This window comes from Drosophila nasuta, chromosome 2R (genome assembly GCF_023558535.2).
Source record: "Drosophila nasuta strain 15112-1781.00 chromosome 2R, ASM2355853v1, whole genome shotgun sequence".
Taxonomy (NCBI): domain Eukaryota; kingdom Metazoa; phylum Arthropoda; class Insecta; order Diptera; family Drosophilidae; genus Drosophila; species Drosophila nasuta.
In genome coordinates, this window is record NC_083456.1 from 14,202,659 (window position 1) to 14,320,211 (window position 117,553).

The following is a 117,553-nucleotide window of genomic DNA, read 5'->3' on the forward strand; positions in this document are numbered from 1 at the left end:
TCGCCATCAGCTGCCAATTAACTGTAAATGTCACGGGCTCACTTCAAGACATTAATCATAATTAGTTATGCCACACGACAGCAGCAGCCACGAACAACAGCAACAACAACAACAACAAGAGCAACAACAGCAGGAACAACATCAACAACCACAGCAACACCAAAGTGGTCATTGATATGTAAACAATTAGAGTTGATTTGAAAAGGCGATTCGAGTTCAAATATGAGCTCAAGTCGAGTCGAGTCGAGTCGAGTTTAAGTGGCAACATGGCAATGCGCTATTGTTGAAAGTTTGTACAACAATTAGCAAAATGTAGCGCAAAGGTTTTTAGGGCTTGTTGTGTGCGGTTGTTTGTTGCTGTTATGCATCTACGTAACGTAAATGAGTTAACAACAACAACAGCGACAACATCACGAAATGGAAAGCAATAATGGTGCACATAACTAGCTTTAGATTTGAAACGATTCACTTTACTACAGACAATTCGGGCACCGCTGCGTATGCGTAATATGTGCCTTTGGGTGGTTTTGTTTGTATGGGAGAATGTGCGTGTGTGCGTTGTATTGTGTTGCGTTGTGTTTAACCCTTTCGAGAAGTTATCTAATCCAATTAGGAGCTGTCGCAGCATTAAAGTTTCCGAGCGCAACATTGCGTAAATTGTTCAATGGGCGTGGCATAAGGCAACAGCAAATATTTTGGCACACAAATTGTTGTTGCTGCCGCTGACGCTGTTGCTGCTGCTGCTGCTCTCGATTAAGTTTGGAGCGCCAACTGACAAAATTCGTTATAAAATTGCAATGCAATGGACGTTGGCAGCAAACATTTTAAACAATTATAAAACTTGTTTTACGCTTCACAAAACTATACAAAAAATTAAACAAAAAGAAAAACTGCAGCAACTGCAACGCAATGGCAACAGCAAAGTGCAACAAACAATTTGCCATCAAATGCGCCGCAGCTGTCAAGTGCAGCTACATCCCCTCGACGCTCTTTTTTTGAATCTGATTTTCGATATGTGAGTTTTTCGGAGAATGAACTGATTCGTGTTTAACGGAAAACATTTCACAAATCATTGCTGACTAGTTGCTTGCAATTTTACAGAATTTCTGTTAAATCAAATTCACATGAATCAATTGACAATGCAGTTGACAATGTTATCAATTGAAATCTGATTAAGCACTGAAGGTGTATCTAATTCCTAAAATCATCAACTTGCCTTTGTGTTTATTTTAATAAGCATATCTTTCAATTGTTATTCATTTTACTGTCGAATAGAAGTGTTTCAACAAATAAAATGTCACATCAATCTATAGAAGATGGAAAACTGATGGCAGTTATAGGCGATGAGGTTAAACTGCATTTTGGGTTATAAGCTTTAATTTACCTTTTTTGTTTTGTAGGATACTTGTGTCGGATTTTTGCTTGGCGGCATTGGGGAAATTAATGAGCAGCGCCAATCCAACTTTATGGTTGTAGAGAAAGGTAAGTGTCGAAAGTTGATAACTATAATTTGTATTTATTTAGTTCATTATTTTGGCAGATACAACTAAAGCCGAAATTGACCAGTGCTTTAAGCGTTTTGTAGCACGCGAAGATATTGCAATCATAATGATCAATCAGATATACGCAGACATGATACGCACAACTCTCGATAAGCATTTGCTGCCTGTGCCCACAGTGCTGGAAATACCTTCAAAGCAGCATGCATACGACTCCAGCAAGGATTCCATTCTAAAGCGTGCTCAAGTAAGTAAAACAAACGAAATGGATTCCATTATATTTCTGTTAATTTAAGCACCAAAAAAACACTACCTAGGGCATTTTGAAGCCAGCTGGGCGACGTCGTTAGCTCAATGGGTTCTCAGCAATCTTTAACATTACTTATATGCGTTTTAAAATAAAATTTGCATAGCTTATGTCGACAGCTTTGAAATGCTTTTGACATTGTTACCAACTTGATGGCACAATTGATTTGAAAAGTTTCGCAAAATAGAAAAGAACAGAACAGAGCAACAATACAAAAAAATAGCAGGCACCACAAATATTCATACAACTTTTCAAGTTTGCGTTTTAAGGAAATTGCTGCAAAAAAGTAAAAGAAGGGTACAAAACATAAGCCACGAAAACAAAAATCTGTGGAAAAGTAGCGTTGCACGTTGAGCGTTGAACGTTGCACAGGCAACACAGCCGCAACAACAGCACCACCAATAACAAAAGTAACAACAAAGTGAGCGAAAACGATACAAATAAGCGCTGAAAATGCCAATACATGGCAAAATGCAAGTCGAAAACAAAAGCACGAGCAGAAGAACGCAACAAGATACAACAACAAAAAAGTTACAGAAAACTCTTGAAAAGAGAGCGCACATTGATACAATTTACGCTGCAGGGCTTGAGACACTACCTTACAGAGTTTGAGGCATGCGGCATGAGGCATTAGGCGCTTAGCGCAACAAAAGCATGCGAAAACAATATTTGCGCAAAGTATTTTACAGCAAACTTTTCGCGCCAAGAAGTTAACAAAAAGGCATTCAAAAAGTTGGGACAAGTTCGCCTTTTAGAATGCCTAGCTTCAGCAGTAGCAGTAGCTGTAGCTGCAGCTGTAACTGGATCTGTGGGCGTGGCTCGTTGATGGTGCCGCCCGAAAGTAGACAACGCCATTACGCGTTCGATGCGAGTCGATGCCTGCAAGTATGCAACGATAAATCGCACTGTAAATAATTGCACATTCGCCCGCTGCTGAAGCTTCCCTATTGAAATTTAATGAGCCATGCAATTTGAGAGCATCGAATTGGCTGGCTGTCAAAAACCAGCACAGCAGGTACAAATTCTGACAACAAAATGGCGTGCAACGTTTTTGGGGAGAGCCTAATTAACCGCGGGCATGACACAGTCGTTGCGCCGAATTTTAAAGCGGTGCACGATGCGTATACGTAATCGCATTTCGTTTGATCTGCCAAATGCATTCGACAACTCAACTGTAAACGCCACACCAATGCCACAGCGAACCTAACCAACATGTGAACAGATACAAAGTGTGTTCCATAAGGGATCGGCAGCTACAAGGTAAGGCTTCAACCTACGAGTACTCGTAAGTACGATGCAGTTACGAATTACCCTCGATTTTTAATTGGGTATAGTTCATTAGTGTAGTATGATTTCGTTATATTGAAGTTTGTTTCAATTGTATCTTGTAAACCAATAACGTGAATAAAAAGTAAAACGCAACTTATTAAACTTTTAAAAAGAAATGATATTATTGCCTGATATTTATTAGTCGAAGCTGTCGGGTTTTCTTTGCTGTAAACATTTGATTTGGTGCTGAGACATTTTTAATTAAAAAACAAGAACAACTCGCTACGCAATGTAATGTTGTAGCCATATACAATTCTTGAAATAGCATCAATTGGCTGCCTCAGACGGAGAGAGAAGGGCGCTTTAAAGTCTTTCTGTTTTTGTGTTTTTATTTTTTTTTTTAGTTGAAGGATAAAAGGAGGATGTTGCAGAACTTTTGACATACGACGACAAGGCTGAAGAGAATGGTAAATGGTGGATGGAAAGAAGGAAAACTAAATAAATAAGTGAATGACAAAAGTCGAGCCAGTAGCTTTGGGTGCAGCAGCACAACTTTTGCACGAACGGGAGTCTAGAAAATAAATAAATAAAATTATTCAAAAAGTAGTTTTGGATTCTCATGACAGCGCTTAAAAAAACAAACAGCTGAATGCAATTTCAAAATGAGAGAATGAAATGTGATAATAAAAGAAACGCTGGCGATAACAAGACACTGTGAAACAGAGACTACAAAGACGTTCAAAATGCTCATTGCCTCTTAGACCAATGTAAATGAGATGCACAGCCTTTAAAGGATCTGAAAACAGCTTGTCAGAGTAGTATCAAGTGCTAATTGAAACTGACAACTGGAAGCGGAGCACAAAAGACAATGCCAACCGCATTTTTGGTATTCCGATTTCAATTACAATTTTAATGAACATGGAACTTGGTTTATAATACGGGTATTTTCATCAAATCATTCTTCTTAAATTGACCAAAAAACTGTTTGCAATACAGTACAACATGGAATGCAAATTAACAAATGAAATTGCTGCAAGGAAAATTAATAGGCAGATGGGAGCGCATTCGTACAATGAGAAGACAAGAGAAAGCAACGCTGGGAAAATTATTGGATTTGGGCGTTGGTAGCATCAGCATCAATCGGTTGCACAGACAGCACAAAAGACGCCCACAAATACATACACATAAAGACACACACACACACACACAGACAGACAATTGAAGGCACTTGACACTGTGGCAGAACGACCTGCAGGACTGAATGTGCTCGAAAACAAAGTTAATTAAATGATCTGATCTCCATTATTCCCAAGTGCTAATCTCAATTACAAAATTGAAATGAGCAAAGACACACGAGCAGTTCGCTGGACACACACACCCACCCTCTCACATACACAGACAAACCGACACTTACACACACATATATGTACGTGCTATGGGGATTTTCAACCTTGCCTCCTCCGCACATTGACAAACAGACAAATGTGCGAAACTTGGCCAAAATGTAACTCGAATGTCAAAGAAAACAAGGCAAGGAAAGGAAAGTGAAATGAACTCAGTAGATTGAAGTGCAGCAGAGGAGAGGAAAAGAGAGGAAGAGTCTCGTAAGTCGGAGTATGGCGAGTTTAGTGTTCAGCTTTACATATTCTCAACTGCTCTCGTTTGGCTTGTGGACGGTGGGGGTGGGGCTGCAATGCAATCGGCACAGCACAAAGCGTTTCATTAACAATTGCAAATTGGTATCAATTCATGACAGACATTCAAATGTTTCTCTCTACGTTCGTGTGTAGCATTGCAGAACACACATCCTCACGCACATATTCACACAAATCTGTGTGTGTGAGCATATGCGTATGAACACAGTTGAACTTAATTCTCCGAATCACTGAGCTAAACAAAATCATTGAAACTGCCATTGCCTGAGCACTGAGCATTAAGCACATCGAGTGATAGAAACGCCATCCAGAATGATGATAATATTGGTGTGAGGTATCAATATGAGAATATTGAGCACTTTGTGCTGGCGAGACTTCTATAGTGGCTGTTATATACATACGAACGTCTATATGTATATATTAGACTGACCCAGACATACAAATTGTGCGTTTAATTAGCTTAAACAGCGGCAGAAGTAATGGACTACATACTATTTGCACAGGAAGAGAGAAAGCTCAGCATGTAGACAGGTAGAAATGACTTCATTGCATTTGGCCAGGCCAAGAGGTGTAGAGCATCTCGAGCATCTGCATCTAATTAATTAGTTTGAATTTAAATTAAGTCGATTTCATCAATGAGTGCGTCGACAAGAATGTGTATGTCCCTTACCGTCGAAGCACTTGATTGGAGGCGTGTCTGTTGCTGTTTGCTTAGCTGTTGCATGTCGAAGGCGGCCATCACTTTACCTAATTTGTATTCAAAACACACACACACACACAGACAGAAATTGACTCTGCTGTGCCATTACAGATACAGATACAGTTACAGTTACATTTGATTGAATGCGCCCCGCTATGGCAGCCCAACCCAACTTAGTGTCCTTTACATCGCAGTCACAGATTAGACATTCGAGCTGATTTTAACTGTGTGACGCTTGCTTGGGGTTTCCTAATTAATTGGCATTAAGCGAGGCGATGTTTCGATTAGATTAGAAATCGAATACGCTCAGCACAAGCGAACGAGAACGAGTACAAGTTTATTGCATCGACCACATTGTTTTATTCGATGTCATTATTTTTTATCGCAATTCGTTTCTAAGCTACTTTAGCTGCACTGTGTGAATTTAGCATAAGTACTGGAGTGAAATTTGCTGCTACCTTTGATGTACTGATTCTCAGCATTCCATATACATACGTATATTTTGTGGCGCAACCGGAAACCACACTCAAGCGCTCTACTAATTTGGCGAGCACAACAGTTAGACAACTGGCAACAATTCCTTTGTTGTGCCTGCAACCACAGTGGTAATGCAATGGTCTACTTCATATGCATAACAATTGGCAGAGGCTTTGTGTATTGTGATACTCCGAAGCATAAAAAAATAGAGTAAATAAAATGTAATAAAATAAATGGCTGATGTACAATTGAAATGCTAAAAATGCTATAAAAAAATGTATATAAAAATTTCATTGTTAATGTACATACTCGTATATATAGAAATAGATACAAATATATACAAATAACAATTGCAAATATTTAGTCAAATGAAAAAGGAAACTCTTTAGCTTCAGGCACCGCAAAAATGTTTCAAGTCGCTGGCAAAAAATGAATGCATGAAAATGCCTGTGGAAAAAGTACCACAACCATACACACACATAGTGAAAGAGAAATAAAGTTACACTTTCATACACACACACACCTACATATGTACAATAATAAAATGGCGGCTGACTTGGGAGGCCGCCGACGCCATCATTTTTGGGGTAATGCAAAATTACGTTATAACGGCATAAATTTAAATAAATGCCGGTCTCGGGATTTTTATGCATTTTTACCGCGTAACAAATACTTGTGCTGGCCCGCGCTATCGCTCTAATGCGCCTTTGTGCTGGCTGCCACGCCCGCGCACCCACACACATACACTCACACAGCCCTTTAAGCTGCTCCATGGCTGCTGCTTCTGCTGCTGCTGCATTTGGCTAGTGAAATTTCCTTCCGTTTTCATTGGCGCTCCCGACTAGAGGTAACCTAGTCACATTGTAAGGGGTGTGGAAGTGGAATCCGGGAGGGTGCAAAGAATCGCTGCCTGTTATTTGTATGCCCCTAAAATTATGCAAAGTAATCCTGTCTGCTATTCTGGACGCTCATTCCGCGCCGATATTTGCAATTGTTAAGGTAATAAGCGGTTTTAAGTGCGAACTGCACCTGTCTGATCCCTTCTCCTTCTATTCTCTTCTTCGTCGGCCGCTTCTGTTGTATAAGCAAATATTTGGGTACGTTACGCGACAGGTTTCGACTGTAGCAGTGCAGCAGAGCAGCAGCAGCAGCTTGGCCAATTAAATGGCTAGCCTTAAGCGAAGCTCTGGCTGCTCGTCGTCGCTTACTCGTTTTAGTCTCAGTCCCAATTCGAGTCCCAGCTGCAGTATTTCCTTACTCTGTATCTGTAAGCACTGACCGCCTCGCCCCCATCTTCTGCGCCTCTGATCCAGCTCATGCCTCCGTTGTACCGGATGTGGCTGCGCCATGGTTTTCGGTTTACGTAGTAAATTAACTTCCGTTTTATTTGTAAGATTTTCTTTCGCTCTGCTCGTCGTTCGTTTGCCTTTTTTTGCTGTCGATCCTTTGCCCTGCGCCCTGCCTTTCGCCCTAGTCGGTGTGCTTTTGTTACTTTATTTTATTTTGTGTGTGTGTGTGTTTTTTTTTCTTTTTGGTTGTGGAAGCTACGGGTTTGGCTGCTTGGCTGCTGCTTTTGTATATTTTTAAGCGCTTTTTCATTCAATTTGCGAAATTGAAGTGGGAATTGAGAAATAAATTCCGTTTCGTGTGTTTCGTCTAGCACTCCGAATCTGATACCCCCAGATCCAAGTCTCGGCTGCAGCACACTGGCACTTTGCGTGTTTGCACACGAGTGCAACGGATGTGGCCTGGGTTGGACTGGCTTGGCCAAGGCCTGGTGGCTTGATTCACATTCAGATTCAGATTCAGACTCGACTCAACTCGACTGGGCGGAATTAGGTGAAATGCAAACGTTTTACTTAATGAAATAATTGAGGCATCTGAAGGTCGGCAATGGCCGACAGCATTGTCCGGAAATGGGAGCATTTAAATGCTGCATAAAGCGCATTTCCGTTTGCTGTCCGTCCTGCTTTCCTCTTTTGCGCTTTGCTCGTATCTTCCAATCTATGCTCCACTTTTCTAAATCGCTCTTGAAATGTCCGCGCAGAAAGATAAATAGTTGCGGCTGCAGCGAATGCAATCCGTATGCAAATATCTATCTGACATTTATGCAAACCCAAAATAGAGTGAAAAGAAAAGGCACAGCGATATTTTGATATCGCTTAGTACTTTCAGCTCGCATGCACATAAGTCTAAGTGCACCAATTGTCCAGTTGTCAATTGCCAGTTACCAGCTACTGAGCCATGAGCTCATCTGGTCACTTATTTAATCGGTCATTCGTGTATTCATATAAGTAGCAACAGCTGCTGCCTGGGTAACCTGGCTGCTTATCACAAGTACACTGACTTGGTTCTATTTCATCATTGGCCTTTTTTTCTGCACCTGAGAGACGAGCAGAGAGACAGAGAGAATAGCCCCCGGACTCCTCAAGCGTTTTCAATTTGTATTAAAAGCTTTTTGAAGGATGAGGTATGAGGAATGGTGAGGGTTCAACTTAACATATGCATTAAGACGTACTCTGTCCATGCCAAAGGAATAAAAAGAAATCTGTTCCCACACCTCCTCACTTTATCTCTCTATTTCTCTCTGTCTCTCTCTCTCTCTATCGCTCTTTCTCTTTCGCACTCGGCGTGCTGCTCTCAATGTTGTCGTCCAATTTGGGTTGATAATTTCACGGTTTGTTGACAACTCAGGTGGACAAAACATTGTGTGTCTGCTGCTTCCACCGGCTGACCCCGACATTGGTACGACTTGTTCATAGCAATGCGAGTAATGCTTTTGAGTGCCCTTCGTCCCCCCTCATCCACGCTATACAGAAGCCATTGTCATGACATTTACATGCACTACTGACTGCCATTAAGCACTAAGTCCCAGCCATGCAACCATACCAAAGCCATCTGTGCAAGTGAGTCACAAAGCAACTACTACTTCTACTATTAGGGAAGACTTTACTTTGATTCAAGGATTCGAATTTTTGCCTCAAATGATTGCCTCGTCAATTGGTTTATGGCTCAGTGTGCTGGTAAATGTATTTTGGGCTCACTATCGAGTATTCAGTGGCTTGCTATGAATAGCTCTTAACTTAACAGACCCTGCAGAAAATCGAGCAATACAAAAAGAAAGAAAATGTAGAGCAAATCGTATGGGGAAAACATCATTTGATCTATAACAATGGATGTCAGGAAGTGCCTAAGTAGGATTACCAGTTCACTACGTCTCCGAGACATCTTGCAGTGCTCGATTACGCCATAAAAAATGCCAGTAAATCAAGTGGCCAGAAATGTTTATACACTTTCCCTTACCAATCGACAGGCCGGAGTCGAGAGTCGACAATCGGCAATCGGTAGTAGCCAATCGCCAGAATGTCGGTTACGTTTTTTGCTGCCCGTTCGCGATATCTCATTACAAGAGCAACATTTTTATTTAAACCGATTGAGTGATTTATTGTAATTTATTTCATTTAAATCGTTTGTCTGACACAAACGCTGTGCGGCCCAATAAAAAACGGCAACCCACACAGAGTCAACCGAGCCACCAACAGCCAAAACAGACGAGAGCCGAGCCGAGAGATGAAAAAAGCGTGAAATTTACAATACATTTTACAGCTGGCGGTGGAGCACGCACCGCTGCCCAGGATCAGCGAGGTACGAGGGACCAACACACGGCCCAGTCAGGACCAACGCTCGTTGTATGTATTTAAATGTTGGAAAGCACAAAAAAAACCATCCAGAATATCTACGTCGCTGCTGACGGGCCGATGATCTGTCGTTGGGCGACACTTCAGCTGCTGCCACTGTGATTCTCTACCCTGTATTGAGTTTCCCCAAATGGGTTTAGTGCTCGTTGGCCACTGTAAAAGCTACAGATAAGTTGATGGTCCACAGATAGGGTGAGTTTTCGTCGAGTTACTGTGATGCCCTCAGTTGATTTCGACTCTGTTTTGTTGAACATTTTTGCGTGCGCAGTTCAGTTGCTTTCGCTTGTATTGACTTCATTTTAAATTGGCGGTTAAATCTGTTTGAAATTGTCACGCAATCACACACCAACAGACACACACACATACATACATCATTCGAAGCCAGACATCAACACACACAAACAGACGCAAGTGACGGCCATCAGGCAGAGTGCTTGTGCCTGGAAGCTCGGTCGGCTGCTGTTTTTAGTGTTTTACTTTTGCGTTCTTTTTGTATTGCATACTTTCGTGCGCTCTCTCGACAGCGACGTCAACCACGACTGCGACTGCGACTGAGCCAGCGACAGTGACTGTGACGGCAACAACGACAACAGAAACGGCAGAGACGACGACGCCAGCAGCCGCACTCGGCGCAATCAACGCAACGAGGCATTAATTTGTTGTACACTGTGTGACATAATTGGGTGACAGTGCGGCAAAAAACAAGTTGTGGGCCAGTGTATTTGCTGAGTGCCAGTGCCAGTGCCTTTTTCTTCTCCTCCATCCTCCTTTTCTCCCCCTCTCTGCCAACACCTGGCCTCAGTCACATTGCTCGTTTTTTGGTGCGGCATTCAAGTTTATTAGCCTATGAAAAATTTGTTAGGTGTGCGCTTTTCTCTTAGCATTGCATTCAAATTTTTAATTAATGCAGTCACACCTCGTCATTCCCACTCCCCATCCCATCTCGCCAGGCGCGAGCTTTCTCGTTACTGCTTTATGGATAGTTGCTTGGGGCCGAGTAAAAATTGATTTTGACAACGCAGAGCTGCAGTTTAGAGCGACTGCAACTGTCTGTCATTCAAAGTACTATTTGCATACGTCAGTTAGTCAGGTAGACTTAGTGTACAACCAAATGCAAAAAAGCACAACCATTCTGACCGTGACTTCAGCTGAGGTTCTCGCTCGTGTCGAGCGGCTTTGCCTCCAGCAAAATGTTGGCAAACCGCAACAACATTCTTATGTTATGCCGCTCTGGCTGCAGCGACTGCAATTCTTGGTTCTGAGTTCTTCGTTCTTTGACCAATGGTCAGACTCAACGTTGCGGTTGTTGGGGTTTCGTTACGTTTGAGAGCAAACCAACCAAACGGGGCAAAAGACACATATTCTCCTGTGTTTCTCACCTCATTTTTTTTCTTTTTTTTTGTATTTTAATTTGCGTCTGGCTCTCTTTGCATTCAGGTGGCCGCCGGGGAAGCCTCTCTAACGGAAATGAGCACATTTCAGTTCCTGCACTTGCCAAGGTAATTAAGGTAGGAGCGAGGCAACTCTCTGTAGTCATGATTCAGATTTATTTGATTTAAAAGTGTCGTATTAAATTCTAGTGCATTTTAAATTACATCAATTGGATTTAATTTAGTAGGTTTTATTTTTTGTAAAAATATCAATAACATCAATAGAATACATAATCTCCGCCATACACTTTCCACTATACTATATAACTCGCATGCAACTTGAAACTAGCAAGTGGAGTGTTGTATTTATTTATAGTATATTCTCGTACTTATTTATTATTGGTTATTGAAATTGAAATCAGTGGGAAAAAAACCACAATAGAACTGTGAATATTATGCAATTTACACACATTAATCGGAAGTGTGTGCGCGAGTGTGTGAGTGAGTGTATGTGGGCACTTAGTGAGGAAACAATAGCCAATAAAGTGCATGAAAAACTAATTGAAAATTTTGTACAACAAAATTGAAGTACAAACAATACGAACCAAAAGTGCATATTAAAAATATGCAGTAAATCGGCCACCCAGCCACCAACGTTATAGAACCATAACAGGGACAACAACAAGAGTACCAGCGACAACGACAACAATAATAAAATATTTGCCAGTTAAGTAAACACAAAGGGAGCAGCAACACTTACAATAGTGGCAACAACATCATCAGCATGTGCAGCATCGAGAGCAACACCAGGCAACCTCACGACACGAATAAAAAATTAATAAAATGCATAACTTGGTTGCACATTTATTTACTACACGTAATAAATAAATAATTGAAATTCCATAATTATGTATGTAGGTGTAAAAAAGCAACTCAACGAAATCGGCCACGTTGAGCAACGGAAGTGGCATGCATTATATTTTAATTGTTGCCATTTTCATTGGTTCAACAACAATCGACAGATAGTTGTGTGTGTGTGTGTGTTTTTCAATCACTTATTTGTACATCATCATGACGTCAGCTAAGCAGTGCGATACAGGAAACCGGAAGTGGCGAACGCCATTTTTGCTTATCACGATGGGTTGTGCAAGTCGCACCGTGTCGCCCTTTACCCGCTTTTGTCTGGCTGTCAGTGCAAAAACCCGACACGCTGATTGTGGACACAGTCCTTATCGCTGGCAGCTGGGTTCATTCTCGTTGGAGTAATTGTTTAACCACGGACTTGTGCTTTTACAGCGTGTTATTGAAAAGTAACAACAGCAAACAGTAACAACAGATGTCCCGACAGCAGCAATAGCAACAGCAACGACATGCATTACTGAAAAACACTACATACAATCATAATGATGATAACAACAATTACAACAGCAACAACGAAAGCAACTGAAACAGTATCGAGCAGCCAGCAACATTCACTGCAACCGGGTAGTGGCCCCCGTGTCGCGTGCGCAACAATTGAAAATTCAATTAAAAGTCTTTATTAAAATAAAATGCGCTATAAACTCCCCGTGGCCACGCCCAGACGACCAGTTGCCCAGCTGTCCAGTTGCCCTTCTTTCTCTCTGTGTGTTCTGATCTCCATTCGCATGGAAGCACTTGGTGGTCGCGCCTTTTATGCCCACCTGCTGTGAATCCCCTCTATCACTTCTCCGCCCCGCTCTGTACTGCCAGCAACACGCCTCCTTGTTTGACCCTAACGCTGTGCTGTGGTTTTTTTTTCGAATCTGAACCGATGCAAAGTTAATTTGGGTTTGTTGTTGTCGCTATTGTTGTTGCCAATTTTAAATTGTTGTTATTATTGTTATTGTTGTTGCCGTTGCTGTTGATTCGGTTTGGTTTGGTTTGGTTTGTTCGTAAGTGATTTTAATTAATTTAAATTCGAATTAAAGCGGTTTGTCCGATTAAAACTCAAAAACTACAACTACAATGATCGGCACCATAATTAAAATTTAACAAAATTGCCCGTTCGCTTGCATGCAATGCAACGCAATGGCAATGCATTTATACAAATTGTGTATAATTTAAATCGTCAATAAAATGAAAAATAAATAAAGTCTGCAGGTCATTTCATTAATTGGCCTTTCCACACAAAAACAATATTCAAATAGCCAAAGTCGCCGCTAGGTAAACTCTGAATACACTTTTCAGCTTTTTACTGTGGCTTAAACGGGCTAAAAAGTTAGCCAGACAGCAACCCGAAGGCGACTCAACAATAATTGCTGGGGAAGAGTATTATTTTAAATATTTACACCATATTTAAACATATTTCCAACTCTCGCAGATTTAACTAAACTAAAATAGAAAACATGTCTATTGACTTTATGTATTGTGTGATCATGGATAATATCTCGAGTAACGCAACGAATCGCAATATCGTAGCACAGCGGGGTCTAATTTATCTTCCTCGATGCATTGCAAACTTCACGACTAACTTATTATACTCTCTGCAGGTTCAATGGATTTACACAGTGCAGCTCAAAGCTCCGGCTAAGTCGTTGTTATTGCATTCACAAGATAAATGAGGCTCCGTCGTTCCCGTTGCTGCTCCTGCTACGGCTGCTGCTATTATTGCAGTCTGGGTGGACACCAGCTTGGATCCTTCGCAGTGCAGTGCCAAGGTAAACAAACATCTCGGATTAACAGTGGACGCTGGTCAGTGGGGCAGCAGTCGAGTTAGTAGTAGGAGCCGGACACGGCCATGGACGAGGACGTGCTGTGCGCTGCTGCTACTGCTGCTGCTGTGTGTGTACACCTTGCACTTGGCCGAGCGCCCAAAGTTGTTTACACTTTTGGAGGCAGGACATAAGAGGCATGACAAAACACGAAGCAAACAAAACTAAAGCTGTAAATAGTGGACCAGTAGCCGGACTAGCAGCAGCAGCAGCAACAGCAGACCAGCCAGAAGTTAAAAAACGCACCAGCAACGAAAACTTCCCCAAAAGCTGCAGTCCTCCATTAGTAGTAGACGAGGAGAAAGGGCGCTTGACCAAACTAACTAAAGTTGACTAAAAGCAGTTTATCCAGCTTCACGAGGCAAAAGGAGCGACGCGAGGCAGCGAGCGAGCGAGCAAAGGCGTGGCACGTGGGACGTGTGGCAAGGCGAGTTGCACGTGTATTTGGCACTTGGCCATTGTTGTTACCTTTTGGCTTTGTCTCTCCATCTTTGCTCTGTGACTGAGTGACTGTGGGTACGATTGTTTGTACGTTTCTGTGTGTGGACTTAAAGACTGGCTAAGCAAAGCTTTTGTGGCAGAGAGTTAAACAAGAAAGTGGCAGCTTGGCCAGCAAAGAGGTGTCAGCCAGTCGACGTCCTATGAATGGCAGGCAAGCCAAAACAAAAGACTAGCTGGCATAATCAGCACTTCGCAGTCGCGTTTTGGCCACCGCCATTGCCATGGCAATATTGCATTTATAATTCGCCGAAACCCTTCACATAGCGCACAGCACACAGCGAACATAGCGCAAGTAAAAAGAAAATAAAACGGAACCGAGTCAAAGGATTGCAGGATTGCTGTTTTCTTGCGTAGCCATTAGACAGCTCCTGGCAGCGTTTCCGCCACCGCAACAAGACTTTAGACAAGTTTTCATGGCTGGCTGCCTGGCTGGTGAAGGCGGCCCTGATCCAACTTGTCTGAAGCAGACCAGAACTGATGCCGGGCGTTAGTCCCTTTTTTGCAAAAGCCCTGCCTGTTTTGCCAAGAGGTAATAGAAATGTTCTTTTCGTTGTTTTATGCCTATTTACGCTTCTAACAGGACATCCGGCAAACGGCAACGGCAACGACGAACGCCAAAACGGGGCAACAACTTAAGCGGCTCGACTCGAATCTTGCTACCCGGTTTGATATTTCTCACACGTTCCAATTACATACGAGTAAAACGCTTCTCCCTCGCACTCGCACACCTCTCTTAACCACCTTTACACAACACTATTTTTTTGCTTTTGCCTTGCAAAATAATAGCGTGCCAAAGAGCTACTTCATCGTTCAGCGGAAGTGATTGAAGGTGTTCCACTGTGTGAGTGCACCTCACACACACACACACACACACACACACACACACACACTCATGTGTTGGCTGAGAGTGTTGGTATTTTCGCATACAAAAGTGCCAGGCCATTGGTGAACTTTGAGTGGAGGTCGCTCGAGTCACTCGGGTCGCTTAGGCCGCATACATTATGCGAGGAACAGAGCAACGAAGAGTGGGAAGTTATAGTCATAGTCCTAGCATCAAAACTCGACCCCGGTTCGGGGCGACGTTTTGATTTCTTAGGTAGCACACACAGAATGAACGTTGTGCTGTACTAGACGACGGGCAGCCAAAGTGCTAAACTATGTTGCCCGGCTTTTGAGTGCGGTCCTGGCACCTTTTTTGCTACCTTATTCTACGCACTGCCAAGCACAGCTCATGTGTGTGTATCGGTTACGACAAACGTTTTCAATTAGCAGTTCATGAATTTTTAAACCATTAATGAAATATGCAAAAGGCATTTTAAATACTGCTAGCGTATCGTGTGCATGTGTGTGTGTGTGTGTGTGTGTGTGTGTGTGTGTGTGTGTGTGTGTGTGTGTTTGTGAGAAGAATATACAGTGTGGGACATGCGAAAAGTGAAAGTAGCAGTGCAAACGCAGCCACGTCAACCGGAAGCTCCTTCGATTGGCAACGACTTCCGCTTGACACGTTAGCTAAACAAGCTGTCGTTCTGCATTTTGCCGTTGTCGTTGTTGTCGTCGTCGTCGTCGTTCTCACTCATGTTACTGTAATTGTTGTTCTCGTTGTTGCATCGTTTGACATGCCGAAATTGCGTTGGCACATAATTAACGCTCTGGCTGCTCAGCTCAAAATGCAACTGCGACTGACAACAATTACAAATGTAATAAATGTAACGGCAAAGAGCAATTGCTGTTGCCGTTCCTGTTGACAACTTCAAAAGTCAACGAACTACATGCGAAGCAACCTAACCACACATGCACACATACACTAGCACACTCACCCACAACTGCAGAGAGACACCTACAACATACACCTGCATACATTTGCACCTCTGTGCACAGCAGTTGCCTAGTTAGAAGTTGCTCGAGTGTTGCTGTTGCTGTTGCTGCCACCGCGGCATTGCAGCAATTGGTGCATATGTGTGGCTCTCGACAAACACATATACACCTCTTTCCCTCTGAATGTGTGTGTGTCGAGTCATACAATTTCATTTACATATTTGTGCTTGTTCTTTGCACAGACGACTACAACGTCGATGTCGGCGACGACGACGACTACGACGAAGTCGACTTTTTCTTTATGTAACATTTGTGTTTGGTTTTGGTTCCTGCGGTTTGTTTTTGTAGCCTACCTCGCTTCCCCTTTACCTCCTTCTGTCTCTCTTCTACTCAGTGTGTTGTGGCTTTTCTACACACAAAACTTGCCACTACACATATACAGACACACTTACAAACAGTGCTCATTTCATTTAAATTTTAATTTTAATTGTCGAAAAATGCCATACAGAAGCATTGAGAGAACGTGGCTCAGCCAGCTCCCTATTCTCTCAGTTTTCCCGGGTTTTACTGTGCTCGCTCAGTTGCCTTTAAAAACTCGAACTCGAAGAGCAGGCCAAGCGGCAGATTTCTTTGGGTGCAAATTTAATTCAAATTAAAGCGACGCTCGGAAAGCTAACAGGCAAAACTATGCCACACTGACATGAGTCTGAAAATACCGCATTCCTTTGCCTCCAGACAACAAGATTGAACAAAGCGAAAGCAAGTTCGAGTATGTTTGCATATATATAACAGCACATATATATACGTACGAACATATGGCTTTTAAATTGGAGAATTTAATTAAATTTACTTGAAGCACTGTTGATTGCATGCTTTGATAATTCCGAAGCCAAATATTTAATATTCGCACAACAAAGTTATAATACTCAATTTCAACAAGTATATATTCATTTTATTTAAGCGGTTTATCATCGAGAATTATTACACCAGGGTAAGTTGAGAATAATTGCTTATGGACTTGCAACAATGTAAATTATATTCGGATTGATGTGTGTCTCTGACCATGTTTAACACACTAGGAGGCAGTTAGTAATTATATTTATGTTACTTGTAGCACATTAACAGCAAGAAAAGGTTGCAAGCAATAACTATAAATGAGAATAAAAAAGAAGAGACTGTTTAATAGTTTAACATCGGAGTCTTTAAACTCGCATTACAAAAGCCAAAAAAAGACCTTTTGGCCGACAGACATTGTGTGCAAAGAATAATGAATATTACATTCAAATTGTAGGAGTGCCACTTAGGCACGCGCTCACACACAGAGGAACACAGAGTGCCTGCCACATGCCTCCTGCCTCGTCTTCCGCTGTTGCGTCATATGTTAGAGGGTGTTACTTCTACATCTTCATACTTATGTTGCAAAAGTCAGGCAACTTGCATAATGCCTCTTCTAGCCATGTTTATGCCACTTTATGCAAAAATAATTGCACAATTAGTTTGAAGCTGCCAGTTGCCGGGTGTTGGCTGCCTGCTTCTTGGATTCCATATGCACTTGCGTTGCCTCATCGTTGTTGTTGTTGTTGTTGTTGTTGATGCCGTACATTGTAAAATTGGTTCAAGCGTAGCTAGCTTCGCCGCTGGCAAGGTGACGGCAAGCGGCGGCCACACATCACCTGCTCGACCTGAGCAGACGTCCCATGTGTCTCCCTCTCTCTCTTTCTCTCTCTCTGGCTCTCTTGCTAGACTCCCTTACTCTGCTCATTAGTAAGAGTTCTGAATGCTATTACAGCGTCATCTACTCGACTAATGCCACACACACACACAACCCCTCAACTCTTCAGCTCCTTGGCTCCCACTGTTTCTTTCTCATCCTCTCCCTGTTTGTACACATGTGCATAAGTGCAATGCAAACACATACACACAAATACTTACACGTACACAGTGCACCACTTACAAATACACACAGCCCACTGAGATGTGCCCCAGGCACTTTAGTTTTTGTGCCCTCATCGGGTTTTTGCCTCGCCTTCCACCTACATTGACACCCACAACAAGTACAAAAACAATGGGCGTTGCCAGTCAAGAGTGTGCGGGGTGAAGCAAAGACAATGCGCTTCAAATTGGTCAGATTAGCTAGAAAATTCGGCATAGCTTGGTGTACTTAACTCATTGCTCAGTTGCAGCCTTTTGACATTTGCAGCATTACCTGCGCATTACCAGCGAAATGCGCATCTGCGACAACTCGGAAGTTGACCAAGTTTTTGCAATTTGCAAGTCTCATGTTTTGAAGTTGGTATTTAATTAGTCAGCTTGATGAGCCAAGTGCAGCTGCCATCTCTTAAAATATATAACAAAGTAGCACGTCCAAAAAACATACACGTAAATCTAGAGATTTTTGATAAGAAAATCCAAGCATGGTTTTACTCTTAGAAAAGTTAGATATTTCATAAATACAAATTCACTTCAGCTAGGAGAATTTGAAATAATGCGAATGAAATTTAATCTTTCATTTTATTTAAAATGCAGCGTTTAAGTATTAATTTAGGAATGTTTTTAGCTCAAATATGCAAGTCTTCTGCTCTAAGCAAAAGCATACTTCTATTGATAGAATTAAATGTTTCAATGCATATATCGATTATTAACTGAGCAGACAAACCAAACTGGCATGCCGCACCGACGCACACATACAATTAATGTGCTTGGTGCAACGAAACTAATCAGTTGATGGATATTAATCAACACCCTCATGCAAACACGGCTCATTACAAGCTCTTGTCGTCGTCCACAATCAATAATCATATTAATTACAAAACCAGATAGATAGGTAAGAGATTCGCCTTTGCTTAAACAGAAATCGGCTTTGAATGCAAAGCTTTTGTCAACACACTTGAAATTTGAGATGTCAGTGGCATTCAATTGAATAGTATGCGTATTTTCTCCAAGGGATTTTCATTTGGCCTTCTGAGCTGAACTGAACTGAGCTGAGCTGAGTTGTCAACAGGCAAAGCGCAGTGGCTGGCAGGTATGACATGGCACTTATAGAATCAATTTGCGTAATATTTTCCATTACGGCAGATCGAGCACACACACACACACACGAGAACACAGAGATACCCGCACTTACTTAAGTACCTTAAATATATATGTGTGTGTGTGTGTGTTTGTGGAGATAGACGTATGGTTTGTTTTGTGTCAACCTCGTTCGCATGTGCTTGTGGCTGTTTGTAATTACTTTAAATTGATATAAACACTTTTGAAATGAAATCGATCTAAGCTTCTTGTTAACAGATTAACATCTGCCACATCCGCACATTCCATTCCCCTTCTCGTATGGCTTGCAGTTTACAATTATTATTTATACCCACAATGTGTATATGGAGATATGGAAGAAATATATGTATATGTATGCTATACAGATCTGCCGCCCACAGTGTATGAGCTTTGTGCACGCAAGCTGAACGCTCCTGTTTGCTTGTGAGTGACTGCGGTTTGATAAGATTTTACTTCTATCCGTGTGTATGCGTGTGTGTGTGTGTGTGGCACACAAATAATCCTTGAAACATGTTTTTGATTTGCAATTTAATCAAGATAATCAAGTTTTATGTGTTTTAAGAAAATTGAAAGTGTGCCTTGTGCCATGTTAAACATTGTTTGCTTTTGTTGTTGTGGTTGTTGCTGTCGCTGCTGCTACTGCTGCTGCCTGTGACATTTAACTGTAATCTTGAAATCGTCCATTATATAGTATATCATTAAATGCGATTTAATCGTCTCCCCTTCGCACCCACCTTTTGACGATTTAGCTTTAAAGTAATTTGCTGTCCAACTTAAGCTGCAGCAATTAGTTTGCATCGCAAAACTTCGGAACATCTGCTACTGCGTTCTTGTGTTATTGCATGGCATGTGCAATGGGTCACAATTCTCACACGCAATGCCCAAGTGGCAAGCAATTTAGATGGCATTACTTTTCATCGAAATGTAAAAGTTTTTCATATTTTTCCACTTGACAAAGTCTTTATGCATCTTGCAAAATAGTTTTATGACTGCTCTGTGAGTGTGTGTGTGTGTGTGTGTGTGTGTGTGTGTGTGTGTGTGTGAGGGAAGAGCAAAACTTTGGTTTTCCTTGAAAATCGTACGCCACTTCTTAACACTTCTACGAGTATGCCCCTTAACCCTTCCTCCCCTGCATCGTGCACCCTTGTACTTGCAGCCCTTTCAATAACCATTCAATTTACCATCCGCCTGCTGCCACTATTCCATTCTGGCATTCTGTCGGTCGATGCGTCGCAACGTCTGTTGCTGCAATTGCAGTTGATGGCTTTGATTTTATTCGTGGATGCACTTTTCTTGTTGGCTGCCCCAATGTTCTGGATGGGCATTGGCGCATCCATTGTGTGTATATGTTGTGGCTGGCTGTCCCTTTATGCGATCCTGCTGCTGCTTCTGCTGCTGGTGCTGCGTGCTTTTATTATTAATATTTCTTTTCTGCGTTATTATTTATTGCTGCTGAAAAATGTTTACCCACAACTCAGGGCAAAACTTGACTGCAACTTCAACAGAAGACAAATTTTTATTTTGCTCGTTGCTCGAGCACTGACTTCCTCCCTCTCTTTTTTTTTGTTGCTCCGCTTTTATTGTGTTGCCCAGGTCATTATGTGGGCTGTGATGCTGATGGAATTCGCAGTGAGCAGTGAATGTTATGCTGGCAATGCACTTAGCGGCTAAGCTTTTAGCCAACTGGCTAACGCTGCGAATGCGTAACTCTTTTTTCAGTTGACGTAACGCATTTACGTGCTTCTTATGCCAAGCAGCTACAACACAAAACAACACAAACAACAACACGAAATCAACAACAAATCAGAGAGAAATTTGTGGCATATGTAAATAGAAAATTTATCAAGCTAGATTCACATCATATTTGTCGTCAAATACTTACAAAACGAGAAGAATCCAAGGCAAAAGGTTTTGCGTAAACAGACTGAAGCCTATTAAGGGACATGCCCCAAACCCGACATCAAATACACGCACCAAAGCAATCGGGAAACGCCAATCTAGTCACGCCCCTGCTGCTGTTGCTCCTCTTTCCTTTTTGCTGCTGGTTATTCCCTTTACCATCTGCCTTTGCACATTGGCAGCTAATATCGTTTAATACACAAGCTTGGGTTCTCTCTCGCTTTTTGGGTCGGACTCCTTTTTCGAGCACTGGCTAATTCTGGCGGTGGATTGTTTGGCCGAAATCTCAAGGCGCACATCATCTCGTGTGTGTGTGTGTGTGTGTGCCACGCCTAGTGCCATAGCCCTGGCCAGCATACACGTTTTGCATAAATCAAACAAGCAAATCGGCATGTAAACAACAATTTTTGCCAATTCAATTGAATTTCCAGTTGGAGCAGTGAAACTGAAACCGAGACTATTTGGGGTGCCAAAGGTGGCAAGCAGGAGAGTGGGCACAATCCGTACAATTTTGGCAACAGCACGACACACGTGCCAGTCAACAGCCAAGGCAACAAACAATAAAAGCAACAACAACTGGAACTGAAACTGGAAGAACAACAACAAAGACACGCACACTCAATTATTTGCTAAAAGCTTATGTAAACGCCTTCGTGTCAAGGGATTTTATTAACTGTTTCTTTTTTGGCTTGCTTTCAGATGGTCTCGACCAAATTTGAAACTAGCACACCTACACATGCTACATACGAGTACACACCCACACATATCACACACCCACACACACACATGTGTACATATAATGACAGTTGAAAATTTGCACACAAATCGGTTGGCTGCTGAGAAGCGTCCTAGATAAAAATCGCAAACGAAAAAGAAAGAGAAACACATGGGGGAAAAAAAGTATTCAATACAAAGAAATTGAAAAATGCTACAAAATGAATCAAAGTGAAAAACGAATGTGCGAAACGAAACGGCAGCCAAAGAAAATCCGTCTATTCGTCTATGCATGCGAGGAACTCCCCAGACCTCTATCTATGCCTGAGTATGCGAGTGTGTGTATTGCGTCCGCCTAACGAGCAAATCGTGTTCAATAAATATTTGCTAGTCAGCCAAAGAGTTAAACAGAGACAGACTGAGTACAAAGTGAAGCCTGAGCGAGGCAGGACATGCGGGCAGGTGATGCGCAAAGGGCGCATCAGAAGCGTTTGCTGCCAAATCGAAATCCAAACTCAAACTCAAACTCGCTCCCCGAAACTGTCCGACAGAGCTGCTGAACTGAGCTTGGACTGACTTGGCCTGTTGGCTAATACAGAGCAGAGCAGTTTGTGAGGCAAGCAACAGCTTTGGCATCTCTTCAGGAGTGTCTGCATCTGCATCTGGTTCTGAGTCTGGCTACGTATTCGCATCTATGAAATATTCATTCATTTACAACTCCCAGCAGAGAATTGACTCGGCTGCCGTTGTGGTTGCGCGCTCGCAAGTCGCGCTTCAAACTCAATTTATGAGCGCCCGGTGTGTGCTTTAATAGTTCGCAGCTGAATTAATTGACTGCAGCTGCGAGAGGTGGGCGGCGGGCGGTGGGCGGTGGGATGGAATGGGATAGCGATGGGACTAGCTCGAAGTGTGGATATGCATGTGTGTATATATTAACCATATATCTCTTACTTACCATTAAAATAATTTAATCAAAATGCTGTTTACCCAACCACAAGCAGCCGACTCACACCACGCCACAAAATCAAGTTGAAAGGCGAACTTTCGATAAAAGCGAACGGCTGCTGGTCTATTATAAGTATCTATACAGCATCGCACAGTGGGGTACATTTCTGAAGTATCTTTTGTAATTTAATTAACTACAATTCAAGAGGTTTTTCATGTTAGAAACTATGGAACAAATCTTGAACAATTGTTACATATTACCTTGCTACATCAGAATTTCTAATTTCTATTCTATTCCATTTCTAATTCTACAAAAATGACTTTTTACCCCACTGTGCTGAAGTTCGATTATGCCAGTGTATGTATGTGTGTGCGTGCGTCTGAAGAGCAGATAAAGCGCATAAATTTTAATCAATTGTTTACTTACTTTTAGCAGCACTCTTTCGCATTTTATTTTATTTACTGCGTGCAACTTGTGAATTGTTTTTGCACTCTTGCCCAAATACCGAGGGTATTAAACCTTGCTGATGCCACGGACAACACTCTTGATAAGAAAGTGAAGAAAGTAAAGCTGATTTTAGTAGTCGACGAATTTACATGCAATGTTTTAGTAAATATCAAAGCAGACAGTAAAATACCGACTCGGACTTTGAAGATTATTCCCATTTAAGCTGCAACTTGGCTTATAAGTCAAGCTGATGCTTTCGATGAGCATTCACGCTTCTGTGTGACCCGAGCGGCATCTAAAGAAGAGACGTGCCCACACATCCCGAACCCAAAGCTCAACTGATTGTAACAAAGGCAGATTAAAACTTATGCACACTGCGAATGCGGTGAAGTCTCTGGCTGTCTGGGCTATTCCATAATGTGAGCTATGTTAGTTTTATGGCAGACACCAAATGGGTTAGGGCAACAACAAAAGCGACAACAACGACAACAACAACATTAGCTACAACAACAACAAATACTATATATGACAATAAAAAATGTAACTAACCGCCACTGCTAACGGTCCAAGCATTGTGAATGCTTTATGAGCCTTAGGAGTGCCATAATTTTCACTTAATAATCCGTTGAGTAGCTGTCCGTGATTTGTAGCCTAGCCCCAACCCCAGCACCAGCACCAACTCCACAGTAACAGTTACAGTAACAGTAGCCGTAATGAGCTGCATGGTGATGGCAGAAAGGGGCGTGGCGGAAGGTTGTGGCAAAACAATTTCAAAGTTTTTGTCGAAAACATAATGTGTTCCTAATTTTATTTGTCGCCAATTGGGAACAGTTCTACACTCACACACAGACACTCACACACATACGTATTCTTAGTCACAAACACAGCGACAAATTTTTAGTGCGCGGAAAAACACCTGCGCCGAAAAGTATGCAGTATTAGGAATAAGCCCCATCGCTTTGGCTACATATTGGAGCTACTGCCGGAAAGTATGCCAAAATAATAATGCACACAGCAGCTGAAAGGCAATGCCAACAGCAACAGCAAAAGCAACAGCAACACCAACGAGAACAGCAACAACAAGAGCAGCAACAAGATATTTAATGACCGAAATGCACATGAAATTGCGCGCATAAACTAATTACGGTGGATAAAGTTAACAATGGCAGCCACGGCCAGAGTGTGCCTTTAAAAGGTTTAACTGCCAGCAGTTGGGCCAGCCAACCAGCCAGGCAAGCCAACAATTTTTTGGTAACGCAACGGAACTGAAGCCCGGCGACAGGTCCTGGCAGTGCTGTCAGCTTTGCCAGTCCTGCTGTGGCCACAAGCCGCTCAGCGTCGATGCCGCCGTTTGCCAGCATTACCGGCATTTACAATATTTATTTTAATATTGCACGTTTTTTGGCAGTCACCCAACCAACCTCCCTCCCACCGCCTCTCGGCAATAGCTCAAAACCCCTTTGGCTTCCCTTTCACCCTCACTCATTTCACTCTCTCACTCACTCCACTCACAACATTGTGTGTGTTATTGTGCCAAATTGTTTATGAAAAATTGCGTATGACGACGGCGATGACGACGCCGACGACGACAACGATGGAAATGCCGATGCCGTCGGCGGCGCTGTTGCCGCATAAATCAAGTTGCCTTGACTGAGGATTTGGGCCAGTTGGTGGCTCGATGGGTCGCTTGGTAGCTCAACGCTTGGTAATTACAATGTAGCCGCCTGTGAATTTAACGATCCGGGGCCACTGCTAACAGTCGCCAACAAGCAAATGCGGAAACACAACAATTTTAACAGCGCCCCGCTGATGCTGAAGAAGCAAGGGTTGCTGCCCGCCCAGGGTCAGTTGGCCTGGTCAGTTGGCTGGTCAGATTGCCCAGCAGAGACCAACCCAGGCAGTTGACCAGTTGGTTGGTCAGTGCGTAAGTGTGGGCGGGCGGAAACTTAACAAAAGTGTGAGCCAAGTGGAAAATAACATTTAAAAACGCCATAACAATAACTAACAAAGACACCAAAAGCAAATGGCAATGGCAAATGGGACAGCCGGAGTGGCAAAACAGGCAACTGGCAAGCTGGCTAACTGGAGCTGAAGCCAAAGCCGTAGCTGAAGCTGAAACTGAAACTGGAGGCTGAAGACCCAAACCCAAAGGCTAGAAGGGCAGGCCGACAGAAATTAAATGGCGCGAGAAAATTGCACGGTCGGTGTGGAGTCAGAGTGAAGCAGGTTTACATAATTGCCAACAGAAAAGGAATAGATGAAGATAGAGAGCAAAAGAGAGTGGGAGCAGGAGAAGAAAGTGAGATAGGGAAACACAGTCAAACTGCTGTTATCCTTTTCAGAGTAATACTCATAAAATTAAAAAAAGCTCGAAAGAAAGCTGAAAGCATTTAAGGAATATTCAACAAAACTAGTTGTTACCTTGTATAATTCTGCGAGTAGATAAATATTATTTGCATTCCATTAAGAATTCTATGCATTGATTAGCATCAACTTATTGTTGTGATAACAGCACGGAAGTAAGACAAAAGACAACTCAAAGGTGTGTGTGTGCCATTGAAACTATTTACTACTTAAACCTAGACATGGTTAGTTAGTGTATTCATCATTCATTTTTGACTACGTTAAACTGGTCTTACAATCTATTGGTTATACAAAATGCAAACAATGCACTTAAATGCTATAATCAATGCTGATGAAGCTGTCCAGCGATCTCTTTCTCTCTCTATCAGCAGTTGTGACACTTGACCAACCCCACCTCGTCGCAGTTCATGCATTTGAGCGCCACAAATTCGGCCGTAAAGTGATTGCGATGCACTGACTTCTTGGAGCCATTGCACGATGGACACGGCAGCAGTCGATAGCCTCCACAGGTCTGGCAGGTATAAGTGCTGGCAATCGTTTTGTAGGGTTTAAGCAGCTGTCGCAGTTCGCCCGACTCGTTCATGCGCTCCACGGTGTCCGCATCACCAATATGCTGACCCTCCACATAGAGCTGGGGCACTCGGATCTGTGAGGCATGCATGCGTTGGCGCATCTCGGCCTGATACTCAACGCTCATGAAGACGTCGCGTTCCTCGAATTTAACCAGCAGAGTGCGCAGAATCTGCTTAACGTTGGCACATTTGGTGTAGGTATCTCGTATGACGCCCATACTGGTCGTGTAGAGGACCACCTTGCCTAGATCTTTCTCCTTGTAGCACTGCAAAAATGCCAAATAGTAAAAGAAAAAGATTAGTTGGAGTTGTAGTTGGTTAAGAAGTGGAAGTTCCAGTTCTTCAGCTGCGTTGTGTTGTCTTGTGCTGTGTCTGTGAGTGCTGGAAAAGCAGGTCACCAAAAAAGCTTGAAATTGGCACAGAATTCGCCACATCGAGCAGATTGTTTTTTGGCTTCTGTAACGGTCATGGCAAGACGTGAACTAAAGACTGCATGAAAGAATGGGGCGCGACCAAATGGAGCGAGAGAGAAGTCTGACAAAGTAAATTAAGAACAAATGAGTCTTTAAGCGGGCAACTTTAAAACAATACCATGACCAAATCTAATGCTTACAATGCAGCGACATTTTCAGCATTCGTTGCCCCATGAAATGGGTCTTCATGCTTAAATGGGAGAAATCTCTGGATTCGAGAATCACAAAAACAAAAAAATAAACAACATTTACAAATCTGTGGAATGTATGTAATCGCTGATGATCGTCAACAACTTCTGAAACTGTACAACCTGTTGGGTTCATTAGCTTTTGTGTCTTTGTCTGCGGCTGTGTCTGTGTCTCACGTAACCGAACAACTCTGCATGTCACTCAAAATCCTATTAATCAATTCAATTAAGCAATAATGGGAAAACTGCTAGGCAATTGACAGCAGCTGTCTCCTCACTCTTTTACCCACACACACACACACGCACACACACAACTACGATTGACGTTTTTCCGACTATTTATGATGGCTTATTTTGTAAGGCCGAAGAGTGAACCGGTTTGGGTTCACTCATTTCATTTGACAATTAACATTTCCGTTAGTTGGCCAACTTTGGTGCCGTCTGCTTTGGCTAATGAACTGCTTTCAGCCAGCCACTGATATCAATGAACTGTGCAAGTGCAATCTGGCTGTTAAAGAGTATTCCCCAGTACTTACTAACTACGACTCTTTTAGAAAGAGACGCCACAAACCGGTGTAGCGAGAATTAGCCAGCCAGCCAGCCAGCGAAATGCACACCACGTCACTCAAGATTAAAGCTTAGAGTAAAACACACAGCTTACTATTAAAGACGATTGCAGCGAAAGAGATAATAGAGCATTGAAATGCAGTGTCAAAAAAAACAAAATGACTTACGATGAAAACATACTTTTAATTTGCCATTGCTATTGTGCAAAATAATAATATGAAAAGTTCAAAGACTCGACTCGAGCAACTAGCCAAATCTACTCCTATACTAGTCGCAGTAGTTGTCAAAGCCAGATGCGGTCAAAAGGAAAGTCAACTTTTCAATGTGCTCCAAGTGAACGTTGTGTCGCCTGGCGGTTTTTCCCAATCCATTGTCCCTGCTGCTGTGTGAAAGAGGGGGGAAAACTCAGGCCTGAGCCTGATTAACGCTCTACTCTGGCTGCTCGACTCGATGTCAGCACGGGGCCGTCTCAACCTGTGTTTTTCAATTGCCAAACGACAAAAGCAGCACTCACAATTAACACACGTGATTTGCACGGCTAACCTCGCAGCACTTTGATTTGTTGTTGTTTCTATTTTCATTTTTTATTTAGTTTTTTATATAGTTTTTTCGGGGTTTTGTCAAGCTGCAACCACAAGAGACGAGACGCAGCAACAACAACATTGCAATAGCAATAGCAGCAGCTGCGGCTGCTGTGGCTGTTGCTGCTGTTGCGGCTGCTGTGGCTGCTGCATGAATTGGTAAAAAGAGAAAGCAGGTCACTTGTATGGCCAGGCAGCAGTCAGTTGGAGTGATTGCCAATCGAACAGTTGAGCAACAAACTTCGAGATAGAGGCTAATGCCAATGCCAACAACAGACGCTTTATATTTGTCGCTTTATATTTTTATTGTTGATGTCGCAGTTGATGTTGCTGTTGCTGTTGTTATTGCTGTTGCTTCTCGAAGGTGACAAAATGAAGTCAATGTGTTTAGTGCGTTTGCTGTGGAAACACAACCAATTTGGCAGACATCAGCCATCAAAGCAACAGCAACAGATTGCTCTAATTACCGCTGTCGAAGGCAGTCGAAGGGCCGCTAAAGATTCCGATTACAGTCAAAACAATGGCCAAGCATTTTCACTTTCGATTCATACTGATTGCTCTACTCATACGAATTGAGTTGACTGCATTATAATTAGTGGCAGCATCTCACTTTTGTTATTGTTATGCAGATGCTCACAGTGCGTCCGCATTGTTAGCCTCGAATTTAAGTTGAAGTTTGAGCTTCGTGTTGGCTTCTTTAGACGGGGCTAATTTGCATGTGGGCCGCTATAAAGCCATAAAACATTTCTTTTCTTTGGCATTTGGCTAAATTATGCTGATCTGTTGCTGCTCTAAACATTCCATCAAATTCATCAAGTCAAGCTCTATGGCTACGAAAGTGAAAAGTAAAAACTACTACAACATTTTGCGGTGCACAAACCACAACAGCAACAACAGCAAACAGCAACAGAGAAGCAGACAAACAAAACAATTAAACTGATCTTAAATCTGAGCATTAAAATAGATAAAGGGAAATTTCCTGGTATTTCTTTTTTTTTGTGGAAGAAGAGAAATGCACGCAGCTGACTAACCTAATAATAAAAGTTAAAGAGCATAAAAAACAACTCTCAAAAATAATATTCATCTGTGCATTGGATATTTACATAAATTGTACGTTATAGATGAGCTGATTTTGATGCATGATAAAACAAATGTAACTGTTGTAAGCCATTACTTTAAGATACTTTTTTTAATGCTCACTCAAGGTGGACAGACAATTTTATACGGAAATAGTTAAAAGTTCTTCCTCTGTTTAATTCACTCCCAATAAGATCTCTGAACACGCCCCACAGAAATGATTATTTCATTTAACATCGCTCACTTTCCATGATTAACTGTTGCTTCAGTTTTCTAACTGCACAATCTCGAAGCCACCATTAGTCACTTAAGCTGCGAGTATCTCAGGGGAGCAAAAGAAAACCACAAAAAAAACGCTACTATCCAATATCTACATAAGTAAGCTAAATAAGCCAAAGCTGCGGCTGAAGCTGGCGAGTGTCGACAAAATAAGCCACTTAACGGTTTTCATTATACATACGAGTGTGTAATTGCTCAAAGAAATACACAGAAAGTAATGGGAACCAATAGAGAAAAGACACTGAACACGGAGGTGGCTGGGAGAGACTTGGAATCGCAGCTCATTAGATTACGAGCAAGGCGAGCACCGAGAGCATACAAGACATAAATACCAAATGTGAAATAAAATGAAAGATATTGAAAAGCAACAACAACTGACTACTGACAGCAGCAACAATTGGCGCTGAAAACGGCAATTGTTTTGCTAGCACTTTCTCCTTCGAAGCGTGCAGGCAATTGTAAACAGTAGAAACAACAACAGCAACAACAACTTGGTAAGCAATTCGCCAAGATGCGCACTCAGATTGCATAAGCAAGTGACTCAATTGGGGGGAGTTTGTGTTGGGGGCTCTATGGGTCTACCACATGTTGGAGTACGTAAGTTAAGTATACGTTTGTCTAGTGCTGCGGGAGAAGCGTGGGAAAGGGCATGCTGCGATTGCTACGTAATCGCAAGCGAAGTTGTAATTGGCTGCTACTTACCTTGGCATTTGGCTGCTGCTGCAGCTGCAAGAATGTGGCTATTCCATTGCGCACACGATTCTTAACGCCGCGCACAGTTCCCTTTGCTGAGCGTATGGTTGACTGTGTCGAACTCGCTGTGCTCCTCACATCCCGATACCCGGCGAACACGTCGTGCTGCTCATGTTCCGTTAGTCGTGCCAACTCCCCGGCTCCGTCATCGCCGTTACCGTCGCCGTGTCTCGCAAAGCTGCTGAAGTTCTCGTGTTCGTTTATGTGAAAGCTGTAGTATTGATCGTCGGCATATTTGTAGTTGTTGTTGGAGCGGTTGTTGCCGTTGCCGTTGCTGCTGCTGTTGCTGTTGCTGTTGCCGTTGGTGACTGGCAGCGATGAGGCTGTTGCCTCCTCACCGGTTTGCACAAAGTTGGCGCGTTGCACGGCGGCACGCAACTCCTCAATACTCTCCTCGTTGAGTGATTCGCGCGATAAGCGCAGCGATGTCTGCGACGACTCTGACAACTGTGACAGCTCTGACAACTCCGTCTCTGCCTCCGCCTCCGTTTCTGCGATTCCGCGGCCAGTCGGGTGCCGGTTTAACGGCTTGTCCTTGACCTCCGCGGGGCTGGTGAACTGCACCACATACTCCGAACTGCTGCGTCTGTCGCGTATGTCCCGCAGCAGAGAGTCCGGCAGCAAGGTGCCGAGCATGCGTAACGATTTGTGACGCTGCCTGAGCTGGCCACTTGGCTTGGCTGCCGCCTGACGCACATACTCCGTGGCGCTGCAGTTGAGTTGGTCGCTGTTCAGGGAGGAAGGTTCGCTCTCCTCGCTGTCGTCGGTCATAAGGATCAGGGCTGGCTGCACGGGGCCGCTGTTGCTCTCGAGATCGCTACCGTTGCCGCTGTCGGCGGTCTCGCAGTGTGTTGCATATTTCTGGTACTGCTGCATGTAACAGTTGGCCGGGCTGTCAGCAACGGCTGCAGCTGGCAGTGTGGGCGTGGCTGCCTTTTGCACAACCATAATGAGTACTTGGCACAGAACTGACGACGAAGCACTTAACTTTAGGTTTAGCACTAAAAAACACAGTCTGACAACTCGCTCTTATGTCAAGTTTTATTTTTTATTTTAGTTAGCTAGTTGTTTATTTCTTTGTTGAATGCAATGCGTTCACTGACTCTATCGGTTGTTGCACCCGTCCTCGCATGTCTTTATGCTTCAGCTCTTGTCGTTAGACTGCGTCGTGTGTTTTCCCGCAGCTCTAACAAAGCTGCCGCGATCCAAGCAGCCAAACAACTTGGCAGCCACAGCCAAAGCCAAAGCCAAATGAAGACAAGCCAAGCTGAGGCAGCTAACCGTCCAGTGATCGTCTCTCGCTCTCTCATTTCTCGCATTTCTTCATTTCACCTAGTTATTGCCATGCGGAGTGGTATTCAGCCACACTCATCGAGTCGAGATGAGATTCAGCAACTACCCGACTACTGCTTTCTTTTCGAGCCAAGAGATTAGAGCTTCGAGCTAGAGGAGAGCAAACGGGTATTCCATTAGGCGCGCATTATTAAATTTTGCAATTTTGCGCCCGTTTCTGTTTTGAAAATTGTTGGCCATTAGCGGCTAAGAAGCTTCGGGCTGCGTTTTCAATGCCGCAGCAGAAAGACTGAAAGACACATCTGCCACGACGCTGCCATCCGCAGCGATATCCGTTGCAATCGTGGCAATGACTTGACAACGATTATGTCAAGACAATACTGACTAAGAATAGACTAGCAGATGGTTTCTGGCTCTTGATAGCGCTCACAAATCGCCATTATGCCCCAGAAGAGCAATCTGTGCAATCTATCGATGGGGATTGACGCGATGAAAAAGCACTTTTTTAGGTTAATGGAAACTTTCTGGATTAGTCGGGGCTTAGCCATCTGAATGCGTTGTCAAATTAGTTGTTCTATTAATAAGCTTTAACTAACAAAAATCAACAACATTAGTGTATTAGTTTATGACATTAATTTCCGATATAAGGAAAATTACTTATTAATTTATTTCATATTTAATTTGTTTTTTTAGTTAAAATCGTATGCTATCTTCTATAAAACACTGAAGAAGTAAATAAAAGAGCAGTAGAGTTTTTTTGTAGATATTTTTCCTGTTCGAAATAAAGTTATACGTAACTAATATAGGTAAGGTAAGGTTCTCTCTTTTTAGTAAATATGTAACATAAGTATTTATAAAAACTTATACTTTCTCTTACACTCAGTGACTCCCAGCAAATCCAATAATATGTAGTCATAAATGAAACTTCCGGCACTTCCGGCATTTATCATCGAGAGAGATCAAGTGATGCACATGCTCGAAAACAAACTACGCATATCTGAACATCGTTCACGTTTCATGAGTTAAAGACTTGTTAAATCGTTATCAGCAGCGCAGAAGCTTATCTCAGACTGGGGGACGGACAAGCGTGCGAATATTTGGCATTTTTTTCGCTGAATGAACAGTTCGACGGCCACTCATAGTACTCATGGGCCGGATATTAGAGAATTTCCACTGACGATGACTCGAAATTCATTGAGCTGTAAAAATGCAGTAAGCAAATTGCGTGGCTCCAACTGCGATGATAGTTTTAAAGGCAGAGCAATGTCAAGCAATGTCGATAAGCAAAGCTGAAAATGCGCATAATCAGTTTATAGAAGTGCGGAAAAGATATTCATACTACACTTTTGCTCGTAACTTATAAACTTTTGCACAAATTGTGCTGCAGCAGCGGCAACCAACAACAACAATGAGAACAACGCCAACCACACAATCAATGCAATTGCTAAGTTTGCTGCAATTGCGATTGTGACTGCGGCTATTGCGACTGTGACAACTGCGACAGCGACTGCAACAGAAAGAGAGAGAGAGAGAGAGAATGACGGAGCCGGAGACGATTGCGGCGACTGTGCGTCTTATCTCGAATCTCGAATCTGGTGGCGTTGCCGAATTTAGCCAGAAATCACGTAGCAGGTGCCACAGCGAAATTCTTATGAAGCCGCGCATTAGACAATGCAATCAAATTGATTAAGTGAAATGTTCAACTAATATAGAAACATCAATAAGTATATGTTTTTTGACGACTTACGAGATGAACAACCCGATAGTCGCTTACCAACACAACTGGCGACAATCGAAGAATTTGCTAGTTTGTTTACTTGTAAGTTCACAAGAGTGATTATCACACGTGTTGTGCTGCTGCTGATAACAAATGGCGAGCGATACAATCTTTGGTATCTGCAGCATTGCATCGCGTCTGATGCTCGTATAAAAGAACCCAACGCATCTCAAGTAGCATTTAGTGTGGGTTTAGTGTTTCAGCATACACAACTATCATCTAGAACATGATGCTTGGCTTTAGAGTGTTGCTGGCTCTGCTCGTTGTTGCGATATCCAACCATGAGGCAACTGGAGTGGATCACGACACAATGCTCTGCTCCAATGACAACACTCCGATGTGTGCGCAAAGTCAAGGTGAATATCTGCTATTTAAGAACGAGTGCGACTTAAGGAAGGCTCAGCGCGAGAATCTGATGGGTGCCCCACTGTGTAAGTTGAAGATTTCTACCTCATAAATGATAAATTAATAATATTTACCCTTACCTACAGTTGATGTAGCTCTGCACAACTGCGTGCCCAGCTGTGAGTTCGAGTGCCACGATGGCTTTCATCCCATTTGTGGCGTCAGTGTCGCTTCCAACGAGCGAAAGACCTTCAGGAATCGCTGTGAGATGGCGCGCACTTCCTGCAACTCCAAATCCGATTGGTTGGTCTACAAGTGGGGCGCTTGTCCCAGCAGCAAGAGTCAACCCAAGCAACAGACTCAAGCAGCACACACTGTGTTCGTGGGTCAACGCAAGCGTCGTCGTCCTATTCCCTGCACCAATGTCTATCGTCCTGTCTGCGCTGGCTATGCAGGAGTAAAGTCTACTTTCTCCAATGAGTGTCTGGTCAATGCGGAGAACATTAGAACCAGAAGAAGTAAGAGCAGTGTGCCATATCTTGTAGTCCGTTAACTAAGTTTGACTTCATATGCTAGATTGGCGCGTCATTTCCGAAGGCTTGTGTGGCGAGGACAGCACCAAGATGAAGCACAGTCGCAAATACAAACCAAAGTACAAGCCGAAGGTGGAGGTGGAGCGCAGCAAGCGCAGTCACAAGCAACTCAATCAACTAGACGACTTCGAGATCTCTGAGGATGCTGTGCAAATCTTTGCTCCCTCCACATTTCACACGCAGTTCATCAGCAATTCGGGCACCATGGAGAAGAGTTACTCGCTGCCTGCTCGAAAGCCCTACATGGCAACCATGCCCAAAAGCAGGCACATTTATGGCAGTGACCCGGTGAAGGCAGAGGAGAAGCCACAGCTGAAGGCAGAAGAAGAACAATCACAGTCGAAGCCATGTGTGTTCAGTAATGAACCCGTTTGTGGCAGCTTTAATGGCGAGAGTCGCACATTTCCCAATGTCTGCGCCCTGATGGAATACAGTCAAGCTGTGGGCCATGGTAAGCACTCCGCGCTGTGCAGGATTAGCTGGCAACAAGCTGTAACGAGTATTTCAATTCCACAGCTTGGACCATTTTGTATGACGGCAGTTGCCGGAGCTGCGATAAGCCCTGTCCCACGGTCTATAGTCCGATTTGCGCCAATCGCAATGGCATTAGCTACACCATCATCAACGAATGCTATTTGGAGCGTGTGCGCTGCAAGGATCCCAACAGTGGTGAGTTTAGAAGCGATTTGTGTGCTAAGCTTGCCTGACTTTTAATCTATCGTTTTGACAGATTGGAAGATCACACATAAGGGCGAGTGCACAGTACTCAACGATGAGGTGTCGCAGAGCATCCCAAAGCCCAGTCCTAAGCCATCGTCCCGCATTCACGATATGCTCTATGCAACCAAGCACCAGGTGGAGAGCAGCAGCACAATTTCACCAACAACAACTCCGAAAGCAATTACAACTTCAACTCCGCGTCGCCAGTTGAGAAAACCTAAACGTCCGACACCCACACCAAAGGATTTGAGCAACCGGAAGATACGTAAAATTGAACTCTTTGGCTTTGATGGCTACGCACCCAAGGAGACGCAGCCCATAAAGATGCCAGTGACTTCCAAACTGTGGTCACCCAAGGACAATTGGCTGTTGCACCAGAGTCTGGACGAAGAGAAGAACAAGTACAACAAGAAGACCAGCCATAAGAAGGCGCACAGTGAAAAGTATCCACTGTACAATTGGGCAAACATTACAACAACTCCGGCACCGACAACTCAGTCGATGTTCACAACAGCTGCAACCACAACAACTACTGCAACTACTCGTGCCCCGACGACCACAATCACAATCGAAGATGACATCACCAGTGCAGAGCAGCTAATGAATCTCGAGACGGACTCCGAAATTCTTTTCATGATGGGCACAACTCCGCAAGTAGCAGAATTCTTGGAAACTGAAGCTACCACACGAACATCGTTCACTTTGGCCACCACAGCTGCAACAACGCCAACACCAACAACTTGGTCAACTACCACAACAACACCAAGAACAACTGCGGCTATAACCACGTTGCCACCCATAACCGAACCAGAGGCAGAGAGCACAATTATTGATGATGCAACCACAGAAATTTTTGATGAAACCACAACAAACAGATCTACAAAAACTACAACAAGTGGCACTTCCACAATGTCGAACGAAATATCAACAACTCAAAACTCGGACTATTTGACAGATGAGTCGTTGCAGGATCAAAGTAAACAAACCTCCATATATGGTCTTGATAAAAACTCTCTGATCATGCGTTTGCTACGCGCCAGAAGCAGTAAGAATATAGTACTCTAATTTCATTTGTTAATTAATATTTACATAGTCTAAGCTATCAATTGATTTTATTTTATAGAGCCAGTGATATGAGTGCTCTGTATATTTTGTAGAGTTTTCAAAATAAATTGTTACATTTTAAAATTAGCGCCATCTATTGAAATTAATTTGTTGGTTTTTATCTTAACTGAGAAAACACAATTTTTAACCGTTTGCCATTACCAATATATGGGGTTAAAATCCAAGTTGATAAACAAAGACTATTTCGCCCTCTATTGTTCACGGTTTGGTATTTCGAAATTTAGCGTGAATCGAAATAATGTATCAAAGATCATAAATGTACCGAAATTTAGCCGAGACACGCACAAACTTGGCAAGCGTGGCTTGCAACCTATTCTCCACGTGAATTGTTGCTCCACACCGGTTAATTTGCTCCTCACTTAGTAACTTCTCAACCAATTCCCCACACGTAATTGTTGCTCCACACCGGTTAATTTGCTCCTCACTTAGTAACTTCTCAACCTATTCCCCACACGTAATTGTTGCTCCACACCGGTTAATTTGCGCCTCACTTAGTAACTTCTCAACCTATTCCCCACACGTAATTGTTGCGCCACACCGGTTAATTTGCTCCTCACTCAGTAACCGCTTAATTAGCAAAGACACAGACCACGAATATTTGTCAGCCAAATTTGAGTTCATAGTTTACTTATTTATTTATAAATCGGGATAGTTAAAGTTATATTTTTAATTGTTTATTATGATTTAATATTGGTCTGGGCTTACAATATTTATATAAGCGCATACTGTTTCTTTGACCAAAAAGGCGTCTGACCGATTAGATACGTAACACAGTCATTTTTAGGAATTCGACCTTGCCTTTGTATTTAATTGCTGCAATTAATAGTCTAACCAATTAAACGCATATTAACAACAAATTTCACTGCTTTCTGAAGACCAAAATCATTTTTAATGGTCGAAACTGTCAGTTGGCGGAAACAGTAATAAGCCTCTGGCCAGCCTATCTAATAAAGTGTCTATCCGGTTATTGTGTGGTGCTTCAAGTCAGAGTCCAAGCCCAAGTCAAATTCAATGCATGTGCATAGTCCTCGCCAACTTTAATTTGTTTAATCGATGGCATCGCATCGGACGCTCGTAAAAGTAGTTTTGGGCGGTCACAGCAATCCTACTACCCCACACTCACACTCTCTTTCTCTACTCTCTCTATCTCTCTTACACCTGCCTCTCGGTTGTTGTCTTCTTCGAAATAGTGGCACGCTTGTGTTTGGCTTCGTGATTTAATATTCAGCCATCACAATCGCAATTGAGTTTGATCTCGGGCCAATCATTATTGTTGGCTAAGTTTTGGCCGAGCTGCAGACAAGTGGCTCAAATAATTATTTTTGTGGCTAGTTATAAACAATGTTTACAACAATTGCGGCTAAACTTTCTACACACAGCTGCATCGCGTCTTTAGCTTTGAATATGGAGTAGTTATACCCGCTACCCAAGGGTAGAAGGGTGTTATAACTTTGTGCCGGCAGGAAACGTATGTTACAGGTAGAAGGAGTCATCTCCGATCCAATAAAGTATATATATTCTTATCAGCGTTAATAGCCGAGGCGATCTAGCTATGTCCATCTGTCTATCTGTGTGTCTGTTCGTCTGTCCGTCTGTCCGTATGAACATCTAGATCTCAGAGACTATAAGAGATAGAGCTATATTTTTTTCGACAGCACTTGTTATGTTTGCACGCAGATCAAGTTTATTTCAAATTGTTGTCACGCCCCTTCCGCCCCCACAAGTCAAAAAATCGAAAAACAAGCGTAATTTTTTTTATATACAATAACAACTATTGTAATTGTGATTACTGAAAATTTGGTTGCGATCTAATAAAAATTGTGGAAGTTGTTAAATAAATACTTTTGTATGGACTAAAACGCCTACTTTCACGGGGTCTTACTTGTTTCGGCTGAGAATCTGGTATATTGTGTCATCTATGGTATATTTTGAATGTTGTACTATATCCATATACAAAATATACATTTTGGTATATTTTTAGTATTTTGGTATATTTTGAGAAAACTACCGCAATACTTTACTTTTACTCAAAATGGGTAGCGGGTATCTCACAGTCGAGCACACTCGACTGTAACTTTTTTATTTGTTTTTATAATGAGCTGATCCATGAATGAAGAATGAGAGTGTGGAGGAGGCTATCAATCAAGGTTCTATTAGTGCATTATGATTACATCATTGTGATTTATGGTTTAGTTTAATTAACTGAATGTCGTAGCTGTGGCTTTGTCTGAGAATGCGATACGCATTGTCCACTTGATGTACGAGATAATGGCGAGATAGTTGAATGCATGACAAGAAGCAGTCGACAAAGTGCGCCAATTGTTACTTTCACTGCTCAATAATGCAACAGGGGCAACAATTGCACTGCTGCCACTGCCAACAACAACAACTTTCGCGTGCAACGTTTGCAGCATTGTAATTAAGACGGTCAGAGCACCGACTCCGACTCCGACTCCGACTTCGACTCCAACTACAACTCCAACACCGAGCAATGCTCACACTTGGACAGAAGCTGGTTATAATTCGCCACAATTCAAAGCACACTTTTTCGTTAAAATATGTAAATTGCACATCATGATCATGATCACAGATATGTACATACATACATGCTGGAGTATGTATCTATTGATTGATCTGCTCGAACATCGTTCGGTTACATGCGAGACTTAATCTCACCTAAGTGCATTCGCACTTATTCTGATTGGTATCATTTACAAGAGTTTGCATCGCGGTAGCCACAAGCATGGCTCATTCATTGTTAGACAAGGCTTGAATGGCGCCAAGGCGTTTCGTATCTATCAAATACTCGCGTATGCGATTCACTTTCGTTAGCCTCAGCGACAGTATTTTGCGCTGCGGCTTTTGCTTTTAGTCACACGCTGCGAGAGTTCGGCCGCTTGATGATCGCTCATAATCCAGTCGATGGAAGCGATTCAATTTGCTTGTTGTTCGCTGTTCGCTCGCTTGTTCAATGATCGCTCACCTCAAACTCGCTTTTGCTGTTGCTGATGCTGTGACTGTGACCCAGAAAATAACGCACTTGCATTGACTCACATCGTGGCGCATGCAGCTGCGCCCGAGCAGGAATCGCAATTCCGGTGCATGCTGCATGCTGCATGAGCATTAGATGCCGATGTTGCCGCTGCTATTCGCCGCTGCTGTTGCTTTTGCTTGCCAAGCCAGTAATGCGGTTGCCTCTTTGTGATAAAAGGAGTACACAGGCGCCTTTAGTTTCCATTTGTGTTTCACTCGGCCAACCGTGCGGTGGTGTTGGCAGCTCAGCGAACGCGAGAATCGCTTCTGTCACAGTTTCACAGTGTCAAAGAGTCGTCAAATCAATCCGTCAATACAAATCAGCAAAGAAATGCCACTTTGGCGTTGGACTATCGCTGCCTACATGGCATTGGTGCTGATTCTACTGCTTCACTTCAGCAATGCACAGGATCAGATCGCTACAGATGCGCCCACATCAACGGCAACTTCATCTGCTGCTCCCCCCCCAATAAGAATGTGGAATCGGATCGATCATCGTCACGAGCCGGCGGCTCTTTGGTTGCCCACAGTGATGTCTACATTGCGCGCAATCAGCGGGAATGCTTTGAGACGCGCAATCTGGTGTCCTGCATCAAATACAAGGCATCGAGGCTCATTTGGAAACTGGCAACTAACGGCATGGGCTTCTTCCCCAATGAATACGAGCGTGAGCTGGACAAGCCGCGTTGGCTGAGATTGGTGCAGCTGGGCGAACCAGCCGAAGATATAATGGTATTTAATGATGCCAAGAGCCTGGAAGGTAAGTCCAAGATATGGACAGATTGACTGACGCTGACTCTGACTCTGACAACTCTCTGTTCGCTGGTGGTCAAGTGGGAAAGTGGCTATCCAAGGCAATTAGCAGCAGTATTTTATGCAGATGGATGCCTGGAGAGAGGCTTTCTCGATATTGTTCAATCTGAACAATCCAATTGAACGGACGGGTTTCACCTACCACATAGACCACAAGTCACTTATGTACATAGTTGTGTTGTGTTGTTTCATTAACCACTTTTGTTTGCATCGCAAATAGCAGCAGAAGCTACGCAAAGACAGAAGCCAAGAGCCACATTATGCTGCTCTTTTAATTGCGATAAACACTGCTGATATTTACCACACCCATAATTAATTAAATTCGTCGGAAATCTAGATACTTTATGTATATTTTTATAACATAAACAAATAGCGCATAATGTGATTAACAATTTGTACTTTGGCACTAATTGCGTGCCTCGAATTTTGTATCTCTATCCACTATCAGGGGACAGTGAGCTAATGCGAATTTTCAAGTTCCTCAAACGGTCCGTTGAGACCTTTGGACGCAATCATGGCGTGCAACTGGTGCTGCCCAAAGAGTCAGGCGCCAGGGTTTTGGATGAGTCTGGTAAGCTTAATGAAGTCATTAATTTTAGAGAAAGTTTGCTAACAGTCGATGGCATCTCTGCAGAATCGCGTGGCGCTCGAAAGAAGAAGAAGTGGCTCATCCTTCTTCCTCTGATTATATTAATGAAGATTGCCCACTTGAAGATGACCGTGGTCACATTGCTATTGGGAGTTCTGGGCATGAATATATTACTGGTGGGCGGCACAGGTTGGCTCATTCACTATCTGAAGTACAAGACGATGTGCAAGATACATCCACACCTAGTGCAGACACATTCGCATGTCTACGACTCCGATCCAGCAGACTATTCGCAGTTCCTAGGCAGCAGCTTCTCCAACAGCTACAATCCGTCCAGTGCACATGAGGTGAATGCCAATGGCTATAGCAAAGACTGGGCCACGAGTAAGGCGTACAATGGCTATAACTATCTGGACACCATCAGCAAGCGGATTCACTGAGTGAGAGTGGAAAAGAAAAAGATTCGTGCCAGGTTCCAGAGATGAGTCCTAGTAAAAATTGTCATGGTCAACGTTATTGTTTTTTTTGCTTAATTTAAATAACTTATTATAATTTAGGTTACACAATTATTTAATAAACTAAATGTTCGCAACAGTTGATCAAATATTTTTTCGCCCACGCACATTTTCCGGATAAAAAGTCTATGCTCCATCCCCCGTAGGCGTGCGTGAATTGTGACGACGTCTCGGCCGTGTGTGTTTACTTGTACCTTATCAGCAGCACGCTTTTGTTTACCTAACAATTTAACCTGGCCGCACAGAAATAATATATCGGTGTATGCAAAAAGTGCCCCACCAAGAAGTGAATCTACGGCAGCAGCACACGAAAATCAATATGTTTATTATACATAGTAGTCTCTGTGATTCTCGGCGCCCACCGAAATAAAATGTATATCGTAAATATGAAAGTTCCAGCTAACTGGTTAATAGGCCAACAAGCTAACCAACAGCAAAAACAACAACAACTAGCTATCATCTGGCTACATATGTAAATGATTAAGTTAAGCAAATATGCTTTAGAAGGCGGTGCTATTGATTGGATCACTGTCAGCCACGAACAGAAGCGCAAACCACGTTGCCAGAGCACATACACTCGCACTCACTCACTTCAGTGGTTCTCTTCTGTTTGCATCCATTTATGGCCCACATGAATAGCAACTCGCTAAGCGTCCAGCAAACATGGGCGATAAGCGCCCATTGGGCCATGCGAACATGTTTAATGATCCAGAGCAGCAGTCAAATTTATTGCCACGGCTGATAGCAAGGGCGAGGCAATGAAGGAATAGGGGCATGTGGCTGCAAATGGGATTGAATTACAGACAATAGATTCCTCAGCTGAAATAAAATTCGCCCCAATTTCCACCAAAATTTATCCTTTATTTCCCGCTAAATAAATTACAATGGACTTGTGGTCAGTTATGTAAGCGCTTAATGAAAAGAAAGTGCTGTCATAATTAATACAAATAAGTAGTGCCTCTAGAAACGCCTATTCATGATGATGTGAGATTTCTATACTGACACCTGTGATGAAATCTTCGCATATACGACACACCATATAGATTGTAGTAAAAAACCGGGGTACACCTCAAGAGATACGATGTAACGTTTAGTGACAAACACTGTAAAGTGACGTTGCTGATAAGTAATTCTAAGTTCAAAGCTATATAAAAAGCCGTCAGCAGACAGAAGTGAGACAGTAACCACAGTCTGAGTACATCAAACGCATCTCAATCTCGTGACAAACTAGGTATCAAAATGCAAACCGAAAGAACCTTGCCCGATTGGCTAAACAAGGACTACATGGAGGAAAAGCTTCGTAGTTTCCACAAAGATGCAGAGTTAAGTGTCATCAAATTGTGGTCACTCACGGCTTCGGGCAAGGGCGAAAACTTTGTTGGCATCATCACGCGTATTTACGTGGATTTCAAGCTATCGAATGGAGAGCAGCAACAGCGTTCGTATCTGCTGAAGGAAACCTGTCCGGATGATGCACCTCAAGCAGCCATATTTATTGAGTATAATATCTATGAACGCGAGATGGACATGTACGAGTTTGTGTTGCCAACGATGTCGCAGTTGTTGTCCGAGGCTGGCATCACGGAAAAACTTCATGCCGATGCACTCAGTGTGGATCGAGAGCACGGTATAATTATACTGGAAGACCTGTCGCCACTCAACTACAAGAATGCAGATCGCGTCAAAAAGTTAGATTTCGAGCACACTCGGTTAACGCTAGAAATGTTGGCAAAATTTCATGCTGCTGCTTTTGTGTTGGACAAATTGTATCCGGAAATGCTCGCAAAGAATTTCAATCGCAGTTTCTACACGCGTGGTGTGAAAGGCTATACAAAAGTATTTACTGGTTTCTTCAAAACGCTTGTTCGTTACGTCGAGTCTCAGCCGAAACTAAAGCAACGTTATCATGAAAAACTGGTGCAGTTGACAGATAACGTCATGGAATATGCAGCACGTTGCTTCGATGTTGATGAAGATGATTTCTCTACACTTATTCATGGCGATTGTTGGACTACAAACATCATGTTTCAGTATGACGCTAAGGGAAAGCCAGTCAGCGTGTTGCCAATAGACTTTCAGTTCAGCACTCGCACATCGTCAACAATGGACTTACATTACTTCTTCAACACATCGCTGCAGGAGGAAGTCTTCAACCATGAATCAGAGCTAGTGCAGATTTACTACTATGCACTTAAGAGCGCCCTTGAGAATCTTCAGTATAAGGGGAACTTTCCGACTTTAAATGCATTTCAAATGCAGTTCGAGCGTCGCAGATTTGCTGGTATGTAGTTGACCATGAGAATTAATTCTAATTCCAATTACTTATGTTTATTTTATCCATCAGGTCTGCTTGCAATGAACTTCCAACCGATGATGACTTATGTGGGCTCCGATTTTTCAGGATTTAATGATTTCTTTGATAGTAATCCTGAGGCCATTCGCTTTCAGAACTCTTTATACGACAGAGCAGAAATTCAATATATTGTGCACAAAATGTTGCCCATATTCGATGCCAGGGGATTGCTGGATCCCCAATAAATATTTAAGTTCAGAATAAATGCAACGGAATCTTAATTACATATTATCATTCTTTAATGTAAAGCTAAGGTCAGATTTTGAATTGCAATTCGGTTTCACTGTGCTCGGCAGCTGGCAAAAGCTTTTCAGACGTTTCCAACCCCTAGCGATGTTGATAAGAAAGCTTCGCACAGCTGTTGGCCCAAAACAATGTGAAAAGCACTCGTATTTGGCTTGTCAGATTGCGCAGCATGTTTAGTTGAAACTTCGGGCTCACAGCGCGTATACGCAACGAGCTGCCTTTGGTGGGTGCTTCGCAAACGGAACGGACTCAGGGCCATAACTATAAAACTTAGGACTGTGAGCCAAAAGCCAACAGATGGTCGCCGGCTGTGCACGCGTCAAGTTATCGGGATCGCAAATTCTTGGATACCGCGCACAACCGTTAAAGTTATAAAAGTGCTCAAATTAATTGAAACACTCGCAAAATATAGAAAACAAATGAGAATTTATTAATTAGAATTATTCAGAATGCTGTCGAATATTTATACAAAATTGTGTTGAGGCGACCGTAGAATGCCGTAAAAGAATCACTTCACAAATCAAAAGGTAACAAACCCGAATGTGTGTGTGGAAAATGCTTTGTTTGTTTTTGCATATGCCGCCATTAAAAATCGAAGGCGTGAAATTTTCATAGCTGCCTGGCAGTGTGCTACGCGGATATCTGCCCATAATGAGCCGGACGCCGCGCCGGCTTTCCATATGTGATTTCAGTTTGTGTATTTGCTTTGACCCAATGCGAAAATCGTAATCAAAGTGCGCTGTAATTCGCTGTGACGTATTCAGAGAGATTGTAACAGTCGAATTGAAGAATAAAATACTACAATTACTAAAAAAAAAAATAAATTCGTAAAGGAAGTTGTAATTTAATCAAAGTAAAAATTTACTGCCAAATTTATTTTGAATGCTCGCCGAGGGAAGGAAGTACTCAAAGTGTTTGTGTGAGCGACCGAGTGTTGTGGCAATGCGAAAATGCTTTTATTGGCCGGAAATTCAATTTAATAAAAACGGAAAGCAACGAGCAGTTATAATAGTTCGGGCAAAGTGTAAAAATAAAGTTGCATTAAAGAATCACCCCTTTCACATGAATCAATATTTAACCAGAAACAACGTTCATGAAAATCGCATGTTTATTGCTCAAAAATTTGATGAAAAAATAGAAATAAAAACAAAGACTTTATATTTTTCACGCTATTTAAAATAAACGATTTTTTAAAGCTAATTAAAACCATTTTGGGGTAAACATAATTAATAATTTGGCAAATTGTGCTCCTAGCTAAATAAAAATGTAAATTGCAAACATAAATTTCCCTCTATTAACTACTGCTTTGGTGGAGATTCGTAAATTAAATTGACCCATTCAAAGCTTGCTGCTGAAAATTACTAAAATATGTAAGAGTATTACCACAGAGTATTTATTTTAATTAAAATGGAAATTCCTGGCATAATTACAAAGGCCGCAGTCAACGTTGGAGATTTGAATACATAAATAAATCTGAAAAAGTATTTATAACTATAATATTCCCGGCAATGATTTCAGGCATCTATGAATGTATGCAAATCTCGTTCTGTGTAAAAAGAAACGTATTAAAAAACAGCTACGTATTGATTTTGCAGTGTAAATGTAGGAGTATGTGATTTTTATGCAAAATTGATTATTTCCTATTTATTTATTTAATAGCTTGTGCATTAAAATTAAATTTAATATGAGTTTAGTCAAGTAGAACTTTGATAGTAAAATGCAATGGCTGTCCTTGCTTAAAATACACTAAGAAGGATATTTACTGCATGCCAGATAAAAAGTTAAAAGCCATTAAAACAAGAGAATTCCATTGGGTGCATTTTAAGCTGAAAGTTGAACATGCTTATAGTGAGCAGAGTGATTTTCGATATACAATACAATACAATAAAAAAATACACAGTGCGCAATAAAATTATGAAAAAAATTTACTTTTCTAAAATTGTAAGTTCCCAAAAAATTCTGACGAAAGGGAATTAATATCTTAAAGGCTCTTTTTTTTAATGTTGTTCACTTTTTAAGAATATGTTCAATGAGTTCACTTTTTTTATTTTATGTTTTTTACTTTTAAAAACCAAATGAAAATATATTATGGATTTTTTTAGTATTTGATTTTTTTTTTGGTTATAGCTTCATTTCATTCATACTAAAAAATTTTGTTTTGTGTAATAGGATGTACTTTATACGGAATTATAAACAGAACTGTAGGAAAGAATTTAATCAGGAGAAAGATATGTGCAGGCTAATTGCAATATAAATACTGTAAACGTCTCGTCATGCCAAGAAGCCATTACAAAGTAGATGTCAACTCGAAATGAAATTACATTCCGACCGCAACTTTCTTTTAAACAGAAAAGTTTCGTCTTCTGTGTTATTTGTTCGTTTGTTTGTTTACGTGAGATGCGTTTCTTGAAAGGGAATCCTGACAGACTTAACCATATGGCAGTCGAAATCACTTCATTTTACATTTATAGAGCCTCGTCCTCAAATTGACTTAGATTGACAAAAGGGAAGCATCTGGACAGACATTTAATTTAATTATTACACAAAAGGAAAACTGCTAAAAACCTTTTCGAATTCATCCAGTTGATTGAACGTCTGCAGTCTGCGTATTTGACCATTTGCCACTTGATGTTTGTAAAATGCTCAATCATTTGTGCAAAGTTAAATAAACTTTCAATAAAGGAATGTATCTTTCGTTACAATAATGTTCAACATTTTCTGCTCATTCTGCGGGCATCTGGCAAAAACATGTTAGACAGCAGAGTAAGCAAATAAAGCTACGGCTTATGCTGGCAATTAATAAAGCAAATACTCATGCCACCGAGGCATATAAATAAATGTCTAATGTTTCAAATAAAATATTGATTCATTTCTCATGTGTCGCCTTTAAGATGCGTAGAGCAATAAAACTCTTTTGGCAATAGAAATGTCGCTGTAAAAAAAACAAGCTCCGCCTAGCGACAGCCCAACGGAGCTCAAATAAATTACAATAAATTACAAAAAAAAACTGTGCCAAGACAGATGGAAATAAAATGGGTTGAAGCTGGTCGTGCGTATTTCGCGGAATGGGGGAGGTATTTATGTTCTTTATCACATGGTTAACCGTGGTAGGTGGAATTTGCAAATGCACCCACGTGGTGAGGCGGACTACGAGTGTATTCGAAGCGAATGTTGACAGTTTGAAAATTATTCAAATTCATGACAAGTTCCCTGAACTTGAGGCTACTTTACATAATTTTCTTGTCGTCAACTTTTGTGCAAAAGTCATTTCGCAAATGCCCAGCTAGAGCTGGAAAAATAACTGTGATAAATTTATCTAACAACTCGAAGCGCTTCTGACGCTCAACAAAATGAAAAACATGAAAACTAAATTTAAACTTTTGTCGCTGCGGAATGTGATTCCCATGTAATGAGTCGAGGCCAACGAAAGAATGGATGTGCTTTTAAATAAATTTTTTAGCAGCGATGGGTCAAATTTCCTTCGAACTTTCTTTCACAATTGTAATCTATCTTTTGTGTACAAATTTATTTTTATCTAGCCCAAGAGCATTGAAAAGTTCTACGCTTACCTTTTATTGTTGCGCTTGACTATGGTTAAAATTTGTGAATTGATTTTGAAGTTCTTTCGATTGCAAGTTTTGCTCCAAATTGAAAGCAAAACCATTATTAAAGTTATCTGCTCTTCAAATGAGCAACAATAACTTTCAATACCTTTCAGTATCTATCAATCCTATCTGTTTCCCTTGAGCATCTGTGTGGCATCTGTTCACGAGAGAAGATAGTCCTGATTTATGGTCAACACATTAATTGCAGCAGCCGATTGTGAAGCATACTTTGGGGATTCAAATAAATGTTATTTGTGCCCACCTCTGTCTCATCTCATCGCATTTATTGACACTGACAAGTACGCACCCATTTTGTGCAGAGAATGCGCAATTATTTTAAGCAATTGTCGTCATTTATAAAGCTTCTGCATGTCAAGGAAAAAAGTACATGTTACTCGTAGTATCCAAAACCCAATCTTTCCCTAGAGAAGACTCTCTCTCTTCTACGGCTACTGCAATGTAATATTAAAGAAAAGCTGCTTTTTTAAGCTATGGAGCACATCATGTTAAATTCATCAGGGAAAAATATGCTCTTAAAGTACCGCAAAGTGTTTTCCGGCTGTTAAAGGACATAGCAACGCCCCTGTCAAAAGTAGTTACTTGTGTAGGCTTAGCAACTTGGTTTGAATAATACGGCCTTCAAATGAAAAAAACCTTGCGTAATTTACATCACATAGAGCATTGTCAGCTTGCTTACCATCGTAAAGTGAACAAATTTAAAGCCAATGACCTTTTAATTAAGACTTCGTAAAATTAATTTAGTCTATATTAGTAGCTACGAGTATGCTTAATGCGATGATGGTGTAACATAGCTACGATGTTCTTTTATGTTTGAAACTTTTTATAAATTCCTCGCTAAATTAGCTGCAAGAGTATTAATAGGTCGACTACAGATGGTTTATTTACATTTTATATTGAGAACAAAAAAGAAGCTCTATTTTAATTTTGTTTTCGTTTTTAAAAATAGAATTGTTTAAGTATTTTAATTAAAAACAAGCTTTTCTGTCATGTTTCAAACTAATCTGCAGTGTAGGGAAAATACATTTTAATTGTTTAAATGTGAAGTGAAAGTACTTGAAAGCTTCGGCTGTTTTTTTGACGCACCAAAAAGTATACTGTGCAAATTTCAATGATATTCATATCAACAACATGTTGGGTTGGTAGAAAGTAAAAGCACAGCAAAGTGTTTATCATATACGAGTAGTAGCTCTATCTGGAATTATGGCGTCAAAATTGGAACTCCATTACTACCATAAACAAGTTGGCATAAAAAGATACTTGGTATAAGTCAACCGACTGGCACTGGCACATGATTATAGTCACTTTTTTTTTTGGTTGGTTGGTAATGTCATAAGTTTTAGGACGTATATTGAGCTGAATTTAGGGCACTACATCACGCATAAGTATGGATAGCCTATATGCACGCAAATGAAAGTTTTCGCCGACTGTCGGAAATGCGAGTAGTCTAATGAGCAGACAGTTTATTTCTCAACAGAAATCCAACATGAATTGGACAACGCCGAGTGTGGCCACATCGGATGAAATATTTAAGGAAATTGCGAGTAAAACAAATTTTGATTTAATTGGTGAGCGCAGGCATCTGGTAAACTATCCCAAACTGTTCCCCAATAACAACATACACCACAATAACTATCACAACATCAACGACACCGACCACGACAGCAGCAAGATCAATACGATGCTGCTACTCAACAGCACCGGCAACGAGAGTAACGCGATGCCACCGAATATGGATCCATTGCTCATGGAGCAGTATTTACACAATCGTGCCATTGAGAGTCCATGGTATCACTTACTAATCGCAATGTACAGCGTACTGATTGTATTTGGTGCCATTGGAAACATCATGGTGGTCATTGCCGTAGTGCGCAAGCCAATAATGCGCACTGCCCGCAATCTCTTCATCCTCAATCTGGCCATATCGGGTGAGTACGCTTTGTGCGTGCGATATTAGAGACGACTTTTGACGTTTAATGCTTGCTGTTTGCCATTTTTTGGACCATTTACAGACTTGCTGCTGTGCCTAGTTACCATGCCGTTAACTCTAATGGAAATTCTTTCAAAGTTTTGGCCTTACGGTTCATGTGCCATTCTGTGCAAAACGATTGCCATGCTGCAGGCATTGAGCATTTTTGTGTCCACAATATCCATAACAGCCATCGCTTTCGACAGATATCAGGTTGGTATTAAAGCGTAATTACTTATTTTGCATTACTTATAATAGATTTAAGTACACTCATTTCTTACTTAAGGATCTATGCTGTATAAAACTAAATTTGTTGACACAAAAAAATATTGTACCATTTAAAACATTAAATCATAGAGCTGCTTCCACTCTTTATTAACTACGTATACTTTATATTTACTCAATTAATAATTACTCGCCATGGTTCTAAGAGAAATTCAATTGTTTCACTTGGCTAGCTAATAAAAATATTGACACGGATACTTGATATTTATTCAATGATTAATTAATTGCCATCTGAAATTCATTCTTTTCTTCAGGTAATCGTTTATCCCACGAGAGATTGCCTGCAGTTTGTTGGGGCTGTCACAATATTGGCTGGCATTTGGATACTTGCCCTGGTCTTGGCCTCGCCACTATTGATCTACAAAGAGCTGATCAACAGAGATATTCCGCCGGTGCTGCACAAGTTCGGTGTACCACATACGATATCATACTGCATCGAAGACTGGCCCCTGAATGAAGGTCGATTCTATTACTCGATCTTCTCGCTATGCGTACAGTATTTGGTGCCCATTCTGATTGTATCGGTAGCCTATTTTGGTATCTACAACAAGCTGAAGAGTCGCATCACAGTTGTCGCCGTGCAGAGTTCGTCGCAGCGCAAAGTGGAGCGTGGCAGGCGAATGAAACGCACAAATCGTTTGCTGATTAGCATTGCCGTCATATTTGGTGTGTCGTGGTTGCCACTGAATTTTTTCAATTTGTACGCGGACATGCAACATCCGTCGGCTGTAACGCAGAGAATGCTTGTGGCATATGCCATATGCCACATGATTGGCATGAGCTCCGCGTGCTCCAATCCGCTGCTCTATGGATGGCTCAATGATAACTTCCGTAAAGAATTTCAAGAACTATTGTGTCGTTGCACTGAATCCACTAATGTTGCTCTCCCTGGTCATACGACAGGCAGCAACGTGCAGGCAGCGACATCGCGTCGTCGGCGCAAGAATGAAGCCAACATGCTCAAAGGTGAGCTGCAGCTCTTGGGCAACCGAGGCTGTGTCGATGTTGATGGCGGTGTCAGCATCGCGGCAACCGAATTTAACACAAGACAAACTGTAAACGGAACACGCAGCGCCGTCACGGAGTCTGTGGTACTCACCGAGAATCCCATGCCCACAGAAATGACCACCCTGGTGCCGCGGTAAAGCCAATCAGAATACTTCTACTAACTTCTACTACTACCACTACCACTTTGAATCTACAAGTACTATAAACTGAGAGCCATGTGTATTATAGTTTCATAAATATGGAGATTGCAGTGTTTTGCAGTCTGTCTTGTGGCTGGACTCGGAGCTCGAAGCTCAGTAGATTTGCATGTTTGAGGGTTGCTCGTATTCAAAGTAGCCTATTACAACTTCAAGTTGCATGCTTTTGATACATTTAAAGTCGTATAATTTGTATTTGTTCAGTCATAAGTAAACGTATTTCATTGTACAAGTGTGTGTGTGTGTGTGTCGGTGTGAGTGGCTATCTTGATGTATTGTATAACTTTCATATGTCATCGTGTAAAGTAATTGAATATTTATGCACATTTACAGTTTGCAACAATACTAATTGGCAATTTGCATACTTGAACCGAACTTGAATGAAACCTACTCTCTCCTAGGCCCAATGCCACTCGAACATGGCTCTAAGGAACCAAAAAGGAGCAACACGATTCACGATTCACATGAGAACTCTTCAATTATACAGACGCAAAATTTACATTTACATTTAATTTAGAAATTTATGGATTATATATACGAGTAAGCTACAAAGATGACTGAATGAAAGCAAAGCTAAGTTATATTTAAGGTTTAGAAAGGATATTTACATCTAAGTATGTTTGTGGTAATTGCATGTACTTAACACAATACATTACATTAAGCTTATCATTATCATCCCTTCAACTGTTACTACTTATGTATGTATGAGTATTGAAATACTACTTAAGCATTACCGAGTAGCATTAAGTCCTTTCAAGTACTGTGATTTAATTGAATGAGCCCTTCAATTAAATTTCGGGTAATTGATGAACACACAACTCTACTACTGCATTCGAAATATGTTAAATAAATAAATACATTTATAAATCTGCCACTTTGTTCCTACTGAAAGTACGCTACGTAACCTTAAGTCAGAGATTATCTCTTATGCAGTGCAAAGTTCATATTTGTTGCTTGAGTTTTATACTTTGCCTGCAATTCATGAAAGCATTAATATATCATGTTAATTAGGTATATTTGTATATATAAGTGCAGACTTTAAAAGCAGCATTAAACGTGTCCATAGCTTAAATGTGTCTGTGTTTATTATGTGTGTGTAAAATTCTCTTTTAACTTTCCAATAACGAATTCGGTTTTAAGTTTCAACCAAGTGTTTTTGGATACTGTATGTATGTAGGACCTTAAATAAATTATAATAAAAACGAAAAGCAAAGGTTTGACAATGAATTAAATTGGTTTTACTGGGATTGAAGGTATTTCGTTGCGGACACATCGTTTTATTACGCTGGGTCAAAGATGCTTCCTTCCGTTTACGCACAAATGGATTATAACATTTTATTGCATGACATGGGAGCATGAAATGAAAATATTAATTCCACTTGCAGCAAGTTGACCAGCCGAGTTCGTGGCAACACTAGTCACACCTGCTGCACACATAACCTTTAACCTTAGCCAGCTTGTTTCGCCCTTTAAAGATGTTGCTTACTCAACTCAATTCAACTCAACTCAACTTGACTCGAGCAACCGTGCAGCAAAACATAAAGTTAAGAGCAATGGCCCATTAAACGACGCAAATGTGTGCCCACTGTGATTATGCGAACATATAAATACTTACGACCAGACAAGCTCCGTCCATTGAGACTAGCAGAAAAAAGGAGGACAACTGGTTTTATGTTCTATCTTGAGCCTGCATAAAAATGTGATGCCACATACACGGTTTGGGCGCAACTCATCAATCACAATACACCTAAGCCAATGTTTTGCTAAAGGGCACATCTGTATTGACTAGCTGAAATGATTGTTTTTTGTTACAATTGTATTCGGAGTAATGGCTTAATAATGCACTCAAAGCAGCTTACCACCCAGAGCGAAGGGTCATCATCTTCGCATGAACCTAAAAGGCCTCGTGTGACTCTCAAATGTGACCGATGACACACTCAAAAAATGTGAGAGGTTCCCACAGCGTGAACAAATTTAATTAAAAATTTCCAAGATGATTTTGAAAAGTTACTCACTGCTCCTCGAATTGAGAGTATGAACTTTGAGTTGCTAACTATTCACTTTCGCTATAGACTTGGGGCAATTGTTTCTGAGGTATCTTAGCGTCGTACATATTTCTAGACGTAACGCAACTTTGCACTTGTATCATGTGAAAGTGTTTATTTATTTATTTTGGCCCAGGCGTGGTCATGGCATCTGATGTCACTAACGAGGGCTGTCGACCACATGCTAAATATATTTGGGACTCAAGAGAGTTTTTGGTGTCTTAACAATGGAAAGTAAAAAAAGAAATGTTATTTAACTTTCTTCTTAGACAAATTACGTAACTCAGCCATCATTCAAGACATTCTAAAATTATTTGTTCGCTGGGCGCCCTTAAGTGTTAATCGATTCGATGGAGAAAAAAATATTGAACAAAATGCGAGCGATTTGTTATGGAAATTAAATTGACAATGCCTCAGGCCAAGCAAAGGTCGATGGTTGCGGCCAAAGCGAAGCGTGAGCAAATTATTAACATATTTATGAGTAAAAGTGAAATTAATAAAAAAAGAAATAGAAAAAAGGTTCGCAAATATTGACAAAGTACCAACATTGGCCGAAAGATTCAGATTCAGACTGAGATTCCTCTGCCAACTGCCGAAGCGTTAATGCATACCAAATGTGATATGGCTATAAAATCAAATTGAAATTTATCCCATCACGTAATAAGTCTTTGCTTGCAAAGTGATAAACACATGTCAGTTTCAGTGATGAGGTTTTTTTTCACGAGTACTTTCTTTGGGTTGGCAGTTGACAGCTTTTTGGCTAATATACGCTAAATGAATTTTAGACACTTTCACAAGAGTGGGTCACAACGCTTATATCGTTTGTCGTACGTCTCGGCATATTTGTGAAACATTGAACAATTTCAATTTCAATGAGTCGTCGTCCCTCAAAAGATGTTCCCGATTCAGGCAGAAAAACATTGCGCATCTATTGTTGTTGCTGAGCAGTTATTGGGAGCGGGCAGAGCTATTGATTTTGCGGTTCCATTAACTAGCTTTCATTTCGTTTTGCTATTTGATTTTGTTTCTTTTGAATTATTATGGAGAGGAGAAGGCGGACAGCTTGGTTTCTGGTCGTTAGCCACAGCTCAATGACAACGTTTGTCACTTGAAATTAATAACAATGTACCGGTTAGATGGCCAATTCTAGACGACGACTTTCTCATGCATAAGCCGGCCATAGAAACTCGTTCACAAACCAATGAATAAATAAATAATATCAAATAGTTTATCAAAGTCTTTTGCTCTACTTAGTTGGCTTAATTAAGGGAAAACAATGAAAAACACAAGAAATTTTTGTCTGAACTTTTCAGACTTAAGACATTTGACTTGCGGCAGTAAACATTAATTGTGAGTTGCTGTTATTGAATCTTAAATATAACAAAAGTTCGCTCGATGCAGTTGGTGAAGACTGGATTAAGTTTCTGGAGTCACTTTTAGTTTTTGTTCGTTGCAAATAAAAAACGAAAGTCAGCTTAATGACCAACTTTTGCTGCTGTGCAAGTGCAAGTGCAATATTTCCGTTAACACTACTAAATATGCTGTGCGCTGGCAGACTGACTTGCTTATTGTTTGGTAAGATAAAAAGCGCATTGCAAAAGATTTATATTCCTCGGGCGGTATATGGCGCATTTAGAAATTGACAAGGTAACTATGAGTATTCCACACAACAACAACAAGAAATTTGTCTCGTCACTTTTTCACACTCAAATTTTTCATTAACGTTCAATTTTCCGAGTAAAAGAGAAAACGCCGCTGTTTTTGTCACTCTGTTTACGACGTCAATGTCACTTCGCGACATTGCTCTTAAGCAGGCAACCAGCCAGTCAGCCCAACAAGCCAGCCAAAGTATATGTTACTAACTAAAGCTCCCGTTTTAGCCATCAGCTGTGAGCCGCGACTCTCTACGAGTCGTAACGTAAGACGCTACGTTGCGGCAAAGCGGTAAAGCGCAAACTGGTTGATCGCACCCGCCATCGACTTCAGAGCCGTTGGCTTTCGCCCGACAGTCGAAATCTTGGCGAGCTACACGTCAGTCGCAGTCGCAGCCGCAGTCGCAATCGCAAATCGGAGGCTGCCTGCCGCTAACGCGAATGAAATTTTTCGAAAGCACATAAAATCAAATGAAACACACACACACATTGAAATACAGTGAACCGATTAAAATAAGCGACAAAATTTGTACAAAATCATTGCCATATGCTTCAATGGATTAAAGCGGGCTTTGAATTTGATCTGAAGTGAAAACAAAACGCAACAATTGCATTGACAGTGAGACGCAAGTGATTTATTCAATTAAACTGCCGTGAAGTGAACGGGTTTTCGTCGGGCTTCTCTCTGAGTCAATTGGTCAGTAGTTGTTGGTTGTTGGTTGTTCACTCGGCCAGTGCATTTCACCAAAGCAACCAAAAATACGAAAAACGAAAAAGAAATAAAAAAAAATCGAATTGCAATTTCAATTTCCAAACAAGAAACACAGCGTCGAATAAATAAAACGAAAGTTGTCGATACATTACGCAAATCGGTAAATTGATAAAAATTCTTTTCATCAAACGGAATTCCGCAAAAAGTTCACGCAATAAAATGTTCACCAAAATTCAATTTTCGAAGAGATGCAGTACGTTCAACTGATTGCCATTATATAACAGGTAAACCGAAATGTTCATTAAAGATATATGTTCATCATATTGAATGCAACATTTTGGGGTCATAAAACATTACGACTGTACATAATAAGATGAGGAGGTTGTTGTAATGCGACGCATTTATGAAATTTTACGCTCGTCGCTGATAATCATTAACAAATATCACACATAACCGTAATAACACCAATAATGATAATAATAACAACGTAACGAAAATTCAGACAATTGTTAACATTTCCATTTCTATGCGTTAAAGCCTCTCATTCACTCTCCCTTTCTATCCGCTCTTTCGCCTCTCTCTCTCTCTCCCGCTTACGCTTACTGTTCAATTTAATATGAAAGCCAACGTGTTGATGGGGTCGGAGTTGAGTTGCTGCCGCTTATTAAGTCAGCTATGGAGCGCGCAGTAATAAGATGTTGAAGACACGCTGTTATATAAGCATTTAACGTTTAACAGATGGCCTACCTCAATTCACAGTTTTTAAGGAGAATCGAGCAGCTATCAAATTCATTTGACACTTTCTTTTCGTGAAATTTTCGTATGCTCGTATGCGTCATTCAATTTTGCCTGTAAGAAAGTCGCCAGAGAGACAGACACACACTCATCGTGTTTTGTTTTTGTTAGCTTAAGTATAACAATATTGTGCTTTCCAGGCTGCTGCACCTACATCCATAATTAATAGGGAATATTTCACAGACTATTGATTTCAAAAACTGTAGCTGTAACTGTAACTGTCGCACTGAGCTGGCTCAGTCAGCCGTATAAATGTGGTGCGCGGGCTGGTGAAATGTATATACTATATGTTAGCTTACTATGATGAGTGGCACATCTTAAAGTACAACTCACAGTCAGTTCGAACATCGTACTTTCATTTTACACATATTAACGCATAAATGTCTGTGCGGATTTTCAACTCTCGCTTCGAGGATGGACTGCCGACTGGAAATGAGCAGATGCAACAACTTTCAAAGTTGCCACTGCAACTGCTACAGCCACAGCTACTGTCATTACCACGAGTTTGAGCGCGCTTCCGACAGATGCAGGTCATGTGGATATGCATGTACAATACTTAAGCATGTTTACCATCTGTACTTTATAAACTTGGTCGATTTCTTAGCCTTAGCCTCTACTGAGATTTAAGGCGACTCTCAAGGCCAACGGCCTTTTAACAAAGTTAACGTCAAGCAAAAATATTTATGTGACGCTCTTTTGAGCATGGAATTGAATTGTCTGCAAATGTAATTTGATCAAATTACCTCGCTAGGCACATCGTGAGTGCGCATCGCATAAACACCGATTGCATAATTTGTCGCCAGCTCATTTGGAGGCAAAGCATTTCATTTGACTTTACAGTCTGCAGTACGAAATTGATGGCATTTAATGACCGCACACGACGCCGCGTATGTAGATGTAACTTTCTAAAACTCACTAATGCCAACCGAAATACAGCATCAAATACTTGACTGTTTTCGATGTGATATCAGCGATTGCAAAACACAAACACAAGCTCCAGCACGCATACAAATCACTCTGTTTGATTGGCAGCCGTCCGGGACGACGCCCCAAACAGAAAATTCCAACCAAAAACAACAAAAAAAATAAAAGGAAAAAAACAATCAGTGCTTAATGGCCCCGTGCTGCAGGCCAAATTGGTAACTAATTGGCGAAAACAACATTTCACTTGACGCACAGTGAAATTGCATTACACACAAACAAGGGGCGACGTGACCAGGAAATTGATATAGCATAAAATAAATGAAGCATACGCCGAGTATTACCAAAGAACCTTTCTCAACCGTGTTAGGTGTAAATATTTTAATAAGCATTGGGTTAAGTCTATGCTTAAAGCAGCAACATTTCTTTAAGCAGAATGCATATTGTGTTTACTCTGATTACGTTCATTTGAATGTTAGATGAAAATATGTTAATAAGAATTGTGTTGATTCTACGGTCAACAACATTAGTTTAGGCAGAATTTCTGTGTATTGGCTATACAAATTTCCATTATTCTCAGAAAATTCAATCATTGGCTATTTTTACATATATTTCTGTTTTTAGATAACTCACTATAACTCAGTGTACTTTAGTTTATTGTATTAAAAAGACAGTCGTAAATATGTTAGTAAGTAATTATTTAACGGCAGTGAATTTTTTTCTCCAGAACTTTTGTTGTTGAGTTGAGTTCATTAATGCTCTTTCTTTAAATGTTGCCACCTTATATTATATATTTCTCATCGAAAATTTAGGTGTCTATATTCTAATTATGTTTGTATGGGTCGTAATAATAATTATTTTGCTATTACGGCAGTAACATTTTTTTAACCAGAAATTTTGTGAGTTAGCTATTGTTGAAAATTGGGTATTGATTTTAATATTTCTCATTATTGGCAATTTGTATATTTCTGATGCAAGATTAGAGGCTCGAAATATTCGTATTTCTTTTTATATTAATGCTAATGACTTAGCTAGGTCATTGTTCTGCAGGTTACAAGTCCAATTCACTTAGTTATTTCAATTGCTTGCTTGCCGGTTCTTGGCCACTTTTGGGTACATTGTTAACAGTTATGTCACCATCCAGCAGACATGTTGTGGCCGAGGCAAATGCGGCTACCAAAGGCCTGTTTATGACCAACTGGTTATCCAAACTTGTTCCTGCTGTTGTTTGCTGTTTGTTGGTCTGTGGTATTGTCCAACTTTTGTACTTTGTGCTATTACCGTCAACTGTGCCTGAGCGTGTCGCAAATGGTGACAGCAAAGCTTATTAGCCCTCTTAAAACCTGAAACTCAATGCTCTTAGACTTTAGCCCTTTGTGCTCTCTTATATAAAATTAATGACATTCATATGCGACGACTATGACGCGACTTATGCTCCAATTCCATCAATTTGCATTAGAGCAACTGAGCAGTGGCTGTCAGAAGTTTCAAAAAGTTTCATGAATTAATTGAGAAACTTACGCTGCCAGGCAGAAGAAGAACAAAATCGAGATGAGCTCAGGCTTCGCACTAAAAGTAAGAGCAAAAACAAAACTGATTAAATACCAACCAAGCAGATAACTCTGCAACAACACACACACCAAGTAAGTTTGCTTGATGTCTGCGCGATCATAGTTATAATACCACAGAACATACTATGTTAGCAGGGGGCGTTTTAAATATTAGAGCATGAAAAGTGTCGGAGCACAAATTAAAAAGTTGCAGTCAGGTGGCCCTGAAAGAGAAAGAGAGGGAGAGAGAGAGGAAGATATTCTCGACGGCTCATACGAGTACAGCGTGATAATCGCTCGTTAGCTTGTGTTCTGCCACCCAAAATTATTGTTGGAATTTCTAGTTTTATTAGTGGCAGCTCATTTGCATGTACACGCAGTAGCGCGCTCTACATTACCAGTACCTTGAAACGTGCAGACTTTGAATAATTAAGGTTAAGAATAGAACGTTGAAGGTTAGAAGGGAAACTAAAGCTGCTTAGGCGCCATCTGAAATGTGTTTTGGGGAAAACTAAACATTTTTTTTTGGTTTAAGTTGAAGCTGCAAATGCAATAATGTTTGCAACGACAAATGAATTCAACTTTGCCTGTGACACATGACTATTTTGTGTAGGAGGGGATTTATTTTCCCACATTTTGTATACATTTGTATTTAGCTATTAGAGATAATAAGTTGGGAAACTGAAAGCAAAGCACGTCGAAGATCTTTAAGCTGCACATACAGCAAAGCAATGTTCATCTTGTAAATAGTTAATAGTAGGGTAACTAGGGATTACTACAATAGAGGTATCTAATAATAACTTAGTCTAATAAACATCTGCAAGGAATTAAAAGTTCCCAGTAAATCGAGCATAATAAATGAATTAAATGATAAACGAGCCTAAGATATTTAAAGTCTTCGAGCGATTTGCTCCGATTTTGTAATATATGTTTGAAGTATTTGATTATTATGCATCCCATAAGCGCCATTTGTGAAAATGAAAGTGAAAATTCCACATGAATATATCGTGATATATGCGTTGGAGGCGCTAACGCTAACTGCAGACGGCAAACAGCAAACAGCAAGTGGCAAGAGGCAAGCGGCAAATACGACGCTCTCTGCAGCTTAACCGAAATGCTTGGCGTGCAAATATAAACAAACTGTGTACATTTTCACTTTTCGCTCAGAGAGCTGTTCGGTCTGGATACAAGTATGAGTTCGTCCGTCTGTCTGCTCGCTGGTTGTGTGTCAGAAACCTTCGGCTGGAAAAGACAAATAAAAAGTCGACGACGTGCATTGCTTGTTTAAGGCCTAACAAAACGCAGCGTTCACATGGCTTTAAAATTGAACAGGAAGGTGTAAAGAGCAAGAGATGTGGGGGAATTTCGAGTGCGAGCCTCGTTGAATGGCAAATGTTTTAAGCTGGAGATAGACAAGTTGATTAGCGCGTGCGTGGTGTGGCAGAGGTCTGCTCTGAGTTTTGGGAGCGGAGCGTCTAACGAAGGTCACAATTGGCATGCTGTCACGCACGTGCTGTACAATTATTTATTCACGGGTGAACCACAGCACACAGTGGGTAATTGCTCATTCTAGCAGCATCGATGTGGGATGTAAGAATGAAATAAGCAGCAAAATAATTTAAACGTTTTGGATTCATTTTCAGTGACGAGCAGAACGTGCAGCATTGTAGCAAACGAAACCAGTGAAATTGTGGCATGCAATTGCAGCAGCGACGCGCTAAAGAAAAACAAAAGCAGCAACAATAGCAAGACCAAGACACACAACAACATCACAAAAAAGTTAATGAAAATGTTAAGTAAAGCAAACAAACGCGAAGGCGATGGGAATGGCAGGCGTCAGCCCAAATTAAAAACAAACACGCACAGAAAACGAAGATGCAGTCCGTTGTTATGCAGTCTATTGCTGTTACTTTGCCAGATGGGGCATGCAACGACAACGACAACGGCAGCAACAAACTCAACAAGGATTATGGCAACTAGCGACACATCCTTCAGCCAACCACTGACAACGATGACAGGCGAAGCGCGTAACGATGACAACACATTTCTGCCCATATTGCCCATTGACATCAGCCCAGAATTCATCTCTCGCAATGTGTTCACCAAATCCGGTCAATACCGAGTCTTTCAGCCGGTCGAGAGTGAAAGCGATTTGCGCCTGGCCGTTGCAATGAAGCGCAAAGATTACACGCAAAGGGCAGAACACAGCGAGGTGAGCAAAACCAGTACAAAGCCAACAAAAAGGGCAGCGGCAGCCACAATAACAACAACCGTTGCAACAAGCACTGTGAAACCGGTTAAGAGATCAGCCAAAATACCTGTAGGCCAACAACAACAAGAGCAGAGCAATAACGGCACATCCATTGGGCTGCGCAATGAGCTGCAAGGCTTGGAGGACTTGCTTATGGAGTATGTGGAACAGTTTTTTACACAGGGTAAATATGAGCCAATGCCTGGCTTGGTGCTGGCACTGCAAAAAAATCATACGAAAGCCGAAACTGAGAAGTTACAACGAGTAGAACGAAGTGTGCTGGACGATGCCAACGTTGAGCTAAACATACCTCGAGCAATGCAAAGTGCGAGGCTTTTGTTTTTCTCTGGTAAGCGTACGAACATATTTGATTCGATGGTTCTTGCTAATGAATTCATTTCTCTGCAGGCCTAAAGAAGCTTATGTGGCCTCTTTACATGGGATTGCAGGTGCTGAAGAGTCTGCTGTTTGCCTTGTTTTTGCCAACAATCATAGGGAGCGTGAGTCGACTGATTGGCAAGGGTAAGTTAGAGCTTTCTTTCTATCGACTGCTGCTACATCTACTCATTTAATTAATAGGCATCACCTCGGGCTCGTCCAGTTCCATTCCGCTTTTTGTTCGACCCATGGATCCGCCACAGGAATTGGATTTCAGGGACAACAGCGCCAACTTTGATGATGACAGCAAATTCAGTTTAGCCGACGACAGCAAAACGAATGTGGGCTACGAATACAATGCGGGTTAGTGTACCTAGTGTAGCCAAAGGCAATGACCGTGTTGCTCAATCACTTCCAACTACTATATTTCAGAGGCCTCCCAGCAGCAGCCACAATTCACGCCCTTCAACACCAACTCGGTGAGCCAGCAAACACTGTCGCGATACGGCGGACAACAGCAAATGCAGGATACCTATGCCAGTGCAATACAGAGTTTGGGCGCGGCCTCGTTTAAGAATTCGCAAAGCTTGTCAGGCGGTTCTTCTAGCCTTGGCAACGCTGCACCTGGCATGGCCAAGAAGCCACCTTCGCCGGCGAACATGAACACATTCCAGAGCTTCCAAAAGGTGCCGAATTCATCGCTGCTGCTGTCCAACTACGATCCCTTCTACAGTCCGCTGTTGTCGCGACTGGATTCGGTATTTGCACAGCTCAAGCTCAACTCGGAGAGCGAAAGCTGTCGTGAGAAGCTCATTTGCCTGATGTATGCGAATCCCGCAAAGTATGCACCGTACAGTAATCTTGTCTCTGCGCAGCTAAGTCGGTGAGTACCAAAGGACGCCTAAAAGTATGCAAAAGTGCTAGGCGAAAAGAAAACATTGATTTATTTCGGAACTTGCCATCAATTTCCAGAGAACTGAACGAGTTGCGTAAGCCGACCTCGGATAATCCGGATATCTTGCGCTTCTTCAAGTATATGCGAGCTGCGAAGGATGGCCAGGATGGCGTCGACTGCGAGCAGTCGTTTGTGAAATGCAAGGAATTTAAAGATTTCGAGAACCCAGCAATGCTCTCCACCTACAACGACATCAACAAATTGGTTCAAGCTCGCAAATTGGCGTAGGGCAAAGGCAAAGGCAAAGAAAAGTTCGCTAAAGTCACGTCAGCGCACATCAGGTGTTAATGCCTGGAGCTGTAATTATGCAAATTTAACTTAAGATAGTCTAGCCATATATAAATAGGTATACACATACATATACATACATGCTCGTATATGTTGTATGTGTATGTCTATAAATATGTTCATCAAGCGTTCCAGAGACAGCTGTCAGCGGTCGATTGGAGGCGTTTCTTGTGTTGGGACTTTAATTAGTGTGCTGTAAATAGAAAATTGTGTTAAATAGTTTAATTAACAGGCATCAGCATTAGCCTGTTATGTTAGCCATTTAGCTGAGTTACTTAATATACCTAATTTATTTATTTATTTGTTTTATTATTTACGTATTTATTTATCTATTTATTATTGTTATCGCATTAGTCAGCAGAAATGCTTAAAGCTGCGTAAGATCCTAAATAACCATTAAAGTTTAATTAAATTATACATCTAAGTCTACATAACCTGAGTTTCATTTTCTTAAATCCTTTTCAATATAAAATTTCCTTATCTTGAGCACGTTTCCAAAGTTTTTCCGCGGTTGCGCTCGAACTCGTTTTCATTGGCTTTTAAGTACTTTGCGTATACTTTTGTATAGCTGTCAGCTGGGTATTTCCGCTTTAAAAGTTTTCCGACCCAATCATACCGCTGAAAGGGTTGTCTTGCTTCACACTAACTGAACTCACACGCTCTGTTAATACGAATGCTCCTCTCTCTCTGTAATCTTGAGCTTGCCATTTAGCAGTTGGACAAATGGGAGAAGTCGTTAATTGGATTGCAATTGCAACTGTCACATTTGTGCAACCCACATAATCATTTTGACTTTGCAGATGCCAACTTCTGTTGCACATGGTAATTACGGTTTTTGTAAGCAGGGGTTTTCGCTTTTTTTATTATTCGCTCTAGACGCAACCCTCCAAACTGAAACGGGGGAAAACTTGGTAATTTCCACTCGGCAACGGCAACGGCAATGGCAACAGCATTGGATTCTCTATATATGATACTTTTCAGTGCAACTGCAACACTACAACTACAACACTACAACTACAACAAGTAAAACGTAACCACAGGGAATTTCCAAAATTAAGTTGTGCTTGTGCGGCGCTTTGCATTTCGACATTTCGGGGATTTTCCATGAAAATGGAGTACACTTTGACTGCAGCAGCATCAGCAGCAGCATGTGGCATAATCAGGTGGTGGCAATTGTGATGCTGGTAGCACACAAAAACAAAACTATGTATCGAGCTGATCCGGCACCGCGGATGCTACGCTTGAGTTTCTGCAGAAAAAAACAGTTTGTTAACATTTTGCCATGACTTTAATGCTTGAACAAAACACATCTACGCTTTCGTGGGTGATTTTGCAAACCAGTTCAGTTGAACAGTAAAAGTGATTATTACCTCTGTGTTTTGCGTTACATAATCTCATGCAGCCCCAGTGACGTACGTTTTCCCGCTGATCCACAGTACTCAGTATATATGACTCATCCACGTCGTTGGCTCTTTAAATCAAACTCGAATTTAACTCAAGGCCTCGACGTGCGCCACAATAATTTTTGGGATTTTCTCAAGGCGCTCTGAAGTTCGGCTCGCCAGCTAGCCAGCCAGCCAGCCGGACGCGCAAACAAGTCGTTGACGCCGCAGCCCACAGACCTACATCGTTTGCTTGGCCAACCCCAACCTACCGCAATCGTGAGCATGTTGACGTCGATCGAACGACACGCGAGTGCCTCTCAGCAATCATCATCATCGTCATCATCATCGCCGTTGTGGGCTGGAGCTACAACTCTGATCTGGCTAGGTCTTGGTTTGGCTTGGGCATTGTCTGTTGAGCTTGAGTTTGTTTTGTTTTGTTTTGTGCGTTGGCTTGGGGCACAACAAAAACAACGTTTTTGCCTGCCACTCTTTCTCGGCACTTCTCGCATTTCATATAAAATCTTTGCCGGCCAGCAGCAGAGACACAGTCGCTTGTAAGACAGCTGAAGACAAAGTCGTCTTAAGTGAGACGTTAAGGATATACACAACACACACACACCTCAAGCATTTATAGGAAGCAACAAAAGGTAAATAAATAACGCAAAAGTTCAAACAGAGTAATGTGAAATGAAGTGCGACGTGTTGTGTAATATGCACAAAAGAAAAGTGATATAAGAAAAGTTCGTACATTAAAAGTGAAGTAAGCTGTAACGAAATGGCATATATAGACAAATTATTACACACTCGTATAATTACATATATTTCGGAATATGGAGTAATGATTTTAAATTAATTGGTCAACAACATAAATTTGCATATATTTATATGCATACACATATTAGGCAATTCCTTCGTTGGCTCATCCACATTTCATTGACCTTCAATGGTCAATGCTAATTTGAAAGCTAAACAAATCCAAAAACGTTAACAATAGTGATAATTTTGCAATCGATCCCAATCGATTAAAACCCAAGTTACGCGAGTCTGTTTTCAACAGAATCATTTCAAATGAAAGCAATTAATTTCCATTTAAAGGCAAACACATTCATTTGAATAATTCGAGTGAATTGAATGGTATTATTTTGCCCTATGTAAACAAGGGTCATTGCCGTGGTCAGCCAACAGTCAATATCGTATACTTTGAGGCTGCTACGGAATTTTTTGCATTTAAATTAAATATTTCCATTTTATTGCCGACTTTCAAGCGCCAGCATATTTTCCATAAACATAAACACTTGCCATAATGCGTTGTTTGGAGCATAGCCTGGGGCGTTCCCATGTACTCGTTTCTAGAAAATAAAATCCAATTGTGCTTTTCCCGCTGTGCACAACAACTTTTCTCAACAACAATATCAACAACACAATAACAAATAGTGGCTGTGAAGCCGATAAATGCAGCAATACTAGAAATTGTGCGTTGTAGCGAATAGAAAACCCTAAACTGCCACTCACGTATCTTAAAAATATATTCTAAGAGAGCAGCCATATAAAAATCAAATGTTTCAAATGTTTAAATATAGTTTTGCTCAAATTTCAACCGGACACACGACGCAGCCAATTGACCCAAATACCCAAAACACTCTATTGAGTTTTAGTACCATCGACTAAACTGACAGCATCGCATTAGTCAAGCCTCAACGCAAAAAAAGGGACAATAGGGACCACACCATATGAGAGTGAGAGACTGTGAAACCTTTTTTATAGTAGATTAGCTTTGCTTTTTATGCATTTAACACAATTTCAATTACGTGTTTTTGCTTTTGCCGCCTCATTGCGGCCAAAGGGTTAAGCGGCTTTAAACCGGTTCCATTGCATTTCACTTTGGGTAGCCAACTGAGTTTTTTGGTTTTGGTTGAATTTCGGCGCCAAAGCTGCACAACAAAAAAAGCTCGTCTACAGAAAAACAGTTTGGAGCAAACTGTGAGTTTTAGCAGTAAACGCTGCTGTTAACCAGAAAGTGAGAGTTATTACGTGTCCACACAAATAACAAATAATTGCAGATGGCCACAAACGAGGAGGCGGGCAGCTAGCCAGCTAGCAACTGTTGCGTTGCGAAAGCTTGAGCTTTAGCATTGACAATGGCCATACTGCAGCTGCTTTTAATGTATGTCAGTTGTGTGGCGAGCCCATATCTGCTTAAAGCCAATCAGCTTAGCCAATAAACTAAGTAAACAATGAGCGGAGCGTAAAAGTTGCCAAAATCCACAGAGGCACACACAAACTCAAACTCATACTCTTACTCATATTCATACTCATTCATAACGTTACCAACATCCACGCTCAGTTGCTGTGACTCGTGTTGAGAGTCGTTTGCATGTTGAAGCGTGTCTTCAGAGCCGAGACACCAATCGCAGAGAAAACACCACGATTGACGCCGTTTTACTACAGTTGAGCGCCAATTAACCGAAAATCGTTTTTAAATTTTTGTTGTGTTGCTTGTGTTTTTTATGTTGATTTTGTTTGATCTCCCATTCGGATTGGCAGCTAAACGAACGTGTCTACAATTTTCTCTATTGCAGCCATCGCAATGAGAGCGTTTGCCTTGTTAACCGTTATCGCTATTGCCTGTTGCGGCACCGGCCTCGTTGCCGGCGACGGTCTACGTCTACCGGACCAGCAGTCGTCCAACAACATACAGCAGATCTATGCACCGCAACCGCAGCAACAACAGCAGACGTTGCAGTTCCAGCAATCGCCACAGCAGCAACAAGGTCAACCGGGATTGGGAGAGGAGCGAGGACGGTCATCCATATTGAGCATCTTTGGGCTGGGCAACGACAATGATCCCTACTTGGCGCGCACCAACAGTAACTGCTTGGGCGGAGATCTCTCCGAATGTTTTAAGACACAGGCCCTCAATACGTTCGATGAGATTTTCTATAAGGATCAGTATCGGTAAGAGAATATGACTTTAAATTTATTTATTTATTAAATATCTAATCATTTTCTATAGTCTATCGGACTTTGCTCGTGTTGTGCGTCTGCCCGAGACTCAACAGCGTTCGCTGCTGCAGGAGCCCTTCGAGTACTCCGAGGAGCCGCGTTCTGAGGACGATGACTGGAATTTGCTGGTGAAATACGCCCTACGTCGTGCCGAGCGGTAAGTTGAAGCATTAACTCTGTCGCAATTAGGCAAATGATTTTGAGTTTCCTGGCGCGTGGGTCAAGAGAATTAATGTGGGTCGCTTAATTGTTTGGGGGAGTGAGCCTCTAAATTATTCACACACTTCCGCATAAAATATGACAATTTTCATTTTTGACACGGTTTCTTTTCTGGCTCTTTTGTGTCTGTCTCCCTGCAGCTTTATCAAGTCCACTGCCTTGGAGGTGGAATGGCCAGAGGAGCTGACTGAGGCCGGTCGCTATGAGGCACGCTTCATTGGCAATGACATTGATGATGAACTGGATGTCATTGAGAACAAGCGTGCCGGACACTTCTGTAAGTACAAAAGTGCTTAACAATGCATGGAACGAAGACTAATAATTTTACATTTTACTTGTAGCTCGCAAGAAGCTAAAGAAGATGATTATTCCTCTGCTTCTGGTGCTGAAGATCTTCAAGCTGAAGCTTCTGCTCTTCCTGCCCTTCATTCTGGGCATTGCTGGTCTAAAGAAGATTCTCGGTCTGGCTGCCATCATTCTGCCCGGTCTCTTTGCCTACTTCAAGCTCTGCCGCCCGCCAGGTGGTGTGGGCGGTGCCTTTGGTGGAGGACTGTCTGGCCTCTTTGGCAACAAGAACACATTCCCAGAATACACGCCCCAGGGCGTAGGCGCTGCCACCTACTATCATCATCACGAGCACTATGAGGGCGGACATGGCGGTCCCGGACCCTATTACAACCAGGGCCCATCGTTTGCCAAGCCGTACAGCGACTACTACAGCAAGAGCAATGTGGGCCAGCCTCAGCCGCAAGTGGGTGGCAACTCGATTAGCTTTGGCGATGCCCAGGAAGCAGCATACAACGGTTACTATGGCCGCAATACAGGCAAGGACATTGCTGCCGCGCCTGCGACGGAGCAGAAGAGTTAAATGATGATGGTCGTGGCAGGTCGAGACAGTTCGTGTCAGGCTCGCGCTTTTGTTATTGCATTCCTATAAGCATATTTATTACACTAACTGTAAATAAAAGCTCAATGTTAAGTTCAAAGTAAATGTCTTCAAAATTTGATGCAGAAAAAGGGGGAGCTGGCAGCATTTTGATTTGTCGAAGGGGTTTGTTGCTAATTAACAGCACGAGTTTCACTTCTCAATGTGATTTTTTTTCATTATTTTTTTTTTTACCAAATTCTGCATTATGCTACTTTTGCTTGCCTTTGAAGTTTGCTACAAATAAAATGCAGCTTTTAATTAAGGCAATGAAATGCCGAGGCGAGAAATTGACAGCCAATGCAAAGGAAAAGTGGCCTGGCGTGTTCAATCTTGCTTTTCTTCAACGAGGGTTGCTACAACAGTTACCCGAAAATACACATGGAATATGCAACAGTTAATTTCACTAGCATTTTCTATTCTTTGCCATATAGGCATTTTAAAGTGTCGACCGGAAAGAGAATGTAGATTGTAGAGATTATCTTCGCTTGCTTATAATTTGAAGTCGGTGTATTCTCAGATAAGACCTCGTTGCGAATACAGTAGTGTTGGCAGTTCAAAGTCAATGCCAAAACAGCAGCGCTGCTGCCTGTCCTGGCCATGGCCATGGCGATGGCGATGGCGATGGCGATGGCGACAGCTTAAAAAGTGTTGACGACAGCGCCAGACTTAGACTATCCGACTGGACCACATTTTCCGAAAGAAAGCTGCACCAGCGGCAGACCCAGTGGCAGAGCACATGAGAAACTGTTATGACTCTGGCGAGCAAATAGCCAAGTAACCAAGCGATAGCGAGAACGGGAACGGGGACAAGATGGTTTTGATTTTGGTGTGTGTGACTTGATTTCGGACAAACGCAATGCAACAAACGAACAGACGCAGGCACAAATACGAGTGTAGCCAACGGTTTATGGTTGGATATCGAAGTAGCGGTTTTGCCGCTTTCGTGGCGTGCCACATTTTGCAGCCAGCACCGTTTGTGGCTGCCACAGCAACCACTCATGTTAGCCTACTTCGGTTTGCTTCGCAAAATTCGAGTAGCTCTTGTGGCCAATTGTGGCCAAAATAACTTGCACTTGCCTTGCTATTCCAAATGATTTGATTTACTGGGCCAACTAAAGGCAACATAAAGGCCCTATTTTGCATTTAAGTGAACTAACAATTTGCATGTGAAAATTGAATTGAACATGCAACGACAAGCAAAAGCTGAGCTAAATTGGTTTGTAATATGCGAAATAACGGCACTTGTTACAAACACCACTTTAAATTGTTAAACAATGTTTAATGTTTATAGTTATTGCTGTAGTGGACATATTATCAAATTTAATTTAATAGTTTTTTAAAATAATGACCAACTTTCCATTTATTTAAAATTGCAATGTACAAACATTTTTTTTTTTTACGATTTCCGCAGGATATATTTTAGCGACTTTCCCTTTGAGAGATTTTACAATCATCGAGCCACTGTACCTCTTAATATATGTCTGATGCGTGTCTGTCAAACAGGCTTCTCTTAATTGGAGCAACTAAAAAGTTTTTCATGTTTGAATGTGAGTCGTAGTCGCTGGTAATATCGACGCTCCGCCTCCTCCGCCCTTGCTGCATTGCAGAGTGTGTGGGAAATTTGGTCGGCTGCTGTTTTTGTTGTTGTTATTGTTGGGAATTGGGTCTGTTGTTTACTTTCAGCGGCTTTGTTTTCGTAGAGACAAAAGCAAAGCCAGAAAACGCAACAGAACTTGTCGTCAACATAAACAAAAGCCAAAGCCAATTGGTCGACTGTTGTGATGTTGGCTCAAAGACAAGGCCACAAACGTTTTTTTTTCCAGAATTTCCTTAAACTTGCTGAACAAGCTGCAAGCTGTGTGCTGGATGCTCTTAGGCCCACTATGTGGGACCAGTTTGATTCAAAGTAAATTGGCCAGCTGACGTCGACGGAGACGCTGCAAAAACAAACGTCGACAGCGGCAGCGGCAGCAGCAGAAGCAGAGGCCTGTATTGTGTTTGTGGCGCTTTTAGCCGCTTTTCATATAAAATCGAAAACGTTGGCGGAAAATTCGCATTAGGTTTTCTTATAAGACGACGATGTCAACAGCAGCAGCAGAACAGTCGACGTGACATCTGTGCAGAGCGTAGACGGAAAAGCGACGACGCGGACGTTGTGTGTTGAAGTGTTTTTCCAGCTTGTGTTTGTGTGTGTGTGCCAGGATATTCATGCCATTGTGAAACAGAAATTATCTTAGTGCTTTCAATAACAAACGCGTTCCACAAGACAACGCAACTAATCAACTTATCGAGAGTGCTGCAGAAGCAACGACCAACAAAATGCAAACATTTACTATTTATACGCTACTGGGGATGACCATCGTCATGACGGCGGCACATGCCACACCCACTCTGGGTGGCAGCGACAACTCGGTAAGGTCAAACGAAAGTTCTCGCAATAAAAAAGAAAAGAATAAAGTGTCAACGATAAGAGTGAAAAATTACACACGAATTCAAGCGAAGCGGATATTTCTTTTTGCATTGACCGCGAGACCGGGATCAATGGCCAACCTCACAAATGTCTGAACACTGCCCGTGAGCTATAATTTTAAAGTGTCATCCTTTTGTTGATACTGAACTTAAAGAAGGTCACCGACTAGTCGACTTAAGAAGCCAACAAAAAAAAATAATATTCTTATCGCGAAAAAACACTGTTGCTTTTTTAAAGACCTTCGTCTAATTGGTTGACTTTTATTGTTTTTAATCCACAGATAAACAGCGATTATGGCCATCGAAATGATGAGCAGATAATGATCAAGTTGAACGAGAGGTGCATTCAAAATGACAATCATTCGTGCACGATGCTCAAAACCATTGTCTTTATGGATCGTCTGTTAAAGAAATCCAACATTGATCTTAGCGAAAATTTCAGAGTCTCACGCAATAGGTGAATGGGCAGTATGAATTGGTTAGAAAATTAAGCCTCTATAAATTGTACAATTCACAGAGATATTCCCGATGTGCCAGACGATCCTGAAGATGAACTTTTGCTGGCACGTGCCATGGATTCGGATGAGGAATCTTACGGATTACTTATAGCCAATAAATTGTGGCGATTCGTACGCTCTCGCTCGCTGCGCTATAAATTCTCGGATAATGCCGATTTCGTCATGAGCAGTGAGCCGAAAGGCAGCGTCAACATTGGATTCTCTGTGCGTCCAATTGAGGCCCTGGAAGAGGGACGCGGCAAGATGAAGAACATGGGCCCACTGATGATGATGATGGCTGCAAAAACGGGAATGGTGGGAGCTCTTTTGTTGAAAGGACTCTTCTTGCTGGCCGGTAAGGCTCTGATTGTGTCGAAGATTGCACTACTACTGGCCGTCATCATCTCGCTAAAGAAACTGCTGTCGCAGAAGAAGACAATTGTGGAAGTGCCATCGCATCATGATAGCTATAGCGCCGGCTGGTCACGTGCTTTGGATGGATTCGTCGAAGGCTTGGCCGAAGTGCCTGCCCACATATTATCACAGGACGCGCAGGACATGGCTTACAACGCTCAGCAGCCAACCAAGGTGGTGCAATAAAAGATTGAACTCGAAAATTGAAGAAGCTTCGTGCTTGACAAATGTTGCATTTATTTAATTGGGAACCTTGAGATCCTCAATTTAGTTAAGATAAATACTTTCTCTTTTCGCTACTCTCCTATACTTTGTGTTCCACGCTCTAACTCTCTCTTCTGTCTCTCTGATTATTTTAATTGTTTCGTTTCACTAGATCTCTATTTCTCACATTGTAACCACATTGCATATACTTGATTTTCAATTAAGCTTAATTTCCGCTTCATATCATTGTACTTTTATTAATTTTATTTATTTATATTAATATTTATTTATATTAATATTTATTACTTATTTATATGATATGTTAATTATGTATCCATTACTTAATAAAAACATAACAAAGACATACAACAACAACTACAATGTTGAGCCATATTTTGCTCACTTCTTTATTTAATTTTTTTTTTGTAATTTTTGTAGCATTTCATTGCTAATTATTCGGAAAATCTATACTAAATGTGTGTATCAGGTTATTCTAAACTATCAACAAATCAATAAATATTATAAATAAATAAGTTAATTATGTTTATAAGCAGCTCAAAGCATTCCTCGTTTGCCAGACGCGTGCGTCACATCAGATGGTCATATGGCAGCATAACCTCACCTCCTCCTGTCCTCTCAGCGGTCTTTGGTAGCGGTTGGGGCCAAAGCTGCACAAATTGGCTAAGCTTCATTTGAGTTCTATTGGTTTTCATCTTTTTTTTGATTTAGGAGCGGTAGAAGGGCATCTGCGGTTGCACATAATTATAGATGAAAGGTCGTCGAGCCGGGGTGGCTGCAAGGAAAATAGTTGTAAATATCCACGGGGGGAACTTAACATCAAGTTTCCTTGTGCAACTTATGAAATAGTTCATTAAGAGCGGGAATAAGTTTGCAATCAGTTGGGTAAATGGAAACTTTCGCCTTCTTTTGATAGTCTGCTTGTTTGCTTACTTTACGTGCAGCCGCAAAGTATGCAACGATTTCACATACTCAGCTCGAGTGAGCGTTTAAATGCGGGTAGATTGAGTGTGTGTGTGCTTTTGTTTGAATATAGTATAAGGCACTAATTTATTGGCTGCCTTAAGAGGCCATTAAACTACCAAATTTAGTTTCGTCTATGCGAATTTAGTGTGGTTTGAATGCATACTGCAAATTAATAATTCAGGAGATAATAGAACAAAAATATTATGAGTGCGCGTTTTGTTTCGAAGTGACTAGAATAATGTTCGAGAGATCTTAATCTTCTTAAGAGCTTGAAAATATGAGTGAATTTTCATAGTGTGCATTCAATTTAAGCAAACACCAGAGTCACCTATGAACTATTAGCCAAGCAGTTCTTTTTAATATGCACTACTCAGTCATCATCCTCATCATCTGCTGCTACACTCGCCCCAGCAACACCGGCAGCCATGATAAGTTTATTGGTAAGAGCATAGCCTGGATTATGCCACAGTTGGCCAGGCGATCTACCAAAACCAAAACGTAACGGCCTCTTGGCCTTGCCTATCTGAAACAAGGATAAACCTGTTTTATGGCGCCGCACAAAATCAACTTACTCTTTGCTATCCACGAATCCTCACGTTTAATTTTGTGACTCAACCCGCCAATGCCCCCAAGAGCGGCCATTACGTTGGTGTTGTTGTTGCCATCTCCCGATACCTGCGAGTGCAAATGGCTCTCAGCGGTTATGCTCTCCACGCCCGGATGGCCCGAATGCGGCACCTGACCACCGCCCGCCACGGCGAGTTGATGCAATGCGCCCGGATACATTTCCGGCGATAGTTCGGCTGCATGCATGGGATAGTCCATGCCATAGGGCATCATATAGGGAGAGTGCTCCGGAAATTGGTACATCATTCTGTAAATTTTAATTACATTACAATTTACACTGCGGCTGCAATTAATTGTTTGTTGTTGCTCACTTTTCACTAGCGTTGTCCATTAGTTTCTTGATTAGCACTATGGCAGCTACTACAAAGGCTATTTTCGATAGAATGAGAGCTTTTAGCGTCAACAAGCCAACAGCCTTGGCAGCCACCATTGTCCAGCCAAAGGTTGTGGCTGCCAAATACATGGGTATGTACATTTGGAACTGCTTCTTATCCTCTTTCTGGTGACGTCGACGCCCGCCCAATAATCCTCCACCGCCATTATCACCGCCTCCGCCCAGCAGACCTCCGCCGCCGCCGCCACCGCCTCCAAGGAGTCCGCCACCGCCGCCGCCGTTACCCTGAAGGCGTCCTGTTATATATATATATACATTTGGAAATCAAGACACGTTTAAGGCTTTTTGGCTTTAATGGTGCCACTAAGTCAAGGACTTGGAAACGGGATAAGGATACGGGATTCGAATCGGTTTGAATTGGTGTGATGTGATATGATTGATGTTTTCAACGTCATCATCTCCGCAACGAGCGTCACACCTAATGAATATAAATAATAGCAAACTAGGCCTGGCAAAGTCAAAAAATTTATATGCGTCAGGAGTCCTGCCAGCATTTGGCCAAGAAAGGGAATAACATAACGTGTTATGGAGTCACATTTGACATATGTTGCCAGTGGCCTCTTGTTAAATGTCAATCGCATTAAATCAACTGGCGGTTGAATGTGTGTGGCATGCCAAGCACTACAAGTTAAACTGAACTAGCTTCTGGCACTTCGGGTGTGTGGGTGTGTGTTTTTCAGTTGGGATTTATTAGCTGGATTAGAGTGCCAGCTGCCAGCCAATTAGAGGCAGATCAATCTAATCCAGAATAAGTGCTCTTTCTCTTTCTACCTGTGCCACTCGATGCCTTCTTCAGCAGCGCCACTTCAATGTAATCGCTATCATCTTCAGCACGCTGCACGCTAAACACCATTGGGCCAACGGGCACTCGGATGGCGTTGCCACTGACAAAGTCCATAAAGCTGGAGAGTCCGCGGCCGGTGCCCCATTTATGCTTGTGCGCCTCGTCCAGTGCCGGCAGCTTGACTAAATCGAAGAGCCCCAACTTGATGGTCTCGCCTCGTCGGTAGGATGCCGCAATACCATTAGCAACGCCGGCCAAGCAACTGGCGTTGTTAGCGCACTTCCAACTGAGTTTATCCAGCAGGTCGGTGTTCTCCAGACTCGCCGCTGGATTCGTATCCTCTGTGTTGGGCGTTTCAACCTCAGCGCTTTCGACTTCGGGCTCGGTGGCAAGTGCATTGGCTGCTTTGGCTCCACTGCGTCTGTGAATTGCAGCAGATGTTGGCTGTTGGCATAAAAGTGCCAGTAACGCACAGCTGATAGCGATGTATTGTAGCATATTTGTATTTATTAATGTTTATTGTGATTTTGTATTTATTTATTGCAGTCCAAGCAATTGTTTTTTAAATCGAATTCGAACACAACACGACACAGCACAGGGAAAGGACGAACACGCGGCGTATCCTTCATATGGATGTTCTTCAACAAGTTGGCAGCTGCTGCAGTACGTTGCAACACGCCGCTATAAAGACTAATTACTCGATGTAGCATGCAACTCAGTTTTATTGTTAAGTCGAGCAGCAGCCACAACAATAACAACCATGGCACAACGATCGCTGCAGCGGCAACCAACATTGGCGTCGACAGCGGCATCGCTGCAACGTCATTTGTATTTTGCAGCGAATCATTTTGATACAGTTTTGATTTCAAGACAACTAGCTGAGTGGCGGCCATCGCTCAACGGGCATCATCATCCAATCGTAACGGCCAATCAAGTTGTTTACAGTGGGCTTAAGTTACACAAACCACTTAATTTGCAAATATTCAACAACCATTTCTAAATTATTATATCTTTGAAATGCACTTTAATCGCATAATGTAGTTTAGTTAAAATAAACAAAATAAACTTAATTAATGAATTATAATAACAAAATATAATAATAATAATTGTATGATCATCTCATTATGATATTTAATACTTTGAAATTTGTTTTAAAAATCTTTTTTAGGTTTTAAAAAGTTTTGTATTATTTTCCAACTTTTAGCAAATAAATTCTTTTGTAATACTTAAGTCAGGGGCCCTACTAAAATTTGCAATGATAAAGATTGACGAATAATAGCGAGTGTTCCTTAATTCAAAAACTTGATTAAAAAAGATTTTTTGTTTCGGAAAGTAATAAAGAGCCAAAAAACAAATCCCCTTTTTTATTAAGTCTAAAGTTTGTACTTCAACGTAGTCTTAAAAATTATATATGTATAAAATATGAATTAACTCATAATAATACAAATACAATACATAAATTCATATAATCATTTATATTTGTTATGGCACTGTTATGTGAAAATTTGTCCCACTGTGCAGAGGTTGCATCTTTTGCATGTTTGTAATGTGTTTGCTTACCAAGCTTTGATCTCCGCGGGAGTTTAGCGCTGATAAAGGTTCAAGGGCTTAGCCAATTAGATGGCAATGCCAATAGGCACTTGGCAATATGCCAAATGCCACTTCGCAACGAGGCTGCGTCCTGCTGTGCACCCCGTAATGCCCCGCAATGGGACCAATGCTCTAATGTGGTTAATTTTCTGCTCATTAATTTACGAGTAATTTGAACAAAACAATTTTGCAAGCAAAAGTAAAAGCAAACAAAGCCGACGCCGGCAATTAAGACAACGGCGAACAGATGGAATAGCATTTAAAGCAGTGTGGGGATGATGGTGTAACAAGAGGGGAGGATGGAAGAAGGAGGTTCAGCTAGTGCCTACATGAGGCACGCCTCGTCGCTTCAATTGGTTGGGAGTAGTCAACAAGTGCAACACATAGATAAATGTGAGCGCATAAACATAAATAAATAATAAAAGAAAAGTGAAACGAACTATTAGCTCTCGTTTTTCATAAATAGCCGCAGCATTGGCTGCTGCTGTGCTGCGGAGTCTCAGTTACATTCTGTTGCACACACACCAGACACCAGAAGGGAAAGGAAATGGGTGGGGAGGCGCCGAGGCTTGCATACACACAAGCTTAATATCTAATCGTATCTATGAATGCGTTGAATGTGGCTGCCGCTGCCGTTGCTGCTGCTTCAGCAGTATCTTGGATGGGGCTAATAACAAATTCACTTTAGCAGTCACGCAGGCTTGCTGAGTGCTCGATATAATTGCCACAAGTTTTTGGCGTTTGCCGCACGCCGCTTGTTGTCTGCAATTCGGAGGCAATGGCAATCAGACCTCGACCGTTCGTTCTGTGGCACCATTTTGCACCTGGTCGACTGTCGTTTTTCTCTATACAACATAATTGCCATAATCCCGCAGCAACAGTTAGTACTCAATCACAGCCCATTGGCTGTGACTCGTTATCGAGTTGGCAACTCAACACCAAAATTTACGCACTATTGTCCTCTTCACGGTCAATGGCAACCAGCCGTTGGCGCATTGGCCACAAAAGCGTTAGTAATGTGAAGCGGTTTGCGTGGTTTCGATTAACAGTAAGAAAGCAATGGCAACAGCACCAGCAACAGCAGCTGCTGCGGCATCAGCAAAGTGCAACAGTGTCCAGGCTCCCAACTCGCCCATGGCCATGAAAGGAAAGTAGCAACAGCATGGCAAGCTGTTGCGGGCGTTGCCATTGCCACTGAAAGTGGTAATTCAAAACCAATCGCACACTGTGTCAGCTGTGCGTGCGATGTACTAACATAGTCAAAGTCAAAGTCGTACTCTTACCCGTATTGTGTTTAGGTTTGTCTCTCTATGCTATATACATGGTATGGTGGAGTCTGTTGACATGTGCGTGTGCATCGCAAAAGTTTAATGATCCTTGACTCGGTCCACAAACCGCAACCGGATCCAGTTAAAGCAGGGCACACCAACATACGATACGAGTGCGTTAAAATACTAAAAATATCTAGACAACAGTCGCATTTCACACATATCGGCCTATTAAACAACCAATTTTCAGCTGCGTCTAGAGACATGGATTTTAAAGTATTTTCATTGCACTTAATGGAATTGTGCTTCATAATTTATAACAAAAATAATTTATTTTCTGCAAAAGTTTCGTTTGCTTTGGGCTAACTGCGAAAAAGAACAGCTTATGACTTGTATCTTTTGTTTTGTTATTGTTCTACTCGCAGTCGCACTTGGCGTGTGTTTCTGATTGCTTTAGAAACAGAAACTCCGAAAACTTGAATTGACCAAGAGCCCCTCTAGGCTTAAGGCAGAAAGCAAGTTGCTCGCTCGCTTATGAAGTGAACAATGAGAGCTGAATAATTAAGTGCCTTAGCAACATCCCAATTAAGAAATCGCTAATTTAGCTGTATTAATTGTTTAGTTCTATGAATGAAAGTTTGAATCTTATACAGAATGCCGAGACATAATGCTTAGCTAAAAGTCTACTTCATATCAAACTGGTTTTTTTTGGCTTTCGTAGTTTATAATTTCCTCTGCATGGCCAAGCAAATGGCAGAGAGACATGCAAAAAATGCAAGTATTTTAGACTTGAGTGCCAATTAAAGTAATTTTATATGTTTTTTTTATATTTTTTTTTGTTTGTATTTTCTTGAATAACTTTTCTTTTATTTTTCTCTAATCGTTAGCCAGTCAATATGAACGAGTGTAGTTAATGTTGTTTTGTTGTCTCCCCAAAGTTGTTTTCGTTTTATTTTCTCCGGCACGAATTTCGCCTCTTGTTTATTGTATTGTATTGTATTTTGGTTTATTTCTTTAGACACTGTAGCGATTTCGTGTTTTGCTTCGTGTTGCTTCTTGTTTATTTTTCTTTCTTGACTGTCTAATCGATTGACTGCGCCCAGCGCTTCGTTTAATTTATTTTAATCTAATTGTTTTCTAATTAAATACGTACGAGTACTCGCGCATTTTCATTAGATTTCACCAGTCTATAGACAGTACGCAGGCAAACACTCATTGTTAACAATATGAGCGGCTCATGTGGCTTCTCCTTTAATACAATTGAAGAGTTGCCAGTCACCATAATTACACTAATTAATTCCAAGTTGATTTCCTCACAGGGTGAATCCATCGTAAGCCTTTTTATTACAATTGTAATTAAAATCTTTGTGGTGTTGCAATGCAACCGAAATTGTCTTTTTCTCGGATATTGCTGCATACTTTTAGGCAGAGATTTTTGTGGCAGCCTTTGGGGCTTTAATGTTAAAGTTGAAAATGTCAGATTCAATTTTACAAAAAGTATTTTCTGGGCAGAGTAGTAGTAAAATAGTAGTAGAAATACAATAAATTATTTATCAATTTTAATACCTTAGCTGCAGTTAATTATTTTAAATATCTGAATACTCTTTCATTCAAATAGACACAATAAATAAAGATGAATGAAAATACAATTAATGTAAGTAGCAAAATAGCAAGTTCGCTCTTAAATTAAGAAATGTCACTTACTAACTTATTAAAATGCTTTTGTGACAGCATTTCTCAGTGGCAATAAAACAAAAAGAATGTGAGAACAAAACAGAAAACATTGTTTATCGAACTGTGTAGGAAGGGAATGCAAATTTATAGTTAACAAAGGAATACGATAGTAAATTGAAGTAGACAGACGCAGAAACAAATGTTATGGGGGGAAACACTTCAAAACAAATACTATTCTGCTGGCATCAGCAATTTTGTTATTAAAAACATAAGGCAAAAAATAGAAGGAAATTAATAGATCGAAGAAAGTTCAAATTCATTTCCCAATTTCTAATATTAAAGTTATACTAATACTTTCCTTTTTTTTAACACTTAGTTCATTATCAATCAAAATTGAAACAAATATATTAAGACATATTTCAATTTAACGTGTAGGTGTTATTCGCTTAAACGTTATTGTAAATTCAATTAAAGCAATTCGTAAATTACTTCATTGCACATGATTTGCTACTGTTATTATAAATCCATCCATACTATCCAATATAGTGTGCCACAGTGGATACCTCATTAGACACAGATACTTGCCTCACCCCACCCACGATGCGGTTGCAGCTCCACTCAATCAATTGCATACAACAATGCATATTGCAGCTCATTGAAAATAGAGTGGTGCAAAGGCAATCTTTGGGGCTCAAACATAAAGCATAAACCATAATGAGAAGCTTGATGATGCTGCACAACAATCAATTACAACAAGTTGCCGATACAGATCTAGGCAACAACAACAAGAACAACAACAATAGTCTACCTCAATGAAGCCACAATGGTCCCACTCAAATGAAACGAATCGAATTGAACTTTGTGAGCCGAACGCTTTCCATAGAAGAGCGACCGGGGTCCGCTTCCCCGGCTGCTGCCGATGTTGGCTGATGATCTGCTTCTGCTTCTGCTGATGGTTAATGGTAATGGCAATACCAAACAACGGTCGATGCGAGATGGTAGATACTTTCTTTTTATTGCCATCACCGTCGCCGTCGCCGTCATCGTCAAAAGGCAAACGTAACGAGTTCAGATCAATTTTGGTTGACTTCACATGATGCGAAGAGCGGGGTTCGAGCGCAGTTCAATAATGTTTCGGCTTGGCTTGTTTTGTTATTGCGGATACAAAAAATATTTTGTGATGAGAAGCTTCAAATTTCCAGCACTTTTATCTGTATCTGAGTAACTGTGTGAATGTATGTGTGAGTTGAGCTAGTATTGGTTGTGAACAACAATATGTTAAATATAAAAATTAATACATCGAGAGTGAAAGTTATTGCTTTCTGAGCGCGACTACGTCAATGATGATGATGATCATAATGATAATGATTATTATTATTATGATGGCAATGATGATCAATGATCATTATTCGAAGCTCGACGTTCGCTTGATGCTGGATACTGATTTCTTTTGACGTGATATTGAGGCTCACCAACTTAAGTCACGTCAATTTGATTAATACGTTGTGCAGTATTACAAAATAGTCGAAAGGTGTTAGACAGCCAAAGCTTATGAAATGCACAGCGAATAGCGAAGATCCCGTCAGACAGCCAGCTGACGTAGACAGCACACACGAGTTTCGAGTTTTTGGCCACTTGACTTGCTTTGCAAAAGGCTCGACATATTAACCCCGAGACCGGCAACCCTTTTGTACGCTTAAGCGGTTCACTTTTTTTTTGTTTGATTTGGTTTCGTTTTTTCTTACCTCTTAGTTTTTGTTGTTTTTTTTTTTTTTATGAGCAGTGCGAACAAAACATGTTGAATGCTTGAAAGAGACTTAGACTCGCATTAGGCGAAGCAATCAAAACTGTTTGGTAACTTTCGCTTTTCTAACCCGACGACTGAGATGGGGACACGCTCATGCTATGCTAATAGAGCCGTTTAAGGTTTCAGGCCTTTCCGTGGAGACAATTGTGCGAACTAAACCAACCATCGGGGCCTATAATCTGTAAGGTGTGTGTGTTAGAAATATGCCTGCAGCAGCACTTGGCGTTTGTCTAATTTGTATAATTTTGAGAGCTACCAAGTTGAGCGAGCCAACTTACTGAGATGCAGCGATGCGGAACCCATGCGGCTGTCTAAACCAACTGACCGTTGAAAATTGAAAATTGCAACGGCCACTGAAGAAGAAAATTGCAGCGCAAACTACAACAAAAAATAGAAAAAACATAAAAACGCAAACCGAAAGCATTTCGAACTTCTTTTCAAAGCCATTGTTTTAATTTTCAGTTGTGACAATTTGCTTTTCGGGATGCTTCACTGCCTTGGCCTTGGGAAAGTGCTACAGAATCGAGTTGACTATAAAATATGACCAGGCCATTGTCAAGGCCTTTAGTTGATATTCAAACGCTTTGACGACATGTGCCGCCTGCTGTACTTACTCGGCCTGCTGTGCTGTGCATTCTATTCAACGAATGGTCAATGGTTGGAAAATTGTGACCAGGAGCCAACAACATTGCTGTGTCGAGGCGAGAGAGCAATGAAAAATGTGCTGAGAAATCTCAGTAAAAGTGAAAAAACCATTGGTGATAATGCGAGGACTAGAAATTGTGCCGCTGAATAATGAATCAACTGCCAATGGAAACGAATCGGAGTCCCAGACCGATGCGTCATTACTCGACAATTTGGCTTCGTATTTGCGCACACATGAGGTCAATTTAAAGTTGTCAGATTTGCTGGTGGAGGAGCATAAAGCAGGAGAAATAACAGGTGTGTGGCAAACACAAAACTTCTTAATAGGATTATGACAATTTTTAGTTATACGAGTAGTTGCCCGTAACTTTTGGTGTTTGCTTAAAAAAAAAAAAGATTAAAAATTGTTTGTCCATACTTTCGGTCTAAATTGCAAAATTGCATTTGCAGGCCACTGATTGCAGTCAAGTGTCCGACCAAAACTGATTTATGTACCCAAGTGAACAAACATTCATCCCACATGCAGCCACAGTCTCATAAATTCCAATGTGTTGTCCATTTCACAGAGGCACGCAAGAAGGACAAAGGCCAGGGACTCATTCTAGCCATGGCATTGATGTTTGGCAAAATGATGGCAGTCCTCGGACTTGGAGGCATCGGAGCACTCGCCATGAAGGCACTGGGCGTGGCAATGGTGGCTCTGATGTTGGCAGGCATGGTGGGTCTAAAAAGTGCTGCGCAGCAGGGACACGAGTCGAGTCACAGCATTTCATATGTCACCGGCGAGGGACATCATCACAAGCGACGTCGTCGAGCAGCGGGACGCATTCAAATTGTCTCCGAGGAGCCTTCACCATATCGAGGCTGGACGTACTAAGTAGTGCAAGTTGGTTGCTTGTTCACTATTGGATGTACTTGCTGTTGATTTGTTTGTGCTCGTCGACTAGTTGTAGGTTTAGCTCTAACTTTGATTAATTTATTTGGCGTGGAACAAAGGAGAACGCTTGTCTAATTGCTTAGGGCAGGGCCGTAACTCTCCTCTAGCGCCTGCCGGGTAAACAATTCAACTTCAGCCATTGCTTCCTGTGCAATGGTTCTGTCTTTGTTCATTATTCATAGATGCCACTGCCGCTGCCGCAGTTGCTGCCTCTGACACTGTCGCAATGCTGCTTTTTGTTGCTTGCCTCTGCGGCTGATGCTGCTCTTCGTTTTATGAAATTGGTGAAAGTTTATTTCAGTCCAGCTCGTATTGTGTTGCCAGCAGCAACATCCCAAGCAAAGCAACCTACTCACAGCAGCCGTAACAGCCCAGCTTGTGGATACCCTTTCAAAAGTTATACATTTTAGTGACAAGAATTCGTTATCCATAATTGTATTACCTATTTTTAAATTGAAATATATTAATATATTTATTTAACTTAAAAGTTTAAGTAATATTTCTATATGATATTTATAGAGCATATAATAGTCGACTTGCCATAGAAAAAGTCTTATTTATTATTCGTCTTTTGTCATTAATTTGTCAGATTGTGGTACGCTGTGTTATCGCTGCAACAGATATGCATGCCATAACAAGATTGTACAATAATTTGCTTGATTCTTGGCGACAAAGACAACGGACAACGACAACGCGAGATGTCTCAGATTTCATCTGGAATTTGATTTTCTGTTGAAATTGGTATATTGAATTTGCATAGAGCATTCGTTGTCTGGCCAACTTTCACTTTATTTTGGCAGCGCAACGGTTCTTTTCAGAGCCTACGTTGCTGCCACTTACTCTTGCTAAGTGCCACAGGCAACATCAACAACAACGGTAACAGAAACAGAAACAGCAGCAACACTCGCAGTAACAGTAACAACAACAAATTACAAGCATGACAGACCTACATTTATTTTGGCCACGCTGCGTTCTGTTACACAATATCAATTAAAGCCACAACCGTAGTCGGAGCCGCACTCGTACTCGCACTCTCAGGCCGGGGTACTTGAAAAACCCGTTAAGCTCTTGCCAGGGATACTACCAGAGCGCAGCAACTTGCTCTACCTCGCACCTCATATCTGGCCAATGGCCACTAACCAATGGCACTGGCATTGGCATCGGCATCGTTGTGGCTTGCTCCAGGTTGGGGCAGCGGCTGCTTGCGTCGCTGTTAACTTTCCCTTTTAAACGGCTTTTTACGAGTCCGTCGTGTGCTCGTCGTGTTGAATTTGGTTTGGACTTTGGGCCAACAGCAGCAGCAGCAACAACAGTGGCGCGTCTGCGTTTAGTAATTAAATTATAAAATAAATTCATAAAAGCGAATTTTGTTGTTTTATAATTTGTATATGATACGATATACGATGATTCCGAGCAACTGTTTTGCAGTTTATTTTTTATTTTTGGTTGTTGTTGATGCTCTTTACATAAGTCCGTGTCCAAGTGAAATGAATGTCTCGTGTAACGAAATTGATTTTCTAAGTTTTTTCGAGTCTTTGATTTTTATTGCACATAATCTGCCAGTCAACAAACGAACATCAACAGCAAACGGACAGTCAGCCAGTTGACAATTAAATGCTGCTGCTGATGATGGCAACGTGTCTGAATGCTGCTGACTGCTGCTGCCAGCAGCAGCGGTCCACTGCATAAATGAAAGTTCATAAAGAAATTAGCTGATTAATCGTCGTTCGATGAGCTTGGAAAATGACCGAGCCGAGACGAACCGAACCGAACCGTCCGGCTGACTGAAAGTGTCACGCAGCCTACATTTTAGTCACTGCTTCCACAAAAAATTTCACTTTTCAATGATGCTCTGCGGCTCTGCTGCTGATCCAACTGAGCTCCAACTGCGTTAACAGCTGAGCTTGTCCCAGTGTCCAGCGTCGCCGTTTCACATGTAAATTAATTTTTAACCCAAATACCGCAAATTCTTTATACGGAACGTCGCTGACTTTGTTGCCACAGCATCAGGTCAACTCAGACTCTGAGCTGTCTTCTTATTTCGTTTTCGTTTTAGGTTTTTTTCCTTTTGTTTTTCTCGTCTTTTGTATTTCATTACCTTTTTGATTATTATGCAAATTTACTTACAATTCAAATGACCATAAAAGTGGAATAAGATTGCCATTTGCTAAGCATGTTTATGGCTTGTGAGATTTTATTATTATACTTGGAATTCAACTAAATGTGGGTGATTTTATATTATGTTTTTATTTGGGTGAAATTTAAAGGATTATTATAGCTTCACTGCCATCTAGCTTAGAATTAATTTTTGTTTTAGTTTTTTTTTACAACTAAAGTAAAAAAAAGTTAAATTGTTTGGTTGTCTTAAATCCTTTTTTCATCATAAAAATTTGATTTAAACTTTTCATTTTGTTGATTACTTTAAATACGTATCGATGTTTAAATAGAAAGGGTCTATTTAATCTGGCCCTTGCACCATTAACTATCTCTCACTTGCGTAATTTCCAAATAAATGTGTTAATTTTAATTTTTTTATGGCAAACAGATGTTACCTTAACCAAATTTACGAGGAAATAATTTGACAGAGTGGATTTTATACGAAGAAGACGACTTTAATTGTTTATTGTTGTACTTAGCCAGAAAAAAACAATTTAAGAAATTGTATAATCCCAGAAAAATTTTTGAAAAAATATTATTTTTTATTTATTTGAAAACCCAAAACATTTAACACATGTACTTTAATGGATAACTTACTTTTTCTATTTTCGACATAATAAGAAAATATAAATAAGTAAAACCATTTCTAATAACAACGAAAATTTTGTTTAATTTTCAGTCAACTATTTTCTTAGGATTAAGTTGGATTAACGGAGTAAAATCCATATCAAATTCCTTAATTAAAATAATTTTTATTTTTTATTAAGAAATATACTTTTAAATGATGTATTACAAATAGTAATAGAATGTTCATAAATTTAATTAGCAATCAATTAAACCAGATAAGAGAAAATCTAACATGAATGTGTTTATTTTATATATTTTCGTCTGAGTCTATTACGAATTGGTTCAGGTGGTATTTGTGGCATTCCATAGAGTCCCTCATTGCATCATCTCCTTTTCACTTTTCATTGAAGTTTGCGGTTCCGCATTGGCAAATTGGCAAACCAAAGCATAGCTTCAGTTGGGGAAGCCAAGCATCAAAGCATCTTACGATGCAAATTGTGTATCAGTTAATCCGAATATGTATTTGTTGTCTGTTATTGTGTATCCGTTGCTATGGCTGCTGTATATGGCTTACTTCTGACCACGACTTTCTCCGTGAAATTGTTGTTATTTATTCATTAAATTTTTGCTTCTGCTATTGTTGCTCCTCCTTTGCTTCGGTTTTGGTTGTTTATACTTTTTTTTTTTGCTTCTTATTTTTGTTGCTGTTCTTATTGCTGAATGTTGAATGTTGTTTTATACAAACACACCTACATAGCGTACATGAAATATTTTTTGCATGAGGCCTCAATAACAACAACAACAACAACAATGCCACAAAAAATTTAATGCAAAATCAACAAGAAATATTTCTGCGCTGTCGTCTGGACACAAATACTGAAAAAAACACACCCACAATGTGGCAATTGATTGGCAAAATACGCGCCAACTGAAGAAAGATGTCAGCAAACAATGTGAAATTGTGCTACCGATTCGATCGCACCTGAAACTATTTACCTGTGCCGTTGCTTAAAGTTGTCTCCGTTTCTGTTGATGTCGCTGTTGGTGATTGTCATTTGGCCACACGGTACATTAACAACACCGTTAACTCAACAGCCTCTGCAGCGGCACCGATAAACATCGACGCCAACTGAAACGAAAATCTTTTCTAATTAGTCGCCAGAGTTCAACGATGCAAAGTTTTTCCCTAGTCTCTTAATGTCGCTTTTGTTGGATATGCAAATTGACTAGCAACAACAGCCACCAACAAAAAAAAAAAAACTTTCTCGACCAAAGATTTTAATTTTAATTTAATTCAAATACTTTGGTTGAAACACCAACGGCCTTTTTGTTGTGATAAACAAAACTGTAAAATGTAAAAATTCATGTCACTCTATCTGTTGATAAATGACTTTTCATACGCATTTTGAAGCGAAATGAAAGTGAGAACATTTGCATGACGATCCTAAGCCCCTATCCATAAATAACTGACTTAAGTATTTTTAGATCTAGCACACGCAGTTGATAAAACTGCATTCGAAATTGATCAAACACAAACGTTAATGTCAAAACTATTGAAAGCATAAGACATCATCCTTTATCGGAACAACTTAGTATCTCAATAATAATAAATTTAAATCATCCCACTACCCACAACAAAAAAGAGAAACCAATTTGGATTTTTTTGAAATAGATTAAAAGTTCTACACAGAAAGCAAAAGAATGTTCAGACCACATAGTAAAAGCTAATTTGTGAATTAAATTTCAAAATTATATTACACTTAATAATAATAAACAAAAGACATCAAATAAGTAAAAGCATTATTCGTATTTAAATGCGACTGAGTTGTTTAAATTGTTGCACTTTTTATTAAAACGCTAAAAATACATTTTAAAAAGAGTTGTTTGGAAAGGTTCAATAACAATCTGCTTCCTTAAGCCATAATTTATATGCCAATCCCGTCAAGTGCATCCTCGTAACGATTACTTTGAAGAAAATTTGGAATGCCGAAGTTAATATACTCGCAAGTGTTTTGTTTTTTATTTTTTTTGTTTTGTACAAGTGTAATTTGTGATGTAATGTTATGCTGCACAGAGACGATTTATTGTTATTTCTTTGGCGAGCGCTTAACCATTTGGCAATTTGTTTGCTTTTGCACTGCATTGGCATTGGTCCGGCCATTGCCATGGCCATTGCCGAGTGCCGTGTGTCTGGTGTAGTAAAGCACAACATTCAGCAGTCAACAGGCGGCAGGCACAACTTCAACTTCAACGGCGAAATTCATTCATAAAAACGGTCGACACTTGGCCGGCAGCTTTTCGCATGAATGGCCATGGCTTAAGGCTTACAGTGTCGAGCGTGTAGTGCATAGCGTAGATCGTATGACTGTTGGCCGATGGCTGATGTCTGATGTCTGATGGCTGTTGGCCATTGGCACATGGCTGATTGATGGCGTTCAGCGCGTGGTTCAACATAAATTTGTAATAAACGGATGCGTCTACTATGTGTGTGGCGCACAGAGCGAACAGCACTGAACTCATTTACATTTGAATGTATGCCGATTGCTGTCCGGTGAAAATCGAAAATGAAATTTCAAAAAGATGATGAACCGATTTGCTTTGCTTTGCTTTTCTCTCTTGGCTGCGCCCCTTTTTAGGTTTTTTTTTCGTCGATTTTTCGATTTAACTTGGTTACGAAATGGGACGACGAGTATCTTAAGTGTTTTTGATCACTTTTACCGTTACATCTCCTTGTCGCCATTGACGTCACCCTCAGTACGGAAAGCTGATTAAATTGTAGTAGCAAATTACTCATACGCCCCATTGCAAACTGTTTGAATTGCGCATAATGACGATGATTCAGTGGTTTCATCACAACTTGTACGAGCTGTAGATCCGTTTTAATAGTTAGGAGTCTGTGTAAAGAGTGTTGGGTGTCGCATTCACCTTGAAATGCGAAACACTGAAAATAAAAAGGTGACAACAATTGTTGTTGTCGAGTTCGCTAAACGGCGTCACAGAGCGTGAATTTGGCTATCCCATCCATATGGCATTCCATCCATACAATCCATCAGCCAACTTGAACTCCATCATCTATCGCATATCTCGCAGCAGCTGTGTGCTCGTCGTATCCGTTTTTGTTTGTTTTGCGTGTAATTTCTCTTTCATTTCACTTGAGCAATTGAAGCGCGCGGTTATTTGCACTTTTGCTGAGCTCAAATTGTTGACTAATGTGTCACAATTGCAAAGTCAGGCAGCGTTTTTTTTTTTTTTTTATTTTTATTTTTTATCTCATTATGCCCTGGACGATGCACAGTTTTCACTTCCATTCGCTACTACAGTACTTCACCCCATTTTTAGTAATTTTTGCAGGACGTGCTTATCATTCAATTTGGTTTCACTCTTTACCAGCATTTATGAGCGTGACCCCAGAACTTCAGTTAGCATTTGAATGTTGTCATGACACCCTTAGTTGACCTCCCCTCTTGCTAGTGCGGTGGGTTTAATTACCTCATTTGTGATACAAATCACTGTTTATGTTGCATAATAAAAAACCCCCAGCGAACAACTATGAAGTCACGAAAATGAAAAGTAATTTCAAGGCGCGCACATGCGATAAACAAAACCGACCTAACTTACCTGCCTCCGACTCCCAAATGGAGGAGAACACAAAGCCGCAACAATGCTGAAGATGTCACACATATACATACATACAGACAGACAAATGAACAGGTCCAGTCAAGAGTGGGGCAGAGTAACAGTAGTATGAAAATATACACAACTTTCATTTCTTGCGGCCAAAAAAAAACTACAAAAACAAAAGCGTTCAAAATTAACAAAGGCAGCAGAAGAATATGGCACACGAGTGTCGAGTGAGGAGAGGGTTGTGCGGGGTCTGCTGAGGATTAAGCGCTGCGCAGCACCTGTTTATCACCTCATGTGTTGTAATCTGTGTAGCTTCAACTTCAGAAACAACAACAAGAACAGCAATAACAATAACACTAACTCAGAAGGCACACGCAAACACAAAAATATGACACTGACATGTATATGTGTGACAGAGAGAAAGAGAGAGAGAGAGGGAGAGAGAAAGAGAGAGAGATGGGGAGAGAGACAGAGAGGGAGAGATAAATGTAGTTGGGGAGGCTGCAAATCAAAGGCAGATGGGTCACACATACTTAAGCAGTCGGTTTGTACCTTATATTCGTGAGAGAGCGAGAGAGAGAGAGAGAGCCGACAGCAGACAACCTTGGCGTGTTCGTCAACTGCAGTTGAAAACTTTCTCGCGCGCTCGCTCAATACTACGAAGCTTAGCCCTTGCGCAGCCGTTGCCGCTGCCGCAGTCGCTGCCATTGCTGACTTTCTTTAATGCGGAAGCAGAAGCAGACAAAAGCGCGTGAGCATTTAGCGTTGGCGTTGGCGTCGATGCCGAAGCAGAAGCCGAAGCCGAAGCCAAAGCTGATGCTGATCGTTGCGCTCACCTAATGCGTCTTCTAAGAGCCGATGCTGCTGCCGCTGCTGCTGCTCTCTCGCACAACACGTGTGAGACTTTCTTGTAGGGAGCGGCTTAGCCCTCTCATATTTTATATGCGCTGCTTGCGTCGCTGTCGCTGCTGTTGATGTTGATGTTGTCTGGGCATTGTTGATTCTCTTGCTGAGGTGAATTTATGTGTGTGTTTGTGTGTGTGAGTGCGCACTTTTTACATAATTTTACGTTATGCCGCAGCGAGGCGTCCGTTAGGTTGAAAACTCTTTAAAAACAGCCTGACAGCGTCGAAAAATTATCAAACCGCAGCTTGTTCCATTCGAATGAACACACCAGTGATTTCGGTGGTGCCCAAGAGAAACATTTCAGTTCAGAAAAACACAAGAAATACTACCATGAAGTTCTTCATTGCCACCGCTTGCGTCCTGCTTTTGGCATCGGGCATCTCAGCCGATCCTGTCAAGGCTGCCACCGAGGAACAGTCCGGTGCATTTGCCAAATGCCTGGAAGCTGATTCCATCTCGTGTCTGCAGCTCACGGTACGGATTAACCCCAAGATCAAGGATTAAATATTACAAATAAGTGGCACAGTGAAAGTGAAAAAGAAAACGAAATTATATCATCAGCTATATGATAACAGCACAGGAACAACTGTTGCAAGTGAAAGTCTTATGAACAAAAAGACGCAATCAAAGTGCAAAGGATTCGTTTGCAAAATAGTGAAAGTGTGTTAACAAATGGCTGACAATATAAATATATGAACATTATTCATTATCAATTAGTGCCACTTAGTAATAGTCTGTGAACTTGATGAAGTTTAAGTTGAACAAGCATCGCTAATAATACTATATGTATGTGCATTCTCTTCGTGTCTCCCCCGTAGCTCTTCCGCAAGGCCAAGTCCGTCTTCGACAATCCCCAAATCGAACTCTTCGGCGGTGTCTCTTTGGTCAAGGCCAATGAAGGACGTCAGGGCAAATCTCTGGACAACTCCATGGCTGTTGAGTCTGCACCCACTGTTGAGGCCCGCACCGCTGAGATGGGCAACTACTTCATGGACAGCGCCAAGAGCTTCTTCGCTGAGCGCTCTCTGAACTTCAACTTTGCCAATGCCGCTCGCAGCGTTGCTCGTGCCATTCCCGATGACATCAAGGCTGATCTCCGTGAATTGGTTGTTGAGTCCCGTACCCGCAAGAAGAAGCTGTTGAAGAAGTTCCTCCCCATCCTGTTGGGCGTTGGTGCTAAGGTTGCCGTTCTTGCTGTTGGTGCCATCTTCGGTCTGCTCTTCTTGGCCAAGAAGGCTCTGATCGTCTCCGTGATTGCTTTCTTCCTTGCCTTGGCTGCTGGTGCCTCCAGTGGTCTGAGCCGTCTGGGCGGTTCCGGGGGCAGCGGCGGTGGTCTGCTCGGCGGTCTCGGTGGACTGTTCGGTGGCAAGAGCTCCGGTTCGGCTGCTGTCAGCTCTGGTGGATGGTCCTCGGGCGGTGGCTCCTCAAGCGGAGGCTGGTCCTCGGGCGGCAGCTCGGGATGGGATACACATGGTGCCTACAGCTCACCAGTTGCCCAGACCATCGCCTACCAGGGCTACAAGCAGTCCAGGCGGTAAGCTCTCTGCCCCTTCACACCTCCGACACTCCCCGAGTCCCCCAACGAAACACTTAGAAATCGAAGCGTGACGAGGAGAGAGAACAATCGCTGCTAAACACAATGATGACCATTTCATTAATATGTCTATATATTTATATTTATTTATAAATTATTTATTTTAATTTATTTACCTAAAAACGTGAACGAGAGAAGGGGCGGTGACCCCACCACCCTTCGACAACAAAAACCATTAAGTGCCTTCCATAAGCAATCTCTCGGAGCAGAGAGACAGCCAACAACATATAACATATAAAAAACACACAACTACAACAATCAAACCACCACTTTTCATCTATCCACACACATCTATACAAGACAGTCAACCTTCAGCTACACCCAACATATTTCTATACTCTATACTCTATACACACCCCACCCTAATTTCACTCTGTACTCTCAACTCTATCTACACTGTAATATCTTTCTTGTATTTTCACGGCTGCGATTTGATTTATGAGCACAAAACGCTTGAAACTAGTCGCGCCCATAAATCAAACGCAAGTCGCCTTAACTATCTCTGTCTCTATTTGCTATTTGCTATTTTCCATCAATCTATGTAACTGTCTATCTGTCTACTATTTACTTACTATCTACTATTTCTATCTCTGTATCTCAATGGTAAACTGTGTTTTCCTATTTTTACCGAAAAGAAAACTCTATCAAGCTGCAACATCAAAGAATCAAATAATAACTCCGAAAATATCTAAAAAAAAACTCAAGCTCTTTCATTTCACCCATTCTCAGTCATTCATTCATTCATTCACTTATTCACTTAGTCATTTCGCTTTCAATTTGCATGCTTCCATTGACGCAGCAGACATCACTCATACGCCTCATTGTTCGGACCAAGCAATTTGCATTTCTATGGACCAACAAACTTTCATTTAATTCTTTGTTATCAGCCAAAAATCGAAGTCGCAGTCAAAAGACAAAACAACAAGGCCGCAAATGTTTTCTAAAAGAAAAGAAAAAACAAAATTTCACCCACTTATTTTTTGGTTAATCTTTCATTTTCACTGCACTTTCCTCGGCTGTCTCTCTATCGCTTAAGAATACAACAAAAGTAATTTGCTAAAAAATAAAACAAACATTTCGCTACGCGCATTTTTGGACTCATTCAAAAGCGGCCCATGGAGCAGGTTCAATGTTCAATGCAGAGAGACGACCAGAAGCCAAACAATGGATGCTCAAGCCAATGTATTTTGCACCTGACTGCCTGGTTGCCATTATATTCGGCTGCCTATTGTGTGTCTGCCGAGGTGCTAAACAACAAATTGAAGAAAGTTCGAGACGCCTCCAAGAAGTATAATAATAAACACAAACCAATTGTGCTTTAACATTACGAAAATTTAAGTTATCTTAACTGCAGTCTTGACCATTGCCAAGTTCGAAACGGCACTTTAAGGCAACCGACGACAGCCGCTACTTTGGGCATCGGGTGCTTTACTTATAAATATGACCCAGTTACCAGGCTTGCGCACTTAGCTGTGATGCTGTTGGCAATGCTATTGCTATTGCTGTTGCTGATGCTGTGCGTTTGCCGTTTGCCGTTGCTACGTGCCGTTGACTGACTGTCGGCTCTTAGTGCTGGCTTTGGCTTTAGCTTCGACTTTGGCTTTCTTTAGACAAATGTCAGCAATTAATGTGTCGCCGTCTTTAGCTGGCTTTCGAGCATACTATTTCTTTGCTCATTTGGGCCATCTCATCTGTAAGCTGTTAGATTTGCTTAGCATTTAACATTCTGCGTTATTCGTGTTTTTTTTTCTCTTTTTGTGTGTTGCTTTTTCTAGCACTATTTTTAAGTGGGTACATGACTCTTCTGCGAGACACTGTTGCTTTTTATTTTATTTTTTTAAGTGAAACTTGTTGATGTTGTCACGCATGAAATTGATTGTCGCCGCCGATACAAACAATGCGTGTCAGTTAACAGAGTCATTCCCAAATCTCAATCAGCGTTGGGAGTCATTTACCAGACTCATTCTGAAGTGGCATTCGGTGTTCCGTACTTCATGTGCCACAAGCTGCATGTTGCCTGCTTCAAGTGAAAGTACACACTTTTTAGTAAACCAGAAGTAATTCGTTGAGCATTTCCTATTTAAACCTGTTCACTTTTGAAAATTTGTACAAGATAAGCATATTTGTTCTGCAAAAAACGAGGTATGTTAGCTTAGATTCAAGAGACATCCAGATATGTGGGGGTTGAAATTGCTGTTGTAGCTTAACACTAACAAACTAGAATTTGGCATGTAAAAATAAAACTATAGTCTAGATTCTAGACTCATTAAATTTAATTGACTATTAATTTTATATTTGATCAGTATTGATTTAAATCCTATAAATAAAAATACCTTAATAACTTAAATGCTGTGAATACATAATTTATTTCGTTTTCGGATACCAAGATATTTAATTAATGAATCTCTTCTACGAATTCTGTTACAGTAATGTTCTCCTTTTTCTTTTTCAGAAATCAAAATGTATTTTCATTAATATTTTATACACTCTAATTTTCTTTGTAATGCGATAAGGTTTTTTAATTTATTGTTCCAAACATAAACCATCAAAGAATACTATTAGTGCGTGCTTGATCTACTAATGAATTTTACAAGTTGGTCCATATCATTTGCACCTTTAAAGCTTGAATTATGTAATAGCAAATAGAGTACATCTATATCAAAGCATATTTTTTAGCTGAAGAATTCAGAATATGCCGAAAAGTCGGCAAGATAATGCGACCAGTTTATAAGCTTAGCTTAAAGTTTATGCTTCACAAATGAAAGCACTGAAAGTGACATGATCGTGACTTTCACAGAGCTTTCACTAACTTTCTCTCACCCACAGCACAAAAGTAGACAGCATTTTGTCGATATTTGTTAACATTAAAGCCACTAAAGCCACTGTTAATTGTGTGTGGATAGCAAGCACTTGGATTAGTCGGACTTGGGCAGTAAAACTCTGTGGTTTGAGTCTGTGAGTCTTATAGAGCTTTTTGACCAAAAAAAGTTTAGTTTGTGGCGTCCCATTTGAGATGCGATGCATGCGTGACTTTGTTATTGCCTTTTATGGTCTAAACAACTGGGCACAGCATTAACACTGTCATCTGCAGCACACACACATATGTTGGAGTAATATAGCTACAATTGTGGTTTTTATAGTTGTTTGCTGGACTTGAAGTTGAATGCTGGATTTTGTGTTGGCGTTGTTGCAAGCTGCTCGCCCCGAGCGCTTTTCCGGTTTGTGGTTTGTTGTCTATTTGTTGTTGCTGTTTGCTGTTGGCTGGTGGATGGCGGATGGTGAATAGCGGCTTGGCTATTTGCCTGGCTTGGCTTGGTTGGGCACGGGTCAATGCACAGTTTACGGATTTGGCTAGCCATTTCACTGCACAGGCAGCTGCAGAGTGTGTGAAAGTGTTGCAATATACTATAATCAAACTATTACCAGCCAGTAATAAGTAATTGAATATGGTCGAGTGTGTGGGCTCCTGTTTGACATTGAATAATACCAGCAGTGGTAAATATGTGCACACTAATTGCAGTGCTGCATTTGTTTAGTGCTGTGTGTATTATGGATCTGGGCATTTTGGCTGCTTTGTGTGTAACGTTTGAGTGTCCACCTTTTGGGTGACGCTTTTCACACAATTCCAACAACAACGACAACCAAAAAACACGATGTCCGAAACGCTGCTGCGTCGCCAGATGTGTGAAAGTTGTCAGTTTGCCACTTTTATTGTCAACAAATTAACGAACATACATCCACTCATAGTACAAACGAATAAACTAACATACAGCTGATAATGATGATGATAATGACAATGACGAACAACGCACAATGACCATAACGCTCCACTCACATCGCATTGCGATCACATCTGTCAAGCTGGTTAATGATTACAAAGTCAGAGCCAGAGCGTGCCATGAAAGAGGCCGCTTACTTACGGTGATGGCAGTTGCTGCTTTTGGCCAACAAAAGAACAAACGGTGCTGGCAACGGCAATAGCAATGCCAATTGAAAGTGAAATACCATTTTGGTGAGTGTACTTTGCACGTGAGTGTGAATGGATGAGTACAAATGTGAGTGTATGTTTACTCGTTTGTATGTTGATCATAACGATAATGACAATTTCTGTAATGAAATGCCATGAAAGTGAAACCTGTGCAATTAAAAGCAGAGCGGCCAGCGCAGAGCAGCAGCCACGCCTACCTGACTTTGGCTTTCGCTTCTTCATTTTGCCAAGCCAGCTGGAATTACACAACGTGGGCGTGGCTGCACAAAAGGCGTCGAAGCATTTGCATTTCTGCAAAGGGCTTTTTCTTTAAATTTTAAGAGAGATCGACTCATAGATACGCTTATTTTACATGAATTGTTTATGTAAAGTATGTATTATAATTTTAAAAAGAACTTGAGAATACCCATAATACATCTTCTACTAGTACAGGGTATTCACATAGCATACTAAAGACCGAAACACAAAAAATGATTATGAAGTGGAAACTCTCACTTTTACGATTATTTTTCTTCTACATAGCTTTCGGTCCTCATCGTCATTATTGTTGTTTGTGAGTGTGTGTGTGTGTTGGTTTGTGTTTTCTTTTGTTATTGTATCTTCTATCCCATAATGATAAGACTTTCGCAGTCGCAACTCGGTTTCATCTCAGCCAGAAAACAAGGCATAAAAGTCAATTTTATGCTTAGTTTTTTTATTTTTTTTTTTATTTTACTGATTGGCCTCCGATCGTGTCATGAAAGTTGTTGACTCTTTTCTTCTGCCGACGTACCGGCTGTCTGATGATTGGAGACTGATGACTGACGACTAATGTGTGATTTGGAGCAACACTAAATATCTCAATTAGAAGATGTAATTTAGGGCCAGAAAGCACATCAGCGTCTAATGTGGGTCACGCCTTTCTCTGCAATCGAAAATCGCATTCATTCGTATTAATTTCGTAGCGATGCTCGGCTGCAGATTAGCTTGGGGTTTGCCTTCATTCATTCAGCAAAATGTCGAACCCAACCCACCTGACAATTAATTAAATTCAAATTGTTGTTTCCGTCTCTGTGGTTTCGGTTTCAGCTTTTGATTTCCAAAGTCAACTTGACTTTGCCTTGCTTTTTTGCCTCTGGCTGCAGTCCGAGAGTCTGAGTCTGAGTCTGAGACACAGCCGGAGTCGAAGTTTGGAGTCTCTCGATTGGAATTATCGACTGTGACTTTGACTTTGGCTATTTCCATTTCGATATCCATTTGTTGCTTTTGTTGTTTTGTGGTCATGTTGGATCTGTTGTTGCATTCGGCTGGCCATGTCTCTTTTTTATACTCAGTCAATTTTGAATTTCTACCATATCTTTGGGTATGCAGCCGGCCAAACAAGTTGCCGCTGTTACTCTGGCTGTTGCTGTGGCTGATGCTGTTGCTGTGGCTATTGCTGTGGCTGTTGCCACAGTAACGGCTGAAGAAAGTGCTGGGGCCGCTGCTCGACTTTGGACTGTTGTTGGTTTTCAGCTGTTTATATCCGTTTTTGGTTCGATTTATGCCATTTGATAAATCAGACAAAGACACAGCCAAGCGATAAAATAAACCACAAGTCCAAGACGTTCAAGTGTTGAGTTCATTCAGTTACACTTTGAGGCCACGCTGTATGCTCCACACCAAATGAAATATAGAAAAGTTTTGGGTGTGTGCTTGTGTGTTTGTGTGTGGATGCTGCTTCGTAGGTGAGGCATAAAATAAATCGCTAAGATTATAAGAAAAATTTCACTTTCTCAATGGTTTACTGTTATTTATAAATATGGAATCATTTGCGGCTTCGCTGTTTGCTACAAAGCCATTGGCCTCGACCTAAGAATGAATAAAATATGACGCTGGCAGAAAAGTAACCAAAAAATTGAAGGCAATCGGGTGAAATGTTGCGTGATAAAAGCAAATGGATTTTTGCCAAATTGTTGTCTTCCCTTAGAACGCAACGCAACGCAAACAGCCAAAAAATCTTCGTTCATGATTATGAAATATTTCTTTATTAGAAACAGATTACATGCAAACATATATCTTATGCTAACAGTGTGCAAATTATGATTTAAATTTAGATGGCAATTTACCTAATGGATAAGCATAAGCTTTGTTTGAAGTCCTGCAATAATTTATGACTTACACATTGCCTAATTGAGTATGTAAACTTGTTGCATTTATGTTGGAAAAATTAACCTTTTTATTTCTTATTATTTTTGCCATCACCTCAGTTGACATTGAGCAATCGTTGGGTCGGCTGCATCAATCTTACACAAAAATCGAGACAAAGAGAGAGAGAGAGAAAGCGAGAGCAAGGGTTGTTGTGGTCAAATTTGATTTATAGCTCTATAATATTCGACGCCCCAGGTGGGGTCAAGTGTTCAAGTGTGCAATTTGCCGTTGCGCATCAACATATTTTATTTAAGTGGGCGGTGAACATTTATTATATTTTCAATTGTTACATTTTTATACCCGCTACCCGTGGAGTAGACATTACAACTTTCTTGCGGCAGGAAATATATGTAAGGCAGAAGGAGTTATTTCGAGACGATATATCCATGTGCGTCTGATTGTCTATCTGTCCGTTTGTCCGTGTGAGCACCTAGATCTCAGATACTATAAGGAATACAGGTATATTTTTAATAGTATATCGATATACTAATATAGAGCTCGGTATATTTCAGTAAGTTTTATGTATATCTATTAAGTATATTCAAATAATTATACCGCACGCTTTTAGTATTTGCTCAGTGTTTTTATTTGGTAAACTTTTCTTAGAATAATACTGCACTGTTTCCCGTTTTATTCAAAGTGGGTATCTTACAGTCGAGCGCCCTTGACTTGTTTTACAAATAATGCTGCATTTTGTTTAAAGTTGTGACACTATAAAGTGTGAGATCAAAATCAAAAAATTATTTCTTAAAATACATAAATATAAGTTTGACTCGATTAGCAACGTAAAGTGCTTAGTTATTGAAAAACCTTTATTTTTGTAATTTCAATTATATATTAATAGTGTCGTATAACTTCGCAAACATGTTTACAAGTGCTGTCGAACATAAGCTCTTAATCAAAATGCCTTTCAGCATACCAATTACGCGCAACAACAACAAGACAAAGAAAGACAACAACGGACAAATTGACCAGCTCTGGGCGACTCAAAATGCCGACTGATTGTAGGTTCAACGCAAGTATATGAAAACGAAAAGTACCACCACAAATGCAGGTAAGATGTGCACACACAAAACACAGAGTTGGGCTCTCTACCTTAATAAGTATTTTACGTGTATTTCGCACGGCTCTGAACTGCAAAAAAAAACTTTCACTAACGCAGATTTTGAGCTGCGGACGAGTTGCTGCAGAGTTGTCGCTGCTCCTGTCAAAAGGCCTGCTCACGCGCACTTCATTATGAGGCTGTAGTAACGTCATCAACACAATGCTGGCCGCAAAACCAAAGCTAAAGCCATAAGCCATAAGACACAAGACATAAGCCATCAGCAGCCATAAGCCGCACAATCGTCACGAAAAGCTATCAAGTGGCGAAGCGACTTCGAGTGCCGGCTGGACATTGACACTTGTTCAGCAGTCAAGCGGGCCGACCGGACATGGTCACGGGCATCCGTTACCGTTGCTGTTGCCGTTGCCGCTGAAGTTACCGCACCCCTTCTTCGGTCAGACGGTGTAAACAATATACTTTCATTTGGCATAACGAATCTCTTCACTTTTTTATGGCTGTACCGAAAACACCGAAGTGGACTCAATAGATGTTCCTGGAAAATTGAAAAAAGCTAACATTATTAGCACGCGGAAGGCAAAAGAAACGCACAACGCTTGGGCAAACAATACATCTTAGCTTTAAGGTTTAATTGTTGCAAATATAACCGTATTGAAATCAATAAAATGCGCTCCAATTGTTGATTCGGTCTTGGGTGACAGACCAACCGGAAACCCCGTTTTATCAATTATTCGAAGTTCGTAGTTCGAACTAGCGAAGACTCAAGTGACTAGACACTCGTTTTATTTTTATCAACCAACCTGTTGTTGTTTTTGTTACTGCTCATGGCTGTTGGCTGCTTTTGATTGTTATTCGGATTGAAGTTTCTGACCGACATACCATTGAAAGCAAAAGAAGAAAGTTGAGCATACCACGAAATGCCTCACTGAGACTAGAATTTGCCCAGTCTTTATTATTAACTTCATTTGGTTAGTTGGCCTTTTATCTCACTTTATTTAATTAACAGCGTCGTTTAAAGTTTCAATAAAAAAGAAGTGAAGCAACAACAAAACATGAAGACAAAGATTGGTCCAAAATTTCACTTTAAAGAATGCACTAAACCAAAATGCTCAGCATCCGGCCTGGACCCGGTCGCAGGCCTCAGCAATTTCAGCAGTCCTCTGCCCCTTCTTGAGGCCGCAAAACGTTGCATTATTTATGATGCAAAAAGTGGGGCGCAGCAGCATCGACTGGAACAACAGCAACGCCCTTGATGCTGCCATCGATGCTGTTGTTGCTGTTGTCGCTGCTGCTGCAATTGCGTGAAAGTCGCGGAAGCTGGCCAAAGACTCGAGTTTCGAAGTTATCCTCAAAAGAAAAATGAGAAGAAGCGAAATAAAATGAAAAGAGTACAGCAAAAGCGAAAGGGCTGGGCACACGTGCGCCGGCAAAGATTGGGCCATAAAACTGCAATTTCGGCAAGTTTCTCAAGACCAGAGAAACCCTTTCTCTTTCGAAAGAAAGCGCTTATGGCTTTTGGGGGTTCGCTCTCAGGTTTTTTGGGGACTCAGGTTCGGGTTCGGGTTCGGGCCGTGTGATTTGCCAAAAAAAATGCTACAATGAAAAAAAGTTAGTAAATTCAGCAAGTAAACTGCAGTCGAGAGTCGAGAGGCAAACAGTTTTTCACCAAATTATATAACCGTTGGAGAGTTTCGCTTTTCTCGGCGCAAATGTTGCGCCATCATCATTTTGCTTACACTTGGCCATCAATTATTCAATATCAGCCGAGCAGACTCTAAACACCACTAACTTACATAAAAGATCAACTAATAACTTATTAAGTAAATGCTGCAATAAAATTGTCGCGTTGTCTATTAACGCTTTTGTATGCGAACCAGCTAACTGTAAATGGTGATTATGTCCGTTGTATTAGATAATAATTTAATATGAAGCATATGTGTTGAGCTGCCTCCATGTCTACCTGTATTTGTATCTCCATCTATATACGTATACGTATATATATTTCGAATTTGTTGCTCTTTTCACGCTAAAGATGCATATTAGCGAGCTGGCGTTGAGGCATCATGGAAAGTGAAAGTGATGCTGTGACTCGGATTCGTGCATTTATAATTTGTATCTCCAAAGTCGGAGACGCGCCACTTCAGGTTGCAAGGCGTTTTTGCTAAAAATTGTGAAATATTTATGCTAATCGATGGATGGCAGCTTGTGGTGACCAAACGATTACAAAAGCGCTTGCTAATTTCTGTATTCAGTTCCACTGCTTCTAAACCTGACTCCACGAGAGCGACTCGTTTATGGCATTAGGGTTCCCAAAAACAACAGAAATCCAATTATTTATTTCTTTTTAAGAAATCAAGCCAAGCATATAATGATATGTAGAGCAAGTTTCAGTGAGTCTGCAATTCCATTTGGAGACTGGGCAACATGACTTTGTAATACGAGAAGCAATATAACTTGATAGTGCATCAAATAGAGGGCATAACAAGTTCGTTGCATTTTGCTACTTATATATTATATCTATAACTTGAGCAGGGGAAACAAAGAGGCAGCTATAAGTTTACAATTAAGCCATTAAGTGGCAGTTTGCAACTTGCGTTCGTTTGTTTAGCGTTTTCACTCCGATATGGACAGCAGACGAGGGCAGCTTAGCTCAATGGCAGGGGCAAGCATTGTGGCAGCAGCAGCAGCATCATCATCGTCGTTTGCTTCAACACCCACTGAAAGTGCTGGGCCCCGGCACTCGCTCACTCAGTCAATCATTCATTCATTTATTCATTCATGCAGTTTGTTAGCTTACATTTTGAAGTTGCAAAGTTGCACGCGCTTCGCTTGCTTCGGTCACAAGGCGGTGAATGTTGTCTACGAAAAAGGAAAATTAACGTTGAACTTTCTTTTTTTGCTGCAGCCACAGCCGCAGCAGCAACAGCAACAACAGCAGCAGCGGCAACAATAATATAAATAAAATATGTACTTTGCTTCGTTGTTGCCACTGCGGCTGTTGTTACTGCCCCTGCGACTGTGGAAGCGTTTTATTTTTTTCTCATTTTTTTTTTTAATTGTATATTCACATTTGGCTCTTATGGACACACAGCTAAAACTTGTTGAACTGTTATGAATTTTACTTTTGGTTTTCAAAGCAGCAGCAGCAAACCTGTTGATATGGCCTAGCGGCAACAATAGAACAAGAAGTAATTTACAGCTCCAGCCCATGACCAAAATCACGCTTGTTGTTGCATTCGTCGCCGAGCTCTGAAGCCGCCACCGCTGCTTCATGCAGTGAAAGTGTCGTTTCTCATATATATATTTTCTGCATAATGGAAAAGAAAGATGAAAAAATACGAAAAATAACAAATGAGATACCAAAATTAATTAAATGTCAAATAATTCAGCATTCAACATCGTTCGACGGCCCCTTGCAGATTTGCATCCCTATTCAGTGACTCCATTGGCTCCATTCGCTCGACTCACGCATTGCGTGAGGATGGCGATGCGATTGCAAGTTGGGTTCCCCTTTCTCAACTTCGGCTTGCATATGAAATTCGCTTTCACTGCCATCGCTGCTGTTGCTGCTGCATTGGCTGATCTGGAAAAGCGTTTTCACACCATTCGGCGGTCTTTTGTTTGTCGCCCAATTCAACAGCTCATTTTTTTATTACCTTTCCCAGCACTGTCATAATACGCTTAATTAAGCATATTAAACGCTTTCATAGAAACGACCTACAAGCAACAATGACTTTTTATGTATCCTGGCAACAGTCATTTCGTTGGCTGGTTGGCATTAACGCAGCTTATCAACTCTCTTTTTCCTGATGACTTTCATTTATGCGCGTTCCTGTCCCCGTCTATTTGCACACTTTTACTTGTCGCATTTAACCAATCCATTGGTCATTGGCCACCGTTTAGTAGCAATTGGGTAGTGACTGGCGGCTTCTGGTCAACGTGTATTTGCCCAACAAGACTTTCGGCACACTTTGTCTGTGAGTCAATATTTCAGTGGGCAGCAACAGGCAGCCAGCCAGCTGTTTGTTTTGGCCGCTTGTATTTGACAACGCATAAAATATGCGCATAAATTTATGCAGCAATGTGAGCAGCAGCAGCACCAGATATCACAAAAATCAACAACAAATCAACAAAAAAAGCTGAGAAACTGAAAAAGGGCGCACAACGGTTAGCTGCATGCCACAAGCCACACAGAGAAGTGTCGCAACTTTCCCTTTTGAATGTCTCCGATCGGGGTTATGATTATTCGAATTGCTCGAACGCTGATCGTTGATGGCATATGGTTTATAGTTTATTATTTATTGTCTTGGCCTATATACCGAAACTTGTTGACCATCTTTTATGTAACACAAATTCTAATGGGAACACACGATCATTATTCGCACTGACGTGACGAATAAACCGTGACAATTCATTCTACTTACTGACCACTGATCACTAGTTTACTGCTCAGTGATCAGCGACCGTTGATCAATAGGCGGCAGCATCGAACCAGTGACAAGAAACCGCAAGCTGCAGGCACCTGTTTTGGCTGCACCTGTTTGTGTTTGTGGCATGCTTCTCTGATTGATTGAATTAGAAGGCGCATTGCAAAAGTCGAAACTCGAAAGGGAAATGCTTTTCCTCACACACACAGTTGCACAGTGGTCATAAAAAGGATTTTAATTTCAATTTAAAAAACAATTAAGATAACGATTTTGAGTGACTTTGGTAAAAGTAAGTTACAGGTAACTAACTATATTCCCACAGTGCACCGCCCCAAATCTCACTCTCCACCATTTCGGTTTCAGCTGATTTTGACAATGTTACATGAACTTCAAGCGAAAGCAGCGGCATGGGGCGAGAGGCGAGCACAGAGCATATGGCTAACAAATTACAGTAACAATGGTTTTCCAAGCCAAACCAAGCCAAAGCTGCGCGAAGCCAGCTTCGACGGCAGGCAGCGCGTTACCGTTGGCTGGCAAAACGAAAGACTTAAGCGAGAAACTTGCGCGACCAGTTCTGGGGTGAGCAGAAATGCTTTCGTTCGCAGCAGCAGCGGCAGCGGCAGCAGATGAGCATGCCGCCTATATAAATTGTCGTGGGCATTGGGAAATTGTATCATTTCATCCTAACCCGTCAAAGCAGCAACACAGCAGCCAGTAGCGTTGTGCGGCAAAGTGCAAGACTCAGCCCCAAACAAACATTTGAAAAGAGAAAGTGCGTTTTGTGTGCGGTACAAAAGCCAAAAAAAAGTGTTCAGCCCTTTAAGGACTATAGAATACAACAAGTGTAACACAACAAAACAACAACCATTAAAATGGCAAACAATAAAGTTATTTTCGGTGTCTTGTGTTTGGTCACACTGACCGCTGCTCTCCCCGCCGAGGAAACACGCGGCCATGCCCGTAACGCCATCGGCGCCGAGAACGACATTATGGATAGCATCTACAGCGATTGCCTGCGCAAGGATTCAGTATCGTGCGTCAAGTACAAGCTGTTCAACTTCGTCGACAAGGTGCTGGGCGCCCGCGACCAATTCTCGTTGACCGAAGGCGTCACCGTGGTGCGCTCATCGGATGCGCCCGCTCCTGAGGCAGCTCGCTCCATCTCCGGCGACGAATCGTTCGAGTCTCTGGCACTCAACCGCATCAGCAGCTTCCTTAACTCGCACACCATCAAGGTGGAACTGAAGGGTGCTGATATCGTCCAAGCCGTTAGCTCCACTGGCCGCGCCCTCGAGGATGCCTCTGAGTCTCTGTTCGGCAGCAACGATCCCAATGCCCCCGAGGAGAGCCGTGGTAAGAAGAAGAAGGCCGCCAAAATCTTGGGCCCCATTCTCGCTCTTGTTGCCCTGAAGGCCGCCGCTCTGTTGCCCCTGCTCTTGGGTGCTATCGCCCTGATTGCTGGCAAGGCTCTGTTGATCGGTAAGATTGCTCTGGTGCTGTCGGCCGTCATCGGCCTGAAGAAGCTGTTGTCGCAGGAGAAGCACGTCACCTACGAAGTGGTCGCCCATCCCCATCACAGCAGCAGCCACTCGGTCAGCCACGACTCATATGGCAGCGGATACAGTGCCGATGCTGGTGCTTCGTCTGCCTCATACGGCAGCAGCGGTCATGGTGGCTGGGGACGTTCCATCGATGCCCAAGATCTGGCCTACGGTGCCCAGAAGCCTCAGGCTTAAGCGAGAGTAAACACACAGTCAACAACCACTCAAACAAACCACAAGAACCACACGAACCAACTGACTCGAGCTTTACTCAAGCTCACACTGAACAGAGACTCTTGAAGAGGAACAACAAAAAACCACAACAACACATATTACTTATCGTTCGTTTTAATTATTTATTAATATAATTTATTTTATTTATTTTTCCACACGAATAAGAAAAACGCACACACAAGAAAATGGAAGAAACTATGCGAAAATGCAAAACAAAAAACGAAAAAAAAATACTTAAAAGTAGTTAAGCTAAATGACATCGTAGCGAAAAGAGAAGAAAAAAATGCTGACAAAACTCCAGAGCCACAATTAGGTTTGTAATGCTGAGTGTGCGTGCATTTAGTTGCATACATTAACCATTAACAATTATAAGTTAAGTTTGTAAAAAAAAAGCACAAAGCGAGAGTTAAAGTCGGTACCTTATGCAATGTTTCAAATACTCATAAGCCCAGGCGGCGACACTGAGCACACTGAGCGTCCAGTCCAGCTAGCCTTAGGTCTAAGCTCGCACAAGGACATCCCCGAACGCTTCCCCGAACAAGCACACATACAGACACACAGACACACATTCAATCATCGCCCCCATAAACACACATAACACTGTATCTATCTATCGCTGTTTCCTTCTAATGCACAACATACTCTCGTACTTACATTCATCACAGTCTCTGAGTCATAATACTCTATTATCTATCCTGAACTGATCTATCTATCGCTATCGCTATCACTGTCTACTATCTCTACTTACTCTACCATCTATCAATCTAGAGACTATACCAAAACATTGTTGGTTGCTATGCAACTGTTTGCAACGTACAAATGTTGATCTATCTTATTAATCTATACACTCTATCCTGTACTCTGTTGTACTCTTTACATGCAATTCTAGTCTTACATTACAACAACAGCAACTATAGCAACATCAGCAAGCAAGCATGCCTACTACTACTAGCTTTAACTACAACTAGCTCTAACTTCTATCAGTATCTCTTTCACACACACACACACACATACACAATCTAAATCTAAATCTATCTAAAAACTATCTGTCTTTCGAGTCATAGTTTTGGTCATATACTTACTATACGCCATAACTTGCCATAGTTTTCCTGCCTTATGCACACAAAACTGAACTGAACTCAGCTTATGAACTATATTTTCCTTTTCCAATTTCCAAACTCCAAGACATCAACTTTCTCACAACTTCTTCTGACATCTTCATCTCACTCTCATGTTTTTTCTTTCCCTCTCAATCTCGCTCTCTCTCTCTTTTCATTTATATTTCTGTCTTTTTTCTCATTTCTCTGCTACTATTTCTGTCTATCACTATCTCACGCTCTTACTGTTTCAGCTGCTCTGTCTATATACATCTGTCACTTTCTAACGCTCTACTTTCCAAAAACAAAATACAAAAAGCACGCACGTACGTTCTCTGTAACCATAGTTCACTGTAGGATTTTTATGTTTATTACTCATACAATTGTATTTAATATATCAGCGACTTTGGTCGGCGCATTGTTATAGCATTGTGCTTTAAACTTATTTTTAATCTATTTAAAAATATTTGTTTAAATCACTTTGAAAACTTCAAGTCGCCAGCTGGTGGTCAACATTAATTTAAATACATATTTTAACATAAGCAAAATCGTACGGCACTTTCACATTAAGAACTACAGCGAGAAGCATAGAAGCTGCAGATATGGACAACTCACAGAAGAAACAAACAACAACAAAACAAACACATAAATCACAATTCACACACAAAGAATGTAAATCTCTTTTATACAGCATATTTTCTCTGTAATAAATGCATGTCATTAAAGAATGAAGAAAAACATTAAGTACAAAAAACGCTAAAAAAATACATAAATAAAAAAACTTAAAAAATAAAATGAAAATAAAACAAGCAAGGAAGATTAATAAATAAAAAATCAATGAAAAATCAACTTTGGGTCTACTATTATTATTTATGGGCAAAAGGTGAAAGCGAAACAACCAAAACAGCAATAACAATGATCACAGTGGGGCCCACAGGGGAATACTGAATACACTGAAAACAATTTGCCTTGACACTATGGTCATAATGGTTATGCATAATGTCCACAGCAGCAGAGAGCAGAGAGCAGGTCTTGTTTTTGCTGTTGACAGGTCCATCTTTGGTAAGAATACAAGGCGAATGCTTTCATTTAAAGTGAAATTGATTTGCGACCCAGTTGACTAAGCGAATTTTAAAGACTTCTCCGTTAAGAGGTGTAAATAATTATGAGCTTGGCCAAGGCAGCTTGCCAGGCCAAACAACACACAAAAATGTGGTCGAAAGTGTGCCCCGCCGGCTACCGTTGTGGCTGCAAACTGTCGGCAACAGACAGTGAAAGTAAACACAGTTAAGAAACGGCTACAGTAACAACACAGCCACAACCACAATATCAACAAAAAACAGCAACAGTAAATGCATTGAAAATGTGTAGTGAAAAGCTGTAGAAATGCCAGTTTATGGACACATGGTCAAAAACGTTTTTGGGCGAAAAACAAAAGCCAACAGTTTCAAATAGTCGTTCGGTCAGCACATGGTAAATTCATAGGTTACCATTGACCAGCGTCTGTGTCTTAAGAAATAGTCTTAAGTCGGTGCTGAATTCAGCACAAAACGTCTATTAAAAGTGGGAAACTATGTGACACCAAATGCATGACACAGCACACAAAAAGCACTAAAACAAGACTTAATTGTGCCATGTGGGCATCATTAGAATGTGAAGACAGCAGCAGTAGAAGCAGTGAATTATACTCAAGTAAAACGCCCATTAAAAAAGTATTTTTTCCATTTCTCTATCTTTATTCTATTTTTGTTTACCAGACGTTTTCATGGCTTAGTCTTAACCCAGAACTGTTTTTTTTTTTGACCTTGAACCGTTTTTTGGTTTTTCATTATTAATGCTGTTCACTTTGCTAATTGATTTCGTTTAGCTGCTTGTAATTGCTTCGGTTCTTCGCACTTTCTATCAATTTGGCCTTGGAAGAACAAATGGATTAGCCCCATTCAATTATTTGAACAACATGGGGTGTGAAATGCTTTCCCCTTTCATTGGTCAGCATTTTTATCATTTAAATATTATTGTATAGTGTGTATTGGCCTATGCAAATTGAAATCCCAAAATGAAAGCCTTTCCATGTGATTTGGAGCGAATTACCGTTGTGTGTGGCGGAGGCTCAAGAGTGCCGCTAGAGAAATGTGGCTGCAGCTGTACGAGTATACGAAAAACTGGTGCAGGCACCAACACCACAACACTTGGCTACCAATTTCACATTCTGAAAACCAGAAAAAAAGCCACGAAATTTACAATAATTCATAAGCCGGCAGCGAATTGTGAATTGCGAATTGCGCGCACACGCTCCAATGAGCGAGATAATTCAAGTCTCTGTCTTTACGAGTATTCTCGTGTACTACGGTAGTTCAGTGCAGTGCCCAATTTGGATGCAATTTCACTGTCAACGGACCTGAGGCTGAACCAAAGCTGATGCCATGATGCTGCTGGTGCCTGCAAGGGCGTCGTTGTCATCGTCAGTGTTGCATGCGCAATGAAAACGAGTTTGGCTGGGGATTGGGGCTCAGACTCTTGACTATGTCTCTGGCTAAGAAAGCGGGTCAACAGAACACAGTCAGAAAACGAAATCAACAACAACAAATGCCGACCAACAAATAATAACCTGATCAGCCGGCCTTGCAAATGCGCTTTCCAACGCACACAAAATCACCTGTTTTGCCCTATGATATTGTTAAGCGTTTTCTTGTTGTCATCATTTTCTACTCCAGCGATTTTTCCCATACTCGTAAAACACGCACTAAATTATGATTGTTGTAATTGTTATTGTGGTTGTTGTTAATGTTGTTGCCGCTATGGCTTCCATTGTTGCTATTTCTGCTTTTGTTGTTGTGGCCGCCTGTGCATGGAAGCGTTAAATTTATTAAGCGCTTCCATGAGCAGTTGCGATTATTACTTATGATTAATTGAAAGTTAATTAGGCACGCGAGCCGCATGCAAAACACTGAAACTGTTTTATAACTCCTCCTCGATGACTTAACGGATGATTTGTTTGCTGTTAATATAACTTAGTTAGTTCAGTTAGCTAATAACGATTGTTCACAATTAAGTGTGCGGTCGTGGTTTTCTCAATGGGTTGATCAATGGCTGTCAGGCCTTGCTACACTTTTATTGACGTATTGAAATATTAGAGGCATTTCATGTGCAGCATTTTCCAATTGAATTGAGTTGCAGAGAAGAAGAAGTTTAAGCTTTAACTTGTTATGTGGAAAAGTTAAAGCTTACTTTTATATTCGATATTCCTTTTGGGAAAAAATAATATAATTCTTTTATTAAATGTGCTTGATTCACAATTTGTGGCATTTTATTTAAAACCGAATTTGAGATTCATTTGAAGTTTTCTTATGAAATTCTCTCAGAAAGCTTTTTTCTATTAATATTGTTTCCACTAATAATTTTCATAAATTAGTGGAATTAAAATTTTAATTTTGGAAAACAAAAAAAGCTTGGAAATTTACAATGTATGCAGTAATTTTTTGTAGCAATTAAAGCTTTGCGCTCATCGTTTAGTTCGTGTCTTAACTCTTTCGTTTCAAGTCGTACTTTCTTATGCAGAAAAAACTATTTTTAACACCCGCTTAAAAGTATGCAATGATTTTTGTTATGTGTGGCTATCTCAAGTTTGAGTAAGTTATTCGAGATAATATGCAATGAAATTGAATTACTGTTATTATTAAACAAAAATAACTTTTTCATTATTTAATTAAAAATGTAGTATGACATAAAGTATTAATATGTATATATTTGTAACAACATTTATTGATTAAATTAAACATTTTACGAAACCTCTAAATTGCATTCGAATTTTGTGTTGAGTATCCACTGTACTGCAAAGACACAGTTTTGTGCCACATGTTTGTAAAAAGAAAAGTTAAGATTATAAATAGTAGAATTGTGGGACGACAGTGAATCTGTGATAAAAATGCATTGAGAAACGAAAGCCAAAAACAAAAAAAAACTGCAGTTTTTCGGTCTACTAAATATCGTCATGATAGAACCGGGCGTGATGGTACAAAACAGTTTCGGGAGCTGCTGCATACAATGCCAATGCCATTGCCTTGATGCAAGGTGAGTTTATCTACACCAAAGCAAACACGCACGCCTCAGTTCGCTCCGCTTTAAATGCGCATGAAAACTCAATAGCTTAGAACGAACTGTTTACTTGTGTTATAATTACAAATGAAATTGCAGCGCACACAATGGATTGTATGTTTGTGTTTTGTGGCGGTGGCTGTGGCTGAGCGCAAAAATTCGGTTGCTTTCCCAGCAAAATCACGAAAGCGCAGCTTCAATAGCCAAGCACAACAAACGCCAGCAGTCAACAGCCCCTGGCCAAGGCCTGCATTAAGACAGCCAGCTAGTCCGACTAATTGGCGTGATATTTAGACTAAAACAAAATGAGTTTTTTTTTTCAATTTCAGCTGGCGCTTGACATGCACCCAGGCGCAATTAGCCGACAAGAAATCGGCCAGGCGGTATAAAATGCATACAATGCGCTTTCCAGCACTCAGTTGATAATCTTAAGTGCAGCGCCCAGCAAGAGTTTTGTTACCACAGCGCATCTCGATAGCAAGGATAGCTAAAGGATTTTACATAAACATCACTTGAACTCTACTCGTTCATTGGCACACACTCGCTCACAGTCATGATCAAATACGTGTGGCACGTGGCGGCGCTAATGATTATCTTCTGTTGGCTGCCGGCGACGAGCGCTCGCACTACCAGCTATAATCACATTAATGGCTTGGGAGTGGAACAACAACAGCAAAAGACTCAACAACCGCCAATGCAATCATCGAACTTAGCTGCCTCATCATCATCATCGGGTATTTGGAAGGATCTGTCTCTGGTCTATCGCATCTATCAGCAATGCACGGGTGAAAACATGGCCGTGTGTCTCAAGTTGAAGCTTCTAACTGGACTAGAGAAGGCTTTCCGCACCGCAAAAACATTGTCTCTCTTTGAGGGAGTTCAATTCGTGGCCAGCGGCGAGGAGATGCAGAAGCGTGCGCATTTGCCACCCATAAATGAGCAAGATATTGAGGCAGTTCTTCCTCGAGGAATAGATGCCAAGGATCAGGTATTGAACAGCATGATTATGAAGCGTTTGGGCAGCTTCTTGCAGGATCACACGTTACAGGTAGGTACGAGATCAGCTTGCCAGACTATCAGCATTGATTTTGTGCATTATGCAGATTAAGTTTCCTGATATGCGGGATGCGGACAGCAACTCGATTGAGGGTCGCAAGAAGAAGGACAAAAAGGGCAGCGGTGCCTACATTATGATTCCTCTGCTGCTTGGTGGCACCATTGTACCCATTGCGTATGGAGCATTGGCAATGCTGGCGGGCAAGGCTCTAATTGTGTCGAAGTTGGCTTTGGTGCTGGCCTCCATCATTGGCATTAAGAAGTTGCTGAGCGGCGGCGGCGGTGGCAAGGAATCTTCACATGAAGTTGTTGTCTCCTCTGGCGGTCATTCGGGCTGGGGGCGTGACTTTGATGTGGCCTACAGCGGCTGGAAGCCGGCCAAGGAATCAGCGGGTAGTTCCAAGAGCTTGTAGAGCAATTGCCAGCTTGTCGAGCTTACGTTTGCATTTGGATGTGGATGTGGATAGGATGAAGAAAACCAAAGAAACGATTGCCGCATGAATTGTCTGAATAAGAAATAATGTCTTAGCTTAATTCGATGACGTATTTATATATATAACGAACTAAATGTGTGTATTAGGCATAAGTAAGCGTTAATTAAATATAGTAAACTTTGCTAAAAAAAAAGAACTCAAAAATCGGCACCGCCCCTAACTTATTGGCTTTTGCCGCAGACACGCCCCAAACACGTCAGCTGAATTTATGATAACAATTTTAAAAAGTGCTTACGTGCGTGCTAAAAAAAAACAAAACAAAACACAAACAACAAGAAACAATCGCAACATTACTCGAAACATTGCTTCGCTTTCTACCAAAAACTACGAGCTTATTTATTATTTAGCCGTGCACAGAGTCTGGCAAAGTCCAATGCAATATTCATAGATCAAATATGCTCGGCCGGTTGCGAAGCGTCTTCTTCACTTGCCAGCTCCAGCTACAGCTCTAGCTCCAGCTCTGTGGTTAATGCTTTTGTTGTTATTGTTTCTGTTGTTTCTGTTATTTTTCTGTGGTATGCGACATTTTCACTTTTGCACTCTGCACGAAATATTAATGAGCTGCCGCTACTTGACACGCCATGCAAGTGCGATGGTGAGCAGGTTCAGACTAGAACATTGAACCTATTCAATTAAATATATTCTCGACATTATTTAAATGCGCTCGCAATTCCCACGCTGCTCTGTGGGCCTTATCAAATGTGAGTTGAGGGCGCCCTTTACTTTAAATGTTGACGTCATCATTTCTGGGTCTGGCCAACACTTTCATTAATTGAAAATTACTCAAGCACAACGCAACGCAGCGAGAGCTGTGAGCTACCCGGAATTCACATCGTCGGTCACGGAGACAGACGTTTTGAAGTCGAAGACGGGGGTGAAGTCAACTGGGAATGAAAGTCAAACTTTCAAAAAGGTGTCAATTTTAAAGATGCCACTGCGAAAAATGGGGTTGGGTAGTTGAGGACCCGTTCAGCTTATTTGACTTGACTGGGCGCCAATGCCAGTGGAAGAGTGTTAAATGAAAGCTACTTGCAAATAACCCGAATTAAATGCTTGAAAGAATGTAACATAGATATTTATTTATTTTTAGCATGTCAACGTCAAAGTGATGTCATCAGCAGTGCGGAAGGACTGAGCTGAGCTGAAATGGGAATAGGAAGAGAATGTTAAATGTCTCTGCGCTTCATAATACAGTCAATTTGCAGGCTCAGCACAGTTTTTCTGAATAGCTCATCTAGCTGTCTAATGGGACTTTCTTATAGCGCTATTAAAATTTTTATCGCTTTTACTGCGTTTCTCTGCAGCATTGCTTAGACGAATCTTCAAAGCAAAATAATGCTCATTGCATAACAAAAATAATACGTATACGTTGTCGAATACTAAAACTATTTCACTTTCGTTGCGAGCGAAAGAAGGTAAAAATTAATTGTCTAAATGTTAAGCAGGCTGCTTACATGTCAACTCGACTGAGGCATGCCCTACACAAAACTAAATCATCAAATTCGTAGCAACACCCGGCACTCGCTTGCTTATCAGAGTAATCGCTCACAATCGCCACTCATCGCACACAATCAAATTGAACTCAAGTCGAGTCAAGTCACGTCACGGCATAGCACATCCATCTATGTCCACGTGCAAAGCATTTGCATATGCCATCAACATGAAGCGCAACAACAACAACAATCAACACCTTTCAGCTCATCAACTATGTTGTGGTATTTCTACGACTAAGTAGATAATCAGCAACAAAAATTTGGTTTGCTTTGCATCTCAAATCGAGTTTTAGTAGCGTGCAAATCTTAGCATTCATCACTTTCTTTTAGGTACTTGACTAATGTGTAAATTACACAAAAACGCGATAAACTGTCTTGGCTTAGATTCGGTCGAGGTCGACTTGCAGATACATTATAAAAACTTCGCTTTAACTTAACTAAATATATACAATTATTATATTTATTATTCGATTTGAAAAGTCACATTCACTCTTTCTTTAATCAACACATAATAAAAGGCTAACCGACATATGCCTCTAGCAATTTTGTTGAAAATTATACTAAAGAGACATAATGCAAACAATGTTGCATGATATGAAACTCTCGTATGTGCAAAATGTCAGCGATTGGCATACAAAATTAAAGACATACGACATATGTGTATCTAAATAAATATGTGTCTGTGTGTGTGGATAAGATACATTATGGGGCTTTAAGTGAGATGGAGAAAAACAAATACATAAATAAAAAGCAAAATTAAAGTGAAATTTGTTTTATCCATGCCGCCTGCAAACTAGTTAATTTTCTATTTTACTCCAATTTGAGCTATACTTGTTGCGGTTTCTTTCGAGCTCTACAGAGAGACGCCATCATAAGTAGTGCTGTGTTGATGTGGTTTTGTGGCGAACTGACGAGCTGCGCTGTGGTTGCGGGGTGTGGTCGGTAGTTTGATTAGCCAGCAATAATGCCACACCAAGAGTCACGTGTCTGCAATTTCTAATGGATCGATCAGTCGACCGACTCCACACGCAAAGCACTTTCTGTTTGTTCGGTGGCGCTGTGGTTGTTATGATTGCTGTGGTTGATTCTCACCCTATCCCCTGCCCCTCTGCAACCAATAAGTGTGCCAAATGCAAGCCGCTGAGGCTTTAATGCCTCAATACTCAAAACTTTGGGCTGTCAGATGCCTTTAACACTGTGTAATATAATTTAACGACCACACATGCGTCGCTACCTTTTCCATGTTTGGGGGCGTGCGAGTGTGAGTGTAAGTGTGAGAGTGTGTGCTCGATTTTGTGCAAATAGTTAAGTGCTTAAGTGTTTAGCTGTTGACAAGCAACAATAACAACAGCAGCAGCCGCAGCAACAAGAGAAGCAGCAAACGCTAACAAGCCAAGTCCAAAGCTAATGTCGAAGCCGATGACGACTACGTCGCTGTTGCCGATGTCGACTGCGAGTTGTTCGTCACGAACACGCACACAACGCTATCTTGGCCAAGTCAAGCAAAGCCAAGCCAGGCCAACACAAGCCAAGCCAGGCCAACATAAGCCAAGCCATGCCAGGTTGCATTAGCTGCCACAAGCGATGCGCTTCGGTGTTGTGGTCGTCGTAGACGCCGACGTTAGCGTCGACGTCGTCGTTGATGTCTTCGCCAGGTTGTTTATTTAAATTCTAAGCTTGGCTACTGTAAATGTCGGTGGAGCAGGTCGGGTATATAGAGGGGATAGGGGGGCTAAAGTGGAGATGCGGCTAGCGGGCAACTCGCGTCGTGTTTATCGTCGTCGTCAACGTCGCTGGCGTCGTCGTCGTTGTCGATGTCGTCGTCGTTGCGGCTGCGCTGCTGGCCGGGAATAAAACTCGATCCGCGTGCGTCTTCTAGCCACAGTTTACGGATTGCCTTCTGACCGACAGATCGAACAACCCAATCGAGCGCAGTGCACTCAATCAACTGGAAACTGAAACTTAAATAAGCACAGTCAGTGCATAAAAGGATAACCAAAGCCAAGTGACAAGTGTGTTGTGTGATTCTCAAAAACTCCCAAAAATATAACAAAACAACAATGTTGAAATTCGTATGCCTGTTCGCGCTGGTGGCATCCACCGCAGCTGCCGCCTCCGAGGCAGACAGCTTGCTGACAAGTGCCCTCAAAATGGTCAAGGATTGCGGCGAACGCTCGATGGTTTTGTGCATGAAGGTAAACATAAACCAGCTATAAAACAAACTCGAAGTGATCTCAAAAGACATTCCATATTCATTCACATATTAACACACTAAACAGGAACGTGCCCTGCACTATTTCGATACCGAGAATGGTGATGTGAGGCTGACTGAGGGCATTGCTCTGGTCAAAACCGATGACATTCCAGTGGGTCGATCTCTGAATGATGTTACCTTGCCCGAGGAGGCGGAGGCACGTGAGTCTGAGGTGGATTCCCTATTGGTTGAGCGTGTTGCTCGCTTCTTTGGCACACACACACTGCAGTTTAAGGTGCCCAAGGACTCCATCCAGGACATGCAGCGCGCCCTCGAAGAATGTGAGTATTTCAATATAAAAATTGTATATAAAATTAATAACATAGCCAAGAAACAAATCATGCGCAAAATGAGAAAATGGTTTGGCGGCTGTCTGGTCAAGAGTTGTGATCATGTTGTTCTGTTTATCTGGTTCTTTGGCTCGTTGCCAATTTGGGTTACTGGTGCAATTACCAATCGCAATCGTAGACTCAGCCGCATCAGCATTAGCAGTATCAGTAGCCGCCACATATAAGCAGCATCTTTGCGCCGCAATGTGGCGAGTGCTTCAATCCTGTTTTCACTGTTAGCTTCAACCCACATTGAGGTCAGCCATAAAGCAAGCATGCATCCTGCTGCTGCTCAGATACCGAGAAACAGAAACACAGAGATAGAGAACGCATCTGTTCCCTGGCGACTTATCTAGCGGTGCATTGACAGTTGCCACAAGGCGTTGGCAAACTTGTTGCTGCAATTAATTGCATTTTAGTTAGCCAACTAGGTTTACTTTCTTTTCCATGCTCATGGAGCAGTTTCCGATTTCTAAGAGCGCACATAGAAAGCGGTCGATCCTGTTTGTTGTAGCAGCGGCTCTTGTGTCTGTTGCATTGTTTCTTTATTAATTATTTTGTGCTCCAATTGCTAATGAGCAGTTAACAAGCAAATGGACAATCAAATCAATCATAAACAAGCGAAAGTATCGCATGCAAACTCTTAATCAAATCTTAAACTGTTAACTCATTAACGCTTTCATGCTTTTATTTTTTTCTTTTTGCAGCTCGTGGCAAGAAGAAGGAGAAGAAGAAGTATCTGATGCCTCTGTTGATGCTTTTCAAATTGAAGATGGCTGCTCTGCTGCCACTGGCCATTGGCTTCTTGGCGCTCATCTCTTTCAAGGCTCTAGTTATTGGCAAGATCGCTCTGCTGCTGTCGGGCATCATTGGCTTGAAGAAACTGCTGGAGTCCAAGAAGGAGAACTACGAGGTGGTTGCGCACCCGCATTACGAGCATGAGCACAGCTACGGCAGGTCGCTGCAGGGCAACGATGCTCAGAACTTGGCCTACGCGGCGTATCAGCAATAAGCGATGTTGTCGAGTTGCCAAAGTGGAACAGCAAATTAGTGCAATACACAAATCAAATGAAACAAAACAAAAACAAAAAAAAGAGCAGAAAGGGAAAAGAGAAGAACACGGAGCACGTTGTGACCCGTTTAATTTATTTTATTTATTTAATTTATTTTGTAGCATAACTCAAGCAATCAAGGCGCCATCAAAATGAATTCAACTTTGTCAGAAATCGAAAACCATAGTTAATAAGTTCTATAATGACTGCAGTTGCAGCTGGAGACCGTAGGGGGCGGCAAACTAAACTAAACTAAACTAAACTGAACTAAACTAAAAACTAAAGTTTAAACTTAAACTAAAACTGAACTGTACTCAAGTGACTGCATTTTGTATTATTGTAATAATTTATTGCTCAGAGCTTTACTGTTGACTATTTTTACTACTTATAACTTCATATTCATATTTATTGTATTTACTTGTGTAACTTTAATGCTAACTCTTGAACTCTTTTAATTAACTCTTAACTTAATTGAACTGCCACTTTGTAAGTGCATGGCCAAGAAGCCACAGCAATTACAAAAAAACTGTTCACTCAACGCTCGCCCCCCAATCAAACCGCATTGCACACACTCACACACACACATGTGCACTTCCATATCACATACACACAATCACTCATACAAACAGAGAGAAATCAAATGAAACTCAATAAAGCCGCATTTATCTGTAACTGAAATTCGTTTGCATTTGACAGATAGGACAGGTGCTGTAGCTTCTCACACACACAGTATAAATTGCGCATACGCAACGTGCGACGCATTTCTTACAGAGAAATGCTTTCACTCTTTCACTAATAAAATGAATTACCAACTAGGGCAAACGAGGCCAGTGATATCAATTGCATGTGCGACACACAAAATCACAGACACTCGACAGCAAAAAAAAAATTTCACTTGCAGCGCGCGCACTGAGGCGTAGTCAGGCTCTGACTCAAAAGACAGAGTCAAAGCCAGATTCGTAGTCAAAGAAACCAACGGCAACAACAACAAGACTCCAACTAACCAACTGACTTCCTAAGACTACCATTGGCTTTGAAATGCGCTTCGTCTCCCTCTTGGCTTGCTTATTCTTTCTCCTCTACCTTGGGTTGACTCCCAATGAAGAGGCATTTTGGTATCCGGTGTCGCTCCAAAATCAAATGAAAGTCGCCGCATTGGCTTCGACCTGCTTTTTGCATGTGCAATTGCAACACGTACACCAACCATACGCCCTGATGCGCCGCAGTCTGGTTAGGCCTGGAGTTTGTGAATGCAATATAAATGATATGAGAAGCGACACGCCCATTCAACGGACTGTGCAATTTATGGTCGAATGGCAAATGCCAATTGGCCGCAATTGTCGTTGGGCTACAACATATACATTTAATACAATTTATGTATATACATTGCTCGATTGCTGCTGCAAAATCTTGCTCGCCTTGAATTTGAAATATTAGTGGAGAAAGTGTATATTAATACAATTTCATTCAATTCGTGTATTCGACGACCACTGCAATTGGAAAACAAACGTTAAAAAAATCATATATTTGCAAAGTTTACTGTTAAGCTTCAGACCAATCGCCTCCAGCACGTCTCGCCAGTGTCGTTAACACTACGTCAGCCAGGCTTAAAATATGCA

At 41.3% G+C, this 117,553-nt stretch overlaps 15 protein-coding genes across 19 annotated transcripts; 13 read left to right on the forward strand and 2 right to left on the reverse strand.

Annotated features, from left to right (window-relative positions):
• Window positions 1–1,221: 1,221 nt before the first annotated feature.
• On the forward strand, window positions 1,222–1,916 carry LOC132785061 (V-type proton ATPase subunit F). The gene is made up of 4 exons (XM_060791036.1): window positions 1,222–1,348; window positions 1,401–1,482; window positions 1,541–1,746; window positions 1,817–1,916. Exons 1-4 carry the CDS (start codon window positions 1,295–1,297, stop codon window positions 1,847–1,849), a joined length of 375 nt encoding a protein of 124 aa, XP_060647019.1. The 5' UTR covers window positions 1,222–1,294; the 3' UTR covers window positions 1,850–1,916.
• Window positions 1,917–25,580: 23,664 nt separating this feature from the next.
• On the reverse strand, window positions 25,581–31,109 carry LOC132787070 (glutaredoxin domain-containing cysteine-rich protein CG31559). Its single transcript, XM_060793953.1, has 2 exons — window positions 29,884–31,109; window positions 25,581–26,282 (listed from the first exon to the last, which is right to left on the reverse strand). The coding sequence occupies exons 1-2, from the start codon at window positions 30,880–30,882 to the stop codon at window positions 25,809–25,811; spliced, it is 1,473 nt and encodes a 490-aa protein (XP_060649936.1). The 5' UTR covers window positions 30,883–31,109; the 3' UTR covers window positions 25,581–25,808.
• Window positions 31,110–32,769: 1,660 nt separating this feature from the next.
• LOC132787092 (uncharacterized) lies at window positions 32,770–35,851 on the forward strand. The gene is made up of 6 exons (XM_060793986.1): window positions 32,770–33,046; window positions 33,228–33,435; window positions 33,496–33,867; window positions 33,926–34,393; window positions 34,459–34,611; window positions 34,673–35,851. Exons 1-6 carry the CDS (start codon window positions 32,978–32,980, stop codon window positions 35,725–35,727), a joined length of 2,325 nt encoding a protein of 774 aa, XP_060649969.1. The 5' UTR covers window positions 32,770–32,977; the 3' UTR covers window positions 35,728–35,851.
• Window positions 35,852–38,914: 3,063 nt separating this feature from the next.
• LOC132784207 (uncharacterized) lies at window positions 38,915–40,816 on the forward strand. The gene is made up of 4 exons (XM_060789649.1): window positions 38,915–38,947; window positions 39,019–39,580; window positions 40,082–40,204; window positions 40,268–40,816. The coding sequence occupies exons 1-4, from the start codon at window positions 38,915–38,917 to the stop codon at window positions 40,660–40,662; spliced, it is 1,113 nt and encodes a 370-aa protein (XP_060645632.1). The 3' UTR covers window positions 40,663–40,816.
• Window positions 40,817–41,921: 1,105 nt separating this feature from the next.
• LOC132787023 (uncharacterized) lies at window positions 41,922–43,322 on the forward strand. The gene is made up of 2 exons (XM_060793861.1): window positions 41,922–43,018; window positions 43,082–43,322. Exons 1-2 carry the CDS (start codon window positions 41,977–41,979, stop codon window positions 43,273–43,275), a joined length of 1,236 nt encoding a protein of 411 aa, XP_060649844.1. The 5' UTR covers window positions 41,922–41,976; the 3' UTR covers window positions 43,276–43,322.
• Window positions 43,323–43,537: 215 nt separating this feature from the next.
• Window positions 43,538–51,621, forward strand: LOC132787040 (neuropeptide F receptor). Of its 4 annotated transcripts, none has more exons than XM_060793907.1 (5): window positions 43,538–43,863; window positions 48,418–48,887; window positions 48,972–49,141; window positions 49,468–50,354; window positions 50,820–51,621. In XM_060793907.1, exons 2-5 carry the CDS (start codon window positions 48,446–48,448, stop codon window positions 50,845–50,847), a joined length of 1,527 nt encoding a protein of 508 aa, XP_060649890.1. In that variant the 5' UTR covers window positions 43,538–43,863; window positions 48,418–48,445; the 3' UTR covers window positions 50,848–51,621. The 4 variants fall into 4 exon arrangements, with proteins under 4 accessions (XP_060649890.1, XP_060649889.1, XP_060649888.1 ...); XM_060793906.1 differs by having other exon boundaries at window positions 48,422–48,887; XM_060793905.1 differs by lacking the exon at window positions 43,538–43,863 and having other exon boundaries at window positions 48,371–48,887; window positions 50,752–51,621.
• Window positions 51,622–54,483: 2,862 nt separating this feature from the next.
• On the forward strand, window positions 54,484–62,387 carry LOC132786967 (uncharacterized). The gene is made up of 6 exons (XM_060793773.1): window positions 54,484–55,111; window positions 59,737–60,693; window positions 60,753–60,866; window positions 60,924–61,085; window positions 61,155–61,605; window positions 61,695–62,387. Exons 2-6 carry the CDS (start codon window positions 59,877–59,879, stop codon window positions 61,903–61,905), a joined length of 1,755 nt encoding a protein of 584 aa, XP_060649756.1. The 5' UTR covers window positions 54,484–55,111; window positions 59,737–59,876; the 3' UTR covers window positions 61,906–62,387.
• Window positions 62,388–63,893: 1,506 nt separating this feature from the next.
• On the forward strand, window positions 63,894–67,557 carry LOC132785644 (uncharacterized). Of its 2 annotated transcripts, none has more exons than XM_060791837.1 (5): window positions 63,894–63,997; window positions 65,930–66,305; window positions 66,364–66,510; window positions 66,713–66,849; window positions 66,914–67,557. In XM_060791837.1, exons 2-5 carry the CDS (start codon window positions 65,938–65,940, stop codon window positions 67,438–67,440), a joined length of 1,179 nt encoding a protein of 392 aa, XP_060647820.1. In that variant the 5' UTR covers window positions 63,894–63,997; window positions 65,930–65,937; the 3' UTR covers window positions 67,441–67,557. The 2 variants fall into 2 exon arrangements, with proteins under 2 accessions (XP_060647820.1, XP_060647821.1); XM_060791838.1 differs by having other exon boundaries at window positions 63,905–63,997; window positions 65,895–66,305.
• Window positions 67,558–69,557: 2,000 nt separating this feature from the next.
• Window positions 69,558–71,092, forward strand: LOC132786573 (uncharacterized). The gene is made up of 3 exons (XM_060793131.1): window positions 69,558–69,912; window positions 70,251–70,426; window positions 70,487–71,092. Exons 1-3 carry the CDS (start codon window positions 69,820–69,822, stop codon window positions 71,064–71,066), a joined length of 849 nt encoding a protein of 282 aa, XP_060649114.1. The 5' UTR covers window positions 69,558–69,819; the 3' UTR covers window positions 71,067–71,092.
• A 368-nt stretch (window positions 71,093–71,460) lies between these two features.
• On the reverse strand, window positions 71,461–74,563 carry LOC132786571 (uncharacterized). Its single transcript, XM_060793130.1, has 4 exons — window positions 73,861–74,563; window positions 73,007–73,325; window positions 72,641–72,942; window positions 71,461–71,877 (listed from the first exon to the last, which is right to left on the reverse strand). Exons 1-4 carry the CDS (start codon window positions 74,369–74,371, stop codon window positions 71,810–71,812), a joined length of 1,200 nt encoding a protein of 399 aa, XP_060649113.1. The 5' UTR covers window positions 74,372–74,563; the 3' UTR covers window positions 71,461–71,809.
• A 6,230-nt stretch (window positions 74,564–80,793) lies between these two features.
• LOC132786471 (uncharacterized) lies at window positions 80,794–82,170 on the forward strand. The gene is given in 3 exon segments (XM_060793010.1): window positions 80,794–80,960; window positions 80,962–81,154; window positions 81,424–82,170. Coding segments are annotated over 3 exon segments (660 nt in total). The 5' UTR covers window positions 80,794–80,804; the 3' UTR covers window positions 81,735–82,170.
• Window positions 82,171–89,273: 7,103 nt separating this feature from the next.
• Window positions 89,274–91,725, forward strand: LOC132785102 (keratin, type II cytoskeletal 1). Its single transcript, XM_060791095.1, has 2 exons — window positions 89,274–89,522; window positions 89,867–91,725. The coding sequence occupies exons 1-2, from the start codon at window positions 89,307–89,309 to the stop codon at window positions 90,584–90,586; spliced, it is 936 nt and encodes a 311-aa protein (XP_060647078.1). The 5' UTR covers window positions 89,274–89,306; the 3' UTR covers window positions 90,587–91,725.
• An 11,239-nt stretch (window positions 91,726–102,964) lies between these two features.
• Window positions 102,965–104,304, forward strand: LOC132786712 (uncharacterized). Its single transcript, XM_060793330.1, has one exon. It carries the CDS (start codon window positions 103,162–103,164, stop codon window positions 104,023–104,025), a length of 864 nt encoding a protein of 287 aa, XP_060649313.1. The 5' UTR covers window positions 102,965–103,161; the 3' UTR covers window positions 104,026–104,304.
• Window positions 104,305–109,762: 5,458 nt separating this feature from the next.
• On the forward strand, window positions 109,763–110,942 carry LOC132786140 (uncharacterized). Its single transcript, XM_060792578.1, has 2 exons — window positions 109,763–110,304; window positions 110,360–110,942. Exons 1-2 carry the CDS (start codon window positions 109,810–109,812, stop codon window positions 110,723–110,725), a joined length of 861 nt encoding a protein of 286 aa, XP_060648561.1. The 5' UTR covers window positions 109,763–109,809; the 3' UTR covers window positions 110,726–110,942.
• Window positions 110,943–114,170: 3,228 nt separating this feature from the next.
• On the forward strand, window positions 114,171–116,606 carry LOC132787062 (uncharacterized). The gene is made up of 3 exons (XM_060793941.1): window positions 114,171–114,494; window positions 114,579–114,834; window positions 115,590–116,606. Exons 1-3 carry the CDS (start codon window positions 114,360–114,362, stop codon window positions 115,892–115,894), a joined length of 696 nt encoding a protein of 231 aa, XP_060649924.1. The 5' UTR covers window positions 114,171–114,359; the 3' UTR covers window positions 115,895–116,606.
• Window positions 116,607–117,553: the final 947 nt, after the last annotated feature.

Bases quoted from the DNA above. Each gene is read 5' to 3' on its own strand.
- LOC132785061 (XM_060791036.1), top strand. From the start codon at position 1,295: ATGTCACATCAATCTATAGAAGATGGAAAACTGATGGCAGTTATAGGC. The intron at 1,349-1,400 runs GTTAAACTGCAT...TTTGTTTTGTAG, and splicing joins TGGCAGTTATAGGCGATGAG to GATACTTGTGTCGGATTTTT. The intron at 1,483-1,540 runs GTAAGTGTCGAA...TTATTTTGGCAG, and splicing joins CTTTATGGTTGTAGAGAAAG to ATACAACTAAAGCCGAAATT.
- LOC132787070 (XM_060793953.1), bottom strand. From the start codon at position 30,882: ATGGTTGTGCAAAAGGCAGCCACGCCCACACTGCCAGCTGCAGCCGTT. The intron at 26,283-29,883 runs GTAAGTAGCAGC...GCATTTTTGCAG, and splicing joins AGCAGCAGCCAAATGCCAAG to TGCTACAAGGAGAAAGATCT.
- LOC132787092 (XM_060793986.1), top strand. From the start codon at position 32,978: ATGAACAACCCGATAGTCGCTTACCAACACAACTGGCGACAATCGAAG. The intron at 33,047-33,227 runs GTAAGTTCACAA...ACTATCATCTAG, and splicing joins ATTTGCTAGTTTGTTTACTT to AACATGATGCTTGGCTTTAG. The intron at 33,436-33,495 runs GTAAGTTGAAGA...CCTTACCTACAG, and splicing joins TCTGATGGGTGCCCCACTGT to TTGATGTAGCTCTGCACAAC.
- LOC132784207 (XM_060789649.1), top strand. From the start codon at position 38,915: ATGCCGATGTTGCCGCTGCTATTCGCCGCTGCT. The intron at 38,948-39,018 runs GTTGCTTTTGCT...AGGCGCCTTTAG, and splicing joins CGCTGCTATTCGCCGCTGCT to TTTCCATTTGTGTTTCACTC. The intron at 40,205-40,267 runs GTAAGCTTAATG...GCATCTCTGCAG, and splicing joins CAGGGTTTTGGATGAGTCTG to AATCGCGTGGCGCTCGAAAG.
- LOC132787023 (XM_060793861.1), top strand. From the start codon at position 41,977: ATGCAAACCGAAAGAACCTTGCCCGATTGGCTAAACAAGGACTACATG. The intron at 43,019-43,081 runs GTATGTAGTTGA...TTTATCCATCAG, and splicing joins CGAGCGTCGCAGATTTGCTG to GTCTGCTTGCAATGAACTTC.
- LOC132787040 (XM_060793904.1), top strand. From the start codon at position 48,410: ATGAGCAGACAGTTTATTTCTCAACAGAAATCCAACATGAATTGGACA. The intron at 48,888-48,971 runs GTGAGTACGCTT...GACCATTTACAG, and splicing joins CCTCAATCTGGCCATATCGG to ACTTGCTGCTGTGCCTAGTT. The intron at 49,142-49,467 runs GTTGGTATTAAA...TCTTTTCTTCAG, and splicing joins TCGCTTTCGACAGATATCAG to GTAATCGTTTATCCCACGAG.
- LOC132786967 (XM_060793773.1), top strand. From the start codon at position 59,877: ATGAAAATGTTAAGTAAAGCAAACAAACGCGAAGGCGATGGGAATGGC. The intron at 60,694-60,752 runs GTAAGCGTACGA...ATTTCTCTGCAG, and splicing joins GAGGCTTTTGTTTTTCTCTG to GCCTAAAGAAGCTTATGTGG. The intron at 61,606-61,694 runs GTGAGTACCAAA...ATCAATTTCCAG, and splicing joins GTCTCTGCGCAGCTAAGTCG to AGAACTGAACGAGTTGCGTA.
- LOC132785644 (XM_060791837.1), top strand. From the start codon at position 65,938: ATGAGAGCGTTTGCCTTGTTAACCGTTATCGCTATTGCCTGTTGCGGC. The intron at 66,306-66,363 runs GTAAGAGAATAT...CATTTTCTATAG, and splicing joins TTCTATAAGGATCAGTATCG to TCTATCGGACTTTGCTCGTG. The intron at 66,511-66,712 runs GTAAGTTGAAGC...GTCTCCCTGCAG, and splicing joins GCCCTACGTCGTGCCGAGCG to CTTTATCAAGTCCACTGCCT.
- LOC132786573 (XM_060793131.1), top strand. From the start codon at position 69,820: ATGCAAACATTTACTATTTATACGCTACTGGGGATGACCATCGTCATG. The intron at 69,913-70,250 runs GTAAGGTCAAAC...TTTAATCCACAG, and splicing joins TGGGTGGCAGCGACAACTCG to ATAAACAGCGATTATGGCCA. The intron at 70,427-70,486 runs GTGAATGGGCAG...TACAATTCACAG, and splicing joins TTCAGAGTCTCACGCAATAG to AGATATTCCCGATGTGCCAG.
- LOC132786571 (XM_060793130.1), bottom strand. From the start codon at position 74,371: ATGCTACAATACATCGCTATCAGCTGTGCGTTACTGGCACTTTTATGC. The intron at 73,326-73,860 runs GTAGAAAGAGAA...TATATATAACAG, and splicing joins GAAGGCATCGAGTGGCACAG to GACGCCTTCAGGGTAACGGC. The intron at 72,943-73,006 runs GTGAGCAACAAC...TAAAATTTACAG, and splicing joins ATGGACAACGCTAGTGAAAA to AATGATGTACCAATTTCCGG.
- LOC132785102 (XM_060791095.1), top strand. From the start codon at position 89,307: ATGAACACACCAGTGATTTCGGTGGTGCCCAAGAGAAACATTTCAGTT. The intron at 89,523-89,866 runs GTACGGATTAAC...TCTCCCCCGTAG, and splicing joins TCTCGTGTCTGCAGCTCACG to CTCTTCCGCAAGGCCAAGTC.
- LOC132786712 (XM_060793330.1), top strand. From the start codon at position 103,162: ATGGCAAACAATAAAGTTATTTTCGGTGTCTTGTGTTTGGTCACACTG.
- LOC132786140 (XM_060792578.1), top strand. From the start codon at position 109,810: ATGATCAAATACGTGTGGCACGTGGCGGCGCTAATGATTATCTTCTGT. The intron at 110,305-110,359 runs GTAGGTACGAGA...TGCATTATGCAG, and splicing joins TGCAGGATCACACGTTACAG to ATTAAGTTTCCTGATATGCG.
- LOC132787062 (XM_060793941.1), top strand. From the start codon at position 114,360: ATGTTGAAATTCGTATGCCTGTTCGCGCTGGTGGCATCCACCGCAGCT. The intron at 114,495-114,578 runs GTAAACATAAAC...CACACTAAACAG, and splicing joins CGATGGTTTTGTGCATGAAG to GAACGTGCCCTGCACTATTT. The intron at 114,835-115,589 runs GTGAGTATTTCA...TTCTTTTTGCAG, and splicing joins GCAGCGCGCCCTCGAAGAAT to CTCGTGGCAAGAAGAAGGAG.